The sequence below is a fragment of the Bolinopsis microptera genome, chromosome 11 (genome assembly GCF_026151205.1).
Source record: "Bolinopsis microptera isolate Bmic1 chromosome 11, MBARI_Bmic_1.0, whole genome shotgun sequence".
Classification (NCBI taxonomy): Eukaryota; Metazoa; Ctenophora; class Tentaculata; order Lobata; family Bolinopsidae; genus Bolinopsis; species Bolinopsis microptera.
In genome coordinates this window covers 7,969,336-8,113,514 of record NC_087082.1, presented here as the reverse complement: position 1 = coordinate 8,113,514, position 144,179 = coordinate 7,969,336, and the positions used below count along the sequence as shown (strand labels likewise).

Here is a 144,179-nt window from a genome sequence, read left to right as displayed (position 1 = left end):
GCTTAAAATCTGACAGATTAACCAACTGCACCACCTGGGCGATTACATAATTACATGCGGTTTTTAAAAATGTGCCTCAATTTTTGCTTAAATACAGCTCCAAAAACTCCCACTCCACTACTACCCTGGATTCTTTTTGACGTATTTTTGTTAAAGGTATATGTACCTTCTAGCCACTCTATTGCTACTCCAAGTCCCCTTAGATTTCTGGTATAAAGTTTCTGATAGTTATATTATATAAAATATTATTTTGTTTGCTTTAATCGATACTAAATAAAATTGTTGTTTTCCTGAAATTGTTGTTATCCTGAGCTAATAGACTTGCTCTTGGCTTTCCCCGCTATGTGTCCATGTGGAGTGTGGCACACTACAGCAAAACGCATTCTTCCTAGATCAAGAGCATCGTGAGGAGTGTAGAATTATTCCACACATTAAGACATGCTTATAGCTTTCATAATATGAAATTTGAGTAAAATTATACCATATAAGGATTTAATGGTTCTTGAAGTGTTTTTACATTACAGGTTCGGGTCACATAATTCAACTGCACCACTAATCACCAACAACTATGCTTTGTAAAATACAAGGAAAAATTTTATAATTTCTCCCTATATATATATAACTTTTGCATTTAGTATTGTAGGAGGAAGGTGTCATCTGTTCAATTGGTGGCTCCTGCAGAACACCTGCTCGGATGGTTTACTGATTGACTATCAAGTAGAAAGAGTCGATGATCATCCTCATGTTACAGTATAACCGTACATAGGAATAAAAGTATGATCAAGTTGACTAGTAGTGTAGACAAGTGTATCCCTTCGAGCAGGTGTTCTGCTTGGAATCATCAATTGAACAGGTGCCAACTTCCTTCTATTGTTAAATTGACTAGTATCGTGGACAAGTGTACCCCGTCATACAGATGCTCCTTTTCTTTTGTTTTCTGTGAAGTAATTCAGTGTCAATGAATATGTCTGTTTACTCTAGTAGCAGAGTGTAGTTGAGTGTACACTTCGATGTCTACGATTGCCACAAAGAATCATTTAATTAATTGTGATTGTGTGGTGCTCACTTCACACAGCAGAAGTCGTTAAATGTATAGTGTACACGTTCACGTATAAATACATCAGTTGTCTATCGGCATTATGAACATCTGGTTCGAGGCGACCTTTGTACAATGTACTGATAAAGTGATATAATGACTTATGTGCTAGCTAAATTTAACTAGAGTGTTCAGTTTTGGACAACACCCGGAACGTATCTTACACTACTACTTGGCGTTCAGTTGTGTGTTGCGTAAAATTTGTCTGAATGAATACTGAATACTGAACGAATACTGAACGAATATCGAATGAATACTGAATGAATACTGAATGAATACTGAATACTGAATGAATCCTGAATACTGAATGAATACTGATTGAATACTGAATGAATACTGAATGAATACTGAATACTGAATACTGCATAATGAATACGCAATACTCAATACTCAATACTAATAAATTCGATGTTTGATGGAAACACCTCCATTGTTATACCTTATGCTATCATGCACGATCGTGACATGACGTTATATTTTATAACAATAATGTATTATTTTAAACTATAATGTAGACAATGAAACACATGTTTAGATTTTCGAAGATAACTTTAAATAAACTTTATTCATCAGCTCTATATTCAAAATCCTAATCAATAACTATCAACGTTTGGCTTTAAAGTTCAAAAATCTTCCGGACGATAATTTTATGCAAGTTTAAGCATCTTCTTGAGAATATTCACGTTCTCATTCATTAGTTTGTTGACGTCAGATAGACTACTAGTCGTGATAACTGCATCTAAAAAAGCTCGTTCTTCCATACTGAAAATCGTAGCAATGTCTTGTCCACAGTCAATGAGATGCTGCTCAAACTTCTCAAACAGATCCGTCTTCATTATGTAAGAGAATAAAAAGTCTATACATTTGTCTTCCTCCTTGCACAATTTACTTTGTAACAGGATGTTTAGAGTTTTGAGTAATTTTGATATTTTAACCTGTACTTTTTCGTTTTTGTGGTCGATTGCTACTCCTTTCCGTTTGCCTTTGTGGCGTTGGACAGAGTCAGACTCAAGCTCAATAATAGATTCTGTTTTTGATGCATCATCATCACTTGTTTCCTCAGGATTATTGTTTATTTGGTCTTTTTCTACTCCTTTCCGTTTGCCTTTGTATCGCTGGACAGAATCAGATTCATTACTAGGTTCTGCTTTTGAAATTTCATCATCACTTGTTTCCTCAGAGTTAGAGCTGTCTTCCTGAGATAATGTTGTATCAGCATCTGAGTTTGTGGAAGCAGGATAATCCATTTTAGTTTCAGTAACTCCAGATGTAGCTTCTGAGAACGGCAAAATGGTAGAGGGTGATTCTCGGTTTTCTTGATGATACCGACTTTTGTGTGTGGCCAAACTATATTTATTGGCAAAAGATTTGTCACAGAATGAGCAAAATACTCGGCTCATAATATTTCAGTGGATGTGTATTAGCGACAACAATCTTCAATTATATAATACAGCAGGAAACTGTCAAAAGTGTTTGGAGCAATTTAATAAGATTGCTACATATACTATAATAATCAACTTATCTGCTTTCCCGTATCGACGTGTCTTTTCTAGACCAATAGTAGGATTTTATTTGTATAACAGTGTCTGCAACAATATTTAGGGAGCTTATCACACCACTCTACCTGCTGTAATGAAGATAATATTATATATATATACATTCATGTGACTATGTGCATTATACCTTTAACAATGTTGGTAATGTAATGGCCCACTGACCCTCAGTCTTCACCTCATTCAGACACAATAGAAGGAGGGCGAGGCGTGTGCAATTGATGATTCTCCTGTTTTATTTTTGCATGTGATAGTTTGATCACATGGTCTTCTCATCCAGCCAACCTGTTAACAATAAGCAGTGGCCTTTAGCACTTGAAAACCCCTCAGGGCAATTCCACAGTGACGGATGTGACGATTTTGTCATTTTTTAGTTCAAACAAACGGTATACCACTTGTATATTTCTATTATTTGCTATTATTTGCTATTATTTGCTATTATTTGCTATTATTTGCTGTTATTTGCTATTATCATGCTGTGTAGTCTGTATCCACGTTATAACTAACGTTAATCGGTTACAGGTATTTAAGAAACTACAATAGTTTAATCATATTAAAACGTAACCACAAACCTTCACCATATTATGTCTACAACATACTTTTCGGAAATAGAAAATTCTGAACCATTAGCAGTTGACGAAGTCGAAAATATTTTCTTCTCATTGGATTTACAAATACCAAAAACCTTCTCTACCGACAGAGTTAACTCATCCTGTTACGCCTCTGAAATATCCACTCAACTAAAACATGTTAAATTTGGCAACAATTTACAAAAATTCTTTTAAATTTTCCAGAGTCTCAATTTTTCAATTCCTGTCGGTACCAGGTTTTGTATTCTAAAACACCATCCTAAGCTCAAGCCCCTGAGTAAGTATAATGTTAGATAGGTATAATATTAAATAATGATATGAAAACAATATAATAACACAATAAAATACCAGGGGCTAAAGTTTTTAATTGTGAATTCTGAAACTTGAGTTAAATTTATTGAGTTTTGGAGCAATGCCTGACATCACTTATTTAAATATATCAGCGCAATGTTTGACATAATATCTTGTCAAATTTACGTGGTAAAGTAATGTTATAGACTATAGTGTACTGTTAGAAGTTACAGTAACGTGGTAAAGTAAGTAATGTTCACTCTTTTTGTGTATTTGAGTACTTACACAGCTGGATACAGACTACACAGCATGATAATAGCAAATAATAGCAAATAATAGCAAATAATAGCAAATAATAGAAACATACTTTAATAGAAATTAATAGCAATAAATAGCAATAAATAGCAATAAATAGCAATAAATAGCAATAAATAGCAATTAATAGCAATTAATAGTAAATTATAGCAAATAATAGCAAATAATAGCAATACAATGTAAGCGGGGTTAGATAAATTGATATCTTTTTTAAAGCAAAACCAATAAAACTTTATTGAAAATGGTCGCAGCAGCGTGTTGGAGTGAACTTTGATAAAAGTTTTATACAACAATGAATAATTAAATCGAACCCACATGTTCCCGCAGAGGAAAGTTACCGTTAACTCACTAGTCTGAGGCCCCAACCGGACTGCTGCATAATCACAATTACGAGTGTACTTATGGCAGTATAAGTGATTATAAATACCAAGCTCGTTGGACCAGGTGAGCTCCCATGCTTGTGAAACTAAATGTGAATTTGCGTGTGATGTGAGTGTAACTGTAAAATAAAAGATATAAGCATTGGTCTCTTACTTATTAAAGTGCTCGTCTGTTAAGCTAGTTGTCTCATCTCTCACTTTTCCTTGCACGTGATTGTTTCCTACATCAGCTGACCTCTGACTCTATATAAACCGACATTACACAGCAAGGCGAGTCACGCGACCGTTTCCCTACGTCAGCTGACCTCTGGCTCTATATAAATCAACATTACACATCAAGTTATAAGCAATCCACGTGATCAACTTTAACCAATCAGAAGACATACAGCCGCGTGATATGACGCTGAAAACCAATCAAATGGTCATATTTTGACTCATGTGACAACTGTGCAGAATAAATAGGATATCGATATTGTACAGCACCCAGATCACTACTGAGGGCTCTGGTTTGTGGTTAGAGCAAGTCATAATTCATATGTCAATCGTTGTTAGTTTAATGTTTATAACCTACAGCTAGGACGCGCGCCGAGTTGGACTCGTTGACGGTCCTGATATATTAATATATGGAACAAATATTTTACGAGTATCGCCCGTTAAGGCAATCGCAGCAATTCCCCAAAAATAAGTTACAGCCAACAATTAATGGCAACAATTAAATGGCATTTTTGTTTCCCCTGTACGTGTCGTTATAGAACTAAAAACGGTTTAACGGGTGATACTCGTAAAATATCTGTTCCATATATTGGACCGTCGACGAGTCCTACTTGGCGCGCGTCCTGGTAGGTTGTAAACCTACAAGAAACGGTAACGTAATAAACACTTATTAATATTACTCATGGGCGTCGCTCAGCCTGTTATTCCGCTGAATCTGATCTATTTATGAACATGATAGCCTGGGGTCCCCAGGTAATTACACTTAGTGAAACGATTGGAGGACTTCGTCGCGGTCGCTTCGACGCGCAAACTACAAACTAGCATTCTTGCTTTGCTATTTGCATTCTAGTTCTTCGCATTTTTGCTTCGCAGAGCAACGATCTCGATTATACATATTATGTAATAGATGGGTTAACATCGTCAATCAATTTACCCCATGCCAGGCTATTATGTTTATAAATAGAGATTCGGCAAAATGACAGTGCAGGCAGAGCGCCGCCCAATAACAATCAATGAAACGACAATGTAATGGGGGTCACGACGTGATACATAGGGGTCACGACGTGATACAAGGCATTTTCACATTTGAAACCCAAGCTAGGGATCCGGAAATTCGGACAAGGGTGGTTTGAAAACCAGAGATTTTGAAGACGTCCTAAGTATATGGCATATGGCCCCGGTCCTAACACCTGAGGTCACAGCAAGTATAGCGGGCACTTTTACTTTTATTGATCTCAATCATCAATGTGGTTCAATTCACTAGCGCAGCGCGCGCGCGCTGCACTTAAAATGATTGCGTGCACAGCGGTACACTTACATGATTAAATATCACCGCGCGTTACAGTTACGCGATTTATCTCATTCAGTATTTTGTGCCAATACTAGGAACTAGTCTAGCTTATGACTAGGGGTATAATTATACTTCCGATATTGTGAGAGAAGAAAACACGCTATCATACATCGAACTCTTGTTTGCAGTACCACTTTGGCATAGTATTGATTTGAATTATTCTCGAGGCACAATTCGTGACTAAGAAGATGGCTTTTTACAAGTCACGTATGCCAGGATTATGGGAGTATTTCTAATTCCTGGTATCCTCACTTTTGTTTTTCCACAGAGTGATTCCAAGAATACCACGGATCACCCAGTGAGGCTACATGATTAGTTACTTAGAAAAATACCATGTTTGATGTTGTGCCGGTGTTTAAACAGGACTGTGATTATGGGACAAAGGCCAGGAATGCTACAAGCTTGGAGAGTTGACAAGCTCCACCCAGGGAGTTGACAAGCTCCTTCCTCTCCTCCATCAAAGCATCAGGAGTGTTGTCGAGGAGCTGATCGGACCACGCTTGATATCACATCTCTTAGCGGGCGTCTGGGGAGACTCGGGGCGCTATCCATTGATTTACGAATGTATCAATCTCACCCTGAAGTATACGTCGGCATAATCTTAGTGACGGTTCATTAGTTTCACCGCCTGTCGTTGCACTTGTCTCATGTTTCTCTGCCGATCATGTTACAGCTTTAATCGTATAACTAGAAAACGCGTATAGAACCAGCTCCAAACAAGACTTGCGCCCGTTTTTTTGTTGCGGCAAACACTATATTTCCATTCACTAAAAGCTCTGATAATTAACTTCGTAATATTATGCTTTAAATACAGGAAATACTTGTAATTCAATTCAATTGCCGTAGAACTTAACTTTTATCTGAAATTTAAGAAATTGGAAGCAAAAAGTAGCCAAACTATACAGTATACTCATGTCTCATACACATCACAGTCCACAAAATATTCACCCCTCACGTCTTGGAACTTACAAATATTAATTCTTCTCAGAAACTAGATGGGAAAGAGTGTTCACTTAATTAGGTACAATGACAGGGCAAATACCACCAGACTCTGCATGAGTGCACGCCCGCTGGAGGCTGAATTAGGTGCAGCATAATATTTAGCGCCCATACTGTCGAGAACGGAGAACATCTCTTAAATCAATGTAACATTAACGTTGTTGCTACACAGAATATCTTGGTCAAGCGTACAACTCTTCAAATTCAACAATTCACAATATATATCCTGATACAAACTTAGTTAAGCTCACCTCCAATCACAATGATATCTTTACATCACTGACTTACGAGAGCTAGATCCATCTCTCGAGAATTATTATACAAATTCTTTGAGTTAATAAACACCGATTCTTGCCGTAACACGTGACCACCGTCCCGCGCCATTAACGTTCATCGACAATATTCTTCAACGTTACTTTTCGAGCATCGTCGCCCACAAAGCTGCATCCACCGAACAAGGGTACCTAATGCAAGTGCCGATGAAATTTTTGAGTTCCGAACTCAAAGCGACCTCAAGTTATGGTGACAATAGACAAACAGAGGGAGTTGCGTGCCACACCCTTTGTAATCGATGAAAGTTTACGAAATTTTCAGGAAATCTAAGTTAGACCCATATCTACAAATATATTCCCTGAAATTTTTTTATTATCACAAATTATTTTATTATAATAAAACCACTTATGTGAAATGGTTATTTTCACTTTAAATATTTGAACTAAATATGAATTGATTGTGGGTATAACTGTATAAAATAAAATTTGTTTTACTTAAAATTTGTTTTACTTAATTACGTGAGTTATTATTATTAAAGGGTTGCGTGTGGGCAGCTCCGGCCATCGAAGTGGAACTTCCCACCCATGAATCCCTAACACCAATTATTAGAAGCCTTAGCTCTAGAACTCCCTCCGACTAATTGATAGCGCGCCCCAGTTAGTGTCGGAAACCAGTACATTCCTTCTACCAATTCCACCACCAGCCCTGTTAGGAGACAGAGGGCTTACCTGAAATATTGTAGGAGCCTTCAGCACCAGGGACCTTTGTGGAATTATTTAATTGATTCCACAGAGTGAACACCCGACCAATTTACCTAGACCCTAGAGCAGTACCAGTGATTAAGGATCTCAATTTACATAGACCCTAGAACCGTCCCAGTAATTAAGGATCGTTAACGGCATTTCTGGCATGTGGCACCTCGCGACATTCCTAGGCGAATGGCACCTCGCGGAGAACAGCAATTATTGGCCAGTTCTCGGTTTTGCACAATTGAACGCGGAGTAGCTCATCCCTTTTGGCTTGCCATAGACAGCCCCATCTTAATGTTATTGTTAATGCCTTATATTGTTATTTTTACATTTGTTTTGTAGTAACCATTTTTTAGTATATTTATACCTATATGTTGGTAGGTCTACCCCAACATCCCTCCAATTAATAATTATCGTCTCTCAATCGCCCGATTAGCTGGGACTGAAACTATCAGTCCAGCATGTGATCTAAAGTAACTCAAATAAATCCGTGCTTGACACGATGACTCAAAAGTACGAAGTATTCTAAAATGAGACCGAATCCGGTCGTTACAACTAAATAATGAATGAAATTGTGAATGAACTTGCAAATTGAACCATAATTGAAATTAAAGGTCATTAACCAAAAATCCTACATTTATTGCCTATTCCTAAAATCCGTCGGTCTGTCGTCAGGCCATTTGCCCAGAACGCAAGGCCCCGTGAACCCTCGTGTCGTAACCGGTCTACAGGAACCAGGCCCTGTGGATGCCTAGGCCCTAGCCGTTAGTCTAGCTATGCTGGAGCCTCAATTAAATAAGCACGGAGACTCGACACCTTGTGATGGTACGAACTAAAGAACTCCTTTTCCGTCCTTACATATATCATTAGTATAATAGAGAGGGGCGAGAAATCGAGAAATATAACATTATTCTATTATTATTATCTTTACAGGTACTATTGTAGCTTAAGATTTGACATTTGTATTCCTTGTATTCCTTGTATTCCATGATCCATCCCTCCACAAGGATTATTGTATGTGTATTGGCATTATCACATCCCTCCCTCTACAAGGTCCTTGGGCGCAACTGTCGTTTTGAGAACATGACATGACGAATCAGTCATCAGATCACGTGACTGATTGGGAACCTGTTCATGTGTGTCGGTAGACCAAAAGATTGCACGTACACGAAAAGCACAGATTATAAATCGATGCTCGTTTTTATGCTTTAGATAGTCATGATTAACTCGAATTTATTCTCACGTTATGGCTAATCTGTAATCATAACTTTGGTTGTGATTTATATTTCTTGATGCAGAAATTAGATCATACCTGGTTTTATATTTCCTTGAAGATAGCTGTTATTTGTTATAAATTTCTTCGGTTTCTGTATGAAAGGCTAGGATGTGTAATACTAATGTGATACGTGCGCATTGTACAATACCATCAGAAACCCGTCTAACCCTAAAGTGTTTTTTTTTTCATTTCATTTTCAAAGAGAGGCTGGGCCAAGTTAGCTCACGAAAGGATAGCATTGAGATGCTCTGCCTACCTCTGGGGTGTGGCAACCCTTGGGAAGATTGCCGGTGAAATCAGAGTAATCATAACTTTGGTTGTGATTTATATTTCTTGATGCAGAAATTAGATCATACCTGGTTTTATATTTCCTTGAAGATAGCTTCCGACTATCGGATTTCTAGTAAATGATTAAGTAGTTGTATTTCTAGTAAATGATTAAGTAGTTGTGGAGTTGTGGTAATACTACTCACTACTCAGTATATCATCACATATTCCGATAACTTAACATATCACCCATGAGTGACATCACTAATCACTAATCACTATCTATTATAATGCACCCATTTAGAATTAGCGGCTTTTTTCAGAGATTCTCAGAAAAGATATTCAATCAAAATACTCATAAAAGTTGATCCAATCATTACCCGATCAATTTTATTCGATTCTATGGTATAAACTACATTAAATAAAGCAGAGTTCCTAGCATATTGAGTAGAAATACCTCCAGGAAGGCATTTTAATATAATTATAATTAACTAAGATCTCAACTTAGTGCACTAAAGCTCCAGTGCAGACTGCATGGTACTTCACATAATACTACGTACGCACTGTGTCCACCGCACCCCGTACTCCTGTACCCCGTACTCCTGTACCCCGTACTCCTGTACCCCGTACTCCTGTACCCCGTACTCCTGTACCCCGTACTCCTGTACCCCGTACTCCTGTACCCCGTACTCCTGTACCCCGTACTCCTGTACCCCGTACCCTGTACTCCTGTACCCCGTACTCCTGTACCCCGTACTCCTGTACCCCGTACTCCTGTACCCCGTACTCCTGTACCCCGTACTCCTGTACCCCGTACTCGCATGAAATAGTTCGTTCCTTACCGAAGATACAGCTGATTATTTTGTAAATCATTCTAAACACATCGTAATATGACAACAAAATATTGTTCGAATAATCACTGCACGTGTAAGTTCCCACTCTCATTACTATAAAGTGACGCTTTAGTGAAAGTCAGAATTGTATTATATAATATTTAATGAATGAAATCTGAAATCAAACACATATAAATCATAAAAATAACTGCACGAATAAAATACATCTTAAAATGGAAGATTTTTATTTTTAACCACCACCGGAGTAGTATTGTAGTAGTAGATTAAAAAAGTAAGTCGCCAAATTTTAATTTTTAACCTCAATCACTGTACTCGAGGAATTGGTATTTTAATTTAATTATTTATATTTTTATTATTCCTCTTTAGTTTAAAAACATGTTTTGTCAGTCTAAAAATAGTGGATGGAAAATTTGTAAACCGAAATAACAATCTCGCGTGATGTAATATTATGTACTGGGCATTAACATTTAACAAACAAATATAATTCCTAACAAATCTATTATAACTGTTTATCTCAATCTTCGCATGCTCAGAGTACCCGAGATAACAGTATCTGAGCGGTGTCCACACCATTTGCTGGGTATCGCGTGGGCACTGTCATAGACACGTGGTAAAACACGTGGTCACTGTCATAGACACGTGGTAAAACACGTCGGCACTGTCATAGACACGTGGTAAAACACGTGGGTACAGAACACGAATCAATGTAAATTATTCCAACACATCGGATTGGGAGAGCAGGTGTGACATTAAGATCAGGATTACAGGAGGAAGTTGTGTGGTTTTTCACTCGGAGTCACTGGCTTTATAACCTCGTCTCTCTCTTTCTTTCTAACTGCAGCAACTGGAGCTCTTTTCTTTTACATGCCCATTTCCGTGGCCATTTGCCACTTTCAGCGCGGAATCTGTGCGAGGAGATTGTAGGTTCATGGATTCTGTCGTCTCCAATATCTGCAGAGTATCAGGTGTTATAAAGTGAGAATCAGGAGTAATACATTTGTAGGTTTAAAATATGTACAATTTTTACACGTACAGTCAAAGCCTGCTAAACTACGTATACTGATACAAGTGGAATGAAATTAATCGTATTTTTTATCCAAGAGCATCCTTAAATGTAGCGTCACTAGTCTAGAGGGTGATCATTTCCAAGATGGGTATTCATTCTTCAGTTAAGAATAAAGTAGCAACTATAATACACATTTTATGCTATAATAAACATTTCATACTACAATGCACATTTTATACTATAATACACATTTTAAACTATAACTAGAAAACCCGTGGTAACATGGAGGAAGCTAGTAGTATTCTTTGAAAAAAAGTTTTAATCGAATCCAAAAATATCCATTCCAACCGAAGATGCAGCCGATTTCAATGTAAAAAACTTTAAACACAAAGTATTCACCACAAACCGATCAAAATTTCGTTCCAACAATCATTGCTCGTGGTTGAGCATGTATATGCCGACTAGTTTGCATGTTTCGGCGCCATCGTATAATCGCATAGTGACGTAAAAATTCCTGTTTTTCTTTTCCCAGACATCGCCGTTATGGAAGAGAAGCGCATTTTTTGTGTGCTTTATAATCTCAATATCCCTGGGGCTGAGTTCGATGGTCTGCATGGCGAACTGTATGGCTTTGTCGAGCAGGTCTTCCGTTATTGAGGGGTAGAACTCAACTACGTCAAACTTCACGAACTTGGTCTTTGTTTCCTTGTTCATTCCGTGGAACCAGTTCAGATAAATTTATCGTCTCGCTTTATATATATATAGTAAGATATAGACTAAGATATAGACTATAAGATATAGACTATAGACTAAGATATAGACTATATATAGTAAGATAAAACTTCCCTGTCTGCGGTGACTCACAGTCTGTCCTGATAACACTCACTAAACACTGTGGCAACTCTTGCAGGATATTATCAGGTACCAGTGTTCACAACTTTTCGGGATGTAATTCACGGAGAGAATTATAAAGACCTCCGGAATACTGCTATGTTATTATATATTATATATACTGCTATATATATATTATATATACTGCTATGTTATTATATATAATTATATATAATTATATATAATATATATATTATATATTAATGTTCAGGCCCTTCACACTTTGTTTCTGTCTAGTTCTAATGTACCGTCACAATAGTAATTATATAACATTAACATTAACATATTATATATATATGTTAATGTAATTCTCACATAATATGATACAAAGAAAACTCCATTTACGGACGTGAGGAGAGTTAGGACTCCTCATTAAACATCATTAAAAAAATAGGATTTCAAGAGGGTTTATTAGATTTATGTAATTAATGTCTGTGAAAGTGTAAGGAAGGAACGGAATGTGGAATATTGTACATGCAATGAGATAGGTAATTATAGAGAAATTTGTAGAAGACGTTATATCATAATTTATACTGTGATGTAATAATATGTTACATAATATGTGGACGAATTTCCCTTACCTAAAAAGAGCATTATCTCTTTGTCGCAATACACGGAATCACCAGCTATTTTCAAATTAGAAGCATCGTAATATGTAACTTACTTGTACTTGAAAAGGTCTCCTCCTAGTCGTTGGAGTGGCCTGCACCACATAGTAACTCCTTTCTCCGGTGTATTAGACCTCTCCAGTGAACCCTATCTGTAGCTTGTTGTTCTGCATCTTCTATCGTGATGTTATCGACACCTGTGAAGATTGCTGCATCCTCCCGGACGCATGACAACCAGTTTTTCCGAGGTCTGCCTCTTGATCTTTTACCATGTTTTGGGATCCAGTGCAGAAGATAGTTGGGAATTCTTTCTTCTGGCATCCTCACCACATGGCCAAACCATCGGAGCCTAGCTGCTCGTACGAAAGTATCAACAGGGGCAATGTTAGCCCGCTTAAGTACGTCAGCATTAGATACGTGATAAAACCATTTGATTTTCAGGATTCTTCTCAGACATCTATGATGGAACACCTCGATTCTTTTCATCTGCGTCTGAGTGGTATTCCATACCTCACTTCCATATAGCAGTATAGTGAGGACAGCCGCTTTGTATATCCTGATTTTAGTTGGTGTCTTGATGTTGCGACTGTACCATATACTGCTAAGCTGATAGAATGCCCCAGAGGCCTTTTGAATTCGAGCTGACAGTTCTTTGTCAATTGTTCCATTCCCACTGATGATAGCGCCCAAGTAAGTGAAACTGCTGACCTGCTGTATTGGGAGACCTTCCACACTGATGTCCATAGTGTCGTCTTTAGAATATGGCCTCTGCGATGCACTTTTACTGACAACCATGCTCTGTGTTTTGCCAGCATTAATCTTCAGACCCGCATAGGCACTGTATTTGCAGAGAAGGTCAGTGGTTTCCTGCAGCCCTTCTTTTGAGTTATCTAACATGGCCATGTCATCAGCGTAATCAGTGTCCAAGAGATGTTTTTCTTCTACCCCGGGGGCTGGCAGCTGTAATAGAGCCCCCTTACTAATGACCTTGTTTAGTTCCATAAGGTATGCTGAAAAATTCAAACAAAAGTTGAAGACTGGTGGTCCCTGTATATCACCTTGCCCAGTTCCCGAGTTGACATCAAACCAACCTGTAACCTCTCCATTGACCCTAACAGCACTAACTGTGTGAGTAAAGAACGCCTTCATAATTGTAATGTACTTGTCATGTAAGCCGTAGTGCTGCATACTTCTCCAAATGAACTGCCTGTCAATCGAATCAAAAGCTGCTTTGAAATCAACAAAATTAATATACAGAGGAATATTATACTCAATGCATTGGTGTATAATACAGCGGAGTGAATAAACCTGGTCAATACATGAGCGATTCTGTCTAAAACCACTTTGATTCTCCCGGAGAAATTTTTCCATGCCATTGCTAAGTCTCCGCAGGAGTATCATCTGCAGGAGCTTCGAGGCTGTGGATCTTAATGTAATGCCTCTGTTGTTAGCGCAATGAGAGGTGTCACCTTTCTTTCCAACGATAATAATAACACCTTTGGACCAATCCTCAGGAATCTTCTCATCTTCCCACACTTTCTTGAACAACACAACTAGTTGGTCAACCAATCCATCCTGTCCATACTTAAGTTGCTCGTTGGTGATACCATCCACTCCTGGACTTTTGTGATTCTTGAGTTTTTTGAGGGCATCAACAATCTCGTTTCTTGTAGGAGCCTCATCCGAATCGGAAAGGTCGTCAAAACTGGGTTGCGGAGGGATGTTGTCTAGGTCAGAAATATTGGCCTCTTGCGGGGGAGGGTTCAATAGCCTAGAGAAGTGCTCTTTCCACCTTTCTTTCTGGGCATGAGGGTCGGCAATCAACTGGCCAGATACGTCTCTAACTGCAGTTGACTGCTTCTTCTTCTTTCCAGATATGACATTGATCTTCTGCCATACCTCACGTTGCTGACCTTTTCTCGCAGCTTCTTCCAAGTCATTGGCCATTCTACGTGCCCAGTTGTTATCGTCCATCTTGCTACTTTTTTTAAAGAGCTTATTCAATCTAGAATACTCTGACCTGTTAGCGTTCGAATTAGGGTCTTTACGCTTAAATTCCTTACGGTTCTTCAATAATTCTTTTGTCTTCTGAGATTGGTGCCTGTCCTTCTTTTTACGAGGTCTTTGCCCAAGAATTTCCATGGAAACTTGTTGGACAGTTGTCTTAAAGTTGTCCCACATTGATTCCAGGTCAACCTCAGGTTCCAAACAGTCAAATTTGTTTCTCAGAACAATATTGTATTCGGAAACAAGTGAATGATCACGCAGATGCTCAATAGCAGGAATCTCAAGCTTACGTTCCTGCTTCTTTTTCACTGACATAAGCTTCATTCTCAGTCGTGCTCTTACCAAATAGTGATCAGACCCAATGTCAGCCCCCCTACAAACTTTTACATTTAGCAAAGAGCCTCCAAACTTCTTACTGATACAGATGTGGTCTATTTGGTTTACAGTACGACCATTAGGTGATCTCCACGTACCTTTATGTATATCCTTTTGCTGAAACATAGTGCCACCGATGGTAAGTTGGTGGGCAATGCAAAAGTCCAACAATCGGGTACCATTGTCATTTGATGAGCTGTGAAGCGAGTGCCCACCGATGACACCTGACATAGAACTGCAGTCCGATGTGACCTTAGCATTAAGATCACCGAGCAGTAATTTTAGATCATGTCGGGGTAGCTCATCGAATGCACTTGACAACTGCTGGTAGAATTCATCCTTATCATTATCTGAAGCCCCCTCAGTTGGCGCATATGCCACAACAACAGAGATGTTCAGGTGTTGACTATGCAGCCTTGCACTCAACAAACGGTCAGATATTGGTAGATAGGAAATTAATGAATTTTTAATCTTCTTTGAAAGGGTAAGACCGACACCTCGCCTTCTTATACCGTCCGTCCTCCCTGAATAAATAAGTAAGGAGCCATTATCCAGTAGCTCTGATCCTGTACCAGGCATATGGGTCTCAGTTATACCCAGCAAGTCCAACTTATACTCAGAGATATTCTCTGATAGCTGGAACAACTGACTTGAACTACTTGTCAGAGATAATACATTCCATGTCCCAAATGTAAGACCTGTTTTAGAATAATTCGCTGGCTGTTTCTTATTAGAGTCGGAGTCCACATGGGTGATCTGTGGAGAAATAAATCTGCTACAATGACGTGTTCTCCCAACACTCATCTGGCCACGGGGGTCCCTTAGGCTTTGCCCCGCCACCTTCATACTGGTATCATCCGTCCTTGCAGAGGGAGCCACACACCGTTTCTTGTTGTTACTTTGTGATGTTTCTGCAGCAAATTTTTAGAGAGGAGAAGTTGCTAGCATCTCGCACCCGGTTTTTTATCGACCTTTGCCTGTCTAGATCCATAGTGTTTAGTTGCACGTCATCTGTTTAAACTGGAGTCACCCAGGACAGATTACAATGCTTAATAGTAGCACCTCGAAAAGGATGTGATTCTTCATCACGCACTATGGTCATTGGAATAGGAGAGGTTAATGGCTTCACCGCCTTCACGATCACTATTCCCTGGGATTATAAATAATCTCTTGCCAATATGTAACATATAAATTATAATATTTAACATAATACAGGGTGTTTCAAAAGTCTTGCAAGGATGTTCTTTTTGGATAACTTTTAATCCATTTGCCTAAACTTCATTCTGTAACAAGAATTGCGCCCGTTGTTTCGTTTTGGCGGACGCTAGATTTCCATTTCACATTTACTATAAATTTAAGTATAAGCTCCAATCAGCTCACTTCAATCTTCATGATAATAATATTGATAAATTATGCATCAAATACGGGAAACACTTGAAATTCAGTTCAATTGCCGTAGAACTTAACTTGTATCTGTAACTTGTATCTCAATACACTACGCGTGCCACGTACAAATTGGGCGTATTACGTAATAGTAATATTATACATTACATGCATCATATACATTAAAACATAGTCGCGCCGCGCATTCATAGATCACAGGCTATCTATACATCACATCTCCGCAAGCAATCCTCGCGCGCGCCCAACTTTTTCGTTGCATGGTGACGAACGGAAGGAAGGACACACGACATATTTAAACCCACCTATCTCGTTCTCAAAATCCACGTTTTTCTGCAAAAACCTCCATTCGTAACCTTTCACTATTGCCTTTTTTCAAAAGGGTGAAAAGGAAAAAATTGATTGGTAGTTCTAAAGTTAAATGATGACATCTCAAGTTTTTACGTAGCTCAAGCAATTATGGGTCCGGGATTCTATGGCGTGAGAATCTACGGCGACGCCGTACAAAACAGGACTCTACAACGTAAACATGCAGATTGCATATCGTTATTTTATTACGATAACGACCCTGTCAGATGAGTTGAGGGTCTTAACGACCCTAGCAAGTAGAAACCAATCAGGCCCAGTTAATGGCATAATGTTTTATGTGTGACCGCCCACGTGCAAATTCGGTGAAAATTAAAAGTTGCTTAGTAACGGTGTTGCTCGTGCACGTTCAAAGATTATTAAAATAACATTATCAGTCGTTTTGTTGTCATACCGTTGTGTTTACTAGTTTTGTTAGTGTTACAATTTCATCGGCTGTTTCTTAGGTCGGGATGGATATTTTCTTGATGCGATAAAAACTGACTTTTAAAATACGCTTCCTGTGACTAGTGACTAGTGACCAAATATAAAATTTGATCTATTTTTATCGAAAATAGGAAAATTGTTTGCCGCCGTAGAGTCCTGTTTTATCACATCTCCACGTCGTAGAGTCCTGTTTTGTACGCTGCTGTAGAGTGTCACGCCGTAGAGTCTAAAACGTGAGCTATACTACAGTACTACTATACTACTGAGATTAGACAGAGATAAAATCTTATGTTTCATATTCGTGCTTCGATCGGCCCAAAACCTAAATCCCGTACGAAACATCACAGCTTGTTGAAAAACGTCATGATCTCCGACAGCTGCTGAACAATAATTAGTCTCTTGATCGATCTACATTGAGGTCATCCATCAACCACCTCACTAATAGTATCCAGAGAAGATTAGTTGCAGTAATAAAGTTAACTAGGAGAGACTGTTACGGTGATATTGCTACTAATTATATACTTATATTCAGCTGCTTAATCACGAATTAAAAAGATTTACAGTCGAAATAACGACTGCGTTATTGGCCAGATGATCTAAGATTATCCCTTAGAGAAGGAATTAGAACAATGTCCCCCTACATACCAGCCCCCCTCCCATTATAACACCTGTCATTTCAAATAGTTCTCTAAAAAGACACGCCCCCACACACTACACAGTGCAGGTGGAACATTGATTTCTCATTTAACGTTTTAAAACTTTACCTTGAGTAACATTTTGTGGCAGTTATACATTCGCTCCCTGGGAACGCCATGTCTCTCAGTTTGGTCCTACTCCTAATTCACCAGGTTATTTGTGAGCCGTCTCTGGCCCTGGAGGAGACTACTACTACTACTAGGTCCCTGGAGGACAGCACTTTCGCGGAGGACAACACGGAGCTGAAAGCCCAAATCATGGCCTGTTTAGATAAACACATAACTGGAAGATTGGCCCACGACAAATGTAAGGATCTAGAGGAGAGAACCACATACTGGATGGAGGAAAGGTTCCACAAAGAGAGTCTCCAAAAGGAAAGGTTCCACAAAGAGAGTCTCCAAAAGGAAAGGTTCCACAAAGAGAGTATATACAAGGATAGTCTCCACAAGGAGAGTCTCTACAAGGATAGTCTCCACAATAAAGTGCCTCAATACAAACGAACAGTTCTCCAGAAGGTCCAGGTTGAGTCTCACAAAGTTGGGATGAACTATATCCTGTTAACAAAGACCCCGCTAGCAGTGTACGGACTATACCCGGGTATGCTGTGTAGAGACTGGGCTACACAGTTCGGGGAGATGGAGGTGGACGTGTTTGGGAAGGAGTATGGTTGCTCTGTGCAGGAGATCAGAACCAAGGTTTGGGCTGCAGCTTGCTCCTTCAGGAATTACATTTATTCTTAAATGTGAACTGCATATATGATGAATATTTTTAATGCTCTATTTATTCAGAGTCTATTTTGTCGAAAACACTGAATTTAAATAATTTCTTTAAAAACAAAGACTATTTCATTATTCAAAACTTGAAGAGGGTTTGAGAGGGGTGTTATGGGAATCACTTCCTTCGAACTGTACACCCTGGATAGACTGTACATAACGAGCCTGGCGAGTGTTCTCATTCTAGACTAGCTGTATTACCAGGGTGGCTATACCAAGGTAGCCTGATTTTACCTTTATTAGACTACCATCCTGACTATAACTCTTTTCACTGCCAGTCCAGAATGGGTCTAACGAATTTTCAAGCTGAATGGTAAAAGTCATAGAACTTAACTCATTTAGAACTCACGTGTTTAACTAAGAAGGTGGCGGACTCTGACACGTTGATATTGTGTTTAGCGGATGTATCGAACCAGCCTATAAAACCCTCCTGTTTGCAGAAACTGTCAAGAAAAGAAGGATTTGAGAGATTCCCGTCTTTAGGCTCGTCGCACTGAAACGTAAACATGTTAGTTTATACCTGCCAGGTTTATGTCTGCCAAGAAAATGTTGAGCGTCTGGGCTGGTGTGTACTATGATTACATTGCTTTGAATTAGTATATTGAATTATATTGTATTTCAGTGCTATGTAACCAGGCGGCAAATTTGAAATGGGTTATGATGGGGTCCGTAGTCCCCACACATAGTATCATGTCCTTGTTTTACTGACTACTTCAATGAAGATCGTACATATACGCCATGACCTTCAAGGACCCATAACTTTGGTCAGGATTTATATTTTTGATGAGGTTGAAAGTATTTTGTAGTTCTACTCACCTTTTTCAGAAAACATCATAACATCTTTTACCATATTGGGTTATATTAAGTTACTCATCAAATTATTTCACTCTCTAGGTCTAATTAATATTACACTTGTTTTTACTGGTACTGGTACTGGTACTGGTACTGGTACTGGTACTGGTACTGGTACTGGTACTGGTACTGGTACTGGTACTGGTACTGGTACTGGTACTTGATAAGCTTATTGTATGAAGGTATCCCGCACTGTATTTATCTTGTTACTGAGTTTAGTATTAATGTTTAATAAGTTGCCAACTTGATTGTACCAACTTGCTACTTCAATGATACTGTGGAGGAATGTAGTTAAGACCATGTTGTCTTGAGCGTGTGTTTACGTTGTGAGAAAAATACACGTTATCAGTGATGTTGGTTAGTAGCTGCAGTCACCCCAAAGTAATATGATGAATCTTACAATAAATGTAATAGATTTGTAGTGTTGTAATTAGTTTAAAACAAATTACAACACTACAAATCTATTACATTTATTGAGGTGATACTCCCTTGTGGAATGTGGATGGCTGTAAAAAGCCGAAACTATTCGAGTCACAAGCGGGTCACCTCGAAGTACATGGTTTTCTCCATGACTACTTCTAATGTTAACACCATATACTGAAAGACACTACAATACACTAACAGTGGGGCACTGTTATAGTTGCTCACAGTGGTGTTATACACAGTGACATTAGCTCAGACAGCTACTGATTAAACGCAGGGGTTAGCAGTGGAGTACAAGTAGTGGTGTAGTAGTGGTGTTATTACACCTTGTTCAGAACAAATACAATGAGAGGAACAATGTAATATAGCAAACCTACCAGTACCGGACTATTACTAAAGTAGCTCTGATAAAGTTATTGAGTCTTATCAATTATATAATATTATGTATATTATTGTATAATTGAATTTATAATGACTAAAAATATGATCGATAGTTAAGTATTTGCTCAAAAAAGCCACCCTTACTTCTCAGAAAATACAATATATTGTATTCTGCTATTGAAACTATTTATGGCCGAGGTCCAACATTTTCAAAATCGAATAAAATCTTTTAAAAGGCATATCTCAAAATTTTGTATGGACAATCTCATTTAAATGATTCCTAGCACATATCCTGAAAGTTTCAGGGTGATGGATCAAAAACTGTTCAGGAAGAAAGATTTTTTAGACTCGATTTTCACTAAGCGCGATAGACTCGATTTTCAGTACGTTCAATACAACATCGCTCGCACAATTCAATTACTCATGTAACAATTACTCATGTAACAATTACTCATGTAACAATTACTCATGTAACAATTACTCATGTAATAACTAAAGGAAGCATTTTAGGGTGTTTTATTGTTCATAACTCATATATAAATGTGTTAGTTGCAGTTATTTTGCTCACTTCCTAATGTCTAGCACATTCCTATCGAAATTTTTGAAAAATCTGTAAATATGATAGACGAAAAATGTGCCTAAATTTGTTTTTTGGCTTTGAGGTGCAAAAGATCAACTTTTCAGTTAAATAAACTCATTTTTGAGGTCATCAAAAAATGCGACAGGATTCAGAGAACAATTTCATGTCAAGCATCAAAACAATCCGATGTTCCCTGACTGACTTTTTGGTCAAAATAAGCCTGAAAAGGACAATTTCAGCTTTTTGACTTTAAAAATTTATAAAATCGCAGCCTTTTCAGATAAGATATCAAGATTTTACACACATCTTGAACTAGGTATGAATAAACTTCGAGCAAAATTTCAACTCGATACCACAAGAAATGATTAATTTATAGCCTCTCCATGAAACAAATTGTGTTTTTCCGAAAAATGCACTTTGACCAGGAAATGGTCGATTACAGAAATGACTGTTCTCGAAATCAAATTTTTTGGGCAGGAATCGGTGCGCTAGATGGTCACTGAATTTCCTGTGAGGTCATTTGGGTTGGCCAATTTTGGTGTATACCCTTAAATAGTACCTTGTTACTGAGCAGAAGACAGGGGACAGGTTCTCCATTTGGTAACAACACTTTACTGTCCAGGTCGTTTTTCCACGTCAGCACTGCGTCGAATGTGGATTGTCTGGTACAGTCGAACACTATCATAGCAGCTACTGCTTCCTTGTAGTATACCTGGGAGCAGCCGGTCATAATACAGAACTGTTAAAAGGGGGACACGCCGTCTCAATAACCATTATAAATTACGACGGTGGAGGAGACGGCGGCGGCGACGGATGAGGAGGACTGAAGAGGAGGAGGCCGTTCGTGTTTAACCAGGGATTTATTGGAATATTTTCACATAATGATACTATTCAGAAATTCTGTGGAAACGGCTCAACGTCAGATAAACCCTTTTTAACAAACTTTTTAACAAACCCTTTTAAACAAATATATTTCAAAACTTAAATTAAGATAATGCGAGGAGCTTAAGCCGTCTGTGAAGTACGTACCTTCAGAATGAGTTGTTCTGAAGATGATGGAAAAGTTGTAATTTTTCAGTTTAACATAAATTAACATGCTTCCTTGACATGGCGATATGTGGAAATATTGGTCACATTCTCAACCCTAAAGATTGAGCAAACCATATAGACTATTGCGAGAAATAAGAAAAGGTTAAAAGAGTTGTTTTAACTTTCTTAACTTCCACAAATTCTAGGTTGAATCTTAAATTTGTTAAAATCATAGGCTCAGTTTGTTAAAGTTAGTGTAAAAACTGAATATCATTGATTAAACATGGAACGTTAAAGAATACATTACTCCAACATTATATAAAACTGACCCTGGTCATGTTTCCAAATCTCTCTTGTCCCGCAATGTCCCACAACTGCAGTCTGATTAGTGTGTCTTCATCCCAGTTTATAACTTTCAGTGCAAAGTCTACCCCTATCTATGAGGGTAGTTAAGGAAATAATAAACTGTAACATTATCCACCCTTCCTAACTGTGTTTATAATTACCCTGTGTTTATAATTACCCTGGTAGAGTGACTTGGGATATGCTGTATATTCGAGATCTGTCCTAAGGCCGGGATTCAAGGTAAACCCCTTATTAACCGGAAAAGCTAATTTACCGCGGCTTATTTATTTCCACAAACTTACGAACCAGATAGGGGTGTCATAAGACAAGAACAACACCCTACTACCCAGATCGGGTACCAAGTGCCGGACATGGAGGTCGACCAAGAGTTATTTTAAAATTTTCGACAGACCCACTTAACCCACTCCCTTTGCGGTACTAACTGTTGAAAAATATAGATACTAACTGTTTCTCGGTATATAAAATAAGGTACTAACTGTTTCTCGGTATATAAAATAAGGAACTAACTGTTTCTTGGTATATAAAATAAGGTACTAACTGTTTCTCTGTTTCTCGGTATATAAAATAAGGTACCCACCCAGAAATTGCTTTAAACAACTCATTTAAAGTGCCTTATAAACATAAGATGAGAGCTATCTTCTCTCTTCAGGTGTAGAGGAGTAACTTCAGTAGTTACATTATGTTTAGTATTTAGTGGTTATGGTACATTATGCTGTGGAATGTGGCCACCATTGGATATTGGATATGTTGTCCAAGAACATCTGGGTAAATTCCCGAACAGCCCTAAACACTACAAACATTTATTCTACACCAGAATAAAGTTGAGACAAGGTGCGATTTAAAGCATATTATAATGTCTACAAAATATGGCTTTTTATTTCTCCTTCAATTTATTTTCAAGAAAATGAGATACCTACACAGATTCGACGCGGGTCGCGGAGTCTGTGGAAAGGAAAAAAGTCGCGGTTAATCGGGGTTTGTTCACATTATAATATACGTCAAGCAACAATTGGAAATAAATAAATCGGAGTTGTCCAAGCACCCTAAATCTGCATTACAAAAGGATACAGTAGCCCGGTAGTGGACACTGAAGAACTGGTGGACATATCTCTTAATAAAACTAGTCTTTCCCACTCCCAGATCTCCAATAACAAGCACTTTGAACAGATGCTCTGTCTTAGGGTTCCCTGACTGAAATTACAGGGGTTAGTATTATATAGAATATACTATATATAGACATAGTAGTCACTAGTTATAGTACTATACTATATAGTATAGTACTACTACTATAATATAGTATAGTATAGTATAGTTGTGATTTTCATCATCATCATATTGGCGAAAACCGTAAACAGCTGGTATTTAACTGTTACTATTTCTTTATTTACCTTTATTACGTTCCAAGGCCACTTTTTTGGGTACAATAATTTGGAAAACCAGTTGGAACCAGGGACAAAAGGAAATCGCGGCATGTACGGAATCACGATTTTTCCCATTATTTGCGACAAATTTTAAGTATAGTTTAATGTATATTGTATCTTTGTATAGTCTGTTAAAAATCGCGGTATCGCGAATTTTGGCCAAAATAATCGCGAAATCCTTTTGTCCCTGGTTGGAACTAAAGAAATGCCCATATAAGGAGTTGTGTAACTAAAGGTTAACTCGTGTACGGACAAACATAAAGGAGCCCACAAAGTCTGTGCTATTTCATGACATGGAAAGCCTTTTTCTACCGGAGCACATAGTAAAATTCACCAAATTCGTCGCTCAGCTGTGCAACACGATTTCCAATAAATAAGAAACACGAACATTAGTAGTATAGTAAAGTGTCACGGTACGAGACAACACCAACCCTCCGCTTCATTTGCACTCTACATTTAAACACCATCACAATCACATCTCTGACTCCTTTACCACACCCGAACGGACAAATCATAAGCATTTTCACATTTCACATTGTTTTTCTGTAAGGGTGTGCGTGCTTTTCTATCTTTTGTTAGCTAATAGCTTGAACGTTATACACACGCCTTTAGAACGGCACCATGATATTTTTGGTTTAAATACTTTAATGGTAACGGATTTTCTACTTGGATTTCGGACTCTGACTTTTTAGCAATGCTGATCCGACATTATTTACAATGTAATATATAATATCTATATTACCAGCATGTCTGATGTCACATAACTAGTTACCCTAATATCAGAGAGTAAATTAAAAGTTATCATTGTAGAGATAACACGTAGGGATGTACAGCATATACAATCAGTTAACATATACAATCAGTGCTGTGACCAACTTACTAACTGTCACATATTTATTGATGATATACAGGAGTTATTGTATTTCAGTTCAACTGAAAAGTTTTGTGTACTGATAGACAGGTTGTTATTATTAAAGTGCACTGTCATGGTTGCATGTGACATGGCGCAGGGTTGTTGGTATTTGAACAAACAAGACTTTATTAACAGACTAAGAATGATAACTGTCAAACTGTCATCCACTCAGTTGGCAAGTTTATCAATGAGCCTTAGAAACACATGTGATTTATCTAACATCTTATGTGTAATGCGAAACCTATTCAGAGAATTTCATTCAGAAATACCTGATGTATTAGATATGATTTAATGTTACTGTGGAATAACGTTGTTATGTGACCTTTTGTAAACCGTTTTGAACGCCAATATTATAAATATATTAACACATTTTAGTGACATTGGTAAACAAGAAGCATGGAGGAGGAGGAGGAGGTTTATAACCTGGTAAACAAGAGGCGTGGTGCTACAAATGAAATCATCCTTCTCATAAATTCTTACCCAGTTGAAAGTCATGATTTGCTGCGGTCCTATAATTGAAGAATCGTGATTATAGTGCAATAATATGTCAAATGTTAATATGAAAGTGGAACAACATTAATATTCATCAATATTCATCGATATTTAGGAATAACAATCCACTGACAGGAATGTGAGTAGTTTTTTGGGTTAACATAAGGCCGGTAGCTGGTGACAACTAGATCCTACCTGGCACTGTGCCAGTAGATCCTACCTGGCACTGTGCCAGTAGATCCTACCTGGTACTGTGCCAGTAGATCCTACCTGGCACTGTGCCAGTAGATCCTACCTGGCACTGTGCCAGTAGATCCTACCTGGCACTGCGACAGTAGATCTTAACTGGCACTGTGACAGTATATCTTAACTAACACTGTGACAGTAGAACCTACCTAGCACTGCGCCAGTAGATCCTACCTAGCACTGCGCCAGTAGATTCTACCTGGCACTGTGCCAGTAGATCCTACCTGTCACTGTGTCAGTAGATCCTACCTATTTGTACACAATTTGGAACAACCCTAATCCATATTAGCGCCAATATACGTAATACTCTGAGATACCTTACGAGACATATTTAAAAGGTACAAAAGTTGGTGGTTTTCCGAAAAAAAATGTTTTTCCCCAAATTAATTTTCACATATTTTCTTTAATTATGACTTTGTCGATTTACTATCAATTATATAGTAAGTTATCAATATGATTCATCTAACAAATGAACACTAGTATCACACCTGGGACTACACTGGAGAGAGAAACGTCCCTGAACCAGAAGATCAAGAAGAAATTGACTTGTAATTTTTCAAATTTCATATTTTATTTTATTGATTTTATAAAATATTGGGTTTTATTAAATTGTAAAATAAAGAAATGAAAAAAATCCCCAAATACCATGATTTAATTTGGGGTACGAAATAAGTTTATTTTCGGCAAAAAATCCCATATTTTCGTTCCCAAATCATTTAGGTCACCGGAATTTCGTCAAGTATAAATTAAAATATGTCTCGTAAATAAAAACGTAAAATGTAAAATATCTAAAAAAAAGAATACTGTCAGATCTAGAATACTACAATTGATAAAGCAATAGTTTGTGAGGAGGAGGAGCAGTAGTTTGTGGTACTGCAGAATGCAGATTGTCTGATGAAGTATAGTAGTAGTATGAGAAGTAGGCTAAGGAGCCACAAATAAATGTAATAAAGAGGATGATAAGAGGTTAAAAGATAAACAATAAACATCCTAAATGGTCATCTGTGGTTATTTCACTAAATTCCGAGAATGTCAGTTAATGATATCAAAACCCAAATAAGCGTGGTACAAGACAAGGAGCAAAGTCTTCTGAATAGAGAAATGCGAAATGTCACGTTAACCCGGAGACATGTAACATGGGGGAAACTAATTCTGTTTTAGAGACAACATCAAATTATGATTATATTTTAGAAAGAGAAATGATTCCAAGTTGTAAATTTGTGATGGAAAGAAAGATAATAAAGAGAGTGTATCAGACTTGGAACAATTTAAAAAGTGTCAACATAACAGTTAACTTAAATTTGTGTTAACACACTCAGCCTACACAAGTAAGTGTTAACACATAAAATAGGAGGAGGAGGAGGGGGAGGAGGAGGAGGAGGAGGAGGAGGAGGAGGAGGAGGAGGAGGAGGAGGAGGAGGAGGAGGAGGAGGAGGAGGAGGAGGAGGAGGAGGAGGAGGAGGAGGAGGAGGAGGAGGAGGAGGAGGAGGAGGAGGAGGAGGAGGAGGAGGAGGAGGAGGAGGAGGAGGAGGAGGAGGAGGAGGAGGAGGAGGAGGAGGAGGAGGAGGAGGAGGAGGAGGAGGAGGAGGAGGAGGAGGAGGAGGAGGAGGAGGAGGAGGAGGAGGAGGAGGAGGAGGAGGAGGAGGTCTTAACATGGTCTCATTATGAGTTACGCATAGAGGTTTTTTGGAGAAGTTTGAAAAGCTAATAAAAATGATTAACTAAACCTGCTTTAACTCCATGTGTCTAGTGAGTAATATGCAGAGAAGATAAGAAAGTCATATGATGTGGTGTTGAGTTACAGTGGTGTGTTTCATACACACAGGTAAACACACACCTTACTCGCTAAAGAGAGGGGCAGCTTAAGAAGTTAAATTGGTGGGTACTACAATGGGACCTTTACCGATTGTTGAAATTCGACATCTTCGATTAGAGGGTAAGGGTTTGAGCAAATGTTTTTGTTAGGGATTGGGCTAGGGTTAGGGTTGGGATCAGATTAGAGGGTTAGGGTTTCGAATAGTCGTTCAGGGCCAGCTAGAAAACGGGTTGAAAAAGTCACGTGACAGTCGAGTGTAGAGTGATTAATCATCATTCAGGGTGGTGAGACAACAAAAACCATTTGAAAAATTTTCACTTGCTTTCTCTTATGTACAAGTCACGTCAGGGAAGCATTTTACGAATACTAACAATGTCATGTTCTATTAATTAAGAAGCAGCCCCCACAAATAAATCTAACTTCCTGTTTGCACTTCAACCGCTATATAGCCCCACCCTTTAAGTGTTAGCCCCACCCTTTAAGTGTTAGCCAGATCTTCATGTCACGATGTATAATGATTTAGCCCTAAGGTTCTCGGTTTTATTTAATGTCGCTATATGTCGCGACGACATCTGAAGCGGCGACATCTAGCATTAGATAGCGCTAGACAGCGCTAGATGTCGCCCACAAAAAAGCCAGAAATTCTGTGCAAATAGCGATAGCTGTCGTCTGGCGACAGTGTTGCGTAACTAGCGTCATGACGCTAGAATTTAGACGACGCTAGATGACGCTAGATGACGCTAGATGACGCTAGATGACGCTAGATGACGCTAGATGACGCTAGATGACGCTAGATGACGCTAGATGACGCTAGATGACGCTAGATGACGCTAGATGACGCTAGATGTCGAATTTCAACAATCAGCAAAGGTCCCTACAATGATGAGTAAAAAATTTTAAATTAAATAATTAGAAAAATTTTAAAAGTTAAGTAAAGTATGTAGTATAGGAAGAAAAAGCAGGTATAAAAAATCAAATAAAAATTCACTAAAATTTTGGTAGACTATAAGTTTGCAAAATAACCGACTGAAGCTGTTACAAAACGAACCAACTCCCAGAAGTGAGTGGTGGTCAGCACAACTATATAATAATTAATATACTATACCATCCTGGCAAACCTTACCACAATATTATCTAAGTAAGTATTATCTTCTTATTTATATATATAATATTTTTATATTCTTATGGTATTTATAATGAATCTTATATTCTTTGAATATTATATTTCTTGAATCTTATATTCTTTGAATCTTATATTCTTTGAATCTTTAATTTTTTTGATCTTATACTGTTTCAACATTATATTCTTTGAATCTGTCAGAAAACAAGAAATGTGGTCGCATTTCGTTAAATTCGAGCATTTATGCTTAATTTCCCGATCCGTGATTGATGATGAAGTAATCTGATATTATTGACTATTAAAATAATCTATATATTCTACTATATGCTTGTAACCCTAATTTCATAATCCATAAGCAAGCTTACACAGATCGCTGCATAATGCTAATTCAAAGTGCAAAATATTCGTATATCCGCTACAAAACTATACCTTCCATTAAATTGGCTCCGTTCATAGCCATAATTGGCTTGTTCATGTCCGAAAAGTCCCCCCCCCCCATCAGATACCCGATCCATTCCTAAATTGTAATTGTATCACTATTCACTATTGAAGTGAAATTGACTGGAATTTGAATTAAAATATTGTCAAATCGTTATTATCCCAGAGGGTAAAAAAGAAAATTTGGATTATGTACGTAATCAACAAATTTAATTCTGCATATATAAAGAATCAACACTCAGAATAACTTTTCTCGGTAATGCTGTGTAATTGTAGTTAGTCTAAGAAAGGACAAACTTTTTGGGATTCAGTATTATGAATAAATTGAATAATTAGAAACATATTTGCAAAACAAAAGAACTCTTGAAATTAAGTCAAGTATGAATAAGTTGGAATGCGGATACTACAAATAAGAGTCAGAGTTAAGGAGTGACCTAGTCATGTGACCTAGTCATGTGACCTAGTCATGTGACCTAGTCATGTGACCTACTCAGGTTTCATTTTCAAGTAGACAAGGAGTGGTCAGTATATATTTAAGAGCATTATTGCAAATTTAACGGTCCAAACTAAAAGAATTTTAATATATAATTCAGAGAATTGTTTTTGTACGTACACTGTACGACCACACCGTTCAAAAGTATGTATAGTAACCATGGTAACGGTGTCGAAACGCGCACGTGCACTTGCAATGAATATTTTAACGTAATTTTGGTTTTCTGTTAAATACGTCGTGTTTAAAGTGTTTTCATTTAAATCGGCTGTATTTTTGGTTGGGGTGGATATTTTTGTATGCGATTAAAACTTTATTTCATAGAATACTATTAGCTTCCTCCCTGTTACCACGTGCTTTCTAGTATTATAATAAAAGAATAATATATAATATGTATTGTTGTTGTCTTTTTCAAGGGTACAGTTTACCGCATTAAGGTATTTTTAAGAATCATTTTTGTCGGTAAGATCCTGTTTTATAATAATAATAATAAATAATGTATTGTTGTGATATTGCATAATTTATTGTAAATATAATATATGTTTCAGAATTATGTAATGTAACGTGATGGAAATATTTTAAACACATGTCTTGGTCACGGTCACGGTCACGTGTCACGCGTCACACTCCTTACCACTAAACAAGAGGCCTTGTTTCTCATTTTCATCAATAGATGGAATGTGCTCTCAATAGATCAATGCTATTTTTCAACTGTTTGAGAGCCACTCTGCCATATACATTCTACAAACTGTAGTAAGATGTACTATTCATGTTCCTTTTATTGCTGGAATTGTCGAGAAGGGCTACAAATACTTTTTTATTTGATGTCATTAAAATCAAGAAAACATTAGTTAGCCGTTAGCGCCACATTCAATAATTTTCTTAGAAATATTTAAATCGCTCAAATCTCAATAATTTTCTTAGAAATATTTCAATATGCTGAATTACTCCGTGGACGACATCATTAACTATTAAGGCCACTGAAAACATCAAACCTAATGCTGCATCAGGTCCTGACGAAATTCCAGTCACCCTTCTCAAGAACTGCAAGAAAGCCCTAGCAGAACCAATGCACAACATCTGGTCCCGCTCTTTAGTTACTGGGGAGGTCCCTAGTTTCTATAAGTTCTCACACGTATTTCCTCTCCAGAAGAAGGATAGTCGACCCAAACCAGCTAACTACCGAGCTATATCACTCACCTCTCATGTGGTTAAAGTATACGAGAGGGTGATAAGAAAAAGCTGACCTAAACTATTTAGAGATCAATAACCTCATAATATGTAGTAAGCAGCACGGATTTAGATATGGTCGGAGTTGCCTTACTCAACTTCTCCGCCATTTTGATGACGTTTTGGATTCTCTAACCAACAATTCAGATTTTGATTCAATATACCTCGACTATGCCAAGGCTTTCGAGCTTTCAATAAAGTTGACCACAAACTTTACTGAGAAAGCTCCAACTCTAGGGAATTCATCCTAAAATCATAAAGTGGATAGAATCTTTCCTCTCAGACCAGAAACAAGCAGTTGTTGTTGACGGTCATCTGTCCATCCTTGCACTGATGATCAGCGGAGTTCCACAAGTTACGGTTTTGGGGCCGATCTTTTTCTTGATTTTTATCAATGATATTGAACATTGTATCATGCACATTGCACTCTTATAGTTCGATGTTTTGCTGATGACACTCGCATATCCATTGCTATCAAATCAGAGCATGACATAAAGCTCCTCCAAAAAGATCTGCAAAATGTCATTGATTGGTCTGAAAGAAATAATATGGCCCTTCACAAAGACAAATTTGAGAAAATGTGTCACAAATTCAACCACCAATATGTACTATCTGAGCTTCCATTTGTGGTTGAACATTATCAATACTCAGTTTCCAAAGACACTACACTTGTATTGGGCCAATACATCAGCTCAGTGATTTAGGCGTCATAGTGTCAAGTGATCTCTCTTGGTTCCCTCACATACGAGCCATTGCACTTTGCAGATAAAGCTCGCCAAAAAGCATCATGGGTTCTCAGTGTATTTCACACACGATCTCACTCCATCATGCTGACACTATACAAATCGATGGTGCGGATTCTGATTGAATATTGCTGTCCATTATGGCATCCCTCAAGTATCAGCGATATCCAAAAACTGGAGAGTGCACAGGAAGCATTCACCGCCAGAATATCAGGAATGCACGATCTCCACTACTGGGATCGCCTGGTCTATCTATCTCTGATGTCTCTTCGACGAAGGCGGGAGCGATTCATCATTCTCCATATGTGGAAAATCCTCGGACACGGAAAGACCAGCAATGATCTGAACGTTATATTTGTTTCACACCCAAGGCTTGGAAACCTTGCAGTGATTCTATCAAAACGTAGAACCAGTTCAACAGCAAACCTCACCTTGTTTGACAACTCATATAGTCTTCAAATAGTAAGGTCGAGTAACATCGAACGTGCTACAGATCGTCACTAGCTGATCCGTCATCACAAAGTCCTACTGGGCCTGTGTTGTTCCTGGCTGTCAGGCTCGACTGGTGCTTCATGAACAGACAGTAAAAAACTATCCGACCCACAACCACGATGTTCTTTCAGACCTTGTCACTATAGTGCGTTTTGTACGCTATATAGTGACAAATATCAGCTGTCATTATAAAGTGCTTGTCATTATATAGTGTTGTCACTATACAATGCGATTATTGTTATGATTTTCATCAAAGTAGACGACTATACTGTATAATACATGGCTCATATCAAACAGTGTAATTGCTACGACAAAATTACCGGACAAATGTAACCGTCTAGACAAGTTCTGGAACTGGTCCACGTAATGTAAGAGTCCAAGTAATGTAAGAAGTGTGCTGGAGTTTTGCCAGCACCTGCAATTAAACCGATACGTAGATCAAGTGTATTTATAAGAACTATAAATAGCCATAGGTCACGTGACATTTTTACCAATGCCGTCGTAGTAATAAGTCACGTGATACACATCATCAAAACACGTGACAGTGCGCGGATGAAATCCTCATGGAATATCAAAACAAATCTTGTTGAGCCAAATTAGCGGGGCGGGATTATAGAAGCTGTGCTGGGGTTATTTATTAAGCGGGAAAAAACTAACAGCGGGAGCCGGGATTATCAGAATCTATCCCGCCCGCCCGGCTGATTATTCTAACCCGGAGGTGTTTATAACCCAGTAAAACCCCGATATACCGCAGCTCACAGCTGTTTACTGTACAGGAAATGTCGTTTGCCCTATTCAGATAAGTTTATCTTGAATCATAATTCACAGGGAGCTATATAATGAGATCAACGACAATAATTAGAATACATACTAATAATACGAATTATAAAACGTAACACAAACGGCACTACAAGGCAAGTTACAGCTTGGTGTGAATTTCACGCTTTCCCTACCCTTTCAGTTCAGTAAACCTGCAAGGTTTTGAATCTAATTTGGTCACATGTCAAATCCTGTCCTTCTCGCTGGCTACAATCGGTCACGTGATCTAGTACCTAGCCTCCTGACTACGTTAGTGTGGCCGACAAACTAGCGCCGTAAATTTGAATGTAGTTCCTAGATTACACACAACCTCACACATCTGACCGTGCTGTTAGATAATATTTGTAGGGAGTTACTAACATCATCATACTGACTAGGACACTGGGGCTCAATTAATCGCTTATTATTACCACAGACGTGACAGGTTAGGAAACAAGATGTCCGCTGAGTATGAAATATATAATACAGTGTTTAGAAGCCTAGTGGGTCACTTGGTGTGAATACTGTTCTCTGATTGGTGAGTTTGTTCCAACTAACATTCACCAAATACAATCTTGAGAAATCCTGTTACATTTGAGTATTCTCCTGGCCAACCAACCAACTCCTGATCTTAAATAACATCATAAAGTTACTTTACTTACTGTTCCTTACATTTTGCCATAACGATAGATCGTGTCCCACTAAATGGAAACCGCGTGAAATGGCCATGAACTTAGGAAACTACTTCCCTCTTAGTTCAGACAAATAGGGTTACAGAAAGGACTACCGCTGTAACATCACGTTAAGAAGTATATATACCAGTATATTAACCAAGTGACGAGATCACTGACTGAGTGCTCGGATCACGTATCTGATGGATTTTGAAATGGTCATTACACAGCCAAATTTTGAACAATGAACTTGAAACTTTGGGAAAGGTTTTAAATTATCAAGCCAAATGTGTGCAAAAATTGTGAGTTCTTAGCTTAAAGCGTTCTCATTTTATGAAGACAATAGTGAAAAAGAGGGAGTGTCACGCCACGCCCACTGTAATTGGGCGTGGCTTACGAAACCTTTAGAAAATCTAAGTTTGACCCATATCTATAATATCTGAAATTTTGGTGCAATTTGGAGACGAATTACGTGAGTTATCAAAAGGTTGCGTGTGGGTAGTCACTTTTGGGCCACCCTGTATATAATACTCGTTAAAGTAGAATATATATATAATATATATATAGGAGAAGGAGAGTAATCTAATCTACTTTACAGATTCCTAGTGCAGTGTCTAGGTGTCAGGTGGAAGCAGCGCTACCATCTAGCTACTGAACAGGTAGTGGGTGCTGAATGTTATAGTACATGTAGTGAGTACTGAATGTAGTACATGTAGTGGGTACTGAATGTAGTACAGGTAGTGGGTGCTGAATGTAGTACATGTAGTGGGTACTGAATGTAGTACATGTAGTGGGTGCTGAATGTAGTACAGGTAGTGGGTACTGAATGTAGTACAGGTAGTGGGTACTGAATGTAGTACAGGTAGTGGGTGCTGAATGTAGTACAGGTAGTGGGTACTGAATGTAGTACAGGTAGTGGGTACTGAATGTAGTACAGGTCGTGAGTACTGAATGTAGTACAGGTAGTAGGTACTGAATGTAGTACAGGTAGTGAGTACTGAATGTAGTACATGTAGTGGGTACTGAATGTAGTACAGGTAGTGGGTGCTGAATGTAGTACATGTAGTGGGTGCTGAATGTAGTACAGGTAGTGGGTACTGAATGTAGTACAGGTAGTGGGTACTGAATGTAGTACAGGTAGTGTGTACTGAGGTACCGCGACAATTGAACCCCCGACAATTGACCCCCCGACAATTGACCCCCCGACAATTGACCCCCCGACAATTGACCCCCCGACAATTGATCCCCCGACAATTGACCCCCGACAGTTGACCCCCCGACAATTGACCCCCCGACAATTGACCCCCCGACAATATAATTTGGGGTCAATTGTCGGGGGGTCAATTGTCGTGGGGTCAATTGTTGGGGGATCAATTGTCGCCCTCCCGGTACTGAATGTAGTAAAGGTAGTGGGTACTTTCAGGCATTTGGGACGAATGCATGAAAGTTTAAATACATAACTTTATATCTAAATAAGAGTTTTGATTTGTATAATTAGTTGCAATGTGAGGATCACCATGAACGAAGTTAATATCTTCAACTAAAAATGTTATCAATAATGAAATGTACCACCACTGGCTGATACCATTGATACCAGCCATCTTTAATATTATACAGGTATAAAGCAAGTTGAAGATAATATACGTTAAGACCCACTACCGGTCTTCGACAAACTATTGCATGCCCGATTTATTACTTACCCTATTTGTATATGGAAATTTGTTGAAACTTACCATTCTCTTGACAGCTAAGATAGTGTGTAGATAAGCTTGAAAGGATCCTCAAATATCACCACTGGTAGTTCTCGAACTTGCTAAAGTTATTCAAAATCAAAATTTATCATATATGGTACAAGGCTCAATATTTTATTTAAATTCAAATAATTGAATGTGTATAATTCCTAGTGAAAAAAGAGGTAGTCTAGATTTAAGACTGGGATGCTCTTGTTACCTTCAAGAAAGTAAAAGAAGGTATGATTTTGTGATAGTAGTTGACCAATAAACTAAGGCTTCTTTGCAGACAGTGGAGTAAGGAAGGGCCCGCTGACTCCGCTGTGTGGGGGGGGGGGGGAGGGGGGGGCGGGGGTCGCCAAATCGTTGTATGAATATGGGACAATTTTTGAAGTACTAGCAAAACTGCGCGTTTTGCTCTAGAAAAACACTTTTTTAGAAATTTTACTAGTGCATTCTCTAAAACCAGGATATTAGAAACATTTAAAAGGCAAAGGGGAGGGTGGTGGTATTATTTAGCGGGGGCCGCACACATGACACTGATATGTTTCGCCACTGGGAGGGGGGGGGGGTGGGCAACATGCAACGTTAGGCCACTGTTTCCCTGGGGCTATAAACTTTACCAAGTGTATCGCAAAGACAAATCAGGTGGAGGTGTTGCCATAATCTACAAATCATGTGTTTGTCTAATCAAAGTTTTTGCCAACAATGACGGATTATTTAAGCCAATTAACGCAAAACTGAAACTCGTTGATGGGTCTGTCGTCTTCTGCTCCTGTATCTACTATCCACCTGGGTCCTTGGGAAATTTCCTCTCTGATTTTGAAGATTTCCTGACGGATGCATTCTTAAAATACAAGCATTTCTTGCTATGTGGAGATGTTAACATGCACCTAGACAGAATCTCTGCCCATGTGAGCGAGTGGAGCACCATACTATCATCTTTTGGGCTTCATCAACTTGTCTACTCACCAACACATAAAAAAGGTCACATCCTTGATCCTGTTATTTCTTCGCACAAAGTAGTAGATCAAACTTCTGTCGAGGTAATGCAAAACATGGCCAAAAGCTTCCCATCCTGTGACCACTATCCAATTATATTAAAGCTTCATAAGCCTCCTGACATCGACAAATGTGAGAAAGTCATACGCTTTAGAAAGATCATAGACATAGATCAGGAAAGGTAATTTATCTGTTGCTCTATCTGAGTTGGTTTTTGAAGAAAAGAGCTTCTCTGATGTTATGACTCAATTTAACAATGGGTGTCAACATATACTAAATGTACATGCTCCAGAATATTCCAAAACCATCAAAGACACTCTCACTGCTCCCTGGTTTGATTGCGAATACAAAGTTGCAAGAGCCGAAAGAAGAAAGGCTGAAAAAGTCGAGTCTTACATAGATCATTCTATCTTTGTTCATTTGCAAGAGCACTGTTCAGAGCTGACTGTCAAAAAGAAAAAACTGTTTTACTCTAATACTTTCCAAAAATACAAACACTCACAAATGAGCCTTTACAAATTTGTAGACACTTTCCTGGATAAAGAAAAGAACCTCACTTTACCATCTTCAGAAAATCTTCAGGAAACTGTAAATGCCTTTAACCAGTATTTTACTGAAAAAAATGAGAAAATGAAAAATCCGAACATCATTTCCCAACACTACTGTGACTAATAGTTCTCCAAACTTCAATGGCCAGGCATTATCTGAATTTAGAAAAGCTACTATTTTTGAAGTAAGAGAATTGATCAAAGAATCTGGCATCAAAACCTCATCGATTGATCCACTACCTAAAGAACTCTTGTCAGAGCACCTTGAGCTAATGCCTCCCTACCCTTTGTGATATTATCAACGTTTCTCTTTCAACTAGAAGTATGGAAGGAATCAAGTTAGCACATCTCACTCCCCTGATCGAAGGAGATTCCCTAAACACTGAGAACTTAAAGAATTATAGACCCATCTCTAATCTTACATTCATCGGTAAACTCATTGAGCGCTTTGTATTAAAATGCCTCAATGAACATCCAGCCAAGAATAATTTCAACATTGACCACCAGTCTGGTTACAAAAAGCATCACAGCACAGAAACACTTTTCATTACCATAGTCAATGACCTCCTCATAGCCACCAATGAAAACACAGCAACAGTTGTAATGCTTTTAGACACTGAGTGCTGCATTCGACACAGTTGACCGTATCAAACTGATCAATATATTGAAGTGTGGGATTGAGATTGCGGGAACAGCCTTGAAATGTTTCACCAGCTTCATCTGTGGTCGTTGTCAAAAAGTCAAGATAGGTGACCTAGAATCTGACTAGAAATTGTAATAAAGTTTGGTGTCCCACAGGGCTCTGTCCTTGGCCCTGTGTTGCTCAATATCTACATCCGCTCAATTTACTCTTCTGTAAAAGCAAAGCAATTTCTGATCCATGGCTATGCTGATGATCACCAGATCTACAAGTCATTTTCATCCGCTACAGAATATTAAGTCCTCATCGAAGACCTCCCAGGAAAAGTTACCGGCTGGTGGTGGTACTAGAGTTGGTTTAATTTAAACAGACGGCTTGACCTCGCGCGCGACAACAAGCATGATTTGCACGCGTGGCGTATTCCAATGTTCAGGCAGCTACCACGAGACACAATTCAGCCAACCAGAGTACAGGAATCCGCAAAGTTAAAGTTGCAAACTTTTGATCGGCCCGAAAGGGGACTTTTCTGGAGATTTTGAGATAACTCAACAATTACGTTGTCTTGAATTTTCCTCCTGGAGAGGTAACGTTACTTTTAAAAGAGGAACATGTTACAAAAAACCGGAAGTCTCCAACTCTTTTACTTTCAAAGTTAAGCCCCATCCGGTCAGGGTTCCTGGGCTGCCCTCCTGTTTTAGAGAAATCGAGACCTGGATGAGGAATCACTTCCTTCTTCTGAATCCAACTAAAACTGAAATTATAGTTTTTGGTTCAAAACGTTTATTGTCAGAATTAGAAATTGATGGTGTCTTCCTTAAATCTTTATTGTTTTCTATTTGCAAAACATAAATTACTAGCTGTAGTATGGTGGCCGAGGAGGCTCATTTTTAAAAATAAAATAAAAAACCATACTCACGTGGCCGAGGAGGCTCATTCGGCCGAGGAGGATCATTTTTTTTAAATGACCCTGCTCGGCCATGGCCGAGGAGTATCAAACAATATGACGGAAAAATGAGTCTCCTCGGCCATGGCCGAGGAGTATCAAACAATATGACGGTGGCCGAGGAGGCTCATTTTTAAAAATAAAATAAAAACCATACTCACGTGGCCGAGGAGGCTCATTCGGCCGAGGAGGATCATTTTCTCTCTATCTCTTTTTCTCTTCCTCTCTCTCTCTCTCTTATCTCTTCTCTCTCTCTCTCTCTCTCTCTCTCTCTCTCTCTCTCTCTCTCTCTCTCTCTCTCTCTCTCTCTCTCTCTCTCTCTCTCTCTCTCTCTCTCTCTCTCTCTCTCTCTCTCTCTCTCTCTCTCTCTCTCTCTCTCTCTCTCTCTCTCTCTCTCTCTCTCTCTCTCTCTCTCTCTCTCTCTCTCTCTCTCTCTCTCTCTCTCTCTCTCTCTCTCTCTCTCTCTCTCTCTCTCTCTCTCTCTCTCTCTCTCTCTCTCTCTCTCTCTCTCTCTCTCTCTCTCTCTCTCTCTCTCTCTCTCTCTCTCTCTCTCTCTCTCTCTCTCTCTCTCTCTCTCTCTCTCTCTCTCTCTCTCTCTCTCTCTCTCTCTCTCTCTCTCTCTCTCTCTCTCTCTCTCTCTCTCTCTCTCTCTCTCTCTCTCTCTCTCTCTCTCTCTCTCTCTCTCTCTCTCTCTCTCTCTCTCTCTCTCTCTCTCTCTCTCTCTCTCTCTCTCTCTCTCTCTCTCTCTCTCTCTCTCTCTCTCTCTCTCTCTCTCTCTCTCTCTCTCTCTCTCTCTCTCTCTCTCTCTCTCTCTCTCTCTCTCTCTCTCTCTCTCTCTCTCTCTCTCTCTCTCTCTCTCTCTCTCTCTCTCTCTCTCTCTCCCTCTATCTCTCTCTCTCTCAGGATCATTTTTTAAAAATGAGCCTCCTCGGCCATGGCCGAGGAGTATCAAACAATATGACGGGAAAATGAGTCTCCTCGGCCATGGCCGAGCAGTATCAAACAATATGACGGGAAAATGAGCCTCCTCGGCCATGGCCGAGCAGTATCAAAAAAATGAGCCTCCTCGGCCATGGCCGAGGAGTATCAAACAATATGACGGGAAAATGAGTCTCCTCGGCCATGGCCGAGCAGTATCAAACAATATGACGGGAAAATGAGCCTCCTCGGCCATGGCCGAGCAGTATCAAAAAAATGAGCCTCCTCGGCCATGGCCGAGGAGTATCAAACAATATGACGGGAAAATGAGTCTCCTCGGCCATGGCCGAGCAGTATCAAACAATATGACGGAAAAATGAGCCTCCTCGGCCATGGACGAGCAGTATCAAAACATCGCGCGCGCAATGCGCGTCTTTTACTTCTTAACAATGTCACGCACAGCGGCTTACGTAAACAACAAGACAGCGTGGACAATCAATATTTCGACTCGAATTATAGAACGGACATGTCATTGTCATCATCTTTATACTTGAAATCTTTTTTACAAAATGAAACACAGATGTAAAATAATGAATTTATAAGAGCATTATCCGAGAACCCTTAAACACTGCAATGAAACTCCGCTGAAAAATCCGTTAAGTAGGTGAGAATTTACCTACCATCGGAAAGTTCCAAAATCTGTAGCTAAATCCAAAACGTTTACAATCATACACTCCTTGCACCTTGAGATACGGATATTGAACAGCGAGACGGAAAATAAACGATGAGACAGATATTGAACACTAGGAGTTGGACGGACATTAAATACAGAGAGAACTATTTAACACGAGATAGAGATTGAAAACTGAAAGACAGATATTAAACACTGCACAGTGAGACGGACAGTCAATACGCAGGGAAACACTGGGACGGTCATCAAACATTGAGGGAGACGGAGAATCGAGAGAGTTAACACTGAGTGACATAAACACTGATGTGCATGATTGTTGAACTACTCAAACTCTTTCCCCATTCAAAACATCAAATAACAAATGCTGTCAGTAGCAGATTGAAAAATAACATTGCATTACTTTAAGATTAAAATTATAACCATTCTGAGCTGCGAAAGTAGCATTTGAAAGTGAATTTCAATCCTCCAACAAACTTTAGTAAAATACACGATGTCATATGTTTCAAAAGATTGTTATATTTTAATCTACCCTTGCTTATTTAATTAACCTCGTGCTATTTGCTAAAGAGAGAATAGCATTAGCAGATCTAGTTCACGTCTTCATATTTTCATTCAAGTCTGCGTGATGTAATTCGATGAAGCCACAAATCTCACAGAGCTACAGAATTCAGTGATCGTCTACAACACCAATAAAACCTGAAAAAAATGGAAGTTATGATATACATTTTAGAAACTCCATTGCAACATATTGCAATAGATCATCTAATCCGGGGTATAGTATGATGTGAAATTTGAAAAGTATTTAATATAAAAGCAAATTGTTTATCTCGTTAGGAAAATTTATCACGGACCTCAGAAAAGAACTTTTCTCTGCCACTACACGAAGGACAACGCAGTAAATTTTAATGCTAAAGATATCTTTCTTCAAGATGCACTCTAAAATTTGGATCAGAATAATACACAATGAACCTTATGCCAAATTATTAGACGGAGATCGTCTACTGATATTTCTCCGGAGTTTGCAGTTCCACGACCGGAGACCATCTACGGTAATTTTGTTGATTCTGTATGAATTAATCTCCGAGAAATTCCCGGAGAGCTTCATCTCCGTCTAATACAGTAGACGGAGCCGGAGAATCATCTCCGGAGATGATCTACGGGAAATGGACCTCCGTCTAATAATTTGGCATAATATCCGGCCATGGAACTGGGGGGTAAACTGTTTTGGAAATATCTGTAAATTTTGAAAATGTTTTATTATAAATGATGGCAACGTTTCGACTAAGACGTTGCCACCTCGACAGTCTGTCTATTGTGTAATCAATTTTACCTAAGTTAAGTCAGAATTCACACACCATCTGTACCTCAAATAGTCCACTGGCAAAATCATTTTCTACAGAACCCATATACTGTGGAATGGACTCTTTTAATTACAGGTAAGACAGATTGTGTCTGAATTGTTATCTTTATTCAGAGACCGTGTAGATTATATAATATATATTAAGTAACTGCACTTATACAATTTTCTGGAATCATTGCAGTTGTGTGATAAGTTCATGTTTTAACTCTTAAGTAGTGTTCATGGTGATCATATTTTTGGATCCCAAAACTTGGGAAGCACTCAACACACCAGGCTGAAGCAAAACTTTCCCCATTTCACCGTACGAGGTAAGATGATCTAAAAGTATGTACTCAGCTTACAACTTGACTCGTGGGACGAGACGTCGTGACTTGAGCCCCGAAAATTATTGAAATTATATACAGTTAGTTATAAGTATGCATACATAAATATGATACCAAACAATGTACAATGTGGTTTGGCCATTGCTATATATTTAAAATAAAATAAATCTGCCATATAATTATAAAAAATTTAAAAAATAAACCTGAAGAAAGGAGATGGAGAGTACTGAGTAGTTTCACAAACATACATAGAATTAATTAAATGTTAGACAGAATAAATGCAAGCTTGTATCATTTTATTTTATTTCTCTAGCTCCCAATACCCGTATTTTAGCCGTTCAATCTACTTTTAGTCATCATAACTGTCATTTATTTAACTTTCTTCCTATTGATCGATAATTTTTCATGACTTTTACAGCTTTACTCACTCCCGCATATTGTCATTCATCAGATCACTGTATAATAATGTGAACGTCTTTAACTAGAATTCCTCCTTCAGAAAATCAGAACTTGAGGTGCTGAAAAGATAAAGAAAACAAGGAAATCAAAGTCGGGGCCAAACACAATGAACAGTACAGCATTGTAGAGTAAAAAATAAACTCTTTTAAAATTGTGCCCTACAGATCAGTACAATTAGTTGCACTGAACAGGTGGTATACAGTCCACTGTCCACTACAATTTAATAAAATGTCCACTGAAATCAGGAGCACAATAGCACCAGCTCAAGCTTGTTGACAACTTCTATACAATCATCATTGCTAAAAGTCGCCTAGGAATTCATAAAGCTGCAACATGCAGCCAACAATACAGCATGGACCTCAAGTGATTATGACACAGCTGTTGATTAAAAATAACCTCCATCAACAAAAATGAGTAACCAGAGTAAGTATCGCAAAACATTCAAACAGAAATTGCCATTAAACTTTAGAACTACCAACAACTATTTACAGAATAAATGTTAGAAAAAAGGATAAAAAGTTATTCAAAAAGTACAACTTGTATGGTGACCTTTATTAAGAGGGAACTGCATTGTTATTAATATTAGATATAAATCCACGATCTACATAAGCACTATTACACTCAGGTACTAGCATAAATTAATGATTTTCTTAGTGAATAAATAGATACATTTACAGTATACGTTAAATTTCGGTTATTCACAAATCACAGGCCGTTAGATTCATTGTCTCCTAGAGTCCTAGTGTAATGTGTAGTGTTTAGCGTGTAAGGCGTAGTGTTTAGTGTCAAATGTGGATGTGTAGTGTTTTGTGTCTCACAGCAACAAATACAAGCGATCATTAATTGTTGGATTTATACGATTATGATCTCAACTTTAATAATCTTAATCATTTAATCAAAACTTGGTTCAGTCTGCTCAGTAATATAAAATACTAGCAATAAATCAGTGTTTCAAAGTTGGTTGAAACTGTGGAGGAAAAGCTTGAAGGTATACGATTAAAAATAACTATTATAACTAACCAGGTTACAAGTAAGACAGTCAGTATGTTGCAGACTGCAGAGGTTGAGAGGTACATTAATCAGTCACAGTGTGAACTAAAGCATCTGGCTTTGGTCTGACTTCGTTTTCACCGCACTTAGATCGTTGCACTGCTTCAAATCATCTCCTAAACAGTTAAAAGCTAAAGCAGTTTAAACGAATAGTAACGCAAAATGTTTTTATTAAGAATGGACCACATTAAAATCAATAAATCTTCGGCTGCAACTTCAAATTGCTACATCAATCAAAATGGATACTTGAAGAGCCATAAAATGATGACATTATACAATAGACATTTTACAATATTATTCCCATTATACATTGAAAAAACTACACAGGGAATTTAAACATAAATTTCGAGATACAATTCGAAAGGTTCAAATATCCAGACAAGATATAATTATAATAATACTGTTAGGTATCTGTGTGTGCACACAAAAATTCTTAACGACCTACTGACATTAAGCTAGTTTTTTATTGAAGAGTGAAAAATGTTATGATGATGATGAAAATCTAAATATTATAGGCTACAATGAGCATTTTAGTAACAAATAGTATGAAAGATCTGAAATTTAAAAAATAAAAACCCTAAAAATATTTACACCCCAAGTTAAAAATATAAATACTTTATTTCTAAAAACACTATCAAATAAGGTGGTTGATCAGTCACTTGTGTCATTACGACGACGTCGTTATATCAAGTCAAAATATTCCCCAAAATAATTTAAAGACGATTCCCGATCAAAAACGTTTTTGGTAGAAAAAGTTTTTCGAGTTACATAAATATCAATGGAGATGCAATTTTATAGATAAAATCAATAAAGCTTAAAAGTGAAGCCCAAAACAAAGTAACACACCCAACAATGGTTGAGATGTGATACATCCAAGCAGTCTAAGTCGACAATAATATCATGTGAGTTAATATAAAACTAGCTCCAATGTTCATGTAACCAGACAGGTTCTACCAATCCGAAGAGTAAAGTAGATTTCCATTCAGTCAGTAGTAAACAGTGTCTAGCACTGGTCGTCCTAAGAGGGACTCCCCATTTATTACAGGCCTGGGTAAGGCCGCGTACATACCAATGGATAGAGCATTGGCCGTCTAGTGTAGGGACTAGACTCCCCAGCTAGGCGTGGGTGGGCCCTGTAGAAATACAGATCTTCCTTCTTAGCTTGAGGTCATCATTATTCACACATTCACTGCAGATTTGGATGAACTTTGGATCTCTGGAGCAGTTTAGGATCGCCAAGTGTGGAGTACCCAGATCTTCCAGATTGGAGACCTCGTTACCAATACTGAGAAGATATGAGGCTTGGTCCCTAAGGTCTTCGTCAACATGACCACAACTAGTCAGTATATGAATTGCAGTTTGTTCTTCATGACCACAGGAGCAATAGGGAGATGGCCATTTCAGTCTGTCAAGGACAAAAAGAAATGAGTTTAGAAGATTGTTTTTGTAAAACAAGCTCATGACTAGAACCTCAGTTTCTCTGCTAGTATGATAAGGGAACTTCAGGGGGGTGGTAGACACCACGGGAATTTGAGACCAGCCCTCCATTTGTAACTGGTTCTTAATAGATTCCTGCCATACGAATTCAGTGAATTGTTTGATGGAGACCTTGGTGTAATGGCAGGCTTTCCTAGAGAGCTCGAACAATTTCGAGGCATCATTCAGTCCAATTATTATTGCATAACCTGGCAGAACAGAGTCAGCATGTACTTCAACCTTCCACTTTAGAAATTTCAACACATCCCGCATCTGGCCCAGAATTTTTGTGTTTCCGGATTCTATCTCTCTGCCATATGAAGTCATGGTGTACATCGATATGTATACTACTGAATACCTTCAGGTAGTGCTTTACCGATATTATTCTGTTTGTAACCCGGAGTGGGGGTATTCCCAAGATGACCTCTAGTATGGCATTTTGAACATTGAAGACTGCTCCCACAGCAGATTTTGCAACCTTGTACCAAAGTTTGTTCAGTTCCAGCATGTTGGCATTAGTTTGCCAGATAAACGAGCCATAGAAGAGGGAGGAAAACATCACAGTTTTGGCCAACCTCACTAGGACCTTTTGGTTCATCCCCCAATTACGGTTTGTATACCTGCTCAGACAAACCCAGCGGTAGATTAGCTTGTTGTATACATCCTGGCTGTGCTGCTTGAAGTTCAACTTACTGTCAAGTGTTATACCAAGTACTTTGCTGCTGTCTGTGAGATAGATGGTGTTTCCACATAGATCAAAGGATTTGGGAACAGCTGAAGCATCTTGGCATTGGAAACATATAACTTCTGTTTTATTCACATTACAGTTTATGACCATCCTCCATTGAGAAGTCCATTCCCCTATGAATCCCATCGCCAGCTCTAGGTAAAAGAGACATTCTTCAAGATCTTTTCCAGTCACTTTGATGGTTCCATCATCTGCAAATTTGAAGGCCTGAATCTGCTCATACAGTTGCACAGGGTCTCCATGTCGAACACATAAAATTTGAAAAGGATTGGTGACAGAACAGAGCCTTGTGGCAGCCCATAATCGAGGCACATCCTAACAGGACCAATGAAACCATTTAGGAGGAGGCTACCGTCCTCCCAAAGAGGAAAACTATCAATTGTTCTTAGGTAGCATCCATGCACACCAACCTTCCCATAGTTTCACTATCAGGCCTTGTTTCCACACCGAGTCAAATGCTTTTTCGAAGTCAATGAATAGGCAGAGAACGGTCAGTTTTTTCATCATGTCTCCTTTAATTCCAGCTGTTAGCCTGTTGCAGATACCTTATAGTGTTTCTACCTTTTGAGAAGCCTTCTTGGTTGCTATCAATGAGTCCGATAGTGAAAAGATATGTTTCCAGCCGGCATGCAAGAATCCGTTTCAAAGAGTTTGCCTAAGTATGAAGAGATTGAGATTGGTCTGTAAGAACCAGGCTTTGCATAACTGCTCTTTCCTTCTTTTTTCAGAAATATTATGTTAGATGCATTCCAAACCCATTTTCCATTTCTCAGGCAGAGGCTAAAAAAGTATACTCAGGGCATGCAATGCGTTTGGACCAAGGTGTTTGAGCATAGATGGATGAACTTGGCAGTTGTCGAAACTTCCTGCTGTGGATTTATTTCCCTTAATTATACCAAGGATTTCCCGTGTGAACTGGGCAGTAAAGCTTTGAGCTGTGTTGAAAGTTATCCATGGAATCAGCAAATGGCTGAAATCCATCCTCTTTGATTTCTGAGTATAGTTTGTTGGTTTCATTATAGAAGTTCTGATCAAATTTATCTATGTTTTCTACAATGTGCTTACCCATGAAGAATGTCTCAAACAACTCTTTTTCTATTTCTTTATTCTCTGTCATGACTGTCCCCATCCTCATTAACCAGAGCTTCCACTTGTTGGTCAGTTGGAGGCTTAAAAAGTCTGTTGAAGTCTTTCCAGAATTTGTTTGCTTGAGCTACATTTAGATTTTGGGTCTTGTTGACTATAAACTGCTGACATGCTTGTTTCCTTGTTTTCCAATGTTAAACAGTATATATAATATATATACAATAAATTAAATCAAGTGATGCAATTGGCAGAGCACAATCGTTAATCCTGAGCAATAGATATCGTCTCATCCTTCGTAGCTCTTCTCCTCAGGTATCAGGTTGAAGGAGACATTGGATATAGGGGCGGTCCAAGCCTTCTTTAGCTTTCCATGTACACCCCTCTAACTGCTACTAGCACACTCCTCTTTAGTCTTTATATCATGCTCAGGCGTGTCCTGCTGTTACACATCACCTGGCTGTAGTCTTTCCTTGGTCTTGTGGCTATCAACACAGCAAGTTTCCTTATAAAACACTTGGCCTCAAGCTCAAGGTTGCCATTCCTCCTGTAGTGGTAAATACAGGGAGGACAAAAATGACCCTTTCTTCAATTATTGTAGCACACTGTTCATGCATACTGGTTCTTTTTCTCATTCTCGTGCAGAGTGTAGAGCTGTGGCATGGTCTTTCCCTTTGATATGTGGGCGATTAGGTTTTTAAAAATACCTTGTCAAAAAAAGGGCCCCTCCAATGGGCTCCATACCCTTTTTCGATTTTCGACCTACCCTTAAATTTTCAGCATTTTTGCCCTTTTGTTGGAAGTTGTGATTCAAATAGGTGTTAAAAGGGGCAAAATTTCCTCACTCACATCCTTGGTCCCCACCCTTTTGGTTTTTCCAACAGAGTCCCCTCTTTTTTGTTATGACGGTTTTTCTTACAGTTGGGGGAAAAGATGGGTGACATTTTTGGGCTCCATAATCAAAGTTTCCCTTGGGGGTTTAGGGATGTCCCCAAAACCTTCCCCAGAGATAAACGCATCTCTGAATTCTTGCTCGAAAATTTTAAGCAAAACCCTTTGGCTGTTAAATTTGGGGAAAGACATGTTACCAACCCCTTTGGACCCATGTTCTTGTACCAGTTGCTGTGACTCCCTAGAAATTTCATCCCCCTTTAACATTTTCTAAACCCAAGCCCCTTTCTTCAATTTAATTTTTTAAAACAAATTTGGGGGTTTTTCACTCTCCCTTTTAAATCTTAATTTTTTCCAACTTCATCGGGGAAATTTTTCCGGTCATAGGGGGTCAACCCCTCCTCTGTTTTTAATTGAGTGACGCCCCTGGTTTCCCTTTTCCGCGATTCAAACGGGAAAAAACAATACCAACCCCCCCTCTTTTTCGGTAGCGAGCATTCTCCTGCGCAGGTCAGTCACATTCCTACCAATAATTCCCGGAAAAGAACTTTTCTCTTTTTACACTTCCCAAGGGGAAAAGAGGTATTAAAGTGTTTTGGTGGTGCGCATCACAAAGGCCCCACCAAAGGACAGAGGGTTTTTGGGTTAAAAACTTGTTGGGGCCCCTGAAGTTAATGAAGGGGAAATTTTTCTGAAAAACTCTTTACTCCTTTTACCCTTTTTTTCCTATTTTTATTTTTTTTGCTTTCGTCTCTCTAGAATCCCCCCTACCCCCTTTTAAATTTTCCCCAAAGATGTCCAAAAAAGGCGGGAAAACTCTATACCAGTATTCCAAATAAAAACTTGGCTGTGGGTGTAGCGATTTTTTTTTTGGGGCCCTTTGGTTTAAGAATTTTTTTTCACTTTTTTGGGGATGTACCCTTTAATTTTTGGCCCGTTAAAACTGGGGAAAAACCCTAAAACCCCGGGGGTTTTTAAGGAAACCCTTCTGCTGAAATTTCTCCACACACCCCGGTTGCCCCAAATTTTTAAAGCTATTGGCCGGCTGTTACGGCCAGAAGTTATTGGGTATAATCCACGATTCTGTTTTACATTACCGTTTAAATAAAAAGTTTGGTGTGGGTAACTTCTCGTATTGGGCTCCAAAAGATGTAAAAAAAGGACTTCCGTTACCACCCACTTTTCCCAATTGGCTCAATTTTTGGGAATTTTTTAAACTCTTTAAAAAATCTTTCCATTTTAACGGGCCCTTTTTTTCCTTCATAAATTTTGAAACTCCTTTAAAAAATACAAAACAAAAACATAGTTAGAATCAAATTAATCTTTCGAAAAGAAAAACCTAATAAAGTGTTAAAGGGGTTTGAAATCCCAACGATAACACAAAAAAAATTACTAAATATTCTTGTGAAAAATGGCAGTTTTTGGCTTTTAGCGCTCATTTTCATACTAGGGTTTTAAATTTTCAAAAATTTATGGGGGCGCCCCCAAAAATTTTGGGTTTCCCTTTAAAGGAATTTAATTTTTTTGCCCGAATTATTTTTGATGCTTTTAAAAATTTGCGTTATTAAAAAATTTTGCCCCTTTACAAAAAAGAATTTCAAAATATTTTTAAAGGAAAAATAATTAAAAATAATTAAAAGTTAAAATTTTAAAAAATTTAAATTTTTAAAAATTTAAAAACTTTTTAAAAATAATAAAAATTAAAAAACCTATCAAAATAAAAATTTGCGCGCCGAGTTAAACTCTTTTACAGTAAAATTTTTTTTGGGTTTTTACTAGTATAAACATGTTAAAATCCACTTAAGGATTTTAATAAAAAGGTCCCTAACCCCGGAAAATTTTTTAATGGCACTGGCAGTGGCCTGGCCCCATAGCGCGAGTTTTTTGGGCTGCGCCCGCGAAATAAATTATCTTTCACTGTGACTAAATCGGGGCAAAAAGGGGCCACTGGCCTCCCGACTGCGATGAAATTTTACCACCCTCATTAAGCAGACAGTTTGTGTATTAAACCCCAACCCCCCCTAAAGCTTGCTGGGCCCCGAAAAAAAAATTTTTGCCCCCCGGAAAAGGAAAATTTTAGGCCAAATTTTAAAAACCCCGTTGAAAAAGAAAAAAGCCCATCATTTATTGTAGCGAAATTGCACTACTGGATCGGGCCCCGCATCAAAAAATTCTTTCTCGAAACCGTATGCAGATGGGCGAAAATGGGGGAATAAATTGAAAACGTGAATAAACATGGTTTTCCCGAAATTTTTAAAGGTTTCCCCCATTGAAAACTTTTTAAAAATTTTTTTTTTTTGGGTTTTAAAATTTTTGTCTATAATAAAAACGTGGGACAAACAGCATTGAACAGCGAAACACTAGCAAAATTTTATTTGTAGGGCTTCACATAACCATGTTGCATGTGTAACGCAACTTTTCGCGAAAGAAAAAAAAAGGGTTTTGGGAAAAAAGAAATTTAAACAGCTGAAACTGTTTAAATTTAGATTTTTAAATTTTTCGCAGCTCGGCGAGGTACAGTAGTGCATCTTCCCACAACTAGTCACTTTGGAAGCATTTTTGGGACGGCGGGGGCGCACACAATAACACACCCGGGGCTACGGGGCCTTGGGCCCACGGCCCAGCTCCAAGTAAGTTTTTCCTGGCCTTAAGCCCTTTATATTAACCTTAAGTGCTTTTTTAAAACAAGTGATATTTGAAAAACCAAAAAAACTTTGACTGTAAAGGGTTTTCCCAACTCGGGGGGATTTTGATTTTGATGGGTTTTTAAATAAATTTATTTTTTTTGGGTTTTTAAAATTTAAATTATAATAATTTTAAATTAAAAAATTTTAAAATTTTATTTATATATTAAAACCCTATAACAATTTTTTTAAAAATTTTCATTTCTGGCCCCCCAAATTTTCTTAAATTAAACCGGAAAAAATTTAAATGCAAAAAAATAATTCTGGCAAAAAAATTTAATTTTTAAGGGAAACCAAATTTTAGTTCGCCGCCCCATTTTTTCAAAAATTTTTACACCTTTAATTTAAAATGGGAGCGCTAAAAAAAAATTTATGCCAATTTTCACAAAAATTACTTTAGAAATTTTTTTAGTGTTATCGTTCCCTTTCAAACCCCCTTTACACTTTATTGGGTTATCTTTTTCTTTAAATTTGATTAAACTATCAAAGGTTTTCTCGTATTGTAAATTGTTTAGGGATTTACACTTGAGAAGGAAAAAGGGACATTAAATGGGAAAGATTTTAAAAGATCTTTAAAAAAATTAAAAAAATTTCCCAAAAGATATTTTGGCCCGGGTAACAGGAAGTTTTTTGGGGTACATCTTAGGAGCCAAAACAAAATTTTTCCCCAACACCAAATTTTGAAAATGGGTAATGTAAAAAGAATCGTGGTTTAAATCCCCCGTTAACAAGGGCCTGTAACAAGGCTACTATTTTAAAAATTGATGCAACGTGATGGTGGATGACTCTGCACGCGGGTTCTCGGAAAAAAATCGGGCTTGTGGGATTTACTCATTTTGAACGGTCCAAAATTTGGGCTACCCCCCAAAAAAAAAGGGGGAAGCCCTTTTCTTATATTTTCCCATATTTGTTAACATGAATTGAAAAATTTCAAATCAATTTATTTTTTTTGGGTTTCCCCAAATTTATTGAACTGGGGAACGGTTGCCTCAACAATGTTGACTATGCAGGGGAAGGGATTGAATTGTAAAAAAGTGTAAAAAACCGAAAAAAAAAATTGATGAAAATTTTTTTTAAAAAACTGAAACCCACCAAATGAATTGTCCCCTTAAATTTAAAAAGTTTTTTTAAACAAAAAAACCACGTGCCTTTAAAGCACGGGGGCGGGCCTTCGGGGCCACGCAAATCGGAAAAAAAAGGGGTTCAAAAAACCCAAATTTTGGGCCCTTCAAAGCCCCTTAAACTTTCCGATGGTTCCGGGGGGTTTTTTAGCTGGGCCCTTCAGCTTCTGAAAAGGGGAAATTACTACCAATCCAGGGTTGAGGAAAAAACCGACCCCGCTTTTTAGGGGTTATATTTGATATTTTTAAATCTGAAATTTAAAAGACAAAATTCAAATTTGTTTCTCAAAAAATTTGGGTTTCTTTTATCCAAAAAGGGCCAAAAAAGAAAAATCCTACTCCCCAGACCCATGTTTTTTTTGGGGAGAAAACGGTTTATAAAAGATAACAGGGCGGGGGGACTCTTTCGGGGAACAGGGTTGGGGGGAGAGGGGGGCAGAGAGACGTAGGCAAAAAAAAAAGTAGAAAAAGGGGTTTGGGATGGAAAAAAGTTTTTAAAATTGCTTTAAATAAACTTGGAGCCCTTATGGTTAAAACCAAAGGCCCTATAAACGGGGCCTTTGGGTGATGGGGCCCCAAAACCCAAAAACCTTTTAAAAACCTTTTTTTAAACCAAATTGGGAGGGGGTTTTAAAAAGGGGGAAAATTCTTTCCGGAAATTTTTGGGTAGGTTTTAACCCCCGGGGGGAAATTTGCTGGCTATGTTTGGGGGGGGGGTTGGTTTTTTTTTCCCAGTAGAGTTCGCGGAAAAAGGGAAAACCCGACGTCCCCAAATTTTAAAGAGGAGTGGTTAAACCTCATTATGCCAAAAATTTTTTCCTGATAAAATTGGGGAAAAAATTTTTGATAAAGGGCAGGGGTGAAAAAACCCTCAATTTAGTTAAAGAATTACACTTGAAGAAGGAGTTTTGTTGAGAAATGGGGTGGGGATAGAATACTAGGGGTCACTGCAACGGGTTTAAAAAAAAGGGGTGGGGGCGGGCAACATTCTCCCCATTCAACGCTAGGGTATGTTTTTATATTCGAGCAAGACTTCGAGTTGCTTTTTTATCTCTGGTATTTTGGGCTTCCCTAACCCCCCAAAAATCTTTGTTTATGGAGCCAAGAATGCCCAAAAACATACCCCAAACTGTAAAAAATTACCGTCATAAAAAACGTGGAGACTCTGTTGGAAAACCCTTAGGCTGGGAAAAAAGGATGTGGTAGGTTTTTAGCCCCTGTTTAAAACACCTTTAGAAAAAACCCAACTTCCAAAAAAAGGGGAAAACTTTGGGGATTAAGGCTAGGCCCCGATATACGAAAGGGGGATAGGGAGCTTTTTTTGGAAAAGGGACTTTTTTTGCCCTTGGGTTTTTTCAACCCTTTAAAATCGCCTACAATAAAGGAAAGGGGACCATCCCCACAGCTCTACCTCTTGCACAAAATTTGAGAAAAAAAACCAGTTGCATAAAACAGTGGTACAAAAATTTGGGAAAAAAGGGGTCATTTTTGTCCTCCCTTTTTTTTACCAAAAAAGGGAGGAATGGCCCCTGAGCTTGGGGCCCAAGTTTTTTAAAAGGAAACTTCCCGGTGTTGATACCCCAAAAGCCCAAAGGGAAAGATACGGGCCAGGTATGTGAAACAGCAGGACGCCTAGCTTTGGATATAAAGACTAAAGAGGAGTGTGCTGTAGCGGGGGTTTGTACTTTGAAAGCTAAAGAAGGCAGGGGGGACCGCCCCTTTTTCCCAAAATTTTCCCCTTCAACCTGATCCCTGAGGAAAAAGGGGCTACAAGGGTTTAGCATATCTATTGCTCAGGTTTTACGATTTGTCTGCCCCAATTGCACCCACTTGTTTTTAATTTTTGTATAAATTTTTTTTTATACTTTTTTAACTTTTTTCCTTTTTAAATTTAAAAAAACAGTTTAAAGGGCCATATCTTTAAAATTTTTTTTGTGTGCACACACAGATACCTAACAGTATTATTATAATTATATCTTGTCTGGATATTTGAAACCTTCGAATTGTATCTCGAATTTATGTTTAAATTCCCTGTGTAGTTTGTTCAATGAATAATGGGAATATAATGTAAAAATGTCTATTGTATAATGTCATCATTTTATGGCTCTTCAAGTATCCATTTTGATTGATGTAGCAATTTGAAGTTGCAGCCGAAGATTTATTGATTTTAATGTGGTCCATTCTTAATAAAACATTTTGCGTTACTATTCGTTTAAACTGCTTTAGCTTTTAACTGTTTAGAAGATGATTTGAAGCAGTGCAACGATCTAAGTGCGGTGTGAAAACGAAGTCAGACCAAAGCCAGATGCTTTAGTTCACACTGTGACTGATTAATGTACCTCTCAACCTCTGAAGTCTGCACATACTGACTGTCTTACTTGTAACCTGGTTAGTTATAATAGTTATTTTTAATCGTTCTACCTTTCAAGCTTTTCCTCCACAGTTTCAACCAACTTTGAAACACTGATATTATGCTAGTATTTTATATTACTGAGCAGACTGAACCAAGTTTTGATTAAATGATTAAGATTATTTAAAGTTGAGATCAAAATCGTATAAATCCAACAATTAATGATCGATTGTATTTGTTGCTGTGAGACACAAAACTACACATCCACATTTGGACACTAAAACACTACGCCTTACACGCTAAACACTACACATTACCACTAGGACTCTAGGAGACAATGAATCTAACGGCCTGTGATTTGTGAATAACCGAATTTAACGTATACTGTAAATGTATCTATTTATTCACTAAGAAAAATCATTAAATTATGCTAGTACCTGAGTGTAATAGTGCTTATGTAGATCGTGGATTTATATCTAATATTAATAACAATGCAGTTCCCCTCTTAATAAAGGTCACCATACAAGTTGTACTTTTTGAATAACTTTTTATCCTTTTTTCTAACATTTATTCTGTAAATAGTTGTGGTAGTTCTAAAGTTTAATGGCAATTTCTGTTTGAATGTTTTGCGATACTTACTCTGGTTACTCATTGTTTGTTGATGGAGGTTATTTTTAATCAAAGCTGTGTCATAATCACTTGAGGTCCATGCTGTATTGTTAGCTGCATGTTGCAGCTTTATGAATTCCTAGGCGACTTTTAGCAATGATGATTGTATAGAAGTTGTCAACAAGCTTGAGCTGGTGCTATTGTGCTCCTGATTTCAGTGGACATTTTATTAAATTGTAGTGGACAGTGGACTGTATACCACCTGTTCAGTGCAACTAATTGTACTGATCTGTAGGGCACAATTTTAAAAGAGTTTATTTTTTACTCTACAATGCTGTACTGTTCATTGTGTTTGGCCCCGACTTTGATTTCCTTGTTTTCTTTATCTTTTCAGCACCTCAAGTTCTGATTTTCTGAAGGAGGAATTCTAGTTAAAGACGTTCACATTATTATACAGTGATCTGATGAATGACAATATGCGGGAGTGAGTAAAGCTGTAAAAGTCATGAAAAATTATCGATCACTAGGAAGAAGTTAAAATAAATGACAGTTATGATGACTAAAAGTAGATTGAACGGCTAAAATACGGGTATTGGGAGCTAGAGAAATAAAATAAAATGATACAAGCTTGCATTTATTCTGTCTAACATTTAATTAATTCTATGTATGTTTGTAAAACTACTCAGTACTCTCCATCTCCTTTCTTCAGGTTTATTTTTTAAATTTTTTATAATTATATGGCAGCTTTATTTTATTTTAAATATTATAGCAATGGCCCAACCACATTGTACATTGTTTGGTATCATATTTATGTATGCATACTTATAACTAACTGTATATAATTTCAATAATTTTCGGGGCTCAAGTCACGACCGTCTCGTCCCACGAGTCAAGTTGTAAGCTGAGTACATACTTTTAGATCATCTTACCTCGTACGGTGAAATGGGGAAAGTTTTGCTTCAGCCTGGTGTGTGAGTGCTTCCAAGTTTTGGGATCCAAAAATATGATCACCATGAACACTACTTAAGAGTTAATAAACATGAACTTATCACACAACTGCAATGATTCCAGAAAATTGTATAAGTGCAGTTACTTAATATATATTATATAATCTACACGGTCTCTGAATAAAAGGATAACAATTCAGACACAATCTGTCTTTCCTGTAATTTAAAAGAGTCCATTCCAACAGTTAATGGGTTCTGTAGAAAATGATTTGCAGTGGACTATTTGAGGTACAGATGGTGTGTGAATTCTGACTTAACTTAGGTAAAATTGATTACACAATAGCAGACTGTCGAGGTTGGCAACGTCTTAGTCGAAACGTTGCCATCATTTATAATAAAACATTTTCAAATTTACAGATATTTCCAAAACAGTTTACCCCCAGTTCCATGCCGGATATTATGCCAAATTATAGACGGAGGTCCATTTCCCGTAGATCATCTCCGGAGACTAGATGATTCTCCGGCTCCGTCTACTGTATTAGACGGAGATGAAGCTCTCCGGAATTTCTCGGAGATTAATTCATACAGAATCACAAAATTACCGTAGATGGTCTCCGGTCGTGGAACTGCAACTCCGGAGAAATATCAGTAGACGATCTCGTTAATAATTTGGCTAAGATTCATTGTGTATTATTCTGATCCAAATTTTAGAGTGCATCTTGAAGAAAGATATCTTTAGCATTAAAATTTACTGCGTTGTCCTTCGTGTAGTGGCAGAGAAAAGTTCTTTTTGAGGTCCGTGATAAATTTTCCTAACGAGATAAACAATTTGCTTTTATATTAAATACTTTTCAAATTTCACATCATACTATACCCCGGATTAGATGATCTATTGCAATAGTTGCAATGGAGTTTCTAAAATGTATATCATAACTTCCATTTTTTTCAGGTTTTATTGGTGTTGTAGACGATCAACTGAATTCTGTAGCTCTGTGAGTTTGTGGCTTCATCGAATTACATCACGCAGACTTGAATGAAATATGAAGACGTGAACTAGATCTGCTAATGCTATTTCTCTTTAGCAAATCGCACGAGGTTATTAATAAGCAAGGGTAGATTAAAATATAACAATCTTTTGAAACATATGACATCGTGGTATTTTACTAAAGTTTGTTGGAGGATTGAAATTCACTTTCAAATGCTACTTTCGCAGCTCAGAATGGTTATAACTTTTTAATCTTAAAGTAATGCAATGTTATTTTACAATCTGCTACTGACAACATTTGTTATTTGATGTTTTGAATGGGGAAAGAGTTTGAGTAGTTCAAACAATCATGCACATCAGTGTTTATGTCACTCAGTGTTAACTCTCTCGATTCTCCGTCTCCCTCAATGTTTGATGACCGTCCAGTGTTTCCTGCGTATTGACTGTCCGTCTCACTGTGCAGTGTTTAATATCTGTCTTTCAGTTTTCAATCTCGTATCTCGTGTTAAATAGTTCTCTCTGTATTTAATGTCCGTCCAAACTCCTAGTGTTCAATATCTGTCTCATCGTTTATTTTTCCGTCTCGCTGTTCACATATCGTATCTCAAGGTGCAAGGAGTGTATGATTGTAAAACGTTTTGGATTTAGCTACAGATTTTGGAACTTTCGATGGTAGGTAAATTCTCACCTAACTTAACGGATTTTTCAGCGGAGTTTCATTGCAGTGTTTAAGGGTTCTCGGATAATGCTTTATAAATTCATTATTTTACATCTGTGTTTCATTTTGTAAAAAAGATTTCAAGTATAAAGATGATGACAATGGCATGTCGTTCTATAATTCGAGTCGAAATATTGATTGTCCACGCTGTCTTGTTGTTTACGTAAGCCGCTGTGCGTGACATTTGTTAAGAAGTAAAAGACGCGCATTGCGCGCGCGATGTTTTGATATGCTCGTCCATGGCCGAGGAGGTCATTTTTCCGTCATATTGTTTGATACTGCTCGGCCATGGCCGAGGCGGAGACTCATTTTCCCGTCATGTTGTTTGATAATCCTCGGCCATGGCGTGGAGGCTCATTTTTTTGATAATGATCGGCCATGGCCGAGGAGGCTCATTTTCCCGTCATATTGTTTGATACTGCTCGGCCATGGCCGAGGAGATCATTTTCCCCGTCATATTGTTTGATACTCCTCGGCCATGGCCGAGGAGGCTCATTTTTTTGATACTGCTCGGCCATGGCCGAGGAGGCTCATTTTTCCGTCATATTGTTTGATACTGCTCGGCCATGGCCGAGCAGGATCATTTTTTTAAAATGATCCTGAGACAGAGAGAGAGAGAGAGAGAGAGAGAGAGGGAGAGAAGAGAGAGAGAGAGAGAGAGAGAGAGAGAGAGAGAGAGAGAGAGGGAGAGAGAGAGAGAGAGGAGAGAGAGATGGAGAGAGAGAGAGAGAGAGAGAGAGAGAGAGAGAGAGGAGAGGAGAGAGAGAGAGAGAGAGAGGAGAATAAGAGAGAGAGAGAGAGAGAGAGAGGAGAGAGAGGAGAGAGAGAGAGCGAGAGAGAGAGAGGAGAGAGAGAGAGAGAGGAGGAGGAGAGAGAGAGGAGGAGAGAGGAGGATAGAGGAGAGAGAGAGAGGAGAGAGAGGAAGAGGAGGAGAGAGGAGGAGAAGAGAGAGAGAGAGGAGAGAGAGAAGAGAGAGGAGAGAGGAGAGAGAGAGAGAGAGAGAGAGAGAGAGAGATGAGAGAGAGAGAGAGAGAGAGGATAGAGAGGAGAGGAGGAGAGAGAGGAAGAGAAAAAGAGATAGAGAGAAAATGATCCTCTCGGCCGAATGTGCCTCCTCGGCCACGTGAGTATGGTTTTTATTTTATTTTTTAAAATGAGCCTCCTCGGCCACCGTCATATTGTTTGATACTCCTCGGCATGGCCGAGGAGACTCATTTTTCCGTCATATTGTTTGATACTCCTCGGCCATGGCCGAGCAGGGTCATTTAAAAAAAATGATCCTCCTCGGCCGAATGAGCCTCCTCGGCCACGTGAGTATGGTTTTTTATTTTATTTTTAAAAATGAGCCTCCTCGGCCACCATACTGTAGAGAACCTATATAGACTACGTTGCCTAATGGAATTTTTTAAGATAATTAAGACAAGAGTACCAATTTCAATGTTCTCTTTGTTCACCATATCTCATAGGAAAGACAATATGTTAATCACACCTTCTCCAACTAAACAATTCATCTATAAATCAGCGTGGCTGTGGAATGAGTTTTGTAAAATTGGCTCATTTAATTTTTGACGGATGTTACTCGTCTAAATTTCTTCGAAGTAGCGCGCGCCGGGTCAGACCATTAACAATGGTCAATCTGCTCTCGGACTTTGTTCTTTTGAATAGAACTGTTTGTATACTTTAACAAATAGTGATTTTAACTTTGAGATAAACTGCTAGATTATTATATTTTTGTACCAATGTTCACCTAACTTAATATAACGTCTCTCACTGACACCATCACCCGGCAACCAACTTTAAAGTATATATATATAATTTATTAACGATCTGACTACAGACTGGCGGTCAACGTTCCCCGTTTAGTAGCTCAACGGAGGGGTAATCAGGGCACGTGTTAATGAAAAATGTACGTGTCCTTCCACAATCCCCTCTGTTGGGTCTCACGTTATTGGGAACTGAGATCGCTATCGTGTAACTAGAAGCAGTATATGCAAAGTAACTTAGGTGATAGGTGATAGGCAATATGAAATTACACATCTTACTTTAACTTTATCCCGTCACCCATGGACTTATCAATTAACGGCTGGTGGTGGTGTCATCGTTTGTCGTACTCAAAACGTTTCGCGGTTGCAAATGCCGGCCCATCGAGGAAAATCTTTTTACTTTGTATTTTAACCATTATAAAGTGTGATTAGTCGGATATAGTACTGAGTTCAAACAGTCCCCGAAACGAAAAATTAGCAAACATTTGATTTTTGTTTCAGCGACTGAATCGTTGGTGGGCCGGCAAATATTTGTTGTCGAGTAGTGTTGAATACTCATATTAACATGATTATTGATTTAATTTAGGAATTGTATATAAATATCTTTGACCAAGTTTAATTGTTAATGAGAATGCACCCCAGCACTGGGCGCGCGCGGCGGCTTTGGTGTTATGCGGCTACAAGCTTGAAGCTAGGCAGCTGCAGAAAAAATGCCGCGCGCGTTCAGCGTAGGGCTTTTCGTTTTTGATTTTACAAATGACAAAGCAACTTTTAATGATTATTAATGGAATTATCGGATATTTATAATTCAATATGTATTGATTCTTCTGTGGAAAATAAAAATTGTATTTTACTTTAAATTGTATTTTACTGTACATGAATCTTTTGTTATTAGTTTCCTTGACTACTGCAATGCACTTTACTATGGTACTAATCATTTTGTTTTGAAACAGCTTCAATCTCTGCAAAACAGGGCATGCGCTTAGTTAAAGGTCTAAAGAGGAGAGAAGAAGTTGAGCCATACATAAAAAACTTCATTGGCTCAAGGTACAAGAACGTATTGAATTTAAAATACTCCTGCTAACTTTCAAACTGCTCCATGGACTAGCACCTTCATACCTGTCAAACCTTGTCAAGTACAATCCCAGTGGTGGCAGAGATGTGTCTCTTCATTGCCCTATAAACAGTCCACCAAGAGCCTTCTCTTCATCTGCTCCAAGATTATGGAACAACCTTCCTCAATGCTCAAGAAATCAGGAAATGTGTAAACATCAATGACTTTAAGGGAAAACTAAAAGCTCATCTGTTTAGAAAGTCCTTTGATATGTACTAAATAAATAATATAATATCAGAAGATTTTTAAAATTTTCATCCTATAGCAGGTCAATTTTACGCTTTAAATTAAATTATTCTAGGCTTCTAATTTTTCAGGATTTTCGGGCAACATTCGAGATATTATTCTGTTCCGTGTTTCACTGCAGACATCTTCGCACTATTTTGAATATAAAGTACCCAGGAGTCATCTCCAACAAAAACTTGTATAAACGCTGCAATGCTGAACCATTGTCAGAAAAAGTGGCATGTTTTGCGGGGTCCTATTGACGGACCGGCGTTTTCTTCCCTCATTTTTGCCATCAATACACTGACTTACCAGGGAGAAGAGGAAGACCCCAAAGTAATCTATTCTCGCTGATTGTGCATGATTTATGTGAAAGAAATCTTTATTTAAATAATATCTTTGACCTGCATTATCTCCGTAATTTAGCTTATGACAAGAGATATTGGCGGAAATTGCGATGAAGTTTTTGATTTTTTGTTTTTGTTTTAGGGAAAGATTAGACTTGGGCGTTGTTTTTTAACTATCCCTTGTTAAGAACTTTGATTTAATAACTGTGTCTGCCAAAAAAATTGTAGTATAGGTCAACATAGAGGCTCTATCCCGGGACACCAACATTTTTTGGGTTGGCACCCAGGAGAAAGCTGCCTTATTTTTTGTATTTTGTCTCAAGTATTTTAGCATCTTCTACCAATCTGTTTATTTCACCGTCTGTAGCCAATTACAGGAAGACGAAGGATTTGTTTTTAGCCAGTGACGGTTAAGGTAGTGTGTACCATACTTTCTTTGCCCAAGACTTTGCTGCAATGTGCAGCTCCTCATTTAACCCTCACACCCGATTTGTTTCACTGTTCTGCAGTAATCGTTTTTGATAATCCTATTTTATGATTTTTCATATTTATTATCTTGTATATCATTTTGTTAGTCTGATGAGTCTCATACATAGATTTCTTGTGGTCATCATCTATTTTTCATATGTTTTGTTAGAAAACCTGCTAACCTTTCTTGGATATCTTCTTGTTAGGTGTATCTGCCTTATTTAGTCAGGATTTAACTTGCAGCTTTAAACTTCCGTTTTTACTCCAGTCCAAGGCGAGATGCACGATCTCTACTGTCATTTAGGTATCATTTACAGCTGAGCATAAGGGTTAAATTTAAAATATTTAACCTTTTGGTGCTGTATAAAAATAACATCAATTTATTTATTATTATTATTATAAAGGGTCTCAATAAGAGGTCTCGACTGCCTAGGCGTCAAACCTTGGCAGTCAGTAGTTTTCCTCTGGCCCGGGATCAGCTGACCCTAGGGACCAGAGGGTAAAGGTGTAGAGACTATGTTTATCTACAAATCTTTCGAGGTTGTTTTTACAAGAGACAGGGCTTGCTACGCAAGGGAAGAAAACCGGGAGAAACAATCACAAATTATACAAATAAATATTATAAAACCTAGCAAAAAGAAATTCAAACAATCCTACACTACTACAAATGTTTATTACATACTACAGTGTAATACACGATAAATAAATGCTGTATAATCAAGAAACAGGGCTTGCAGGGCAAGGGACGGAACACAGGAACTGGTTACAGAGTGTATAAAACAGTGATTCAGCAAGTACCCATTGGGTATTGCTGAATCTGACCCACAAAATACCACAATCAATACAAGAATATACAATACTACAAACCCGCTAGTCGAAAGCTTTGTTCGAGGAAATTTTAAAAATCAGTTATGTTTTAATTTCTCTTCATCATATAGCTCTGTTATACTGTAGACATAATGGAATTTATCTAACAATGGCGACAGCGTTGTTAGTATTCGGATTCCCAAAACGATACTTTTTACCGCATCAAAAAATACCAATCACAACCAAAGTTAAATGAATATAAGTCATAGCGTGAGCGTAAATGTGAGCTAGTTTTGAAATTATGACGTAGCATACAGCATAACAACGCGCGTAGTTAAGATGTTTTTGCTCGCGCACGTGCATTTTAACGTTGCTACGCAACAGCGCAGTAAACCTTTGCTAAAATAACGACATTATTCTAACGGTTATTTTACCTCACTTCCGACGTTAATTATAAAAAATCTAAAGCCTAAATCAAAATTCTAAGAATGCTATAGCCTATTCCTATCCTTTTTCTACAACCCTGCTAAAAATGGCGAGGTTTCAACTCCATTTGCGAGCTGGGTTTGGCATCACCAGAGGGTCATTTTGAGGTCGATTTTCGGTGTTTTTTCTTCTATGTCCCCGTTGCCGGGGAAATTTCGTCAAGTTTAAAATATAATATAGATAACAAACATCATGTTTATACAAGAATCAGGGCATGCAGAGCAAGAGAAGAAAAATAAGAGAAAAACTCCAACACATGTATACCCCTTAGTCCAGTAAATAACAGTAATTACTTGTACACAAAACTGTATAATATAAAATACATAACAAATACACAGTCTACCCAATATACGAGTTAAAAATTGTATTATTATTATTATTACTTCTTTTAACAAAGAGACTGGGAGTATAAACCACCAAGTTTGCGTAAATTTCTATCCAACCAAGAATACAGGAGGCAAAGGTGGGTGTGTAATCTTTATGGTCTGCACTCTCTGATCCTGTATCACCCTGGATTCTTTTCGACGTATCTTTGTAAAACTTATATACCTTCTAGTCAATCTCTTGCTACTTCAAGTCCCCTATAGGATATCTGATCTAAAGTTCGTGCTAGTTATAAATATGAAATATATTTTTGTCTGCTTTAATTGATACTAAATAAAATTTCTTTTCTTGAAATTGTTGTTTTCTTGAGAGCGCGAAAACACATTACATGGTTAGGTGAATGATCTTGATGCGATCTCGATGAAAAGCAAAAATAATACATAATAGTTCGCGGGGGGGGGGGGGGGGGGGGGGGGGAGGGGCCGGGGGATGTCGAAGCGGCGATCTTTTAAATGATTTCTACACAGGAGGGCCAAAGTGCAAAGAAATTGACGCTAACTGCTGCTCACTGCATGCTGCTAAGTGCTGCTCACTGCTGCTCACTGAAGCTAGTAAGCAGCAGTTAGCAGCAGTTTCTTTGCACTTTGGCCCTCCTGTGTCTAAAACATATCCTAAAAGTTTCAGGGTGATTGCTCCAAAAATGTAGAAGAAGTTAGATTTTTAAACTCGATTTTCAGAATGCGCGATTGCAGATTGAAAATTTTGACGGGCAATAATAATTGCGGCTAGGAACAATAATTTTCCATGGGACCAAAAGCATTTGGTAGATATTACTCTTCTCTATTAGAATCAACTATAAAGTCAATTTCGGGAGAATTTTGTGGAGCCTCCTTAATGTAATAAATTTATAATGTTGTAATTATATTAGTTAAAAACTGAGATTAATCTGTCTATTCTCTGATTACTGACTTGAATGGTTCTATTAATCTTCAGCGAGAACGCACCACTAGGAATAGAATTTTGAGCATTACAAATACCGTTCTTTAAATTTCAAAAGCATGTGGACTAAGTCTAAAGTACTGGCACATGGGTGTTGAGAATTATCTACTGAACTAAAGGTAATGATGTCCCGAAAATGATGCAGAGGAATGACTAGGAGAGGCTGAAGGGAGGTAAAGTGACAAGGATATGAATAGGGAGAGCATTTTAATAGTGCTATTAATTATAATAACTGACCAATGACAAGATGTGCTAGATATCACAATAAGACAGCGGAAAACAATGATGCAGTCATCATAACCTTGCCTGTTGGTGCCCCCCCCCCCCCCCCCCCCAACCGTGATATTGGACATATTAGGTGATTTTAGAGGATACTCTAAAAAAAGTGTTTCTGGAGTAAAACACGCAGTTTTGCACTAGTACTGTAGTTAATTTTTTCAAAATTGTCCCACATTCAAACGATGATTGACAAGGTTGTGATCATATCAATTTATAGTTGAATTATGATAAAATATAGAAATAACGAAATCCCCCTTATGAATTCAGAATGGATCGTTTATGGCATCAAGAAAAAACTACTCACAGATCACTCAATAAAAGGACAGAAGAGAAAATATTCAGCTTATAATGAATTGCTGTTGTTTAAAAAGATACTCACTTTTACCACTTTAAAAGGTACTTTTTTTAAACCATTATTTTGCAGTGTAATATTATGTAAAAGAAGAATAGAAAGTTTACAAATATCACAAGGATTCGAATCCAAATAAAATATTATAATTTCCATTTAATAAAACCTGAAGTCCATCAAGAGCAGGACCGAGCTTAAATCTCAAAATGCAGGCACTCAAGGAAATTCCTAATAATGCACTGTTTATGAAGGAGCAAACTGTCTTAAGAGAATATTTTTAGATCTAATCTAAGTTCACACTCAGACCTGAGTTTAGTCATTTTCCGATACGAGATTGGGGACGGGTTCTATAAACAAACAAACAAACAAACAAGTTCCTGACGATTGCAACGACAAAAAATGTTGACAATTCAGGACATCGAGATAATTTGTCATTATAGTTGTTGAGTGCCAACGGATCTACCAAATAGGTTTCTCAGCAGACCAAACAGATAGTTGTTACTGTAGATAGGTTCCAAAAACAAGAGTGCTCCAGCCTCCCTGCTCACCTGGTTAACTGTTAAGGTACCATACGGGAATAACTCTCTCCAAGGATTTAACCACCGGGAAATAGAACAGGTCCTAGCCAACTCCGACGTGATCCAACTGACAACTGCTTTAGTTTAATTGCTATAGTATGAAGCTTGAAGTTGAACTTGCCATTTGAACTTTGTTTCATTTGTTCAATAATTTCCATATATATATGTCTATACGTATAATCAAACATTTATACACAATATTTTTATCAGATTGTAAAGGCACTGCAAATAAACAGAACTAGTTCGGATAAGCATTTTCAGAATGTGGCAGAAGAATCGTAAAACTGGAAGAGTTACAATAACAACAATGTTTTGAGGTTTGATATATACATATTATTACATGCATCCCTCTTTGTCCACTTTTTCAGCATTTAAAAGGCTGGGACAAGTTCCACTACATTTATTTATTTTCTATGTGACTCTGTTTGTAGAATAGCTATTGCTCTTGCTGACTCAGCTATTGATACAGTCAACGGTTAATTAAGTCACATTAAATTTGGTTTACAACAATTTGACAAAATTTAACACGAACTTAAAGTATTTGGTTCTTAAGGTATGAAGCCCTGAGTGAGGCTGTTGATTACATAAGCAACATTACAGGGGGGAGGGCTACGAATTCTCGTATGTTTATTTTTGGAATATTGCCATTTTTGAGTGAAACACGATATAATATAATGACGGGTAGGGTATATAATTATATAATCTCGACTTGGCATTAACCTCTACCTTCTACCTGTCATTAACCTCTACCTGTCATTACCCTAGGTAATACTGGTAAAGGAATGCTAGGTAATACTGGTATAAGGAATGCAAATGCTAAGTAGTACTGGTTTAAGGAATGCTAGGTAATACTGGTAAAGGAATGATAGGTAGTGCTGGTAAAGGAATGATAGGTAGTGCTGGTAAAAGGAATACTAGGTAGTACTGGTAAAGGAATGCTAGGTAATATGGTAAAGGAATACTAGGTAGTACTAGTATAAGGAATGCTAGGTAATACTGGCAAAGGAATGCTAGGTAATACTGGTTTAAGGAATGCTAGGTAATACTGGTAGATGAATGCTAGGTAATACTGGTAAAGGAATGCTAGGTAATACTGGCAAAGGAATGCTAGGTAATACTGGTAAAAGGAATGCTAATTGCTAGGTAATACTGGTAAAGGAATGCTAGGTAATACTGGTATAAGGAATGCTAGGTAATACTGGTAAAAGGAATGATAGGTAATACTGGTATAAGGAATGCTAGGTAATACTGGTAAAAGGAATGCTAGGTAATACTGGTAAAGGAATGCTAGGTAATACTGGTAAAGGAATGCTAGGTTGTACTGGTATAAGGAATGCTAGGTAATACTGGTAAAAGAATGCTAGGTAATACTGGTATAAGGAATGCTAGTTAATACTGGTAAAAGGAATACTAGGTAGTACTGGTAAAAGGAATGATAGGTAGTACTGGTATAAGGAATGCTAGGTAATACTGGTAAAGGAAGACACAAGTTGAAGAAAGTTGTGTGAAAGAATTTCACGTATATAATGTGATAAACGAGGATTCACCACACACAGGAGGGTTTGAGGAACTAGACTCAAGTCCTGTGAATAGTACCATGATATTGCACTTTTCCTGGTGTTGATTGCTTTATTTTCCTACTGTCAACAACTGGTATTATCGATATTACTAATGTAACCCGTGCCTAGCACTGCCTACGGATCGGCCGGGACTTCACTATCGCAGTTGAAATGCAAAAGTATAAACCCGTCTATTATAATCGAAAACACGCATTACATTGTTGTATGAACAGACTGCAATGAGTGCCCCCCCCCCCCCCCCCCCGACTAAACGCTTAATGGCTGCTCTTGCTACACAAAACGGATCCTAGAGTGATACTTTTCCTCTATGCTTCATTATAGGGGAATCGACCTATCTAAACTGATATTTATAGTCCACCTAAGTTCATTCCGAACGCAAGCTAAGAAAAGGGTGAACTGACAGCCGAATAAATATTCACTTTAGAAGGCTCCGAGAAGACTTCAAAACCTCCATTGATCGTTTTTATGTGCACTGTCAATCCATTTTTTTTTCTGTGCACATTAAATAAGGTGAGTGGACGTCAACAACAAAATGTTAATTCGTAAGTTAGTTCGCAATTAAGTTAAACAAAGCAGTTTAATATTCTGACCTATAATTGGTGCGGTGTTGATTACTTTATTTTGATACTGTCAACAACTAGAAATATAAGAAAACAACAATTTCAAGAAAAGCATAATTTTATTTAGTATCAATTAAAGCAAACAAAAATATATTTCATATATATATAACTAGCACGAACTTTAGATCAGATATCCTAGGGGACTTGGAGTAGCAAGAGATTGACTAGAAGGTATATAAGTTTTACAAAAATACGTCAAAAAGAATCCAGGGTGATACAGGATCAAAGAGTGCAGACCGTGAAGTTTACGCACCCACCCTTGAATCCTAAATTCTTGGCTGGTTAGGCATTTATGCGAACTTGGTCTTTTATACTCCAAGTCCCTTTGTTAAAAAGTTATAACATCTATCTCAGGAGTTTACTTCATTCAACAATAATAATATCAATATCAACTTATCACATAAACTAAACTATTGAATAAATAAATATAGGTTCGATCTGATAAAAATTTACTAAGATAAACTAAGATATTTAATGATTAAAAATATTACATCAAGTGGTTAAAAATCGATCTGAAAGCTTTTCAGCTTATAGTTCATTCATGATATTATTAGTAATTGTGTGCCGCTGTAATTTGATCACTACAATTTAAAATTGTTTGGAGTCCATGTATCTTTTAAGTCAGCTGCCTGATTTTGTTCCCAATTTTATTAAGTTAATGGAAGTTTCTAGGCTATTGCTTGAAGTTAAAATTTTTTTATGAACAGCGTTCCAAAGCTTGGCTGCACTAAACAAAAAGGTATTTGATTTATTTAGAAGAGTAACCGTTAGACTCGTTGCACGGTTTGAAATGTTGATGGCCTCATAAAGGGAGTATGGGCAGTGGTACTTGATAATCTTAGAGAATTCTGAAATGCAGTGATATTTATAAAAAATCTATCAAAGTGTTTATGGTCTAATTTTTGCATACCATATGGTCTAGTACGTGCACATGTTGATTGTTTATCTAAATATGAATCGAGATCACCAAAAAGGATCCTTACACAGTGCTTCTGTGTGATAAAACGACTATCATTTGACCGTTCTTTAAGGACAACGCCCCAAACACTAATACCATAACTGAGATGTGATTCAAAGAGAGTATTATATATTTTCAAATATAGTTCTGCAGGTATCTATATCGAGTGCCGAATTCTACAGATGCAGATTGCACCAGTCATGGACCGAAGTTTTTTACGGATGTAGTGCATGTGGGCAGCCCAGTTTAACTTACTATTTATAACAATACCTAGGAATTTGTGTTAATTTTCTTAACATATTAAATTGTCTCCATTGTTAGCTCGTACACAGTTAGCTCATAAAAAGTTGAGATTAAAGTTTGGAGACGTTCAACTTCACTTGACCTAGAGGGGGTTTTTGGAACATATTATACGGGGTCACGGGGTGAAGAGTTGATTATACAGGGGGAGGGGGGGGCAAAAGTGTACATACGTTGGGTCTTATACCGCCGCCGTGTTTCATATTTGAGACTTGTCGCTTTGCAGATGACATACTGTACCTATTCATTCCAGGATTCTGTCGCCAAAATTTCAAAATTCGGTTTTCAGGGGCCACACCCAATCAACATTGAATTGCTTATACCTTAAAGCCAATAAATTTGGTTCACAATAAATTTGGTTCACAATAAATTTGGTTCACAATAAATTTGGTTCACAATAAATTTGGTTCACAATAAATTTGGTTACAAACATTTTGGCTACCATGATTTTAGTCACAAATTTCGCAAATTTTTAGTCTACAACAATTTTAGGACCTTTACCGATTGTTGAAATTCGACATCTAGCGTGAAATGACACTAGATGATGCTAGATGACGCTAGATGACACTAGATACCGCCAGTTAGCGACAATTAGCGACGATGCCGCCAACTGCGTGGCACCTTTTCAAAGTCGCGATCTAGCTCTAGATGACGCTATCTAGCGTCATTTAACGCTAGTTACGCGACACTGTTGCCAGACGACAGCTAGCGCTATTTGCCACAGAATTTGTTGGCCTTTTTTTGGGCGACATCTAGCCCTGTCTAGCACTATATGTTGCGGCGACATTTGACACGGCGATATCTAGCGCTAGATACGGTAGTGGAGAATGTCGGTTTGCGACAGTTCATGCTAGATGTCGCCGCGACATCTGACAATAATTTGTCACTCATGGCTGTCGTAATATAACGTTTAACAGGTGAAACTCGTAAAATATTTGTCCAAATATTATTACAAGACTATTGAAGAGTCCAAATTATTACTCCGCTTGCTAGTCTATTGTTCACTTCACTCAGGAAGCTGCGTGTCTTGGTAGGTTATTAATCTACAATATAACGCCCCCTCAAGCACTGAACCATTTAATTGTGTGAATAGTTAGTGTTGATTTAGTATTCATTTTTGAGCCAGTGGCATTTTTGATTGAACGTCTTGTTTCGATTTTGTTTTATCGATTCAACTTCAAGTTGGGCGTTGTAAACGAAGTACGAACTACAAACTAGGGTGTTTCGTTTCACTCTATAATCGTAATTAATTACTTTTTTATTGAATCTTTGTAGTACTACTACTATTTTGTAGTAGTACCAGTATTATAGTGTAATTCATATATTTCATACTTCATTTCGTGTAGACATATTTCGAAGACATAATTAGTTCGAATAATACGTGGATCGAAGTTTTTGGCTCGTTTACAACGCCCAAATTAAATCGATGAAATAAAATCATGAAAACAAGTTCAATCAAAAAACGCATGCAATGTCGCAGGCTCGAAAATCAAATTACCTGGCACGCCAGTGCAGTACGCCAGTCACGCTCGGCACAATTAAACAAATTTATATAGCGTCATTACATCCAGCGCTATCTAGCGCTAGATTGCGACATTGAAAAGGTGCCACGCAACTGGTGGCATTGTCGCTAATTGTCGCTATCTGGCGGTATCTAGCATCATCTAGCGTCATCTAGCATCATCTAGCGTCATTAGTCACATTTTTCGACTTTTCGAGACCATTTTCCATTCCATTTACTTGGTTTTTTCATTACATATAGCAGCGGTTTTAAATGCTAAATTCTAGAAGAAGTCGTTTCACATAATTACTTCAATGAGTTAAACTACTGTAAGCAGTGGACACTTGCTTTTGAGTTCGTAGTTATTTGTATTTAATTAAGTTTACAGACCAATGAAAACAAGATAACTAATAGGAAACAACTCGGATAATAACAAAGGATTACAAATCGACTATACTGGAATACACCTCTAAATTACGCTACCCGGCCCTTAAATAACTTCTACAGCCCTTGCAGCACAACGCCTAGTATCTTAGTATATCTGACCGCTCTTCCAGAGCCCTGCTGTGGTTACAAGACCACCCCATCGTCTGGCTCTATCACGCCCTATTCTGCCTACTTCCCCCTCACGGTCAACCCCTGTTGACCGTGCCTAACGGGATTCCGCCCTTAATCTACTCTTACAAGACCTCTACAGCACTCGAAGCTCAACGCCTGGTATATTAGCCCGCTCGTCCAGAGCCCAGTTGTGGTTACACTACCACCCCCTCGTCTACATCTAAGCCAGGCAGGTACCGGAGCACAGCTCCACTATCTATACTGGACCGTGACAACCTTCTCTCCAGGACCCTACCGTAACGGTTCCTGGATCCAAGGTGTCCGGCATCAATGACCCCCCTCAGAAAGGGGCAAACTTGCTATCTTTGCTTCTCCAAGCTTTTTACTATTTATAGTGCTCAGTGCGTGCTTTTTCCCCCTATCTCCTCACGTGCGCCCTTCCCACCTTGAGCAGCTGGTCTTATCTTCCAACAAAAGATTCATTGTTCCAAGTCACGGTGTCCCGACGAAGTTTGGTTTTAATTAAATGAATGAATCAGATGAAGCTACAATTCTAAGGATTCCAAGGTCGTCATAAATCACGCCTAATATCCTATTGTCCTCCCGGTCCCTGACTTCATTTATCAATTAGGCTACTTGCTAACTTTATTATCCTCCCTATCTAACTCTCTGACCACAAATTCATACTATAATATAAAATTCTCCGAATAAAAGTTCATACTACAATATATTAACGTAACTCTACAAATCACTGCTTACACAACTCTTTCAAAATAAATATTTTTTAGAACCCTATTATACCTTGCCTTAAACTTTAACATAACACTCAGAATCACGGCTCGTTACATTAAACTACGCTAGCCCGGATCATTCCGTTTATCATATTTTAATGCCGTGTCCCCAACCCTACTAAATATTAAACATTTTTGAAGTCCATCCTGATTTAAATTAAATCAATTCTCCCTCTACAAATTGTCCCTCTATCCTCTATAAAATGTCCCGCTCACTTGACTTTCTCCTCTCCTGTCGGATGTGCACGTAGATGTCATTAGAGTATCTTTAGTTACCTCTTCTTCTCCTCCTCCTTTACGTTTAGCTCTGATTTTACGGAGTGTTTCCGTTAACTCCCGCCGAGTCCTCCTTCGCCCTTCCCCGTCTCCAGCTCCCCTCCTCCAATCTGATGAAGTGACCTGCTCCCCAGCTCCTCGTGATTGACATCCGCTTCAGGTATGTTTCGTATCTTTTTACCGCCCTTCAATCCGTCTTAATTATGTCTGACTCTGTACATCATGACGAAATCAGTTCTTCTGACGATCCTCCTTCTGTCACTTTTGAGGAGTACTTTGCGTCGGGTACTTCTCCCACTCCACTTGTGGCCTCCGACTCCAAGTCTTCCTATCCAAAATGATATGGTGAGCAGCTCCTCTCCGGATGATTAGATTCGCTCCCTATCTTCATTTCAAGGTATGTATTGATCAGCTTTTCTCCAGCGCCCCTGGGGGATGATAATCCCCCATAGTTAATCAATCCAGTCTAAGTTTACTTTATAAATTCATTACTCTTCTACATCTATCAAATTTTTTCGTTTTTAGGTTGGAAGAATAGCGTAAAACCTTTTGGATCAACTGCTCCTACTAGAATGTATTTACAACCTGGTAAGTCTCCAAGTCTCCGGGTCTCCTCCCAACATCGTTCCATTGTTTCTTTTACTGTGTATCTCTCTTGTTTCACTGGTGTTCCTCTCAATTATCAACCTCTCTGCGTCTCTCTCTTCTTCTCACACCATGTCTCCGTCTTCCACTCGTTTTCCAACATTTTGTACAGTCCCCTGTATTATCGTACTGTCCTTCCCTCCAGCTTTCCATATCTGTGTCTTCTTCTAATGTTTCACGTGTCTCCTTCTAATGTGTCACGTGTCTCTTCCCAATGTCTCCATGTGTCTTCTTCCAATGTCTACATGTGTCTTTTTCCAATGTGTTCACATGTCTCCTTCACAGGTCTCCACGTGTCTCCTCCCAATGTTTTCATATGTCTCTTCCCAATGCCATGTGTCTTCTTCCTATTTCTCCATGTGTCTTTTTCCAATGAGTTCACGTGTCTCCTTCCAATGTCTCCATGTGTCTTTTTCCAATGTCTCCATGTGTCTTCTTCCAATGTTTTCATATGTCTCTTCCCAATGCCATGTGCCTTCTTCCAATGTCTCCATGTGTCTTATTCCAATGTGCTCACGTGTCTTCTCACAGGTCTCCGTGTGTCTTCTTCGTGACCTCCCATTCATCTGTCATCCAATCAGTCTCCGATCTATGTTTCTATGTGACTTCCAATCCATGTGTCCTCCAATCTGTCCCCGATCCATGCTTCTATGTGACCTCCAATTCATCTGTCATCCAATCAGTCTCCGATCCATGTTTCTATGTGACCTCCAATTCATGTGTCCTCCAATCTGTCTCCGATCCATGCTTATATGTGACCTCCAAATTCCAATTCATCTGTCATCCAATCTGTCTTCGATCCATACTTCCATGCGACCTCCAATCCATGTGTTCTCCAATCTGTCTCCGATCCATGCTTCCATGCGACTTCCAATCCATCTGTCATCCAATCTGTCTTCGATCCATACTTCCATGCGACCTCTAATCCATGTGTCCTCCAATCTGTCTCCAATCCATGCTTCCATACGACCTCCAATCCATGTGTCCTCCAATCTATCTTCGATCCATGCTTCCATGCGGCCTTCAATCCATGTGTCCTCCATCAAGTTTTACCTTAGTTTTACCTTTATTTAGTAGGACCTCTATTTCGATTTTACCCTATCTTATCTACCTTTTCTGCAAATCATCGCTACTTTATCTACTACAAGAACGGAATACATAATAAAACTCGCCGATGTCAACTGAACGTTCAACAATAGCCATTCCGAGATATTCTGTTTCTCATCTTAACCCCCAGGTGTTCTAATTAAAGTATTACATTAGACACACCGTTTAGAGTGATTTTAAAATGGCACCCCGTATTCGATTGTTTCCAACGTATTCTGCACTACCTTAGTTCTTGTCCGTTCAAGATGGCAGGGCTTACTCTCATGCTGTATATATGTTACCCTTACACTTACTTATATACAAACAACTTTATTTTCCGTATCTAATCTTAGGACTACTTGGGCCTGCTTTGAGTCGCTTACGGTTAACGGCTGTGGACCATGTCCACGGCACTATTCTTTTGCTTCCTGCTCTACCTGCACCTCCTCCATATGCAACAGGTAAATGACCTTATGTTAATGTCTGATTTAACCTTTAATTTACAGCTAAATCTGTCTCTATTTCTAGAACACACATCCCTGATACTTCTTACCTCTGATTCCTCCTGTTAACATTAACCCTCTTCAGACCACTGAATCTGGACCCGGCCCTTACTACTCCTCCTGTCACCACGTCGCCCCTGCTGCTATCTACCCCTCCTAAGTTCCCTCTGGAACTCGTTATTTACCGTGGTGTTTTTTCGGTAGTCTGCACGGTTATCGTTACCTTTCTATTTTACAAATTAAGGGAATATTTTATGCAGCAGTTTTTTATGTTTTGGTCTAAACTATTTGGCCCCAGGCATTAACTTAATTTTAACCTTTTTGTGTTATGTGCCCATAAACAATACCTTTTTAATACTATACAATTTATACTTTTACCTTTTTAATGTGCATGCCTTACCTTTTCTAATTACCTGTTACCTCCAAATAGCGTTTTCCTGTTGACGTTTGCCCTCCTTTTGTTATTCCGGATCTCCCAGGCTCTTTCCCCGACTCGCATCCACTCCAGTTTCCTCCACACGGACAGGTTTTGCTCCCGGAAATTTCACCGTATATATCGCTCTTCTTTTATTCACCTGCTGACCCTCATTTTCACTATTTTTGGTCCCCTCTTTTCCCATTTCCGACTCGGTACTTGTTTCCTTTGCATTTTTCATTATTTGTTTTATCCCTCGGACCAATTGCATGTCCAGTTGTTCACCCCTCTTTAGACCCATCCTTCTGATATATTCCCCGTCTTTTGCTTGTCTTGCCATTCTTTCAAACTCTGTCTCTTCCCTCTCCGTACTTTTAGCTTCCTCCCTGGTTTGGTCCTCATCTTTTATAATTTCATCGCCGATTTCTCGGGCCAATCTATCATAAAGTGTCTTATTCCTTTCTGCCAGCGGATAACTTTCCAACGTCTTGTCGAATCTCCAGCTGAGTGTATTCCGTAGTTTATTCTCTTTCATCCTATATCTTACTCCTTCCTCAGTCCTTGATCTGTTTTCTTCCTGGATTCTCATTACCCTTTCTAGTTCGGAGGTTATGCTTGGCAACCATCCCCTAACTTCCTCACCATATCTGTTAAAGCCTTCCAATAATTCCCCTTCATCCTCTAATGCAGTACATTTGTCTTTTATCTCCAGCCTTTCCTCCGTATCTTCATCAGTATTCCTTCTTGTTCGTTTCCGGGAAGATGTTATTTCTTCATATTGGGGACGCCTTTCCAGGGAGTCTTTACACTTCTTACAGCTCGCCACTCTTTCTCTACATCCCTCCGGAAGCGCTTTCCACACACACTCATATCCTATTATCATCAATCCCATAATTATAACCATTGGCACAATGTACCAGGTCCATCTCCGGTTTTGTTCAGTGCTCTCGTTCATTTTCTCCAACTCCTTACTCTGATCTTCAATGATTTTTGTCAAGCGCGTGATGTTCTGCTTTGTTAACTTCCTTGTATCATTTCTTATCTCCTCCAGCCATTGTGTGGGATTGGACAGCTTTACCACCTTGTCCAACGTTGCTGATCGTATTCCTCTTATCTTGACTTTCCCCACCAACACGTCTCCATATCTACTGTAATTAAAAAAGGTTACTGAGTTCGCCCTCGGCTGCTCTGGATCGAAAGTATTCGGGTCCCCTAACACCGCTGCTCTGATTGGTTCCTGACTTCTCACTAAGACTCCCCCCATACTTTGCTTAATGTTGGTGCTACACTTCTCTAATGTCCCCACACAGCTCCCCTTATCCGAGATACAAGGCATTTCCGTGAACGTACTGTTGATACTTGACGTACACAGCCTAATGTTCGAAATCATTGAACACATAGGTGACTCCAACACATAGAATTTCCCCTCACTCTTGTACACATTTCTTGGTAAATTATACTTCACACACGCTTCTCCATGCCTCACCCCTGTCTGTTGAACCTCAAACACAACCTTTAGTTCTTCTCTCTTTATTATGGGCAATTTTAAAACTACATGGATCACAAATCTATCCTCTCTTATCGATTTCTCCACTATGGACATGGTCCCCAGCCTATACGCCAGTGTCGGGTTTTCTTCATATATTGTCCCCTTCAACAACTCTGTCTCTTTTATTACGGTCCTCATGTTTTCCTTAGTGAAGATCACGGTAGAAATCGACCCTACCATTGCCCCTCCTAAAACGTCCTTGTATAGCTGGTACAAGAAATCCTTCCACTCCATCAATCTCCTCATATTCAAAATATGGAACCCCAAACTACTTACCCCACAATGTAATCGTCTTATCTCCTTCTGAGTCTCTCTCTCTAGGCCCTTGTAGATCTTCAACACCTCCTTATTAAATTCTATTTGATCCTTATCAAACTTCACTTGTCTTTCCCTGAAATCATTATATTCAGCTCTCAACTTATCTACATGATCCCCAAGTTTGTTCATCTCAAAAAATGAAAATCCTGTTGCCAAGAATCCAATAGATGCCCCCGCCAAAGTGCCTATTATGGACCGCTTCCTCCTCATCGTTCCTTCTGAATTTTTGATCAACTGATTGATTGATTCCCAATGCTCTCGCACAAATCTCTCATTATCTTGGGTCATCAAGTAATTCATGCTGTCCTCTTTCAACAGTTCCTCACACACTTTCGTCCTATTGTTCTTCACCACACACGCTAAGTCCACCTCTGCACTTCCTACTTGATCCTTCAGTTCATAATGTGTTAGCGCTCGACTTCTTAACCAACACAAGCTGCCCTCTTTTACTCCAAAAGCCTTACACTTGTTCGATCTTAGACATTCCAGCAGACACCAACTTTCCAAGGCTCTGCCTCCCGATACTCCCTCTTCTCTTGGCTCATATTCAATTCCCTGTATGACCGTATCTGCTACCTTATCTAATCCCGTCTTACCAGCTCCTACTTTGCATCCCGCAGCCATTAGATACTTATCTAAAGTAACGGACCCTTGTCCACACCCTAAATTGCATAAATTCACGTCTGCTAATGGGTTCGGTACTCGAATAAAACTCGATATGTACGCTGACCTCTGATCTGCTAGTAATAGTCCCTTCGAAATCAGTATGGTTCCTAGTTCCTCATTCACATAAATCTCCTCATTCGCTCCTACCACTCTGGCTAACATTATCACAAAATACCACTTAATCATCCTGATAAAAGTCGTTATTATGTTTAACCATTTTACATTCGTTATTCATTCACAGCAATTCATTTATTGAAAATTCAAATATCAACTTGTCACTTTTCCCTTTCCCTCTTTAATTCTTATAGTATGCGCATACTAATTTACCTTCTTCACATTACTTCCTCCCTGTGTATCTTATCTTTCTCTCCTCTCTTTCTCTCTCTCTCTCTCTCTCTCTCTCTCTCTCTCTCTCTCTCTCTCTCTCTCTCTCTCTCTCTTTCTCTCTCTCTCTCTGCTCTTGCACTAGTGCCTTATTTCAATTGTTCTCCTTCAAATCACACTTCTCTCTCTCTCACCCTCTCCTTATTTCTCACGCTAGCGTAACTCGGGGCCCCTCCTCGTCTTACTCTCCTCCTCCTCAAACAACTACAAGAGCTCTTAAAAACCTTCCATAATAATATCACTATTGCCACTCTCTCGATCCACATTATTACCGCATTAATCATTGTTGATATCTTCCCATTGAATATTCCCAGGAACTCCCAAAGTGAACTAACCTCCCCACCTTCTGATCCCTCTATTTTGCTGTCATGATTTAACGAATTTTCCTCCATTACTAGCCTGTCAATCTCAGTATCTCTTAAGTCTTCCGCATTATACACCCAATCTGCTTGCATAAAATCTATCACCCCTACTCCTTCTTCCATTTGACTAGTCAGGTCTATCACGTTACTTACATTAACCTTATGTGTATCCTCAGATTGTGCTGAGTGCCATTCTAACTTTCCTTTTACTTCCGTTATTATTGGCTGCTTTTTGTGACAGTTTACCTCTATTCCCCTGAATTCAACTTTATTATGCCTTGGTAAAAGGAATCCCTTATGTTCCGTTTCCGATCCATTAACCTCGAATTTTACTGGTAAACCGTCATAGCATTTCCCTCCCGTCTGTTTGATCCATTTTAACTTAGTTACCTCTACGCATGGGTAAGCTACCACATAGTCCCCTGCTCTCCGTCCTACCAATAAATTATTGCCCGTCTTTTCTCTAATATACGTCGTAGGATCTATCATAGCCGTAATTTTTTCAATCATTCTTAACCTATTCCAGACTTTGCATAAATATATTGCCTGTGCTTTAGGTGATTTGATCAGTTCCACCAGGTATTCAAATCTGCTATTTAATTCATCTCTTAGTGCGTTTATTGATTCTTCATCTGAATTCACTGCCTTAACTACGTGATCCTTCCTACTTTCCTTAGTGACCCTAAATTCTCGATCTACCCATTTTGTGACATTCACTCCTCCCTTCACCTCAATTACCAACCCCAACTCCTCGAATAATAAATGCCCATTAATTTGAACTGCATCATAACTTCCCACTTCCTCGAAACTTTCTCTCACTTCCGGTCTCACTTCCCATCTTAAGTACATTTCATTCCCAGTCTTGCAATACCCCTGATTATATTTACACCCTCTAAAACTTGTTAAATCTGTTCTCGCTTCATGGCCGTGCTTCACATACACTGACCCTTTAACATGTTTACCACTACCTTCCACCGTGGTTATCTTTTCCATCCATCCCCATTTACAATTGTAAAATCTCTTACCCTCATTTTTGACCACTTCTCCTTTATCATCAATGCATCCTTGTAGACTTATCACCTTATCAGCTGTCTCCTTTGTCAATCTCGCATAACTCATCGTTTTTTCGTTCGTTTTTACTCCAAAAAAGCTTTCTTCTGTGACACACTTTCGTTCTACCACCACCAAACCCTCTGCTTTGTTCTCATATTCTCGGATGTTCTTCTTTTCCAACCTGACTCTCCACTCTTCATACTCACTTCCCGTAATAACTAAGCAATAACTACACCTGAAATGACTTGAACGGTCAATTTAAACGCTACTTTAATCTAAATTATATATATTAATCAAATACCCTGTCCACCTTTCCCCTTTCTTCCTTTTCAAAAATGAAACTTACCCCTCTTCCCTTCAAAAATATTAAACCCTGTCAACCTCGTCCCTCTCCCTCTTTGAAAACCTCCTCGGCCGCCCTGTCTTTGTGGGCAATCTCTTCCAATATGTCCCGGTCTCTCACACGCATAACAAAGAATGGGCTTTCTACCTTCCCTAGCCATATGTCCATGCTGTCCACAGGTGTAACACGCGCCTACTTCCCCTCTCATCCTGCTTTCATCCATCAGACGGTTCACGACCCCCTCATCTACTTCTACATTCTCCCCAATTTGGAACAACAGCTCCTCATCATTCCTTACTGGTTTAGGATTACGACTTGCTAGAATCCCGTCCAATTTAACCGCCCTCTTTAACGCTGCCTCAAAATCCTGCACTTCAGACTTAATTAATTCTATCCCGATTTCATCCTTCAATACTCCTGCGGTAAATACATCCAGCCTGATGGTCTTCTTAATTGCCTCTTCCTCCGGTGCATAGGCAGCCTCTACCATCTCAGTGACCCTAGCTGCAAAGTCCGAAATGGTTTCCTCCTCCTTTTGCTTCATCTCATAAAGTCTCCTCCTGCACTCCGCCTTCGAATGAACCTCGCTCAGCACCTCGGTTATCCTCTCAAAACTCGCTTCAACATCCCTCTTTTCTTCTTGGGACAACCTTAGAGTCTCCACTCTCCTTTGGGCCTTTGGATCCAAGTAAGTCATGATTATATCTACCAAGTCCTCCTCCTTAATGTTGGCCGCATGAGCAAATATTCTAAACCCGCTCAGGAAGGTTCTAAAACTGTCTCTCCCCAGCTCAAACATTCGTGGTTTCATCAAGGGGTAATTCTTACCCGCCGCTGCTCTATTCTCTTCTCTTACTCTCATCTTTCTCTCATTCTCTTCCATGGCTTCTAATTTACCTTCTGTAAATCCATCCCTCCTTAGCTGTGCCCCGTGCTGTCTCAACTCCTCATATTGCGTCCGTAACTCCGCGTTCGCTGCTTCAGTCTCCACGCATTCTGTCCTTAGTTCCTCGCGTTCTTTCCTTATTTTCTCATTTACCTTCTTTACTTCTTCTAATTCCTCTCTTAATTCTGTTTCCATGTCCTTGCTTATTGCAGAATCTTTTTAGATCACGACCTCTTTAATAAGGATACCCTCTCCCCCCTATTCCCCATAATTAAAATACAAATACACTAACTTATAATAAAATAAGATCCTACCGTTCGCGCCATTGTAAGCAGTGGACACTTGCTTTTGAGTTCGTAGTTATTTGTATTTAATTAAGTTTACAGACCAATGAAAACAAGATAACTAATAGGAAACAACTCGGATAATAACAAAGGATTACAAATCGACTATACTGGAATACACCTCTAAATTACGCTACCCGGCCCTTAAATAACTTCTACAGCCCTTGCAGCACAACGCCTAGTATCTTAGTATATCTGACCGCTCTTCCAGAGCCCTGCTGTGGTTACAAGACCACCCCATCGTCTGGCTCTATCACGCCCTATTCTGCCTACTTCCCCCTCACGGTCAACCCCTGTTGACCGTGCCTAACGGGATTCCGCCCTTAATCTACTCTTACAAGACCTCTACAGCACTCGAAGCTCAACGCCTGGTATATTAGCCCGCTCGTCCAGAGCCCAGTTGTGGTTACACTACCACCCCCTCGTCTACATCTAAGCCAGGCAGGTACCGGAGCACAGCTCCACTATCTATACTGGACCGTGACAACCTTCTCTCCAGGACCCTACCGTAACGGTTCCTGGATCCAAGGTGTCCGGCATCAATGACCCCCCTCAGAAAGGGGCAAACTTGCTATCTTTGCTTCTCCAAGCTTTTTACTATTTATAGTGCTCAGTGCGTGCTTTTTCCCCCTATCTCCTCACGTGCGCCCTTCCCACCTTGAGCAGCTGGTCTTATCTTCCAACAAAAGATTCATTGTTCCAAGTCACGGTGTCCCGACGAAGTTTGGTTTTAATTAAATGAATGAATCAGATGAAGCTACAATTCTAAGGATTCCAAGGTCGTCATAAATCACGCCTAATATCCTATTGTCCTCCCGGTCCCTGACTTCATTTATCAATTAGGCTACTTGCTAACTTTATTATCCTCCCTATCTAACTCTCTGACCACAAATTCATACTATAATATAAAATTCTCCGAATAAAAGTTCATACTACAATATATTAACGTAACTCTACAAATCACTGCTTACACTACCTTACAAGACTTTTTTGTGGCGGACCAATTTGCGACGACCGAAATTTTGGCGGTCCGAAAATATGGCGAAATTGAACAAAAACCGTCACATTTCGGACGTCACAGAAAATAAGAGTATTTTTCATCATTTTTTGTGACAGTAAGCAGTAAGGAAATTTCTGAAATTCGGTAAAATCATGTTCAAACTTAGTCTGTATTAAGACTGTATGACTTTCATGTTAGCACATACATGTATTTTAATGCAAATTTAAACTGTATTGCTTGACATTCAATTCGTCATTGGTGTGGTGATAATTTGTCCCAAGATGCCAGAATTTATTTATTTATTTTACTTGATATTACTTTTTAGAAACAAAATAAAGCAGTGAAGGCACAGTCATTGAAATAAGCTAAAAGATAATGCGACGGATTCTATTACGACGACCGAAATTTTGGCGGTCCGAAAATATGGCGAAATTTTCGGAAAACCGCCACATTTCGTACGTTATAAATATTAAATATGTCTTGTAAGGTAGATGCAGATACTGCCTGACGGGAAAAGGAAGTAAGAGAATGAGAAAGCATAAAAGCAGTGAATTACACGCGTAATAGTCGGCTGTAAGGGCGGCCGCTCTAGAGTCCTACCCTGGCGATTTGACACCGCTCTACAATCCTACTTCCGACCTTCATCGACTCAGTGATGCACGCCGCCACCGGACGCCGCCGCGCCGGCACATTTTCACACGCCGCCACGCCGATACCTCTCAAGTCGGCGTGGCGTGAAAGGAAATAGAAAGAGTATGGTGCCAGTCGGGGTTGATTTTGAACTTTAGGAGATCCAAATTGTCCAACGACAATGTTAAGAATTTGATTTTTCTTAAATATAATTGTAAAAATCACCAAGTATAATTGTAAAAACCACACTTATTACATCATTATTTCATGCACGCACGTACGCCACAATTTTTGTGGGCCTGGAAATTCAAACCTAAATTTTGACAAAATTATGTTCCACGCCGCCGAACGCCGCCACGCCGGGCCATTTTGGGCACGCCGCCGCCGGTTGGCGAAAAATGAACCGGCGTGCATCACTGCATCGACTTACAGTCCTACGCTCAACAGTCCACCGCTCAATAGTCCTGCTCCCGTATAAAGTAGTCAGCTGAAAAAGTAAATTAATGCGCCCAGAAAAAAAACATGGATTGACAGTGCGTATAAAAACGATCAATGGAGGTTTTGAAGTCTTCTCGGAGCCTTCTAAGGTGAATATTTATTCGGCTGTCAGTTCACCCTTTTCTTAGCTTGCGTTCGGAATGAACTTGGACTATAAATATAAGTTTAGATAGGTCGACTCCCCTATAATGAAGCATAGAGGAAAAGTATCACTCTAGGATCCGTTTTGTGTAGCAAGAGCAGCCATTCAGCGTCTAGTCGCATAAACCTGTGATATGCTGCATTCAACAACTACAAAAAAATCTTGGAGTGTTAGACTGCCTCTAATACTGTACAATACGTATCAGTTCTCATGCACAACTCTGTCCCACAACATTCCTTGAAAACTATATGTTGTTCAGAGCCGACATCTACGCTCCATTTCAAATATAAGGACATGTTCATTTGAAGATGAGGATATTGGTAAAATATAAGTATCCCTATTAAATGGCACGATAAAGTAAACTTTGTCACACTATGAAACTATATAAACCTTCAATGGTTAGAATAATCGTCTCATCCTCAAACTTTGTCACAATAATATTATGACGATCATGATAAGATATCGCTGAAATTGGGCCGGCAGTGTGATGTTCTATAAAATGTGACAGAGTTAACACGGCCCCTTGCTGTCGTGTTTGATAATATTTTCGAGTGTCCAGTTCACAGAATAGTTCCACAGGCCCCAACGTTAATGCGACTCTTGCTATGTGTTGGTTCAGCCGAATTAATTATTATATAATCAAGTTTATTTTTCTAGTTTAGTTAGTTGTCATCCGGCCACACAGTATGCAACTTATTATATTGCAGTACTATTTTTTCATTAGTAATGATAATATATCGAAATATATCTATACATAACACCTTTGACCTTAAGAACGACAAATTTAGTCTGCCATACATTTAGTAAAAATGTTCACTAAAATTGTTGTAAACCAAATTTAGAGACTAAATTTGGTTGAACTACTTTGACTACAGTCCTACTACAGTCCTACTTCCGACCTTCACCGACCTACAGTCCTACGCTCAACAGTCCTCCGCTCAATAGTCCTACAGCCCTTTATACTGCTGACGCTGACTTACGCTTTTAGAACGAAATTTTTGCAAATAAAACTCAAAGCGTACTAAGTACTAACAAATTATTCGAATTTCCGTCAATCGAGTATTAAAAAACTAACATATAATATACAGGGTGTGCCAAAAGTCAGTACCCATACGTTAGGTCTTATACCTACGCCGTGTTTTATATTTGAGAGTTGTTGCTTTGCATATGGCATACTGTACCTACTTGTTCGAGGATTCCGTCGCCAAAATTTGAAAATTCGAATATTTTAGACCACGCCCATTCAATATTAAAACACCTATATTATTCTCTCTGCACATGCTGGACGCCTAATTTTTTCAGAGACGGTCGATTATTAAATGTTGCATCTGATCTTTAAAAAAATAATGTGAAACGGATTAGAAATGATGTTTAACGGGGTGGTTAACGGGGTCACCTTATCACGTGATTAGGTAAGCTAATCACCTGATCACACGTAATTTCGGTCATAAGAGAAGCTACAACTCTTTTTTCAGGACAAAAGTAATTCGAATGGCCAAACACAATTCAATAAAATTTCGCTCGATCCGACTATCCAAACTTTCGCGCGGTTTTTAAAATTTCGCGCGATTTCAGAGTCTTATAAGTTCTAGATCATCTAAGAAGAGTTTTAGCGAGAGTTTTACAGCTAGACTGATGAAGTTTGACAGCGGTATCGCCCTGAGAGAACTCGAGCATTACAGGCTAAATGTGGACAGCGAGGGGCTCAATTTATTTACCAAATCCTATGTTGTATTGGAGATACTATAGCCCACAGAGTTATGAGGTTCTCCATTTGATCGCTAGAAAAGTTTTTAGTGTTCTGACTTCTTCCTCAGTCTGTGAACAAAATTTTAGAGACATGGAGTATATCTACTGCAGTAGAAGACTACGCACTAAGCCTGAGAGATTCAACAAATTGATCTACATCTACTCTAATGCAAAACTGAAACGTTAAAGGCAAGACTATTATCGGCTCGAGAATTGAGCATAAATAGTCGACTTCTATCCAGAAATGGGGGTCAAACACTAAATCTTTAGCGCACTCAAACAAATTCTTGTATGCATTACTTTTATTGCTAACAGACTCAGTAAGGGTTGGATCAATATAAGTCTAAATCAAAGTATCCTTGGAACCCTTCAGTCTCTCCAACATAATAAACTGGGTGGCAAACCGAGTTTCCCCTGAAGGCCTGGCAATGGAAACGCTAGTACTTTGCCGGATAATTGGGCTATGTCCGGCATTTTAATTTCATAATAGCAATTAACGTTCCTTATGTTCCGAACGTTAAAATCTTTTAGCGAACGCGTTCACAAACTATTTTTAGTGAACGTTCCGTACGTTCACTACAACTAAGGTTAAAGCTGAAAGTAAATTTGATCTGTTGAAATGATGATGCTAGAAAGTTCATTGTTTTTTGTTTTGATGAAATGATGAAGCTTATTAAACTTTATTTGTTATCTGCGATTGAGTGTTTCTATTATCTCCATGAATATGGCTTTCAAAGCCATCATGACAATGAAATTTCAATCGTGGAAGTCGGGAGTTTCCAATAAATAAAACGTCGGATCTAAAAAAAGTTACATCGCGCCTGTGAAAATAAGTTTGAAAATTTTTTGAATCGTACACTGAGGTATCATACGTACTTTTCAAAATAAAGTACAAGTACGTACTTTTCGCCCGGTATCATACATACTTCTCATCTTAGATCCAAACTATCAAATAAATGCGAAAATGAACCTTCATTTGAAAAAAATTAACACGAATATTTTTCGATTTGACAAATTCCTTGAACCAGTGGTGGTACTAAGTCAAACCAGAAAGAATTATTTCAATTGGGCACTCAGTGACTGAGCTATAAAGGCCAACATATGATTACTGACTTTTGGCCCACCCTGTATTATGAAGATTTTAAGGTAAATTGAAAATCATTCGATAGTAATTGCCTTCCCATAATTGATTTCACTTTATAGACCTATTAAATTGAATACGTAATCGAATAGATAGACTTGTACATCTTCCTTAGTTCTTGTGTTAATTCGTAACTTAGTTCGCAATCAAGTTAAACGTGTGGAACAAAATGTTCAACACTCGAGATACACCGGTTATAGTAATAATAGTAGAGATACGAGAAGCAGCCTTTGGCACACCAGGCCTGCTTGATCCCTTCTTCAGACAGGTAACATGTTATTTACACATGTTATATTGGCGGTCAATTTTTGTTTGCTTTCTGACGAACTGTTGATTCGTAACTTAGTTCGCAATTAAGTTAAACAAAGCAGTTTAATATTCTGACCTATAATTTCTGCGGAGGTTTGTAACGCTTTTTATTCTACTTTCACCAGTACTGTTTTTTAATGAAGCTTTTTAGTCACAACAATTTTCACAACGTTAGCAGTATCTTAACCTTTTCAGACCCCTCCTGTCTCTGCGTAAACCACTCTTCGTGGTATCTTTCTTGAGTAAATTACACGAGTCTGAGCTTTTCCTTCCCCCTATAGGGCTTGGCTACACAATATTTTAATAAACGGTCAGCAAGCATTTTTAGTCGTCCCAATTAGTGGTGTAACTGAGACGTGTTGAGACACAGTTATTTATTGAATAGTAGTATAGTAGTAGTAGTATTTATTGAACGGTTTCCCTGAACAACTGTGAGACCATTATAATGTGACCTCTTGGCCGTGGCGGTCTGTAACATAATAATATTGGTGTTATACAGTAGTACTTGTTACTGCAAGTGCTTCATTTTTTCTGTTGGACGTTTTTCTTGTTTTCAGGTGTAGAATAAACCTATAAACGTGGCTATTGCGAGAATTTTGCAACATGGAGAAGCTTCTGCTCTGGGACCTCCTCAGCCTTAAATACCCCATGCACTTCTGTTGGTTGTTTTTTTTAACTGGAAAATAATTTTATCTGATTTTTTAATCAGTTAATAATACATTGTCATTTTATTTTCTTGCTGATATACGATTTGGTCATAATATGTTTCGTATATGGGTTTAGACGATGGATCAGAATTGTGTAAATTTGTTATCCTTATTTTCGCCAGTTAAATTTGTTGTCCCTTTTTTGGAAATTACGACGAAGTTTTTGTCTGTATTTTAAGAAACCAACAAATCCAGTCCAGGGTCAATTTCCAGAAATCGGATTAGAGATAATCCTACATAACAGAAGTGTTATATTACAATCGTAATAGCTGTAACAATATTATAGCCGTATATACAGGGGGAGGGGGGCCAAATGTCAGTACCCATACGTTGGCCTTAATAGCTCAATCACTGAGTGCCCAATTGAAATAATTCTTTCTGGTATGACTTACTACCACCACTGGTTCGAGGAATTTGTCAAATCGAAAGCTGTTCGTGTTCATTTTCTTCAAATGAAGGTTCATTTTAGCATTTATCAGATAGTTTGAATAGTCGGATCGAGCCAAATTTTATTGAATGGTGGTTGGCCATTTGAATTACGTTTGTCCTGAAAAAATGAGAGTTCTAGCTTCTCAGATGACCGAGATATGAAGCATAACGAGTTTGTTCATTACGTGTGATCAGGTGATTGGGTTGAGGCTAGATCCGCATTACGGGAATCGTGCAGAGAGCCCAATTACGGTGTCGTAATTAGGTAATCATTGAGTACCCAATCAATTTTGCTAACGAGATAAACAAATTGCTTGATAACTTCGTCATTTTAAATCCGTTTCGCACCATCTTTTCAGATTATATTCCGGATTAAATGACCTATTGCAATATGTTACAATGGAGTCTCTAACATGTTCACAAACACCAGTATAAGCAATTCAATGTTGATTTGGTGTGGCCCCCAAAAATCGAATTTTCAAATTTTGGTGACGGAATACTTGAACAAGTAGGTACAGTATGCCATCTGCAAAGCAACAACCCTCAAATATAAAACACGGCGGTGGTATAAGACCCAACGAATGGGACCTGACTTTTGGCCCCCCCCCCCCCCCCCCCCCCCTGTAATAATAAATAATACGAATTAAGATTAAAAGGCCGTATATGGGCCAACTGTTTAGTTTCGAAAATGTTCGGCAGCCTTAAACGGACACGTTAATTAGACAGCTGTCCGGGCAAGACAACATAATACTACACGACTCTTGTAAAGTTGTAACTGCTTCTATATATCTGGAATAAATCCTGATCACAGCTACGGAATTTACAACGTTAATGCAACAAAATTCCGGAGTTTACTGGCCGGGTTTATTCTGGCTATCCAGCAGATTTAATTGTCATAAATATTTGCCACCGCTCTGAAATATGCTCTTACAGTGGCAACATATTGCCGCAGTGCCCTTAAGTCTTTACCTCTATCTTGCTGTCAAGCTTATTTAATATAGCTCTCCAACAATTTAATTGAGATTGTTGGAGTTAGGAGTTTTTGTAAGGTGTTTTGGTGACTTTTCCTTTGTAGGAATATCTACAATCTTAAAAATATCTAAAAATAAAGCTAGAATAAAACTTTATCGTAAAAATATACATTAAATAGACCTGAAATTGAACATTTTACACCATTCTTATTTGATTTGTGCAATGTTACGAACGTTTTCTAGATCGTCAACAGTTATTTGAAGTTCAAAACGATGATCTTTTAAGTCGTCTTGAATAGCACCTAGATGCGTGGTCTGCACCGTCTACCGCTACACAGTTCACCTGATGTAATGACAAATCTGAGAGTTAAGACTGGTGGGCAGTTATCGTTCATGCGGAGAATGTGATCAAGTAATGTCCACTTAGCTTTTTTACCCTCTATGTGATTGGGATTGCATTGCAGCGGTGGAACAACTCTTTGTTGCTAATGACCCATATTGGCCAGTCACTCACCCGCCAGCATAGTTGGTTCGTGCGTAAATTTTTCGGGAAAAGTACGTAAAGTGCGTTTGAATTATTTCGTGCGTAAAAAGTGCGTTTAAGTACGTTTACCGTTAAATTCACCAGCATTTTCTGTAGACTGTAGAGACAAACAATTAAAACACATGAATAACGTTCTTAAAGATTACATAGCGAATAAATTACATTTATTTCTCTTACAATTTATAGTTTCACGCACACTGGCATTCCAAAAATAGCTACTGTAAGGCTCACCAATGACAGTTTATGTGAAATCTTGGAAATAACACTGTCTGATGTTTTGAACTGTGTATTCAAAAATGAAAAAACCGCAAATGGCCCAGCGAGGGTAGGTAAAAGTGCGTTTTACGTTTTTCGTACGTTAAGTGCGTTATGTTTTAAAAGTACGTTAAGTGCGCACGAACCATCTATGCCCGCCAGTGTATGTTCAATATCTTCCTTAGATGTTTCCTTGAGCAGGCATCTAATTTGGATAGAACATTTTTGGGTGCGCAGTTGTACAACATCACATATATATCACTTTTATTTGGCCTCATAGACATTAGACAAGCAATTTGTTGACAAGAGGAATCTTGATTCCTCAAGCCAGACCTTACTAAATGTCTAAGTCTGAAAGGCGGAGTTTACAGGTTTACCATGACGATTCTGTGCTTAATGTCAGCCTGCGAGCACAATAGCGACCCAAAACTTTTACTGGACCTCCAGGTCTCATTATCTTTATAACAGGTCACTATCATCTACTTCACATGGAAAAGCAAGAAATAGGCAGACAAACTCGGTCTTACCCTCATTCACATTTAGATCCCATTCTTCCAGCACTTCAGTTCAAATTGGCAGCACATTTTTCAATCTATCCTCATCATCATCTACAAAATCACTTAAATCAGCATCATCTGCATATTCCCATTTAATGGTAGTCCAATAATTGATACTGGTATAACAGGCCGTTCTACATATATTACTCTCACTTGATTCAGTCCACCTGCTAGTGAGTAGTGAGAAAGTAAAATAACATCCTGAAAAACTGTCTCTTTAAGTTTAAAGAGCACAGTTGGGGCTTTGGTGCTGATGAATGCCGTCAAAATTTCGTTATTCACTCTTTATTCACTTCCCATTGTAAATCTTTGAGTCGATGCTTTATCACTTTTTGCACTGTGTTTAAACTTTTGAATACTTGCACGCAACACATATCTATCCCTCTAAAGTTGTGATTTAACTTCAGTCTAAGGATCTTTCACTGTTCTGATAGACCAACTACTTCTTTGTCTTCGCTGAGATGTGGGTGTCTAGTTGGTTTGCGGATCCCGACAATATCATTAGTGATCTCAGTTTCATAGTTGGATTTCTGTTGTTCCTGTATTCTTCTTCGTGATTCTGAATTCTATTTTGTTAGTACATTTATATCTAACTTCTTCATTTCCAGTTAGTCGACTTATTGTTATTGCTTATGCTATTATTATATGTGATACCTCAAGTGTATCCTGCAACAATGTTATCGCAACACCCATAAGATTCACGTCACCAGATCATGATTGTGGATCACAATTGGAATGCTGAGTTGCAATTAATAAGGCTACTGAATAAAGGGTCGTGCTTTTATGCCACCGTGGTTATTATGAGAAGATAATGATGAAGGACAAATGATTCCCTTGCTATTATGGAGGAGTAGATCAAGAAATGCAACTCTGTCACTAATGTAACAGTGTGATTTTATACATGTGAGCATCTTAGGGTTGATAACAAACTCCAATGTCTCCATGTCTACAGTTCTTTTGCTGCATAATGATAAGCCTGCATTCATTGCTGATTCTCTGATCAGAAAGCTCCGTGCATTTTGTTTCTTGCAAGCACATCACAACAATATGGTAATTGAAACAGTCATAACCTAACAGTGATTGCTTATGAGCTTGAATAGTCATAACCTAACAGTGATTGCTTATGAGCTTGAATTAGTCACGTTCCAGGTTCCCACATTTAGCATCATTAAACAAACGATATCTACATTTAAAATCCGGTTTGGGAACTTTTATTCTGCGTTCCGCGGTTCCAGGTTAGACTGATGCTGTGAGCGGCGGGCGTTACTCTTGTCATGAACTCGTTTCTCCGCTGTCAGATGCCGGCGTCACCCAGACATTCCACCTAAAAACGCAATAATTACTACTGTGAATAAACTAATTAATGATTACTGCTTTATAATTTCTTTGATTGTAACCGCTACGAGGTTCCTTCTGCTCAATTCGTTAAATGATTCGATACTTCAAGTAAGAGTGGGACTGCTTGCGGAGGATACTTCAAGTGGTGCTACTTTGTAGAGAGCCCTTCAAGTTTAGGTTCATAACTAGGTATCTGATATAGCTATTTTATATTATAGAAAAATGTTGGAACAAGTGGGCACTAGAAATTAGAACTAGACCCGATCATGTCTCGGAGAAGTGTAGTGTAAACGTGAGTAGTGTAGTGTAAACGTGAGTAGTGTAGTGTAAACGTGAGTAGTGTAGTGTAAACGTGAGTAGTGTAGTGTAAACGTGAGTAGTGTAGTGTAAACGTGAGTAGTGTAGTGTAAACGTGAGTAGTGTAGTGTAAACGTGAGTAGTGTAGTGTAAACGTGAGTAGTGTAGTGTAAACGTGATTAGTGTAGTGTAAACGTGAGTAGTGTAGTGTAAACGTGAGTAGTGTAGTGTAAACGTGAGTAGTGTAGTGTAAACGTGATTAGTGTAGTGTAAACGTGAGTAGTGTAGTGTAAACGTGAGTAGTTTACATACAAACGTGAGCGCAATAGAACCAGACTTTAGGACACTTTACTAACATTAAAGTTTGGACTACATCACTTTTCACCGACGTTAAAATATTATATTTGAAGATGATCACGTTTACGAGTACAAACTTCTCAGTTAGACACGATAGTCGACAACATATTGTGTGCTTTGTTTCTCCGTCAATAAGTACGAATATCAGCGGCAAAGCAGAACCACACTTCACATTATCTTTTAATGCGATTAGTTTCACCGAGCATTCCTCTTTTCACGTCAAGTTTTCATAGTTTTGAACTGTTGAAGTCTGCCTGTTATGAGGATCAGTTAGAGTTTGTCACCTCTACTTCGTGATGTTAGAGTGTCATTGTTCTTCTCTTCTTATTGTATCGATATTGAATAAAATTCAGATTTTTAAGCATAATTCGACCAAATTTGCATCCTGCCACGCGTCAATTTTGTTTTTGATGACTTGGCGTTTTTATCTTTGAGCGTTTCAATGATGTATTATCAGAATCTTGGATCTTATTAATCTCTCGAATCGTGTTTGACTGAATCATTCAACAGTTATTATAGTTGCAGTGAATCATTGTAGATCCTACCTAGACTCTAATATATTTACATAATACCAAATATTGTTCATTCCGATGTTATGAACATTGAAAAAGCTACTGATACTTTTTCGTCTTGATGTTCACTGGATAGTGTTCAGGTGGATCTTAAGAAGGGCATGTTTGTTTCAGCAAACAACCGGGATAAAAATTTTGAAATGGCCGGGACCAGGATTTTTTATCCAATTTGAAATTGGCCGGGATTAGTCAAATTTGACCGGACCGGGATTTTAGCTCTATTTGGACACAAAATTTAGCGGAATCAACTATTAGTGCGAAAGTGATCCATGTTTAAGATGGAAATTTGTTTAAGATTATAAATTTGTTGAGTCTCATATTATAAATTATATGATTTCTATTTTCTACTAACAGTGCTAAGGTACTTTTGAGAAGAGCTCTAGAAATTTTTCCCCGTCACACTGCAAATTTTTTCTAAAATCTTAATAGAAGTTGTATTTAAAATCCCGGTCAAAATCCCGGTCAAATTGGTATTTTGACCGGGACCGGGATTTGGTAAAAAGTCCAATCCCGGCTACGGCCGGGCCCCGGAACCGGGATTACGGACGATCTCTGGTTTGTTTGTTGAAGCTTGTACAGTGAATTGGTCCATGTAATGAGGTGTATACTGTTTAACTATCGTATTGTCAGAAATATTTAAACTCTCTTCTTAAAGTGCCTCATCGTGTCAAATAGTTAAACTACGAGAGCCGGATATCCTCAATCTCTCAATCCTCATCGCAAGTTCTCACCATTTCTGACATTTTCTTTCTTTCTCTGTCATCTCTCCTCTAGAGTTAAACCCAATACTAATGGTACATGTTTTTAATGTACCAACTACATCTCTGAGGTACAGTTCACTTGTAGCTGGCAGCATGTTGTAGCTGACAGCATGTTTTTACTTGCTCCTATATTTGGTGATTTATTGTACTTCGGATTGCTCCTGTTTTCATGAAGCTCCGCAGTGGAAGGGTTTTAACGGAGTTTGAACGATTAAACAGAGACAATATATTTTGATGTTGCCATGGTAACAGAGACAATATTTATTTTAATGTTGCCATGGTAACAGAGACAATATATTTTAATGTTGCCATGGTAACAGAGACAATATATTTTAATGTTGCCATGGTAACAGAGACAATATATTTTAATGTTGCCATGGTAACAGAGACAGAGGAATTTAATTCTCCCTTTGAATCAATCAAGCTAGATGATTTGTTGTAAATACTGAGATCAAACTATCAATTTACAGGCTATCGTCAAACATGTTGCAAGGCGTCATCTTCAGTGACATAAGCCTAAAAATTGTAAAAAGTTAGTAAAACCCAAAATTCCTTTAAAAATCTGAACACTCTTAAAACGGTTATATAATATTTAAAATTAAGATGTTAGGAGTAACGGAAGGCCAAAAGGATTTATTTTTTTTTTTATTTGAAAATTCAATTAATTATTATATATACAAATCAAGCGTTACATTTCAGCCATGCAAAATTACAATGACATATTTTAATATTCTAATTGAAAAATGGTGCTGCAATATAAGTTGCTTAATGTTTGGCCGGATGACAACTAACTAAAAGTGAAAAATAAACTTGATTACATAATAATTAATTCGGCTGAACCAACACATAGCAAAAGCCACATTAACGTTGGGGCCGTCTACCAAATTTGAATGACATACAATAACAAGAAATCAAACATATCATAAATAATTATATATGGATTTTGTTCATTACAATTCCGTCACAACTGATAGAAGAAAAAGAAGGACAAGCAGATAGGAAATTGGACGGACAGAATTGTAACCAACAAAAACACATTTCTGAGACTAGTCTGGCCAGACTGTATCGGCAGCCCAGAGGTACTTGATCAGATTGGCCTTAAAAGTAGAAATCCGCTCTGACTGCCGGATACATACTGGTAGACTATTCCATTTCAGCATAGATCTATAAAAGAAGCTATTTCGGAAGGCATCCGAGCAGGGCACAGTGGTACTCATGTAAGTTGAAGTATCCGACCTATCGATTATTTGAGCATTGTGCCTAGTGTATCGGGTGCCCTCTGGACGGCATAGGACTATATAAGTAGGAAGCGAAACTGGGATTATGCTATTCACTATTTTATAGAAGGTCATAAGATCGTTATAAATAAACTTCTGCATGACAGGGAGAATATTTAGCTTCTTTTGCTCTGTAGCAAGTTTATCGTCATTATAACTGGAGTAGGGTTCACCATTGATCCATTTAATAGCCCTCTTTTGGATAGCAACAAACTGTTGAAGATGAGTTGCAGATTGAGGGGACCATATGACAGAACAATGTTCAAATATAGACCTAATTAACGCCAAATAGAACGATCTTTTCTGCCTTTTATCAGTAGTGAAATGACATGTTCTCTTAAGTAGTCCAAGTCTGGAGGTAGCTTTGGAAACAAGCGCTTTACATTGTGCACCCCAATTAAACCTGGAGTTTATTGCGACTCCTAAATCTGACTGAGAGGGCACAAAGTCAATATCACTTCCAGAAAGTTTATAGAAGAAGGTATTGAATGGCAAGTTATCCAGCACGTTTCTTTGCAGGGACACAGAGAGGGCTTTGCACTTTTGTGGGTGGAACTTCATTCGATTTCTCACTGACCAATCATACAATCTATTGATGTCATTTTGGATTATGTGATGGTCAGGGTAACCAAGAATCTCCCTCCAAATTTTAGTGTCATCTGCATAAAGGGCGATATTGGTGCCTTCAGAGACACAGGAGAACATGTCATTTATAAATATTACAAACAATAGAGGGCCAAGTATAGAACCTTGAGGGACACCAGACCGAACTGGTAGAGAGGAAGACGTTTGGCCTCCTATCACTACTTGTTGTTGTCGCCCCTCAAGATAGGACTTGATAAATTTAAGCATTAGTCCATCGACATTAAAAATATTCTTTAATTTACTTAAAATGAGGTCATGCGAAACGCTATCAAAAGCTTTCGCAAAAGTGTTTATTCCCTAAGGTTTTAAAGTCTTGAGTTGTTGAATATATTTATGTTCACGAACTTCTAAAGTTTTAGGACTAGAATTATCAATAATTGAAACATTAAAAATTTTGTTAAAATCCTCCCTTTGTTTAAAACCATGATCCAACAAATGTAAGCCCAAACTATATTCATCACTTGTTTCATCTACCTTATCACCATTTAATAGTTTATAATATTTGACCCTATGTTCTCCAGTTCTAACCCGTAGAGAGCGAGTAGTGCGACCGACGTAAGCCTTTCTACAGAAACTACATTGGAACAGATAAATGATGTTGTAACTCAGGCAGTTTCTAGGGGAAGCTTTAACCTTCTCACCGTTAACTTTGAATTCATGGCTGCCTTTGACAAGTTCGCAGCATTTGCATCTTGGCATATGGCATTTGCTGGTTGGACCATGTTTAGCTCCTAAAGCAAGTTCTTTCAATTTGACGAGGCGAGATTTTAGGCTTGGCCCTGTTTTCTTGGTGTAACTGAATATTTTCTTCCTAGGCGTGGAAGCTGTTGAGGAGGTCTCTTGGGATGTTTCAACAGTGTCACTTTCACTGAAACTCCTTGTTCTTGAGAGGTGTTCTTCATACTTCTTAGTCACAGACACCAAATCATCATCACTACCATAAGTAGATATGACCCTGATTGGAAGGTGTAAAGATGTCTGGTCATCAGGAGATTGAACTTTGCGTAACAGTGATCTTGTTGAATTGAGAACCTTATTACTAATGTTCTCAACCATTTTCCTAGGGTAACACGCAGCAAGGAAGGCTTTTTTGAGGTTGTCGAGGTGTCCTTTGAGGCATTCTTGGCAGTTGATGACCCTTCTGAGTCTAAGGCATTGAGAGTATACGATACCGGAATAGATATGGTTTGGATGGGAGCTTTTAAAGTGTAGGTATGAACGAGAGTCCGTTTTCTTTATGAACAAATCCGTTTGGAGGGAGCCCAAGGAATCGAAAGTGAACATTATGTCAAGGAAAGATACGTATTTACCAGGATCTTCTATTTGGTACTCATCAATGGTTAGGCCATGGGGGAGGAGTGCTTTGTTGACATCTGCAATCCAAATTTTGAACTCATCTGTAGTTCCCTCAAACAAACCTGCTCCGTCGTCAATGTAACGCCTGGCTGATACGATCTTCTTCATGAGCTCTGGGTTACTATAAACACATTTGTTCATTAGGTAGTAGACTGCTATGTTTGCGATTTGGACACATAGTGATCCACCCGTAGGGATACCAATGAGCTGTATGAACCAATTTTGGTCGAACACCCCAACAGAGGATCGGAGGCTTAATTCCACCAGTTGTGTGAGCTATTGGCAGAAGTCTTCAGACCAATCTTCTCTACATGATGACATAGCGGACCTTAAGGCCTCTATGACGAGGGGTGGTGTTAAAGAGTCATAGAGGGCCTTAAAGTCGTAGGTAAACGATCTGAAGCCTTTCTTCTGTACTGGGGAATGTTCACTATCAACGAATTCCAACCATTGAAGGGCATCGGTGTTATCAGTCAAAAGGTCAGAGCAGAAATCCTTTTCAAGATCCTTCAGGTATTGGCTAGCAAGGAAAACATCACTGCGTTTTGTGATTCCATCTTGAAGTGCCGTGATGAGCCTGAAGGGGGGCTCGACTCCTGGTTTAAGGTCTTCCTTTTGAAGCTTGTGGATCTTTAGAGTGGGGGAGAAATAAGCTTTGTCTTGGTAACAGAGACAATATATTTTAATGTTGCCATGGTAACAGAGACAATATATTTTAATGTTGCCATGGTAACAGATACAATATATTTTAATGTTGCCATGGTTACAGAGACAATATATTTTAATGTTGCCATGGTAACAGAGACAATATATTTTAATGTTGCCATGGTAACAGAGACAATATATTTTAATGTTGCCATGGTTACAGAGACAATATATTTTAATGTTGCCATGGTAACAGAGACAATATTTATTTTAATGTTGCCATGGTAACAGAGACAATATATTTTAATGTTGCCATGGTAACAGAGACAATATTTATTTTAATGTTGCCATGGTAACGGAGACAATATATTTTAATGTTGCCATGGTAACAGAGACAATATATTTTAATGTTGCCATGGTAACAGAGACAATATATTTTAATGTTGCCATGGTAACAGAGACAATATATTTTAATGTTGCCATGGTAACAGAGACAATATATTTTAATGTTGCCATGGTAACAGAGACAATATATTTTAATGTTGCCATGGTAACAGAGACAATATATTTTGATGTTGCCATAGTAACAGATACAATACATTTTAATGTTGCCATGGGGTTGCAAGTCCCCATACATCGTAGTCCGATAGTTTCACTGCGTCATAATATAGAACTGTACTTGTATTTGTTACAAATGACAAATGTGAACTTTAGACCATACAGCTCCACCTCATCTTTCTATTGTATTTAAAGTTGATACTACTTACTTTACTTACAAATTATTACTTATAGCAGGAACCCGTCTAAAGTAGTGTTAAGAGACAACTATATTTATTTATTCAGTGATTTTGACACCACTTGGGGTTCCAAATTTCGGGACCTAAAGTTATTATTCCTTGGCCAATTTTGTACTTCTTCATACTGGTCAAAAGGCAATAAAAATAAAGACGATAATGAACCTTCATTCGAAAAAAATTAACATGAATATTCTTTGATTTAACATATTCCTCGAATGAGTGGGGATAGTAAGTCATACCAAAAAAAATTACCTCAATCGGGCAATCAGTTTATGAGCTATAAAGTCCATGTAACGTTACTTTTGGCCCACCCTGTATTATATATCGCATACAGTAAGAATCGGACCAATCTTCGTCTAATGCGTTCTAAACGAGTTACTCGGTTGAACTTAAAGCCACAATATGACACTGAAATATTTACAAATGCTGTTCCAATATGTTTCTTACTTGATGCTAACGACCGTTTAACTTGAAATATGCTGATTTAATAGTTTAATACTATATCAATTATATTATATACCCCTCATGTCGCCGAGAAATATAACTTAATTATATTAACAGGTGAACAATGATCAAAGAGGGAAGAGCTTGGTTTTTATAGTTTGCTTTTCGTTTTACGAAAAGGCTACTACAATGAACAAATCCCAACAGGTTATAATCTTAACTTCTTTTCATTCTAAACGGTCTGTTAATCAACAAATCAATGTAAGGGTCAGGTCAGTGAGTGCGGGGAGATAGAAGTGCAGTGAAAAATGTGGCCCCAACATTCCACAATTGGGGGCCTTTTTTCACCTGTATTCTGTAAAGCTTTATTGCCCCTCTGTATCATAAATTTTAAAAATGTAGCTCTCTGTTCTCCAGCGATAATTAAATCGCCACATTCTGTTCGCCGGCGATAATATAATATCTTCACAAAATATCAATCAGATCTGCCGAAATCCTGGTTGTTCATGTTGCGCTCGAGTCTAGAAAGTAGACACTAGCAGTAAATGTGTGTGGTATCGGGGAAGACATTCCTAGTAAATCTGAACAGTGGCATTGTAAATAGTAATTTGACTCTAACCATATCAAATACGCGTTGACTGGTCTTAGCGCTCATAAACTATAATTTGAACACTTCAACACGTCAAAGATTCTTTACTTGTAATCATAACAATCCGTCTAGGATAGCGCACGCCACAGTAGACTCACGTGCACCACGTGCCTCAAAACGTGCCTTACATGCACCACTACTACCTTTATAGTACTCTGTAAAGGCAAATTACCCTGAACCTGAAATTGCCAATCGAAAATATTCAATACTCGACTCCATTAGTTCCTCCTTTAGCTGCTCCTTTAGCTGCTCCTTTAGCTGCTCCTTTAGCTGCTCCTTTAGGTACAACAACCGAAGTGGGTTTGCTCAGGGGGTCCTTGAGTGTAGCTAGCAGGAGTTGCACTCTGAGGGCACAGCGAAAAGGCTTCCTGCTTACTGCAGGAGGTCAGCGTCCGTCGACCTTAACAGAGAGAGATAACTGCTGTCAGTCCATACATCACGTGACCTTCACTCCTGTCCTTTGCTTTTAAGTCCTTCTATCAATTTCCTTCACCAACAAAATGACTGATGCGGTATTTTGAATTTTCATCAATATCTATAACTTAGTCCAGTTTGGACATGGTTAATTTTATTACAGAGCACGAAGTGATTACAGCTCATTCCTCATCTTCAAAAGCTTTTCTTCAAGTTTGACTTCAAAAGCTTTTCTTCAAGTTCTTCGAGTTTGACTTCTCTCTGATCACTGTCATAAAATATCAATACAGCTTTCTACAAAATACATACGCCTTAACACCTTGCAAGTCCTCAATATTTTGCCGCCTACTCAATGCGAAAGCTTTTATTAATTAACGCCCAAAACTTCCTTTGTGTTGAATTATTCTGCAGAAATTTGGTCGTCATTGCTAAAACTGTCACGTTCCTGCACCAAACCAATATTTAATTTGGAGAGTCTCATTCTGATCGAGTTCGCTACAAATCTCAACATGTTTGCCATTTCTGTTGACATAAAATAAAAGCGAGTCCAAAATTTAGGCCACCTAAAATGTTACGTACCTGTAATATTGTGCTACAGTAGGTGGACATAATATACACAGGGTGTGATATACAGGGTATATACAGGGTTTTGTCGTAAATATACAATACAATACAAATACAAGGGCAGGTCTCTCCCGAACGTTGGGATGGCCTGAGGTGCTTATCTCCTTTTCAGTAACCCTAAGCCACTCTGTGCCGAGGCACTATACTAGCTGTAAGGGGGTTAGTCCTACGAGCCAGAAAGTGTGTATCACCAGCCGAAGCTGTACCAAATCACAGCTTGGTAACTGACCGACTTGCATCCGACCGGATTTGAACCCGGGTCTTCTGCTTGGGAGGCGATCATGTAGTGGTGGTATCGTAAATATAGTTGAATTGATAATAATAATGATTTTCACTACGCGCGATAAAGAATCGCTCCATGGTCCAGCTTCTGTTATATTTCTTGCACAGATTGATAGACCCCGACAGTAGGGATTTTGTCACGACTTAGATATCTTTTATGAAGGAAAACATGTTTTATTTTTAATCATAGCCCGGTGAATTGAGTTCGATATTGAAATCAAACCAAGTTTGAAGCGAAATTTCCCTGCAGTTGATAAAATATTTTCAGCGAAATTTTGAGGGAAGCAAGACCAAATGATAGTGTGTTCATTGATGTAAAAATGAGAATAACTGACATCCTACAGTCAGAGATGTGATGATTTTGTTAATTAACATTTTTTTAAAATAATTAAAGAGAAGTAAAGTAGAGTGGAGTGAAAAGTAAAGAAAAGTCAATATAAGATAACCTTGTCACTATATGGTGCTGTCACTATATGGTGCGTTTTGCACGCTATATAGTGACAACACTATATAGTGACAAATATCAGCTGTCATTATAAAGTGCTTGTCATTATATAGTATTGTCACTATATAGTGCGATTACCGATTTTTTTCATATTGTGTACCCCTCTTTACCGTAATTGTAGCTAGCGTTAGATCGTAAAAATATTGAGTATGTGCTAGCAGCCCTGCTAATAGCCCACGCACTCTATAATTCTATTAGTCTCTCCTCAGCTATTCTATAGAATTCTCTATCTCCATAATGAGAACAATGGGATATCCTATTGTTATGGTTACTATTGTTAATTTGATCACAGGATTTTTTCAGCGTGATAAACATGAGTTTCATATACTTATACTCTTTGTTCTAGTTATTACGTTTATTACGTTTCTCATCGTATAATAGAGTAATAGTATGAAAAGCATTAATATCATATATTATATTCATCCAACCGTTTTTAATATATCTGCTGCATGCACTGATTACTTTGAATATGAGTTTCATGTAATTGTGTCATTATAAAATACCTCTTCATAATGAGAGAACAAAAGTTTGATAAAATTTAGACAATTAGTTGGTATTCCAAAACCTTTTTCGACGATTGATATAGTTGTCACTATTGATTTGATTCAGTCAAAAGTTTGGCTTCATTTTTAGTTCTCAAGCAAACATGCATTTTGCATAATAGTTTAAAGTGCGATCTATAAAGTATTGTGTACTACTACAGCAATACCCCGTGCAGCTAGCTGACCTTCGTAATCAGCGACGGAAAGTACGTTTTTCAGAATGGTCGGTGTAGTTAGTCTATTAATCGTAAGTGGTTAAATGTTCCCACAATGATAGTATCCACTCTTAACTAGCTATCGTCATGGGTGACAGCTTAATTCACTATTTGAACCTTGCAAATTGAACATAAACTAAAAAACTGGACAATGCTTTATAAGCTGCATTGGACAGATTTTATAGATCTGCCGGACAAAAAGAATTTCGCCGCGGTTACACCCCGCACGATCAATTTTTTCTTTAATGCCACGCACGATCAATTTTTCGTTTCTTTTATCTTTTTTATCAGGAAGCTGGTTTTCCTGTGTATAAGAGGAACCAGATCTCTTATTACAGTTGACAAAAGTTGTGAGAGCGACTTTGAGTTTGCATGCTTTGTATCAAAGCTTAGTTAACTAGCAGTCCCACGGACTCAATGAATTTATGATAAAAATCTTATCGATATAATATTATGTTGTTGTAAATTTAAAAAAATTCAATATGACCTCAACTTTTGAATACAATTACTCTTCTTGACAATGCCCTCTATTAAAAATCGTTGGTAAGAACATTCTTCACGTCGACTAAACGATCTAACTAATCAGATATTCAATCTTAGATACCAGTAGAACTAAATGTAGGAGTTACCGAATTTCAACAGAACAGAATTCCGGCCATTTTACTCCATCCATTCACTAATAAATTTCAAACTTGTGATACTTACTCGACACTCGAACAGCCCTTAATTTGATATTAAATTCTTTAACAGCATACAGCGAACCTTTAGTTGCTTCCTGGATGTAAATTCAAAATAAGATCAATTTTCAATTAGTGCCCAACTAAGAACAGTATCCATGAGTGATGAGTTTATCAGCGATATTATAAGTATAATGAGATTTGTCTTGACATAGCTGAACTTGAGCACCGGCTATTTTATCAGACTTGTTTCACTAAAATAACATTGACATTGACGATTTCGTTCAAATGATTTGAACGCTATTTTCCTGAATTAGAGTAAAATGTAGTATATTTGAAACTTGTGTAACATAACAGTAGTCAACCACTAAACATGCCGGTTACTATGCGTGCAATTAAGTATCACACGATTGGCGTTGCGCGCATTAAAATAAATTTGACCGAAATGATTAAGTAGGATAGAACTTCAAGGCCTTTATTACTAAATATTGGTCGAGAATTAATATCTACATTATTTCAGGTCAAGGACGCTGTTGTTCAACCCGTATCATCGGTAAATAAAATCCATAGCCCTACGGAGATCTACCCGTACGGCGGTTCACAAAACAACCTGCAGCCTGAAAACCATCTGAACAACAGTATCGACCATCTGAACAACTGTACCGATCAAGGATTGACAGACACGAAAATATGCCCCAATTCACACAGTCCTGCACTGAAGCGCCAGAATTCAAGTAAGAAATGTTTCCGTTACACGCTTTTAACTTTTTCCGACTATGATTAATTAAGTAACCCTCTTGCACTCCCACTTTATTGTTATAGTTGGTGGGAGAATTGTCCTATTATCCAATAATAATTAATTCTGCAGCCCCCCTCCCCCCATCAATATCTTTTATCAGCTACCTGTATAACTGGGTGGATCATGGTCTACAGTCGAATCGGTTTTTTTGAACCGATGTTCTGCTGGATTATGGTTCTTCCACTTATAGTGCAGAGGGTCATTTCATTGCAATACAATATATCTCGCACGTCATAACATATGCGTCATACAAATTTTCAATATATTTTGATGCTTCTACAATCCACATTTTATTTGTCCTTATCTAATCACTTCAGCAAGCAATGTAAAGAGTGTAGAAGAATGTAGCACTTGTCATCGTTGTGTCCCTCAGGTAAGTTTAGGAGCTCTTATTGGTTTTTTATTCTGCAAACAGTTTCAACTTTTCAACAATTCAATTATTTCTCACGTTTCACCTTGAGTATATATCTGAAAATTTGAAGCATGAAATAGTATTGCTAAAAATTTTCTTATCCCTCAGGGAGAGGAGAAGGAAGATGAGCCAGAAAAAGAAGCCCGTTGCCTGGGCATAGTGCGAACAGTCTGGAAAACATTCTACATGACTGCCTGGTTAGCAGCCGCCTTCTTCTCCATCTACAACATCAGCTTGTTTGTCAACCGCTTCTTCGAACGACCCACCCAGATAGTAATAACCAGTGTTAAACCTGACCAGGATGGATTAGAGTTCCCGACCATCTCCATCTGTAACATGAACAAGATAGAGAACTCATTCCTAGACCTCAATCCGACATTCAAGCAAGTTTGGGACAGACTAGAGGCTTCAAAGGTTGTTAATTGGAAGAACGAGACTGCAGCTGAGATAGGAAGGTTGACCTATAGTGATGTGTACGCTAACAGTTTCGGGTGGCAACGTGCAGTAGATCAGTGTAAATACGGTGGGTGGTTGGATTGTGATGAACTTGACTATCACAAAAGTGAACTGTTCGCTGATGATGTAGGAGCAAGTGGGAAGTGCTATACTTTCAACCCCCAGGGTACAGTGTTCTCTAAGAGTGTTGGTAACGAGGGCTGCTTCCGGTTCCTAATGAATGTGCACCGTGCAGAGTACCCAGCTACCGTGCCTGAAGTAGGGTTTATAGTGGACATACACCACCACACCACATTCCAAGGCAGCAGCAAGATTGAGATGTCTCCTGGCTACAAGTACAGGGTCGGGATAAAACCTAAGATCCGGGTTGAGTTGGAGTTCGAGGCAGGTGGAGAGTGCGACCCCACACGTAATGTCACCTCGTATTTAGCGTACGACGCGGACTCGTGTGAGTACGAGTGTAGGGATAGATACATAAACTCCACGTGTGGGTGTATAATATCAGCTCCTCCTAATAACCGGTACAATTACCCAACCTGCTCTATAAAGCAGATGGAGGACTGTGGCTGGGTGGCTTATTACCACTTCCTCACCAGGGACGAGAACATGCCCAATAGTGATGCTGAAGCGGGTCCGCTAGGAGAGGAGGTTCCCACTCAGCTGAGCTCCACATCCTCACCTCCTGTAACTAGTACTTCGTCTACAAACAGGACCGTAACTACCGCATCAGCCCTGCCCCAGACCCCCACTGGTATTCCTTTATTTGTGGACAGTAAGTCTTTCACCTGCTCTGGGAGCTGCCCCCCAGCTTGCTACAAACGGTACTTCGACATTGTGGTCTCTTCCTCTAAAATATCTGCCAGAAACGCTAAGATCTTGGCTGAACAGATCGGCGACGAGCGGGGGCTGGAAACGTCTGCGGAGTTCTTACTGAAAAACCATGTTTTGATGGAGTTTTATCTAGCAGACTCATTCACAGAACTAATTGCGAGTGTGCCGGCATACACGTTGTGGAATCTGCTGAGTGATATTGGTGGAGTTATGGGGCTGTTCCTCGGGGCCAGTATCTTCTCCTTCTTCGCATTCTGTAAAGCTACTGTTATTAAAATTAGAAACTACAATAACACTAAGGAAGAAGTTACATTTTGTATGTTTCTTAAGGGTGTACTGAATTTAGGATAACCGAACAAGTGCCCTGCAGTTTAGGTATTTGGGCTTTTGGGGCACTGGACTTGTGATCATTGATCATGCTAAGAAAATTACAGCATATCATAGATGAATGGACCTGGGACATTTTTTAGTTTTAAACATGCTTTCCACTTTTTTGCTGTGAGACAGAATAAATTATAATTTCATTTATTTATTGAAAAATTTAAGCAAGAGATCTAGCAACAATATAAAAATTCAATATTAATCATGATTTTACTTTTTGAATTTAAAAATAAAATTTGTGTGCGTGCGTGCGTGCGTGCGTGCGTGCGTGCGTGCGTGTGTGCGTGCGTGCGTGCGTGCGTGTTGACTCATGATTGCAATTCCCGCTATACTCACTTAGCATAAATATGTGGTCCACATCGATTTTAAAGACACATAATTTCGGTAAACATTTCAACAATATGAAAGAATTTTTTGAATTTTCTGACATCCCAGGATCATTCCTGTCATATCATCATGCAGGGAGGTAAACGTACTGTAGTGCGACACGTACGGTAGTGCGAATACTGAAGTTCGACAAGACCTCCCTCTTTCGCACTAGAGTTCATGTCGCACTACAGTCCAGGTAGAGTACTGTAGTGTGACACCAGATCCTGTCATATTTCCAAGTTCAGGTCCGATCCTATCCTTCTTATGGACAATTAAGTGATTCGTCGGGTCGGTTCACGTCACGTATTTCGAAGTGATCCACTGATCCAGTCGTAAGGAGCACATGGCATGGGTATCCGGACGACACGCTCAACGAACATGACTTGTTGCGCACAATAGGTGTCTCGCTTTGTTTAACCCCACATAGTTAGGGCATTATGAAAATTTGCCACAAGCATTTCTGGAATGTATTGTCCATGGTACCAGGCACCACTCTAAAGCCTTGTAAAAGTAGATCTGACGGGCACGACTAGCTACTTGCTAGAGCATATTGTCTCCACAATATTGTCTAAAAGCAACTTGAACAAAAATTTCGCCGCGGTTACACCTCGCATGACGCGATGGCTTGCTCTTATAGAGAGCAAAAAACAATATAACAAATTGATATCCAACTCCCAGCGTAATGCCTGGAGAACATTCTGCCAGGACTTGACACCATCATTCCATCAAACCCATTATTTTTCAGCAAGCCTGGACTTATATCAGGTCCATTATGACCAAACGGATTATTATTAGTTATTTTGGAGATATTTGTGAGGTGTATGATTATCATTAATCAATATGTAATTGTGGCCATTGCTGTATAGTTCACTATACTTTTTTATAAACGTTTTTAAATTCAATCATAATTTAAAGAATCAGTAAAGTGGAGTAAAGTAGAATTAAAGAAAAGTAAAGTAGAGTGGAGTGAAAAGTATAGAAAAGTCGATATAAGATAAACGTGTCACTATATGGTGCTGTTACTATATAGTGCGTTTTGCACGCTATATAGTGACAAATATCAGCTGTCATTGTAAAGTGTTGTCACTATATAGACTTGTTGTCACTATATAGTGCGATTACCGGCCATTACGAACATGTTACATCAGTCTGATAGTCCTTGTGACCTTCTCAATATGTCACATACTTGTATTGAACCTATTGAACCTATCGAGTCGTTTAGAAGTAGGCATCTTCACGGCCATCACGCAATCTGCGGACCACCTTTTTGACTGCACCAGTCTATTATTGAGTTAGATTTTTCTACACTGTATCCAGAATATGGGGCCATCATGAACTCATTCCATGCAACAGAATTTGGAAAGTACCTCACAGAATCCTTCTACCTTCGACATCCTCCTGAAAAGAAGTCCTAGTAATCACCTCCCGTCTCCTACTCATCGTCATTAACTCTCCTCCATGACTTTTTTACTCGTATTTAAATTATTACATTCGATTTTTTTTCGTGAATTTGTAACGCGGTTAATTTTTAAGAATTTATTTGTATAGCATTCTCTCAATTTTTAGAGTTCTTATCGTCTTTATGAATTGCTGTATTACCAAGACGAGTTCGTTAGTGTTCTCCTTGGTCATTTCATGTTTAATTCCTGTTTAATTCCTGTTTAATTCCAGGAGTAGGGGGCTTGTCTGGAAGGGTGTCTAGGAAGTTTCCAAGAGATGTCTTGGAGCTTGTCAAAATCCTTTGAGTATTGAACATTTTGTGGAGAACATTCCAGAGTCTTCCAGCTCTCATTGCGAATGAGTGGTTGTAGGTGGAGCGTGCAGCAGCTGATGTTTTTTTGTGAGTGAAGGGAGTATAACTTTAACTCCCAGTCTGGCATTCTCTCTGAACTGTACATCTAGGTCATTTGGATATATACCCTGGAGAACTTTTCACAAATGTATGATGGTGTAGCGTTCTCAGCGTCTTTGCAGTGATGTAAGTTTCAGTTCCTTCAGTCTATTCCAATAATCGGTGTCTTTGAGCCCTAGAATCCGTCTAGTGAACTGGCGTTGTATGCTCTCGATAGACTGGATATCATAGATCTTGTTTGGATTCCAGAGCGGGCAGCAGTACTCCACTCTGGAGTCTGGAGCCTTATCAGGGATTTGTAGAGCTGGAGCATAACAGGTGCTGTCCTGTCTTTGAATACTCCAAGAACCCAAGATGCCATCTGAGGTACCTTGTCAACCATGATATTGATATGTGGTGTCCAGAAGTAATCATCGGACATGTTGACTCCCAGGTCACGCACTAATGGGCGTCTTTCTAAGATTGATCCATTTAGAGTGGTGTAGTTTGTGATGTCACTCATAAATGGCAGCTCCTCTGAAAGTGATTTAGAGGCCGGTGTTCTATAGCAAACAAGTTCAAACTTGTTTTCGTGCAGTTTCATGTTGTTGTCCTCGGACCAACGTATGATTCTGTGTAGATCTTCTTGAAGCTTTGAAGAAGATTGCAGTCGTTTAAAGTTGATATTTTTCTGCCTATTCGGGTGTCATCGGCAAAGCTGCTTAAAGTTTGGAATCTTTCACGTACTGATCCAGATCGTTGACGTAAAGAAGGAAGAGGATTGGACCAAGTACAGTCCCCTCCGGTACTCCACTGATAACCGGCATTGGCCTTAGAATGTTTTCCATCAACAATGACCGTTTGAGTCCTATCAAGGAGGAATTGTTCAATCCATTTGTACAGATTACCTTGTATTACATACGACTTAACCTTTTTAAGAAGTAGGGAATGATCCACCTCGTCGAACGCTTTAGCGTAATCATTATATAATATTATATTTTTCCAGCTTCCTAACCCAATATGTCATTTTGTTAAAAAAAATTGCAAAGCCACATACATCAGTTTTCCGCCAATAATTCGAAAAGAAACATTTTAATTATAATATTATGGGGGGGGCCAAGTGGATATTTGTAGATATTTGTAGAATGTCATCCACTTTTTTCGTGAATTATCCATTGACAATAATCTACAAATATCTACATTTATCTACAAAAAATGTATAGAAATTTGTGTGATTTCTTATCCATTACATGTTTTATCTATTGGATTCCAGAAAGCTTCCAGTAATCATACATGTCATTAAATACCTGAATTAGGTTCCATATTTGATGTAACCACTCATCTATAATTTCATCAAAGACAACCCCTATATGCTTGCCTATACTTCTCTCAGTGCTTTGAATCTGACTGACCGTCAAGATCCTTCACTTGTTCAGGATCTGTCCTGCTTATACTAGTATTTTTTGAGAGAAGGATATTCAGCCACAGGACTTTTTCTGAAGAGTATCCATTTTCTAGCTGAGGTTTTCTTAGACAAGGATTTTAGTCCAGAGCAGAGAGTAGAAAAGGCTTGGTACTGCAAGTCTTTTTTTGTTCTCTGGAAATCTAATATAACTGATAGTTGTCAGTTTATAACTTGGCAGACGTTTAAAGATCTGAAATGTACTTGCGATGGACTCATTCTCAATCTCCTTTTTCTGCAAAAGTAACAACATACCTACTAGGATCTGATGCTAATGAACAACTATTTGCTTGGATTCGAACTGGTATCTTTGCTGGTCGCCGCACAAATCTCGATGCCATAACTTTAGCATACGGCTGCGAGAAAAGAAATCTTCGCTCAGAGCTCGCTCTTGCAGATGACATGACAGCCTATGCCCATTCCCGTGGACGCTGTATTTTCAGGGAAGAAGTTCCACTACCACACGAGACATGGAAGAATGATACGAAGGAGGTCCACGATTTGAGTTCAAGTGACATCAAAATAGATAGCTTGAAGAAAGCCACGGAACGAGGTACCAAGGCTGTCGTGGACGATGGTAAGAAGTTCAAGTTACATTTCCTGCAAATATTTGAAGATGAAAACATCATCCGATTGAATGAGAGGAGGATATAAATGACCCTGCAGAGTTGACTGAGTGTGAGAATGATGAAGTGGACTGTCCCACTTGCACTGATGATATTTATAATATGTTAGAATCGGAGGAAGCAGATTCGGAGGCAGCAACTGAGGTCAGCACAACCCTCTTAGGAACGATCGACATTTAAAGATCGGCAGAAACTCTGTTGCTGAACGGGGGAAAAACTAATTTTGGGGATTTTAGCATCAGCATTCGATCAAGAAAGCGGAGCTGAGAGAGTTCAAATGTTCATGATTTGTTCGGAGCGAACAAAAACTGTTACAAAAATAACATTTAGATGGTTCATCCTCCTTCTCATCCTTCTCAGTGTTCCTACTCATCCTCTTCCTCATGCTGACATCCTCCTCCTTATCATCCTCCTCAGACCTCCTCTTCCTCAGGAGGGGGGGGGGGGGGGGGATTTTAGCATCAGCATTCGATCAAGAAAGCGAAGCTGAGGGAGTTCAAATGTCATGATTTCCAAGGGTCGGGTAACGGGTTAAGTTTGTTTCGCAAAACTATACTCCAGCAAAGTTTGCATGTCCTGCAGGACGGCTCAAGATAAATTCATACTAATTTCACAAAGCAATGATCTCTTGCCCATGAGGTGATTACGAAATAGTCAACCACACTGCTCCTTCTCCTCCTCCTCCTCCTCCTCCTCCCAAGTCTTCCACCTCCTTATCCTCCTCCTCCTCCTCCTCCTCCTCCTCCTCCTCCTCCTCCTCCTCCTCCTCCTCCTCCTCCTCCTCCTCCTCCTCCTCCTCCTCCTCCTCCTCCTCCTCCACCTCCTCCTCCTCCTCCTCCTCCTCCTCCTCAGTCCTCCTACACCTCCTCCTCCTCCTCAGTCCTTCTCCTCCTCAGTCCTTCTCCTTCTCAGTCCTCCTCAACCTCCTCCTCCTCATCTTCAATCATCCTCCTCCGCAGTCCGGAGTGAACAAAAACTGTTACGAAAATGACATTTAGATGGTTCATCCTCCTTCTCATCCTTCTCAGTGTTCCTACTCATCCTCTTCCTCATCCTGACATCCTCCTCCTTATCATCCTCCTCAGACCTCCTCTTCCTCAGTCCTCCTCGTCCTCCGTCCTCCTCAACCTCCTCCACCTTATCCTCAGTCATCCTCTTCCTCAGTCCTCCTCTTCCTCAGTCATCCTTCCCTCCTCAGTCCTCCTCAGTCATCGCATGTACATTGTACAGTTCCTTCTCAGTCCTCCGTCTCCCCATCCGCATCCTGAGTATCCTCCTCCTCAGAAAGCGGACATTTTTACAGGCCTCCTCCTCCTAAGTCTTCCTCCTCAGTCCCCCTCCTCCTAACTCTTCCTCCTCAGTCTCCCTCCTCCTAACTCTTCCTCCTCGGTCCCCCTCCTCCTAACTCTTCCTCCTCATTCCCCCTCCTCCTTACTCTTCCTCCTCAGTCCTCCTCCTAACTCTTCCTCCTCAGTCCTTCTCTTCACAGTCCTCCTCAACCTCCTTCCCTCCTCCTCAGTCCTCCTCAAACTCCTCCTCCTCAGTCCTCCTCAGTCATCGCATGTACAGTTCCTTCTCAGTCCTCCGTCTCCTCATCCGCATCCTCTTCCTCAGAAAGCGGACAAAAACGGACATAAACGGATACAAACGGACAAAAACTCTCACGGAAATAACATTTAGATGCTTCCTCCTCCTCCTTCTCCACTCCTCCTCCTTCCCCCATCATCCTCCTCAGTCCTCCACCTCCTCCTAAGTCCTCCTCCTCAGTCCCCTCCTCAGTCCTCCTTCTTCTCAGTCATTCTCCTTCTCCTCAGTCCTCCTCCTCCTCAGTCCTCTCCTTCTCAGTCCTACTGATCCTCCTGAGTATTTTTCCTCCTCCCTCCTCCTCTTCCTCAGTCCTCCTCAACCTCCTCCCCCTCCACCTCACCTTCAGTCCTCTTCTTCCTCAGTCCTCCTCCTCAGTTATCCTTTTCCTCCTCAGTTCTCCTCAGTCCTCGCTTGTACAGTTTCTTCTCAGTCCTCCGTCTCCCCATCTGCAAGCGGACAAAAATGGACAAAAACGGACATAAACGGACAAAAACTGTTACGGAAATAAAATTTAGATGCTTCCTTCTCCCGTACTCTTCCTTCTCCTCCTCCTTCCCCTCATCCTCCTCCTCAGTCCTCCTTCTCCTAAGTCCTTCTCCTCAGTCCCCCTCCTGATCCTCCTAACTCTTCCTCCTCAGTCCTCCTCTTCCTAACTTCCTCCTCAGTCCACCTCCTCCTTAATCTTCCTCCTCAGTCCCCCTCCTCCTAACACTTCCTCCTCAGCCCCCCTCCTGATTCTTCCTCCTCAGTCTCCCTCCTAACTCTTCCTCCCCAGTCATTCTCCTCCTCTTTTCCTCCTCAGTTCTCTCCTTTTCAGTCCTACTGATCCTCTTGAGTGTTTTTCCTCCTCAGTCCTCTTCCGTCCTCCTCTTCCTCAGTCCTCCTCAACCTCCTCCACCTCTTTCTCAGTCCTCTTTTTCCTCAGTCCTCCTCCTCCTCAGTCATCCTCAGTCCTTATATGTACGACACATTCTCATTTCTCATTTCTGAAAACAGTATTCCCAATTTTTTTCCTAATTACATGATGGCGTTTATTCAAAGGGCATATACTAGGATAGACCTCTGCCTCGGTCAAAAAAGCACCCCACGGCTTCCCTCGGCCTCGGTCTTAACTAAGATGGCACTCCTCGGCCTCGGCTATTAAGCTAAAAAAGTACCCCTCGGCCTCGCCCTAAGCCGAACAGTGATCCTCATCCTCCTCAATATTCCTCCTTAGTCCTCCTCCTTCTCCCCAGTCCTCATCCTCCTCCTCCTCTTCCTTCTCAGTCCTCATCCTCTTCCTCTTCCTCCTTCTCCTCAGTCCTCCTCCTCAGTTCTCCTCTTCCTTCTCCTCAGTCCCCTCCTTCTCCACAGTCCTCCTAGCCTCCTCTTCCACCTCCTCCTCCTCATTCCACCTTGACAATTTTATTTTGCCATATTTAACAGTACCTCTTTTATCTCTCCCTAGTCAGGCGGATGGCATGGTTGGAAGTTCAGACTGACAGCACCGGTAGAGATCAGAACTTTCGTCCCCCCCCCCCCCCCCCCCCCCATAATATTCAACATTAAATTAGATAGTTCCACCCTTTTAGATCATTGCTTTTCTCTATATGATAGTGTTTATGGACCATAATCTCCATGTAAATACACTCAAATAAACATAGAAGAACTGTGCAAGTAGTCAGATAATATCATTAAAGCACTTAGCATATATAAAACGTGATGAAATTGAAGTTAATGCCCAGAAATTCTACTGAATTTTTGGAGATAAATGTAGATATTTGTAGAATGTCATCCACTTTTTTCGTGGATTATCCATTCTACATTAATCTACAAATATCTACAAATATCCACTTGGCCCCCCCCCCCCCATTATGTAATCGTGTAAAACATATTATATGTAATTGTAATACAATATATTTACATTGTACATTGATGTACAAAATTTTCACCCCCTATGGAGTTTCCAACTTTAAATTTGAATTAAGATAAGTTCGGGAACATCGCGATTCCAGATACCAAACTTTAAATCGCTCTACAGACTGTTCACAATTAAATTGTGCCGGAGAAGCCCCCCTCGGCCCCACCGGAGACCTTTTCTGGTGTTCCTAGGGATCATATAGTCCGACGTTATCAATGTTTGCGCAGTTGAATGTTACATACAATTCCCTTCATAATTTATTTATTATTTTATTCAATTGAACCAATGATAACACATTCTTAAAGATACTTTGATTAATATGACACAATTTAATCACAGTTCATGTAAAAATCAATGATAATCGTCTGATATTACATTTTGCTTCAGCATAATTCTACATTTAAGAAAACCCCTTCATGAAAAGATCTAAATTATAAACTGCAAAAGAGAAAGTGCTCCTCTAAAGGTGGTAAATGATAGCTACAAAAAGCAGAGAAAAGGAAAACAACAAGGAACTGCTGGAGTTGCAGTTATCTTTCTCACAGTAACTATCCGCACCTGAAATTGAGGGTTAGTAGGTACTAGGTAGTGGGGTTATGGAACACATTGTGAGCCTCTACTAATTATAGACAAGCTATATTATTTTAAAATGTACAGTAAAATAGCAGATTATCCTTATTATTACATCAGGGCAGCAACCAATAAACCATGTTTTATATAGTTCCCACCTTATTAATATATATGTATATAATATATTTTACTCACAATCTCCCAAGGTCATTTCAGACTGTTTGGTTGGGCCTAATGAAATTTTCAACTCTGCACAGTTCCAGTTAACTGGTGACTTGTCCTTTTTACCACACCCCATAGAGACGTATGTACCTGCTGTCTTGTCCTCGCCGTATGTGTACCTGTGGAGGCGCAAACCCTGGATTAGACTAATAAGACTGACCCCCTCTATCATCCTAACAACCGGAGATGTATTAAATTACCAATTGTTAGTTGGTATTCATGAATACCAATTTGTTTATTTTTAATGAATACACCTTAGTGTGCCTTACTTGAGGGTGGATGCGAAACATGCATCTTCATCTGTGCTGCAAGATTTGCTAGTGCCAGAAGCATCACACGCCTTCAAATCTGAAATTAATTTTATGAATCGTTCAATTAAAGCTTAATTACTTTATTTCAATAACATGTTAACATCGAACACACTAATCAATATGGATACTAGTAATTACTGATAGACAAGGCACCTATACTAGACATCAATCATTGAATCTCAGAAAAATTGAATTTCGCACCAACCGCCGGAACTGGAAAATTTTCGCGGTTGCCGGAATAAACTCTTTTTCAGAACCGAAACTACAATCATTTTCAAAACGTTAAAACTGTTGCCCAAATTGTGTGATCTGAAGATCTCACTTACCGAAAGTTTTTACGATACCAGCATTAGCCTCATCAGTAAGAGTAGATGAGATACATGTGCTACATTTGAGGGAGTACGCTACGGAGATCAGCAGGGCGGTGATAAGCAGCTTCATGTTATCTATTCAGCTATTGAGGGTGTCAATTAATTACTTAATTAATTAATTACTTAATTAATCGAGATAGTTGGTATTTAAGCTGTGGTGGTGTTGGTAGTGTATACTCTATATTATACACTACTTCATATAAGTAACTGGAGTCTGCCCTAACAAACTCCAGTAATTGAAACGATAAAACGGTGTCACGGTATTTTATGTCGCCGATAGCAGGAAAATACGGTACAAGAAATAATTTCTGATGATAACAATTATATTGCGCTTATTTAAGGATAAATTGCAATGGTTATCTAATGTTCCTCGTTATATTAATTAAAATGCATCAAAGAGATTTTTAAAAGTCGAGTGGATTATCATCCACATTCCACAGCAACCAAAACAAATTAAACGGTGGTCTTAACTGTCTCAGTAGTGAGAGAAATGTATTATGGGCCAGTTTGGCGAGAAAAGTCGCCGTAACGGGACAGTTCCGTCCTGCTAGGGCCACTATCCGTATGTATATATAGCTGCGTCCTAAAGATACAACAACAGTCATAATTATAGGCGTGGTACACTAACGAAACTAAAGCTATATAGTATGCGTTTACCCGGATACTGTGGCAGCAGCAAGTAGCCACCACATTGGTTACTTGCTCCACTTTTCCAAATAAGCCGCTAGTTCCCGGTAGTTTCCGTGTCATTGTTGTTTTACTGCACAACTTGTGCAGCACAAGGCAAAGTTGTGCGGCAGGGATTTGATGATCACGTGGCAACTAGTTCCTGATCACGTGACTTTTTCCTCCTGGTGTAAACTCGCACAAAATATCTTACATTATCTGTAGGTTGAACTCAGGTCAGACAAGTATGATATATGAGCGGGTAATTAGTGGCCCTTTTAACCTTATATCTTAGTTATATAAACTTCTTACCTTATATCTAACTCCTCATTTACCACGGAAAAAGGAGAATAGCTGAAGGGAAACGACTAGATCTACCAGAAATAAATATAACCACATGGTCGATTGTACTTAGTTAAGTGTGGATAACTAATTCTACATTTAGGAAGTAGGAACACTAGCAACGATTATTTATTTGTTTTATTATTATAGTATTATATTATTTTATATTTCACGCCGGACCTCGTTATCACCTATTTGTGTTACCGTGTTGTCATGGTAACTGTGTTGTCATGGTAACTGTGTTGTCATGGTTACACTATTTTTGTTACACTATTACTTCATATCAGTTGATCATGACTTTTCAATTAGGTTAGATATGAACGAAGCAGCCCTGTTTGCTCTGCTATACAGCACTTATTTTCTCTCCTACATCTCCAGGAAGAATATTATCTTTATCGCACCTCACCTGCTGCAGTTTGGATTTACTAAAAGTGATTTGGGTGCTTCTCAGAGCTCCTTTACTGCCTGCTATCTTATCAGCAAGTTATCGGTCAGTTCTTAACTATTTCCCTTTCATATGTTTTTTATTGAACAATTTTTTTAAAGATTGAAAAATATTTAATTTGGATTACCCGTAATCGGTAGAACAGTGGGTCAAATGGAGCGTAACCCTCGTAAGATTTAAAGTAATTTCTGATAAATAAATAAAACGATAAGTTTTATAATAATATGTCCTTTCAATAGATGTCGATTCCCGTGGGGAGTTGATACATATTTGATTACGTTTTAGGTGGCGCCTCTATTCAGCAGTTTGAAGTGGTGATACATATTTGTTTACTTTTGAGCAGGTTAAATAATTCGGGACCTTCACAGGGGGGTAACAAGAAGGAGAACTTACAAGTGTTACAAGCGTTCTATAATACAAAATTTGCATCACATCCTTAACCTGCTGAGCAGAGGCGCCACTCAAAAGTAAACAAATATGTATCACCTCTTCAACCTGCTGAATAGAGGCGCCACCTAAAACGTCAACAAATATGTATCACCTCCCCACGGGAATCGACATCTATCATACATGTATTTAACTTCAAACCAACTGCCCACAAACACTAATAACCCTCGATTTTATCGACTGTTATACCCATCATTGGACTAATGAATAAGGATTAGCTGTTTTTTTTTCGATGAGAGTCGCTTAGACATGGGCACCGTATTGTTTAAATTATTTAGTTATATTGTATTCAATATCTTTGTCGCATAGAAGCGGGGTAGTAGGTACTGTGTTTCGTTTCGTTTCATTTTCGTGTTGAATCTAACGCTTATTATATTCATGTGTATATATATATTGCTTTGTCCACACCTTCACTCGGTTGTTTATTTCAGAGCAATTTGATTTGTAACTGGGCGTCACCACGACTGGTACTGAGTATTGGTATTACTACTGTTGGGTTTATCAACATATTAGCGGGTTCGTATTTATTTGCAAATATTCTGTCATATATAGTTCTGTCTAGATGAGGTTTGAAGTTGGCTCAGGTGTAACCAATACACTAAACCAGTTTGTTAAATGCTAATGCCCCCCTCCCCCACACCCGCCCCTGCTAATTAGATACTAATATAGATCACTAATATATAATATAATAGGAGTGTTGGAGGCACCACAATACATGTGGGCTCTGTGGGGTCTGAACGGGTTATGTAGCGGAGCCTGCTGGCCCCCTATTGGCAACCTCATAGTCTCTCACTTTCCTCAACATAAGCGAGGTATTTTTTAACGATTGCACTGGTTTTCTACTTACTTTGACTTGCTAAGATACGTTTACTTCTAAAATTACGTATCAAATCATCTATTTTTATCTATACACTGTTATTTTTAAGGGAGAATATGGTCGCTGATTTCAAGCAGCATGAACGCAGGATCTACAGTGTCCCCCCCGCTAACCCACTTCCTGGTTTATCACACTTCTTGGAACTTATCCTTTACTATCATTGGATTTGTGGATGTGATTATCGGAGTTGTTTTATTTGCTGCTCTCCCTAGACATAAGGGAACTAATAATTGTACAGAAACTAGCAGCTCAACCTCTGATAAGGTGTCGCCGTGGAAATGGGACATGCTGGTCAACAAGTTCATGTTTGCTATTTGTTTTTCTTTTATGATCCTGACGTTTAGTCTGATAGCTATATCTACGTGGGGGCAGATTCTGTTTATTGAGAAGTTGGACACGGACACCTTAACTGCTGGATTTATCGTCAGTTTGTTTGAGATTGGCGGGTTTTGTGGCGCTACTGCTAGCGGCTTTTTTGCGGACTTCGTGGCAAGAAATTTTAAAACGAAGGGTAGTCCTAGATCATATTCAGGTGTGCTCTGTACTGGAATATTCTGCGTTTCAATAACAACATTGCAATGTGTACCACCCTCAACTCTACTGTGTAAGACATGTGCTATCGGATGTGGTTTTGGGCTCTACGGAACGATGGCCATATACGGACTGCTGACTAGAGAATACGTTTCCAAAGAACATTCTGGAACTCTGAACGCTGTTATGGGTGTCTGCTCTCAACTTGGTGGCTTCTTTGCAGGATCTCCTCTCGCTGGATTCTACGAAAAACATGCTATATCAGATGGCTTTTGGATAGTTGCTTATGTTGCACCTGTGGCATTTGTGTGCATATGCTTGCTGACGTTTGTTGAGGGAAAATATAAAAAGAAAGATGATTAATTATTAGCTGGAAGAGATGTTTAAGCTATTTTAATTTTCTTCAAATAAAAGGTCTTTTTAGATGCTGTAATTTGTATGCATAGCCTATACATCAGTGTCAAATGACAAATACCACCATGTATATCACTGATAAGAGTTGACTGTAGTCACTGCAGTTAAAACAGGAAATGAGACCGCTTAATTTCCTGATCCATGGCGTCTCCTACAATATTATCATCAAAGTTATTTTATGCAGCATAGGCATAAAATAACTTTGATGATAATATTGTAGGAGACGCCATGGATCAGGAAATTAAGCGGTCTCATTTCCTGTTTTAACTGCAGTGACTACAGTCAACTCTTATCAGTGATATACATGGTGGTATTTGTCATTTGACACTGATGTCTGAAGACACCGTCGGCAGTTGGTTGTGTTTCTCCATAGTTGAAAATGGGGCAGTCACAATATACAATTTTGTTTTACGTAAGCGGCGCGTCTAGAAAATTGAAATATGAGCGCGTATTTGCCAGTCTATTGCAATTTAATTAAGAAATAAAAGTCGATCCGTACAAAAATGGTTGAATATGTAATTTATGCCAGCGGGTACACATTTTGTGTTACCTGGGGACCCCATTTTGTGCCATTGTTTGTAATCTAAATTGATCCACGTGATTTAGGCATGAGACCCACGTGATTACAGGCCGTTCATAAAAACTGAAACAATTGGGGGGGGGGGGGGGGGGGGGGGGGGGCAACCCCATTGCCCATTTATAGAACTATTTCTTGCCCTTATTGGGGCATTTGTTTGCCCTAATAAGCCATGAATGGTGCCAAAAATAATTGTAAATGATGGATATAGTCGCAAGCTATGTCTAGGGGCCATCGAAAGGCGCACAAAATGATCCAGGTTCATGGAATGAACGGAAATGAACGGAAATTAATATTCTCCACCAGCAACCCACCTCCCTCAACCAACTCGTTCACCAGCAACCCACCTCCCTCAACCAACTCGTTCACCAGGTCCAACGACGATGCCAAGAAGAGTTCCAATTCATTCACCAGTAACCCACCTCCCTCAACCAACCCCTTTACCAGCAACCCACCTCCCTCAACCAACCCGTTCACCAGCAACCCACCTCCCTCAACCAACCCGTTAACCAGCAACCCACCTCCCTCAACCAACCCCTATACCAGCAACCCACCTCCATCAACCAACCCCTATACCAGCAACCCACCTCCCTCAACCAACTCGTTCACGAGCAACCCACCTCCCACAACCAACCCTTTCACCATTTGATATGGTTTTTATATTATACGGTATTTTGACTATAATATGCAACAATAATAATCTTAGAATTTAACTCTTTTGTTTAATAATCAAATGTTATCTTTGTTTTCAAAATACCCAGCACTCAAAATAATTTCTGCTCGCTCTTGGAGAGAAGTCAGGTACGTGTGCTAATTGTACAATGTACATAATTCTGATTAGACTCTGCTGGATGAGTTTACAAAATATAATACAAAATTTGTCGCCAAATTGAATAGGTTTGTTGGAACGAAATTGGAAAAACCCTTACATCGGTTTTAGACATATGATTCCCAAACTTGGTTTGATTGGTCTTATGACCAATATTAACTCTTTCCGACCAATTTTGAACCATTCTGAGCACTGAGAATATTCATTTCCCAGCACTCAAATACAGCCAATACTTCGATGTCTCCATGTTCCAAATTTATGGATTCATCTACTGGGTGTCTGCAGTTGCTGCTGTTTGTGGAGATATAGTTGTATTGATAAGTCGCGCCATTTGAATCCGTTAAAAAGGGAAACATGGGGTGATTATATTATGATAATATGTTAAGATAGATTGGTAATTACATTTGATCAAAAATTAAATGAATAGTTGATTATTTAAATATTTTACTTTGAGGCAAAACACCTTACAGAAATATTTTTGCATATAATAATAATAAATTGAAGTTTAATAACACCACTATTAAGATAAAACTTATAATACTCAGCAGTGTTTGATCCAACTATCCCAGAAATTTACTTAAGCAATAGGTAAGGACTGGAAACATATGCTTTCGAAAATAAATCATTAAAACTAATGCAAGAATATGATACTAAAGATCGAACACCGATTATGACCAAAATAGATTATCGATAAAGTTTTTCAACTTCATTTCGGGAAAGTTTTTATATATACTAACATAGTAGAAACAACAGTTATAATTTTGAGCTAAGTTAAATCTCTGTATACAGATATTCAGGGTAGCCTAGCATGAAAAGATATCGGAAACGCTTATAAAACTCAGTTTTAGTAAAAGGTTATTTGATACGGTTTGATATAAATTTGCAAGTAAAATATTGGCAATCATGACAATCAGAAATTGTCAACTTAATATTCTTCAGAGTGGCCCAGAATGAAAGGAAATATCTTTTATTCTGGGCCACTCTGAACGCGAAACAAACAAATTGGACTCACTGTTCTAGCTTGAAGCATGAAGTCGAACGCCAATGTTGTAATATGCTTCTGGTAATACTAATAATGATTCTTATATGAAATATATCAATAATTAATATAAATCGTACGATTGCAGTATGCTAGAATGTAATATAAATATGTAGTCATTGAATATTAGCATGAAAAAGATAAACATTTATGTATTTACATGGGTGTTTAGTGTTTACTGTTTATGAATATGAATGATAATGATTATTCAAGATGATATTTCGTATCGCTAGCGGTAATGCAATCTGAAATGATTTTGCTTTTTAGAACCTCTCGATCTTTCTGTTTCGTTTAACTGGGACATGATTCTTTAACCCTTCAATGGAGTGGTGCCAACCCCAGCAGTTGTCACAAAAGTAGTCGAAACACAATCGGCTCTTACAAAAGTTTGGAGCCGAAATCACTTTGCATTTTCCACATGGTTCATCCTCGATGTATGGTTCAATTTGAATGCGTTTAGAAAATTTCGGTGCTATGATCGTCAAAAAATTTTCTTCCACAGCCTTTCTGTAGGATTCAACTGAACTAAAAGTTACTCTTCCAGAACCTATGGGATATTTGTAGCGATCTGTATCAATCTGCACATACGCCACATCATGAAAGAGCTCCTCGAATATACGACCAAGGGCTTGAGCATACAAACGACCATGCAAAGCACCAACAAACACAGTCAGTTTGTTGTTCAATCTTGTTTGTTGTTTGTAAACGGCTATATTGTCGGACACAATCCAAGGAATAACTTGGAAAGGCTTGGATGAAATGCTATTTTTTGTGAATTCATAATTATAGGTCACTGATCCGCCGTGTTGTTCTTTAGAACAATCCGCCAACAACCCAGCTATTGACGACAGGCTCTCAAAAATTAGATAAAGGAAGCTTTTAGTTGTGTTCCTTTTAGAATTAAAATTATTTGGCCACTCGACCTTGAAATCTCCATATCGGCTGAAAATAAGCTCAAGGTGCTGTTCAGATATATCCCATGGAACTCCTCCTAGGAACACTTTTTTACTATACTCGAGTGGTATACCTTCTGCCCTCGGCGGTAAATATCCATCCCATGCCAGGCAACCTCTGACCCTAGTGACTGCAGACTTTGGATTGTACTGGTAATTTTTAACAGTTGATACTGCCACTGGTGCTGTCAGTGTCACACTTTGAAAAGGGCGATGAACCTGATGCTGAACATTCCAACTTGCGTCCCAAGTTTTGTCCAGTGACAAATTCAGGAAGGTATCAAGCCTCCTAATGGTTTCCAACTCTTCGTGAGAATAGTTTGAATATTTATTCGCATGCAGTTCCTTCAGTACAGCACTCGCCGCCCCATTATCTTTTTCTTCTTGTGATACTGATAGCGATTCTAGATTGAAGGTGTTTTTGTCATTTTCTTTGCACTCGTTTTGAACTGGTCCATGATAAATCTCAGGATTAACCACTTTGGTTAACCAGCTAAAGTTGTTCATGGCAAGTGGTTGGGCTTCGCTTGAAGACGAACCATACTGAGGTCTTTCCTGCAAATACCTATATCTCCAATTCGGGTCCTGAATTGCCAGTGACCTCGCTTGGTCTGTTGGTACATGATATCCAGCTCCCGGATTTACAGACATCTCCTAATCCTGAGAGCAAACAAATTACATGAAGGTCATAAGTCGGAAGTATGTTAAAATAGTCATTGTCACTACTTAAACTTTAGTTTATATGGGGTCGTTAACATATTATTACGTAAGTCATATCTCGGCCATTTCAAATGCCCCTTTTATGCATAGCATTGAGTCATTATACTAGCGGTAAAACAGATTAACAGATCAGATTTTACTTAGTTTTGCATGGTAAATTGAATACTGTGTACTGGCGTTTGATAATAAGCATTTAGGAAACATAATACATTTAAAACTATGCCCGCTTATTAACATTAACCAATAACTAATAAGTCGCCTAAATAACAGCGAGTGCTCTCCACTTGATCATCTAAGAAAGGCCTATCTTCAAATTTTGTCCGGGCAATCCCTTTTTTAGGGTGATTGCTCAAAAACTGTATAACTATAAGAACGATTTTCAGTACGGGCGATTGATAAACGGTCGCACAATTGCAATACACACAATGAGTATGATAATACAATTACTTGTCTCACGTCGTGATCCTCATCGTCATTTCATTTGTACCGTGGCGAAAGCCGCGTGGCGGGCCCACAGTACAACGTGAGGCAAACAATTAGTATTACTGACAAGCGTTGAACTTTTATTTGACCAGCGTTGACATTTTATTTGACCAGCGATAAATTCGGTTATAGCTAGGAACAAAATTTTTCGGTGGAATCAAAAGCAGCTGATAGATATGATTGGGCGACATTGCATCTGTCCGACTCAGAAAATAGTTTATTTAGACAATAGATTATGTCGGATCCTACCGTACGATTTTCTTAAAACTTTCCATAAAGTATGGTGGTTATAGGACGAATAATCTGTGTAAGTTTGAGCGAGTTTCTATGTGCCAAGTTTAAGATATTACCTTAAACACAAAAAATATATCCAATTCGGTGGTTTTTAGTGGTTCCTAAGCATATATCTGGAGATCCAACGATACGATTTTCTTGAAACTTTCGAGATAGTAAGATAGTTTTAAGACAAATAATTTGTGCAAGTTTGGATAAATTTCTATGTGCCAAATTTGAGATATCACTCCAAACACACGAAAATAGTGCTGTCGGACAGATGTCGTGTTACCGATAGGTATTACTCCCTTTTGTTACTATTAGAAACAACTTGAACTTAAAAGTCGATATCGATCGAGAAAATTTAAATCTAAACACAAGAAGCATGTGGAACATGTTTTGGTCGGATAACATACCCTCATGTAATATTCGGCAACTTTGGCTCACCACTGAACCAAAACAAATGCAATAGGTGGAAGTCACATTATATTTATGAAAGAGTGTGATCTTGCTTCCAAGTTCTAGTGCATATTATTTAGTAGCCTTGTGTAGAATTTACGGACTCTCACGGTTGCCGGTTGCGGCAGAACAAAGTAAACGGGATATTGATCAATGATTGATCGAAGTAAACTGTAAAGATTAGTAAGAAATTATCTCAAATCAAGATATCACAGGATCGAATATCCTCAATAATCTTATAATCTATCACCCCAGGGATATAAACACACGTGATGACACTACCTCCGCAAAGTTATTTGCCATAATTATAAGCATACACAACACAACGACTGCGCCGCGCAAATTTCCCCGAGTGCTGTCAAAGCCCAAAGCACGACCGATGTTTCCATTTCACAACACTAACCTACTTGAAATTGAATTATGTAGTAAATGTATTCACACTCGTCTTATAAATATAAATATAATCATCGCAATAATTGTACAAATTTTTGATGTAAGGCTGGAAAAACATTTTCGCTCAAAAAGTTTCCCGTTTATACATTATATTTATAAATAAATAATGGGCTCATACATATAATAGTCATATTAATGGTTTATAATTGAATGTGATATCGTACGCGCTTATATAAAATCTCGACAGAACGCAATCCAATTTGATACGCATGAAATTCAAATAGTTACATAACTTACCTGGGGACCCCAATACCCAAGCTATTACATATTAGTATTCTATTTATGTTCATAATTTGCTCTATCCAGAGCCCTAATTGCGCTTGCAGTAGCGCGCGTCCGCAGTGCGCAGTGGTGCGAAAGCACATTAGGTGAAAGCCCAGGCTATAATGTTCATGATAAATGAAATGTTCATGATAAATGAAATGTTCATGATAAACATAAAGAGATTCGGCGGAATGACAGACTGCAATCTCAGCGCCACCCAGTAAGACTGGGATCCGGGCACTTACTACATACTAGTACAACTACAATCATCATGCATCGGTTGTCACACTCGAATAGGGGTACGTGCCATTATTTTACTGGTCCAACCTCTCTTTTAAAAAATAATAAAGAAGAACCGCGCTCACTTGGCAGTGGTACTCTGCCAAGTGCCAAGTAGCTTTTGTTCAACAAAAGTTGTGTTAAGTTTCTTTTTGCATTTTCAAAGCCTTGGCAACTTTAGCAAAGTACAGTTATTTTTAATCTTCAAACTTTAGCTTCAATTCAAATTTTTGTTTCAATTCAACAATTCAACCTTCTTCATTTTTTGTTTCTTTCTTTTCCAAAATTTTAGTAAAATTACAACTAATAGAAATTAAATATATACGATGTCGCAAAATTCACCTTTGTCAAGGATGTTGCAAGATTCACCTTTGTCAAGAATTCTTTTGTTAGGATACTTTAAATTTTCTTTGTAGTATCAACAAAAACAGCAAAATCATTAAAAATACATCACTAAATGCTAAACAAATTGCAGCGTGACAGTGCGTATTATATTGATCCAGGGCACTAAGACATTAAAAAAACGTCTGTGGCGGCATCGTCCATATATCTTCATTTGCATTTTGCGTTGTTACCTGGGCACTGGGGACCCCAGCCTATAATGTACATTGTTCATAAACATATAATATTCTGCCGAATAGAAATTTGGCGGAATTACAGGCTGAGCGCCGCCCAGTAATTTGCGTTGAATATTGAAACAATCTATTTTGTGGGGTTATTTCTTTACCACGATAAAGATGGTATCTGGATCCAGGATCTAAGATTAGAAGTACGATTACGAATAAGTCGGACTTTCAATTTACTCGTATCGTACGTACTTTTCAATTCTACTGAAAAGTTCTCCTTCTAGAAATTGATGGAAGAGTTTTATTTCTAAATCGCATGCTACGGACTAATATTGAGCGTTTTCAAAAACTTGTGTTTCTACATATATTCCAATCGTCGATTAACTTAAAGTTTAACCTTAAGAGAAACAAGCTGTTTAAATAAGTAAATTGTCTGGTAATTTTGTAGAATTTTTCTTTTACTTTTAAATACTTGCCTAATCACCTAAGAATTGTGTGTTTAATTTGTTCGCGAACGGTATATTTTCTTTAACATCGGCAAACAATTACATTTTACAACGGCCCCGATGATAATAATTCAAAAACAAAAAATGTCTATCTGTCTATCTGATTCGTACGTCTTTTGAGTCGGACTTTTGCGTACAAGTACGTACTTTTCCCCCTTAACGAGTCCGTACTTCTCATCTTAGTCCAGGATAATGTCCGCCCGGTGACCAAGGTACGCCCTGATAGGCCCCGCAATAGAATGTTTTATTTTCGAAGCATCAGCAGACAATCTAAGCAAATAATCGGATCACATTAAATTTTTATTGACCTGACAGTTACAAGTTAGTTCTCTCAGTTTTAGTGTATCACAAAATTTCGATAATGGGATGAAATTGAGTGATTCGTTAAATGATTTTCCATATTAATCGGAACTTCAATTAAATGTTTGCCTTTTCTCTAATCTAGCTTAGATCTGACAATGGACAACTGTTTTCGGAATTTCATTGATAACAATAGTGAAAACCTTATGACAAAACCTTATGCGATGTATTTACCCAAAAAAACCTGAAATGATTGCAATTATTTATAAATATAAAGACTAAAATATAGCAGGAACCCGTTTAACTCTAAAGTGGAGTCAAGTACTACTTGTACTTGTACTTGAAAAGGTCTCCTCCTAGTCGTTGGAGTGGCCTGCACCACATAGTAACTCCTTTCTCCGGTGTATTAGACCTCTCCATGTGCTACTAACTGCTACTAACTGCTACTAACTGCCACTAACTGCCACTAACTGCCACTAACTGCCACTAACTGCTACTAACTGCCACTAACTGCTACTAACTGCCACTAACTGCCACTAACTGCCACTAACTGCTACAATCGCGCCCACGCACTGCGCGCGCCGTTTGCAGCAGTTAGTGGCAGTTTGTAGCAGTTAGTGGCAGTTAGTGGCAGTTAGTGGCAGTTAGTGGCAGTTTTCAGCAGTTGCGCCGCGCCTTTTAGCAATTTGTCTTTGGCGCCTTACATGCCACATAACATGACTTATTGACATTGTATTGGTCCTAAACCAATTTTATATTATTAGAAAATATATGAAGTTAGGACAAAATAATTTACCACCGAAGGAAATAAATATTAACTTTTTGACAAGAAAAGCGATTACTAACTTCAGTTACACAAACACTGCATGGCAATACGATTACAAATTGTTTAAATGTTAAATCCGGGTATCGCTATGAGTATTGTGCTATTGTGCCAAAATTACAATATTATCTGGTCAATCGTAATCATTTGCAATTTGAAAGACCCCTCTGCTGATACGTAAACGACCCCTTATATTAACTTGATTGTAGCAAACCGCGTGATGTTTATTGATCATCAGTTCGATAGGACGATAGTTATGAGAAAAGCTACAAAACTACAATTTTCATAATATAACCAGTTTTAGAACTAAACGCTTGATTGAGGGTTTAGAACTTTATTTGAATAACAGGGCCTCCCACGGATTAAACAGTTTTGTGCGGAGAAAGAAGTGAAGAGAGTACGAAGCCAAAAAGTTCTCCGACAATTGTTCCAGCTAGCCTCACCGCAGCAACGCCAACAGCAAGCAGGGACTTATCCATGCAACCTATACAACGCTGACCAAGAATGGACATGCCACGGTACCACTATAATATTTGCTTTGATTCTCCGTGATAGCACTAGCAGTAGCAGAATTTGCTGCTTGTAAGTCCTGGGCGTTGCTGAACCTGTCATTCCGCCCTATCTGCTATAGGCATATTTTTAATCGCCATAATATGTTCAATGTTAAATCAATGTGTTTAACTTAATAAATACAAAAGCCTGAGCGAGGTACCGTTCCCAGGTAAATTCATCTTTGCAAGTTGAATTTGCGTTTCTGAAACCACTCTCTGCACTGGTAATTGTATTTAAAAGGAAACACAAAATGATGTACGTGACCAAAATTATTCCCCGCGCGACGCAATTAGTCATAGTGATTAGATTCTCTTTCAGCATTAAGTTTCAGTTTCTGGGTAATTCGCGCGTAAAATCATATTTGCACGTGTGCGTTCCATGTTCTCAGAATTAGGCAACGGTAAGTTTAATCTTTAACTTTAACTGTTTTGAAACAGGTGTTGTTATTTCATGCTGGGAATCCCAAAAAGTGCTTGATCGGCCAGTTCATCATTGTGTCTCGCTAAATACTTGGCTTATATAGTTTCATTATGCTTCGACTGATCATCACTGTGGATTGGGGATGGTATTCAACTGTTGAGGGCCTACTGTAACAGCCATTGATACGCTTATTATAGTTATCAGACAGCAACTAACTGATATCCAATGGGTCTCAGCCATAGAACAATACAGGCTCAACGGTGGCTCGGAAAAGTATAATCTTCATGGTCTTACATATGACATATGATTTTGGTCTATTACAACGAGTTTGAAGCCAATTGATCACGACCTTCTATGACTTTTGCACAACACAGCTTCAATATAAGTTATGACAAACAGGTAGCGTATTCCCTTGCATAACTCCTGCAAGAATGGATTTTTCCATAGTGTCGAATCAGCCTAACTTATGGGCCTTGGAATACTATACGGATACCGTAGGCATGCTGTCAGTATGTTCATCAGAATACCCCGAGCGGGTCTCTCTCAACTTAACTGATAAGGATCATGCGGTTGAGAGTTTTGCTGACAATTGATGATGGTGAACCACTTAATGTAGTTGTCAGCCTTTGTGAGATTTCCTATTTTGGACATTGGGACAATATTGATAATCCGCCATGCATGAATGGGCGGGAGCATCTCCAATCTCCATCCACAATACTAATAGCAGTAGCACGGTTAAACAGATTAAGGATTATATTGTCAATATCTACTCTTTTTAGGATATCGGGTGCCACACAGTTGATGTCATTGTCACAGTATGAGTATTTACTTTGATAGACACCCGGCTTAGTTGTAGTGAACGTACGGAACGTTCACTAAAAATAGTTTGTGAACGCGTTCGCTAAATGATTTTAACGTTCGGAACATATGTATAAAGGAACGTTAATCAGATTTAAAATATTAACACGTCGACACGCCATCGTTTCCCGCAATTTTACATGTTCTAGATGAGTGAAAAGAGTTTTAGCGCGCATGCATGCACGTTTCAGGCCCTAAAACTCCGCTAGTGTTTCTGAATAGAAGTCGACTATTTATGCTCAATTCTCGAGCCGATAATAGTCTTGCTTAGATTTTCAGACAATAGTCTTAAGATTCCTGTTGGTTTCATCGGTGTAATTTATTACAAATATTATCTGTTCACCTTAAAGTTAGCAAATTTTGCTTTTCGCAATTGAAACTATAAAACTAAAAGCGATATGGTCAGTCTTGCCAACAAAAGGTGGCTCGAGCTCCATTCCCCCTACATTCAGTAGGGTTTTGTGTTCACCCGGCTTATATATCAGGGATATGATCAACACACGAATCAGGATGTCTGGAAGGAGTTTCTAGATGTCATGGACACGTGGTGTGACGGCGCAACAAAGAAGAAGATACTTTCGCAGTACACGTTCTACCGAGAGAAAAGAGGATTATTCTCTACTGACGCTGCCTCAAGTTTTAGCCAAGATTCTGACGGTCCAGTCTCTTGTTGGAGCAACTTCGGTTGCGAGGTACCCGAACTCGCAACTACAGAGTTTTGCAATGAAAGCGCTGTCGCAATCGACATCAGCCTCACCCTGTGAGACGAATTGGAGCTTGTACGACTGGATGATTACAAAAAAAGAAACCGCCTTACAAGTTAACAAGCAGCGAGACCTTATTTATGTTAACGCAAATTCACGAATTAAGGAGCAATAATTTCATTATTATTTGCTTATTGCTATACTAGTGACTTATTTTTATTCATTATTGTTTATTTACTGTCTAATTCCGACAACATTGTTTTATCTCATTGTATCCATTTAAAGTTAAAAACGGACATCAAAATGAACGCTCGGAGCCCGGAGGCATTCAAACGTTTACCGTTACGTACGGGCGTTGACTTGAACGTAAACAGACAACCTTATAACGTAAATGTGGCACTGTGGCACTTGTGGCACTATCATGTGGCACTTGCGGCACTCACATGTGGCACTTGCGACACTATCATCATGTAGCATGTGGCACTTGTGGCACTCACATGTGGCACTTGCGACACTATCATATGCAGCATGCGGCACTAGTGGCACTCACATGTGGCACTTGTGGCTCCAATATGTTGCATAGTTAGGTACAATACTGCTTTTTTTGTTGTTGCAAGAATCGTCAACTGAACTGGTTGCTACTTCAACTTTAAGTTATAAAATTGATTTTTACGATATTATCGTGAAATATAATTCTGCCCGATTCATACTGCGATCAGCAATCATAAATAACGCTCAAGACGATATTAATTTGTTTAATGATTGATATCATAATTTGGCTTGTTAAGCTTGAATTGATCAGTGTTCTTATCATATATATGAACCATAATTACATACGATTACGAATTACAAATAACATGATTGTATTACTATTGTGATCATCAGTCAACTACATGTGCCACATGTTACATATGTTAGTGCCACATGTGCCACATGTGAGTGCAGCAAGTGCCACATGATATAGTGCCACAAGTGCCACAGTGCCACATTTACGTGATAAGGTCGGCTCATTCCAAATCTCTCCATGACATAAAAAATTGCTTCCCTAATGGTTTATTTCATTATTTGTTATTGTTGATTAACAAAAACACTGCTATTTTGGACACGTTAAATACCAGTTAAACGCAAACAGCAAATTTTACTGTTTATGGTCAGAGTTTGGAGTAATACGGTTTAAGTTTATAGTTACCTAGCTTGCTAGTCTTTCTTGCTGAGAAGCGAGCAAGAGACCAGTAAGCTTGAAGTTAGCCTAGATAACCTTAACCATAAAAGCTGAACTCAACACATAACAGAGCATATGAACTTACACTTAAATGTTTATAACATGCTGAAAATGAGATGCGTCTCGTTGCCGGTTCTAATTTCTGAAACATGAACAATTAAAACAAATATTAACCATTTTTATTACGGGTTACCTGGGGACCCCAGGCTATTATATTTATGTTCATAATTGCATAGAGCGCCGCCCAGTAAGATTACGGGTACCATCCGTTGATAGGTATAATACTCTGATCGTCCACGGTAAATCTAATTTCAATGCCAAACTTTTATATACGGACGAGACATTTCCAACCTTGTTATTAATATTATGAGTCTTCTCACCCTGGTCCCCTGGTTTCCGTACTGTAGTGCGACACGTACCCTAGTGCAAAACCTTCAAGTTCGACACTGTCGCACTAAAGTACGCTACCTGGATCGTAGTGCAACACGTACCGTAGTGCGACAGAGAATTTTCAAGGCCGACACTGTCGCACTACAGTACGATACCTGTACTGTAGTGCGACACGACCTAAAGTGCGACAAAAAACTTTACATATTCAATTAAAATTTGACATTGCAATACAATGTTTACAATGTCGGCGATGTGGAGTCCTACTGTGGTACGGTTCCACCTCTCTGCTATAAAAGGAGAAGACTGGATACCGGCATGGCTGGAAAAAATGCGGTATCTCTACATGTTGCCCGGTTGGGAGCGTACTTAAACACGCTTATCTATACCTTGACATTTTTTCATCGCCTCAATCAATTCTTTAAAAATCTATGATGCAATGCCCGAGGCTGCAGCAGTAGCCGCAACAGAAACTGCAGACACCACGATAAAAATTTATTAAATACAGAATAAATGTTTGTTAATCCACGAATCAACGCTCGCGGATCGCGCTTTCTCACAAATCAACGCTCTCTTACTGATCAGGATCTTATTCTTAGTGCTTAGTTTTACAAATTTATTTTTCGATACAGCATCAAACATGGAATAATTGCTATTGATCAAATTATATTATTTTGCTGAGTGGTTTCTTAAAAATAATATCTTCAAGAACGCGAGCGTTGATTCGTGTATTTATTCTGTATTTAATAAACTACCTTATCGGACCTTATTTGGACGGACATTACTTGAACGCTGGAGGCCCTAGCGTTCATATTAATGTCCGTTCAAATAAAGTCCGTTCGATTAATGTCCGTCCAAGTTAAAGTCCGTTGAAATTTTTCCATTTCGAATTTTTTGCCCAGAATTGGACAACTTTGACAACTTTATTGTGCCGTAAGTTAACGACGGAAAGGTTCTCCAAGGGTCATTTGGCGGAAAAAAGTCAATGAAATTATGGCACTCAACAACATAGTTCATAAGCTAGTCCCCGCCAACATGACAAACTTGTTCCAGCCTCTAGATATAACGGTAAATCGTGTTGCCAAGGACATTGTCCGAAGTTGTTATTATAGTTCATATTACTCGGGGGCGGTAATGAAACAGTGCTAGGAAAGCTCCACGTGATGTTAAGGTTAACCTTAAGTTGTCTAAGATAAAACCACTTCACGCCGAATGGCTTGTAAAAGTTAACGCTGAAATGCAGGACCGGGGTAGTTTGATAAAAAAGGTTTCCATAAAGCTAGAAATCACTGATGCTTTAAGCATGGACTATTTCATGCGCGAAAACCCATTTGATGAAGATGATAGGTATGTGATATTAGAAACTGATCATGAACACATATTTTAACATTTTTACTGCTTAATGACTGCTTTTCTTACTTACTGTATAAAAAATGGATTTAAAAATCATTTGCTGAAATTAAAAAACGTCAAAAAAATTGAAAAAATTCGGATTTTTGATGGTTTTGAATGCCTTCGAGCGTTCATATTAATGTCCGTTCATAATTATGTCCGTTCATGTAATGTCCGTCCAAATAAGGTCCGATAAGGTATCTAAGATATAGGGCAGTCGAGTTTTCTTCCTCTTTCTTTGAACGTTGGACAGCTGCACTCGTGCATACCGAATTTTCTGGCAGTCCTTGAAAATTAGTGTCATGACAAGAAGGAGCCATTTAATAATAGGAATATTAATTCAAGTTTTCATCCTTGACCTCGTCCTCGGCTCCAATGACCCACGAGAACCCTTGTCTAAAGAAAAGGTAATAATAACTACGGAAGTGTACAAAAGTCCACCTCTTTACTCGATAGGACTTGCAGATTTTCCGAGAGGAACGTGCAGAGATGATGTTGACTATTTCCTTCATCGGAATGTCAATGAAACCTCATTGACATACAATAGACCATTTTATAACAACATAATGAAGAATATGGACACATTACTTCTATCACCTGAAGACATTCATGCTTGCCCCATGTCGATACACAAATATCCAGTATTGGACATAACAAATTGGACTTGTTTGATCCCTGTATATTACGTCTGTGATGGTGTCTCTGATTGCTTAACTGACGAGTGTGGTTGCGGAGGGGAGACTACCGAGCAGTCAGTAACCCAGACTCCGGTCTTCTACTGTGCTCAACAGCCTGGATGTGTCTCATTTCCACAGGTAACGAAAAAATAAGAAAATATTTTTCTTTATCAATACAACAGTGCGAATGATCACTAATGGCGACATTCCTATATAATACTACGGCGTTTAAATTTGTCACTGTCAACAAAAGAACAAAGTTCGAAAATTAACCAAATTTAATAACAAACCTTGTCGCCCCTAACTTCCGTTCGTCGGTAGATTACTTGGTCATAGATTGGGCAGCTTATTGTGTCTCATTGTAGTCAATCCATAATCGGCCCTTATATAATTTCGTGCATTTAGCATGCTTAAGAATCCTTAAGCAACCCTTTAGTTTTGTGTGTAAGCGATCGAAGGGTCAACAGTCACTGATAATTTACATTTAAACAACTCTTAAATTTAAGCGATCATCGACAGATTATTAACTCCCCACTTGTTTATCGCACGTTTCTAATAATAATAAACATATTCCTGTTTGTTTTATGAATATGACTGCACCTCCCGCCTCAGATTTGCGATAACAAAGAAGACTGTTTAGACGGTAGTGACGAGAGTTTCTGTCCAAACAACGATCAGAGACACCAGAATAGGTTAAAAAGGGAAAATCCAGTTGCGCAATGCATAATCGATTACAGTCGTTCTGAAAATAGAATATGGTTTAACCAGCATGAGCAGTTAATAATGTTCTGTGAAAATAATTGCAGCAGTTATTTTTCAAAATCAGATCAATGGTATAAGTTTTGCAAGCTCCTAGGCTTAAACAATATTTTTAAAACTCCTGCACTACATTTTTGTCAAAGCCTTGATGCCGATAAAAAGCCCAGTCTGTTGTCAATTTGTGACAATGAAATAGACTGTACAAATGGTGAAGATGAAGTTGGATGTCCGGGCAGATTCTACTGCTATAACCACCTTGAAAATGTGTTTACAAGCGAAAGGGCAATGTCGGTTTCACTGGATAAGAAATGCGATCAAGTTAAAGATTGTCCAAATAATATGGATGAGTGTAATATTGACTGTGACCTAGGCAACATAGCTTCTCCAAAATCCCTCATAAAATCGAATGCTCTCTCGTGTTTAAATCTCATCTTTGGATTAGCTGTTTTGATTCTGAATTTAAGGAACGGTTATAAAGCAATGAAACGCACAGCCACTAATGTTATTGCGAAAACTGATAGACTTCTTTGCATACAAATATTTGCATATGACTTTATGATGGGAATTTATCTTTGCTTCATCGTGCTGGCATCCCTCGTTCTCCGATATACTGGAGGCTATTGTGTACGCTCTGTCTGGTGGAGGTCGAGCGTTTACTGCGATATTTTGGGGGTGATCTTCTCTTTTGCAAGTCACGGATCTCTCTTGATAGTTTCTTTGATGAGTATTGTAAGGAGCATCCAGTGCACTGTATCATTTATCAGGATTCCTTATAAAGCCATAATTTTAAGTTCCTGCATCATTTTCACCCTCAACTTGATTCATGCAATAACATGTGGCACTTATGGCACTCACATGTGGCACTTGCAGCACTATCATATGTAGCATGTGGCACTTGCGGCACTCACATGTGGCACTTGCGGCACTATCATATGCAGCATGCTATCAAATGATAGTGCCGCAAGTGCCGCATGCTACATATGAAAGTGCCGCAAGTGCCCCATGTGAGTGCCGCAAGTGCCGCATGCTACATATGAAAGTGCCACAAGTGCCACATGTTAGTGCCGCAAATGCCACATGTTAGTGCCGCAAGTGCCATAGTGCCACATTTACGTAATAAGGTCGGCTCAACGTAAATGGGCAGACTATTTAAGGTTAAACGGATATTAATATATGTACGCTATGCCCTAGCTGGGGCCTCTTCTCAGACTCTCAAGCGTTCAATTTGAATTTGTGCCCATTCAAAATTAAAATTAAATAAAGTTCAATAAGATAAACTTATCATTGCTGGTTTGATTTTGGAACCTTCTCTAGTAGACCTAGTAATTTTGGATTCCTAAGTTATGTGCGAGAATAGCTTCCCAGTCCCGCGTCAAAGTGATTTATAGATTATCCTTATTTTTAAGGGAATCGTTAGGTATTCGTATACTTATAGTATAGTTTTACTATAACACGTACGTGACCAATATTATTCCCCGCGCGATGTCATTACAAATTAGATTCTCTTTCACTTTCAGTTTACTTCAAAAACAGATTCGCGCGTAAAATATATTTAGTTTGCGCGCTTTTGGTACTCCCAAAAGTACGTCAAAATGCAACTGTGAATTGCATTATTATAGATTTATAGTCATAGGTAATAGGCTCCATGTCATTGTCCATAGGACTGGTCACCGTTAACCTTATTTAACTTAAACTGGTTGGAAAACGCGGATGTGTTATGAAAAATAATGTTTATCGCTTTGCCATTCGGCCGGTAGAATTAGATCAGAAAACCACGCGGATACCGATAAGACGATAAAACAGTTATCGAATTTTATACCTTTACCTAAGGCTAATGGTAATGCAACGCTAATGGAATACCTTGATCAGAAAGAAGTAAGAACTTTTGCTTTTGGCAAGTCTAACAACCACGGAAATTTTCAGCGACATCAACGCTAAAATCGGAAACGATTTTCACTTCAAGATCTACTTAGAGAAAGTAATGACATGTCGGTGGGGATCGCGACGTGATACAAATAGTATAGTATGGTATCTACCTTAAGTTATGGAACTGCTGAAGGTAATTCGTTAGAAGGCTTACATCTCGATCTCGGGGTGCGGATAGAAGAAAAACATTATTTATAGGCTTGGACACTTATAACTAGCTGATAGCACAGACTACGTTTTTGTTAGAAAGAATTAGGGTCCGCAGGAAACCATTGTAAACTGAGAACACAGAAGATGGCAGTCAGGATAAGTTTTATGTCTGTCGTGTACAATATATAATTATAGGAGAAACAATATTGTATAGAGAATATGTTATAGAAAGATATCATGTACATAAAGGTAAGTATACTTATTGGTAGTTGTGGAACACAACAAGAAAGTTGAGAATAATCTTGTGCGAGGGTAGGGACCCAGATGTCGTTTCTAACCCAAATAAACTTTAAGGATGCTTCTCATCAGTAGCCGCACCTCCTTACTCAGTTTCTGAACTGGAATTCTATGGGCTTCCAGACGGCCAGACCGAGTATTACCATCCCATCCTTCTAGAGTTCATCACAAGTAGCACCCACCTTGAAGATCTTTGACACCCAGACACACCCCATTGGCGAACAAACTTTGGATATAATCTTACATGCTCCCGAAGGAATCCCTGCAGTTTATGGTCTTTCTCATCGTCACCAGCACTTTTGCTAGAGTCACCAGCCCTTTCACTGGAGTCATCAGCCCAATCACTGAAGTGTATAGAAGTAAAGTTGTGTATTAGATAAATTTCTAATTGGTCTAACATTTAAAACTAATTCGTGCGTAAAATCAAATTCGCACGTGTGCACTCAATGCAGTTCTGGTCACGTACCGGTAACTTTAGGCTTTAACTTAAACTGTTTGGAAAATAGATGTGTACATGAAATATAGTACCGTAGAATGGGGGAACTTCGCCTTGTTTTACAGCTATTTCATGTTATTTAGAAAATACGACACGAGTACTTGAAAAAGTTTATAGCTCATATGAACAGGATTGGTAAAGCAAATGTTTTCGTATGAACCACATCAGCCAGGCATAAATAGTCAGCTAGATTGGTTCCACTGAAATCAGGGCGAATTTACCCTGCAATATGGGGTAACTTCGCCATTCTGAAACTATACCATATTCGGTGCTAAGCACCATACCACTCGACTTGAACGTAAATGGGCAGACTATTTAAGGTTAAACGGATATTAATATATCTACGCTATGCCCTAGCTGGGGCCTCTTCTCAGACTCTCAAGCGGTCAATTTGAATTTGTGTCCATTCAAAATTAAAATTAAATAAAGTTCAATAAGATAAACTTATCATTGCTGGTTTGATTTTGGAACCTTCTCTAGTAGACCTAGTAATTTTGGATTCCTAAGTTATGTGCGAGAATAGCTTCCCAGTCCCGCGTCAAAGTGATTTATAGATTATCCTTATTTTTAAGGGAATCGTTAGGTATTCGTATACTTATAGTATAGTTTTACTATAACACGTACGTGACCAATATTATTCCCCGCGCGATGTTATAATTACAAATTAGATTCTCTTTCACTTTCACCATACCACTCGAAACTCAATTATATTTCCTTGGTATACCTGCCAATTTTACTTATCTAGCTCTAGCCTGCGTGTTACAATGGGCAATTTGGTCGCCGGGGTAACATCGCCATGCATGCTGTGGGTAACATCGCCGGGATGAAGTAGAAATGTAGTCGAACTTCGCCAATACACGTGCGTGACTTTGCCAGCCGCGCGCGAATTTCGCGCCAAACTTCGCCGAACAAATGGGATCAAAAGATCAGGGTAACTTCGCCACACACAAATTTGAAAACTTTATAATATCAGTTGTGTGCATCATGGCTAACTAAATTCGCCCTTAAATGAACAGGACATATGCTAATGGTGTCACACAGAATTTATTAAGGATATAATTGTAAAATATGGGAAATATGCAAGCAGGAAATTTTAGCCACTTTATTGCATTATTTCATGTTGCCTGAGTTTAATTACCATCGTAAACGTTTATTTTTGAATAGGAATACCTTTATAACCATTTGTTCAACACAATACTATTATTATATACAAAAACTCGATCTGATCCTAACAATTCAAAACAGTAAAATGATTATTTGAAAAATAGTGGCGAAGTTCCCCGACACGGCGATTTTACCCCAATTTACAGTAATGTTTATCAGCCGGTAAAGTATTTGGAGGAAAAATCTCACAAACACCAGACGAATAATTTAAATGATTGGAGTTACTTTTACTTATCATGTCTAAATATTAATAAGGTTTACTGGACCAGTTTTTGAATGTATAGGCGAAGAGGAGGAAGAGTGCCCCAGCACTCCAGCAACAAGTTCGAGCATCGGTATCCCAGCAAGCTCAAAGAGGAAACCCTCGTTGGAGGTAAAGAACGAGAGGCAGAGAAATTCTCCTACCTCATCATTTCAACCCAAGGCAAAACATAGGGAAGAACTGTTGCAGGATCGGGCAGAAGAGCTTCATCAAGCAAGAAGGGGATTCTGGCAATTCAGCAAATTGAGATGCAGCAAATGCAAATGCAGCAGGCTGAAAGGCACGAACTTTGGTTGGAGATTCTAAGGGCCCACAGGGAAAACCTGGTACCAACGGCCACCTCTACCGATCTGCCTTTCTCGGCTGGCCTTCTCGCGGAGCTTGAGAATGGAGACATAACGGATTTATCGTAATTTTTATTATTTTTATTAAGATTGTTTTTAAACGCTACTACTACTTTTACTCTTGAAACACTATGGTTTTTCTTTGTTCCAAACGGCACTAGTATATAATAAATAATAAACTACAGATTTTAACGATTACATTTACTCATCAAACTATTTTAATTTTTGTGAGGGTCAAAAGTATCAAAACTCGTGTCGGAAATATCAAACACATGATGTATATGTGTGACTGCTACGTATGTAAACTGTGAAAGTAATATTTTAAGTAGGAGGTCTGTAGTTTAAGGTTGATATAGGTGTACCTTAAAAATATCCGTTTTAACTGTGAGTTTAAGTACCAACTTAAGCGTGAGTTGATTTGGTGAATACCAAATTTAAGGGATTTTAAGTGTCACCCTTAAAAATTAAGGGTGACACTTAATCGTGAATTTGGTGAATACCATTTTAAAATTTGCCACTTAAACTCCTTTTTAAGTGCGACCTCATACTTAAAACGCTGTTTAAGTATGACCTAAAGGTTGGTGAATACGGGCCTAAGACTAATATCTAAAAAGTCAGTTTCACGAACTGAAGTATTATTTTTATTAGTCATCATCTCTGGAGGATATATTTCACTTAAAACTCGTTCTAATAGACCAAAATCATATATAAGACCATGAAGATTATACTTTTCCGAGCCACCGTTGAGCCTGTATTGTTCTATGGCTGAGATCCATTGGATATCAGTTAGTTGCTGTCTGATAACTATAAGCGTATCAATGGCTGTTACAGTAGGCCCTCAACAGTTGAATACCATCCCCAATCCACAGTGATGATCAGTCGATCAGCATAATGAAACTATAAGCCAAGTATTTAGCGAGACACAATGATGAACTGGCCGATCAAGCACTTTTTGGGATTCCCAGCATGAAATAACAACACCTGTTTCAAAAAAGTTAAAGTTAAAGATTAAACTTACCGTTGCCTAATTCTGAGAACATGGAACGCACACGTGCAAATATGATTTTACGCGCGAATTACCCAGAAACTGAAACTTAATGCTGAAAGAGAATCTAATTGCGTCGCGCGGGGAATAATTTTGGTCACGTACATCATTTTGTGTTCCCTTTTAAATACAATTACCAGTGCAGAGAGTGGTTTCAGAAACGCAAATTCAACTTGCAAAGATGAATTTACCTGGGAACGGTACCTCGCTCAGGCTTTTGTATTTATTAAGTTAAACACATTGATTTAACATTGAACATATTATGGCGATTAAAAATATGCCTATAGCAGATAGGGCGGAATGACAGGTTCAGCAACGCCCAGAAATTACAAGCAGCAAATTCTGCTACTGCTAGTGCTATCAAGGAGAATCAAAGCAAATATTATAGTGCGGTACCGTGGCATGTCCATTCTGGGTCAGCGTTGTATAGGTTGCATGGATAAGTCCCTGCTTGCTGTTGGCGTTGCTGCAGTGATGCTAGATGGAACAATTGTCGGAGAACTCTTTGGCTTCGTACTCTCTTCACTTCTTTCTCCGCACAAAACTGTTTAATCCGTGGGAGGCCCTGTTATTCAAATAAAGTTCTGAACCCTCAATCAAGCGTTTAGTTCTAAAACTGGTTATGGAAATTGTAGTTTTGTAGCTTTTCTCATAACTATCGTCCTATCGAACTGATGATCAATAAACATCACGCGGTTTGCTACAATCAAGTTAATATAAGGGGTCGTTTACATATCAGCAGAGGGGTCTTCCAAATTGCAAATGATTACGATTGACCAGATAATATTGTAATTTTGGCACAATAGCACAATACTAATAGCGATACCCGGATTTAACATTTAAACAATTTGTAATCGTATTGCCATGCAGTGTTTGTGTAACTGAAGTTAGTAATCGCTTTTCTTATCAAAAAGTTAATATTTATTTCCTTCGATAGTAAATTATTTTGTCCCAAATTCATATATTTTCTAATAATAATATCTACTTTAATTTTTAGTGCTGACTTCAGCTTCAATCATATCACCGCGCACTGTTAACATACTCATAGTCTGGACAGCACCCTTCTAAATCCGAAAAGTGTTATACTTGTAGTGATAATATTTGGTAGAATTCGGTTCAGGACAAGCTATTAAATTTTTTGCTGCGCTCCGATCTATCACAGCAGTTTTCCTAATACCGTAGAGAAGTTTTTTTTATTATCAAATAAAACTCGATTACTAGACTCCTAGCCTGATACGAACTAAATTAAAAATTGCTCATAACGAACTTATCATCTTATCATAAATAAAAACAAATGCTGTTAACTGTGAGCTTTTGCTGGTCCCATGAATATAATTATAATTCAATGGATATGATATAAATATACACAATACACGACTTCTCATTTCATAATTCGTATCAAACATTTATATACTCATGCGAGAACAAAATATTTAATGTCGAAACTAACAGTAACTACAAGTTAAGTCAAATCAAATCAAAACATAGTTTTAAAAACGTATACGCTATCTGCAACATTGACATCTAGCGCAACGTAACGTGCACAGTCTGGTTTAGTCAACAATGTTACCTGGGGACCTCAGGCTATCATGTTCATTAATGAATAGAGATTCGGCGGAATTACAGGCTGAGCGCGGCCCAGTTATTAAATCAACAATGCAGCTCTAAACGCTGCGGACTTGCTATTATAAAAATTGATGAGCGCTCGATTTGAAATCCCGACGCGCATAAAAACTGCCACTAACTGCTACTAACTGCCACTAACTGCCACTAACTGCCACTAACTGCTACTGTCGCGCGCAAATGCGTGGGCGCGATTGTAGCAGTTAGTGGCAGTTAGTGGCAGTTAGTGGCAGTTAGTAGCAGTTAGTGGCAGTTTGTGGCAGTTAGTGGCAGTTAGTGGCAGTTAGTGGCAGTTAGTAGCAGTTAGTGGCAGTTTCTTTGCACTGCTGAAAACTGCCACTAACTGCCACTAACTGCCACTAACTGCCACTAACTGCCACTAACTGCTACAAACTGCCACTAACTGCTGCAAACGGCGCGCGCAGTGCGTGGGCGCGATTGTAGCAGTTAGTGGCAGTTAGTGGCAGTTAGTGGCAGTTAGTAGCAGTTAGTGGCAGTTAGTAGCAGTTAGTGGCAGTTTCTTTGCACTTAGCTCCTCCTGTGATCCAGTGAACCCTGTCTGTAGCTTGTTGTTCTGCATCTTCTATCGTGATGTCATCGACACCTCTGTGAAGATTGCTGCATCCTCCTGGACACATGACAACCAGTGACCTTTTACCATGCTTTGGGATCCAGTGCAGAAGATAGTTGGGTATTCTTTCTTCTGGCATCCTCACCACATGGCCAAACCATCGGAGTCTAGCTGCTCGTACGAAAGTATCAACAGGGGCGATGTTAGAGACAACATGTGTGGTGTCAAGAGACAACATTATTAATTTATTTTGCGATTTTGATACAACTTGTTGGTCCAAATTTTGGGAACTAAAGTTCTCATTTCTTGGCCAATCTTTTATATTTAATTTTTACTGACGGACAGAAAAATAGCTAGCTCTCTATTTACGTTAATAAAATATCCCTAGACGGTAAAAATGACAAACCTACTCCTAGACCTTTATAAAGACATTCTCTCCAAAATCGAACCGGGAGATTTCGATAACGAAGGAGTTCCAGAAAAGATGGACTTATGGATCGAAATGGATGGAGTAATGATCCAACATTGGGTAAATGACAAATTTTCATCTACAATGTGCAATGTACATTGTACAAGTGCATCTTTAAAAAATGATAGCAATGTTGTAGAAGAAAAATTGTATTCGCCTGAAATGTTTATCTTTTTAGAAATATCGCATCGTTTAACTGTGTATTGTGTAAGGTACTAAAACAACCATTTAAGAATCACGAAGGTTTAATAATTTTGATTTTTGAAAGCTGTTTTGTGATTTTCCAATGTTGATTTTCTCAGGACTTGACTGACTGGCTACATGAGCATGGAATGGCTCGAATACACTACAAAAACGAATCATTGAACGTTAACATGGTGCTACAATTCTCCAACAACGATCTAAGGGAAAATTTCAAAGACGATCCATCATGGAAGAAGCTACAAACGTTGGTAACCTACTCCGAGATCCAATTGAACACCACCACCGAATATGAGGTACTCTACGAAGAACATTTCTTCTATTGGACCATGTTAATCGCAGTCTTCTTCGTCATCATCGGACTAGTTGGACTAACAGTCAAACTGAAGAAAAAAAATTACAATTCGGTGGTTAAGATAACCAAATGTTCATCTTCAATATGGATAGTTGTGGTAGGAACCTTGCTCGCTCTCTCTGAAGGAACCTACTTCGTGGCTAGTAAGGAGATGGGAAAGAGCGCCTTGCTGTACATGACGGTAGCTAGTGCGGTGTCCAGTTTGATTAGAGTCGCCATCATTGATTACAAGATATTCACCACGATTCTCTACTCCTTCCAGAACGTCATGATCTTTCGGCCCTTCTTCTTCCGGCGACACAAGGTTGGCTTTTCCAAATGGCTACTTAGAACAACGCTGGGACAGTGGGTTGTGACCACTACTTTATTCTTATCTGGCACTATGTTTCTTGTTAACTTCAAGCCGACCGAGAGCGGATGTGAGGAAGTATTCAAATGGGAGGATATCTGGAGAGTGACAGTTATAGGGTCCACGTATCTGTCGTTTGTCCTGTCCCTCATTCTCAGCTGCATCTATGTAGTGGGCTACTCCACGGCAACCATCACTAATCTGTCACAAACCCGCCGAGTGGAGATGAGACAAACGTTGGTGAGCTGCTCTGTTGAGATCCTCTCCGACGCGATTATCCTGCTTTACATTGGCCTCATCACACAAAACTGCATGATAAATGATGAAATGGTTCGGCCCTACCAGTACCTCCGAGCCAAAAACTGCACTGAGGTAGCACCGAGACTGCAGTCGTTGGAGATGGGTGTTGGCAAGTGTGCAGCTCCAGTTTTGGCTTCTCAGCCGCTCTGTCAAGAGTTTGCCTTGTTGGTTTTGGAGCTCATCACTTGGTCTCTGGACAAATTTTGAGTTAAAATATTTAGAAAGACTGGTTTAAAACTTTTTTGATTTCGATGAGTATATTTTGTTTCTTTGAAAATGTAACAAATAGCCTGGTGCCGAGTTCTAACGGCAGAACAACCGCACTTTTGACAATTGATATAAGAGATATGCCGTTTCTGAGGTTTGACAGTATATCTTTGCCATCCGGCTAGCTAAGATTTTATTGAGAGCTTTTCTATTTATGCTGGCTGCTGTTTTGAGTGCCTTCGCTTATTTCGATTAATTATACACCGTGACCGAATTAATTGCGAATTTAATTTAAATTATATTTACATTTCCAAGAAAACTACGGATTCTACGAATTTTAAAGATATTACTAGTACTACCGAGTTGTACAACACTGATATTTACTAGTACCATCGACTCACTGAACTGGAACTTGAATTTCCATGAGAGCTTCGGTAAATCGGGATTTACTTCAAAATTAATAAAAAGAATTTCTGAAACCAATAAAATATTTTATGTAAAAATTTGATCTCCTGAAAATCAAAATATCATTCTGTTAAAGATTTAGTTCAAAGATATCAAAGATAAAAGAAAAGAAGTAATAGAGGCAATCAAACTGAAACTTCATGCACCGTGTGCCCGTGCATTTTTTCTGACGTCAATTTAATATTATACAATATCTAACAAGCTTTAATTGAACCCTACAATTTTGTATCTAGACATTTTCTGGCGCATATTTGAAACACATCATATCAGATAAGTTGGGTCGGAGAATTGTGAGAAAGGGGTCAACGTTTGATGGTGTGTACACTTTTCAGGTGTAATGTGTCATGTAGTGCGTAGCTTTCATATTTATTTCAACATTTCGCCTATATTAACTAAATGTATTTTTTAATATTCCAAATTCTGTATCACTGACGTGATACATTCTTAATTTTATATATTGTAACCACATCAAAATTGTTCATCACATAAAGTGATTGTTAAGCACGTTGCAATTGAATGTTACTGCTTGCCATCGACATTCGACGTATCCTTATTTTCGTATCCTTATTTTCGTATCCTTATTTTCGTGATATATAATAGCCGTATTTCCTTAGGTTGTCTGCTAACAGCAGTGATAGGTTTAGTCTTAAAGCGATAAAATAAGTAGATCCAAGTCATCGAGAGAAGGTAAATATAAAATGGCACACAGAAAACCAAAACTACCATTTTAGTTTACAGGAGTATCAGGCGATGAAAAATTATACCCCTTTCTAACATTTGAAAAAATACATTTCTGAGATCTTAACGGGTGATACTCGTAAAATATCTGTTCCATACTCGGCGCGCGTCCTGGTAGGTTGAAAACCTACAACTGAGATCTAGATACAAAATGTCCTTGTGTTTCAGTTATATAATTTGCTGAACTTTGCCAATTCGTCCTCCTCTGCGAATGTGTTAGCGTGGGTGTGATGTCTACTTATCGGCTTATCAGTCATCATGCTTATCATCGAATCAGGTACATGCTATATTTTTAAAATGAAAGAGACGGAGGCACCACTCATTTATGATTTACTTTTAGTATTATGTCTTAACTACAAACAATGATATTGAAGTTGATCTTAAAAACTGGCTATGAACCCTTGAATTGCGCTAAATGATTTGGGAAGTGTAGACATCACTTTCAGTGATTTTTTTCGTCATACGTTGTATGACCCGCCGCGCACGAAGTGCGCGGCTCCCCCTGTATCGTCAGGACGATAAATTAAGGGTGGGTGTCACAACGTGGGTGTCACAACATGGGTGTCACAACGTGGGTGTCACAACGTGGGTGTCACAACGTGGGTGTCACAACGTGGGTGTCACAACGTGATACAATAATTTTTATGAAGTTAATGATTAGGATATATTTTGGGACTAAAATAAGCGCAAGACTTTTGACGTTCCTACTGAGTAGGAATATTTGCTAAATTAAAATAACAATAGGAGTAGGCTACTCCTATTGTTATTTTAATTTAGCAAATATTCAAAAACCATTTATACTGTCGTATAAATAAAATACTTAGTAATCGGATAAGGCTTTAAAAAATTGAGTATTACAATTACCAAGCTAAAATATTTAATGTTGAACTCAAAAATTTTCACGCATTGATGGAGAAATATTCAATTCTGTGCGTAGTTTTTTGTCACATCTATGGCAAATTTTAACCAATTTTGTTCATTATTTCACAATACTATTTAGTAGACAAATTACTTTCGAACTGTGTCCATATTATTTATTCAAATCTAAATCAAATAACTTAATTTGGCTTCAAAATTGTTCAAATCTGAATTTAACGGGTGATACTCGTAAAATATTTGTTCCATATATTAAG

The 144,179-nt window shown here is 38.6% G+C and overlaps 4 protein-coding genes and 1 long non-coding RNA gene across 5 annotated transcripts; 3 read left to right on the top strand and 2 right to left on the bottom strand.

The window, feature by feature from the left end:
- Positions 1-10,333: 10,333 nt before the first annotated feature.
- On the bottom strand, positions 10,334-35,081 carry LOC134823098 (ras-related protein Rab-32-like). The gene is made up of 6 exons (XM_063834446.1): positions 34,991-35,081; positions 23,456-23,578; positions 22,351-22,458; positions 21,552-21,704; positions 19,106-19,249; positions 10,334-11,158 (listed from the first exon to the last, which is right to left on the bottom strand). The coding sequence occupies exons 1-6, from the start codon at positions 34,991-34,993 to the stop codon at positions 11,039-11,041; spliced, it is 651 nt and encodes a 216-aa protein (XP_063690516.1). The 5' UTR covers positions 34,994-35,081; the 3' UTR covers positions 10,334-11,038.
- A 4,540-nt stretch (positions 35,082-39,621) lies between these two features.
- On the bottom strand, positions 39,622-43,062 carry LOC134822880 (uncharacterized). The gene is made up of 2 exons (XR_010161232.1): positions 42,892-43,062; positions 39,622-40,425 (listed from the first exon to the last, which is right to left on the bottom strand). It is a non-coding gene; the product is annotated as an uncharacterized LOC134822880 (long non-coding RNA).
- A 20,544-nt stretch (positions 43,063-63,606) lies between these two features.
- On the top strand, positions 63,607-103,818 carry LOC134823097 (acid-sensing ion channel 5-like). Its single transcript, XM_063834445.1, has 6 exons — positions 63,607-63,741; positions 64,483-64,589; positions 96,949-97,038; positions 101,260-101,473; positions 101,856-101,911; positions 102,059-103,818. The coding sequence occupies exons 3-6, from the start codon at positions 97,021-97,023 to the stop codon at positions 103,586-103,588; spliced, it is 1,818 nt and encodes a 605-aa protein (XP_063690515.1). The 5' UTR covers positions 63,607-63,741; positions 64,483-64,589; positions 96,949-97,020; the 3' UTR covers positions 103,589-103,818.
- A 10,370-nt stretch (positions 103,819-114,188) lies between these two features.
- Positions 114,189-116,584, top strand: LOC134823471 (glucose-6-phosphate exchanger SLC37A4-like). The gene is made up of 4 exons (XM_063834942.1): positions 114,189-114,365; positions 115,199-115,283; positions 115,460-115,579; positions 115,694-116,584. The coding sequence occupies exons 1-4, from the start codon at positions 114,192-114,194 to the stop codon at positions 116,536-116,538; spliced, it is 1,224 nt and encodes a 407-aa protein (XP_063691012.1). The 5' UTR covers positions 114,189-114,191; the 3' UTR covers positions 116,539-116,584.
- Positions 116,585-117,416: 832 nt separating this feature from the next.
- Positions 117,417-117,815, top strand: LOC134823600 (uncharacterized). Its single transcript, XM_063835133.1, has one exon. The coding sequence runs from the start codon at positions 117,417-117,419 to the stop codon at positions 117,813-117,815; it is 399 nt and encodes a 132-aa protein (XP_063691203.1).
- Positions 117,816-144,179: the final 26,364 nt, after the last annotated feature.

What these genes read in the sequence shown, in the direction of transcription:
- LOC134823097 (XM_063834445.1), top strand. An exon ending in ACTGAAGCGCCAGAATTCAA is followed by an intron (nt 101,474 to 101,855) that starts GTAAGAAATGTT and finishes TAATCACTTCAG; the next exon opens with CAAGCAATGTAAAGAGTGTA. An exon ending in GTCATCGTTGTGTCCCTCAG is followed by an intron (nt 101,912 to 102,058) that starts GTAAGTTTAGGA and finishes CTTATCCCTCAG; the next exon opens with GGAGAGGAGAAGGAAGATGA.
- LOC134823098 (XM_063834446.1), bottom strand. An exon ending in GATTTGGAAACATGACCAGG is followed by an intron (nt 21,705 to 22,350) that starts GTCAGTTTTATA and finishes GGCTGCTCCCAG; the next exon opens with GTATACTACAAGGAAGCAGT. An exon ending in CCACCTTCTTAGTTAAACAC is followed by an intron (nt 11,159 to 19,105) that starts GTGAGTTCTAAA and finishes GATACTCTGCAG; the next exon opens with ATATTGGAGACGACAGAATC.
- LOC134823471 (XM_063834942.1), top strand. Translation starts at nt 114,192, where the DNA reads ATGAACGAAGCAGCCCTGTTTGCTCTGCTATACAGCACTTATTTTCTC. An exon ending in ATCTTATCAGCAAGTTATCG is followed by an intron (nt 114,366 to 115,198) that starts GTCAGTTCTTAA and finishes TGTTTATTTCAG; the next exon opens with AGCAATTTGATTTGTAACTG. An exon ending in CTTTCCTCAACATAAGCGAG is followed by an intron (nt 115,580 to 115,693) that starts GTATTTTTTAAC and finishes GTTATTTTTAAG; the next exon opens with GGAGAATATGGTCGCTGATT.
- LOC134823600 (XM_063835133.1), top strand. Translation starts at nt 117,417, where the DNA reads ATGATCCAGGTTCATGGAATGAACGGAAATGAACGGAAATTAATATTC.